Source organism: Anguilla rostrata, chromosome 14 (assembly GCF_018555375.3).
Source record: "Anguilla rostrata isolate EN2019 chromosome 14, ASM1855537v3, whole genome shotgun sequence".
NCBI lineage: Eukaryota > Metazoa > Chordata > Actinopteri > Anguilliformes > Anguillidae > Anguilla > Anguilla rostrata.
In genome coordinates this window covers 15603980-15728274 of record NC_057946.1, presented here as the reverse complement: position 1 = coordinate 15728274, position 124295 = coordinate 15603980, and the positions used below count along the sequence as shown (strand labels likewise).

General features: G+C 39.9%; 1 protein-coding gene across 3 annotated transcripts; it reads right to left on the bottom strand.

Moving 5' to 3' along the window:
• Positions 1–8246: 8246 nt before the first annotated feature.
• On the bottom strand, positions 8247–108405 carry col5a1 (procollagen, type V, alpha 1). 3 transcript variants are annotated; one of them, XM_064308874.1, is made up of 66 exons: positions 108039–108405; positions 87481–87648; positions 75575–75788; positions 74664–74826; positions 58458–58589; positions 55579–55698; positions 55102–55456; positions 54418–54881; positions 54214–54270; positions 51339–51380; positions 50641–50703; positions 49906–49980; positions 46431–46523; positions 46108–46164; positions 45931–45984; positions 45474–45527; positions 44535–44588; positions 44056–44109; positions 42902–42955; positions 42195–42239; positions 40457–40510; positions 40114–40158; positions 39031–39084; positions 38656–38700; positions 37541–37594; positions 36628–36672; positions 36448–36501; positions 35826–35870; positions 35324–35377; positions 32674–32781; positions 32135–32188; positions 31707–31760; positions 30800–30844; positions 30204–30257; positions 30055–30099; positions 29880–29933; positions 29634–29687; positions 29372–29425; positions 27210–27317; positions 26897–26986; positions 26442–26495; positions 25697–25804; positions 25280–25387; positions 24104–24157; positions 23878–23931; positions 23099–23206; positions 22931–22984; positions 22727–22834; positions 20496–20549; positions 19931–20038; positions 19775–19828; positions 19520–19573; positions 19368–19421; positions 19201–19254; positions 19010–19117; positions 18847–18900; positions 18665–18718; positions 18375–18482; positions 18213–18266; positions 17861–17896; positions 17563–17616; positions 17069–17333; positions 16727–16839; positions 15350–15418; positions 11270–11503; positions 8247–10749 (listed from the first exon to the last, which is right to left on the bottom strand). In XM_064308874.1, the coding sequence occupies exons 1-66, from the start codon at positions 108136–108138 to the stop codon at positions 10603–10605; spliced, it is 5910 nt and encodes a 1969-aa protein (XP_064164944.1). In that variant the 5' UTR covers positions 108139–108405; the 3' UTR covers positions 8247–10602. The 3 variants fall into 3 exon arrangements, with proteins under 3 accessions (XP_064164944.1, XP_064164942.1, XP_064164943.1); XM_064308872.1 differs by having other exon boundaries at positions 54418–54888; positions 55106–55456; XM_064308873.1 differs by lacking the exon at positions 15350–15418 and adding an exon at positions 15225–15293 and having other exon boundaries at positions 54418–54888; positions 55106–55456.
• Between the last annotated feature and the right edge of the window lie 15890 nt (positions 108406–124295).

The following is a 124295-nucleotide window of genomic DNA, read 5'->3' as shown; positions in this document are numbered from 1 at the left end:
AGGTAGTTGCTATGGTGTTTCACGTGATTGCTAGGGTATTCTAGGTGGTAGCTAGGGTGTTGCTAGGCGGTTGCTATGGAGTACTAGGTGGTTGCTAAAAGGATTTAGGTGGTAGCTAGGATATTCTAGGTGGTGGGTAGGGTGTTACTACGTGGTTGCTATGGAGTTGTAGATGGTTAATAGGGTGTTGCTAGGTGGTTGCTATGGAGTTCTAGGCAGTTGCTAGGGTGTTGCTAGGTGGTTGCTATGGAGTTATAGGCAGTTGCTATGGAGTTCTAGTTGGTTGCTAGGGTGTTGCTAGGTGGTTGCTATGGAGTTATAGGCAGTTGCTATGGAGTTCTAGTTGGTTGCTAGGGTGTTGCTAGGTGGTTGCTATGGAGTTCTAGGCAGTTGCAAGGGTGTTGCTAGGTAGTTGATATGATGTTTTAAGCAGTTGCAAGGGTGTTGCTAGGTAGTTGATATGATGTTTTAAGCAGTTGCAAGGGTGTTCTAGTTGGTTACTAGGGACTTGTAGGTGATTCCTATGGAGATATAGGCGGTTGCTAGGGTGTTGCTAGGTAGTTTATATGGTATTTTAGGCGGTTGCTAGGAGGTTCTAGGTGGTTGCTAGGGTGTTGCTAGGTGGTTGCTTTGGAGTTCAATGAGGTTGCTATGGTGTTCTAGGTGGTTGCTAGGGTGATGAATGTGGTTGCTAGGGTATTCAATGAGGTTAGGGTTAAAGTTACAGCTAGAGTCTGGGATAGGGTTACAGCTTGGGTTAGGGTTTGATTTATGGCTAGAGTTAGGGTTACGGCTAGGGTTAAGGCAAGGGTTAGGGTTAGGCTTACAGTGAGGTTTAAGGTTAGGGTAACAACTAGGGTTAGGTTTACAGCTACAGATAAGGTTAGGGTTAGGGTGTGGATTACAGCAAGAGTTAGGGTTAGGTTTACAGCTAGGGTTAGAGTTATGGTTACATCTAGGCTTAGGGTTAAGGTTTCAGCTAGGCCTAGGGTTAGGGTTACAGCTAGGATTAGGGTTAGGGTTACAGCTAGGGTTCAGGTTAGGGTTAGGGTTACAGCTAGGGTTAGGGTTAGGGTTACAGCTAGGGTAAGGGTTAGGGTTACATCTAGGGTTAGGGTTAGGGTTACAGCTAGGGTTAGGGTTAGGGTTTGGGTTACAGCTGGGGTTAGGGTTAGGGTTATGGCTAAAGTTAGGGTTAGGGTTAGAGTTAGGGTTAGGGTTACATCTAGGGTTAGGGTTAAGGTTACAGCTAGGGCTAGGCTTAGGGTTATAGCTAGGGTTAGGGATAGCGTAACAGCTAGGGTTAGGGTTAGGGTTACAGCTTGGGGTAGTGTTATAGCTAGTGTTAGGGGTAGGGTTCGGTTCACAGCTAGTCTTAGGGTTTGGGTTATAGCTAGGGTTAGGGTTAGGGTTAGTGTAACAGCTGGGGTTAGGGTTATGGTTACAGCTAGGTTTAAGGTTAGTGTTTCAGCTAGGGTTAGGATTAGGGTTATGGTTACAGCTAGGGTTAGGGTTAGTGTTACAGCTAGGGTTAGGGTTTCGTTATAGCTAGGGTTAGGGTTACTGCTTGGGTTAGGGTTAGGGTTAGCGTAACAGCTATGGTTAAGGTTACAGCTAGGGTTATGGTTAGGGCTATTGTTGCAGCTTCGGTTAGTGTTAGGGTTACAGCTTCGGTTAGGGTTACTGCTAGGTTTAGTGTTAGGGTTAGGGTTACAGCTAGGGTTTGGCTCATTGTTCGGGTTACTGCTTGGGTTAGGGTTAGGGTTACAGCTAGGGTATGGGTTAGGGTTACAGCTAGGGTTCAGGTTAGGGTTAGGGTTACAGCTAGGGTTAGGGTTAGGGTTACAGCTAGGGTAAGGGTTAGGCTTACATCTTCGGTTAGAGTTATAGTTTGGGTTACAGCTAGGGTTGGAGTTAGGGTTTCAGTTTGGGTTAGGGTTAGGGTTACAGCTACTGTTTTGGTTAGGGTAACAGCTGGGGTTAGGGTATGTCTTATCGTTCGGGTTACAGCTAGGGTTACAGCTAGGGTTAGGGTTTGCTAGTCTAGTTTCAGCTAGGTGACATAGTCTAACCAAATTTTTCCGTGGAGAAAAATTTGCCTTTTCCTATGGACAAGTTTGCACTCAGCACCATTACGTGATGACAAGGGGATTGTTGACCAACTGACCATGATCAAATGTAAATATTATATGATAAACTTTGTGTTTTTATTTTATTTGAGTTCATGTCTTTTTTTATAAGCTGACAGCCTTGCAAGCTATTTATTTGTAATCTTTACTCTTATTTATCAATTAGTCATTAGATTTTTTTTCATGCCTACTTTCGCTTGCTCTGGAAAAATATTCATAAAGCCCAACATAACGAGGCACATTACTGTAAAAGTTCATCTTTGTGTTCTTAGTGCTATTTGATGTCGATTTCTGGGGTAGGGCAATGTATTCAATGACTGACACGAAGGCTCTGTCAACCTCTCGCTGTGAGATGACTGAATTGCAGGTGAGAAAACTGCCCACGATAAACTGATGTAAACATTACAGTAAGAGCATACTACTTAAAATGCAGAATAAATGTCAAATCATTCCAGATGTAAACCAGGGTTTGCCCTCCTGATCTTTGAGAAGGTAATATCTAATAATGATTGCACAGTATGATTGTCTGACTCAAAGTCCAAAGACAATAAGTTATCCCATAGTTGTCCAAAGGAAATCCTGACAAGTATACAGGGACTGCTCAGTGGTGTAGTTTTATTTCTAATGACAACCCCCGCATTTATTATACATACCCATTCTGGGTGCTTGATTGTGGTGCCTATAGTAAATGCCAGTGGACAAATGCTAGTCACACAATCAAAGAATTTATGTGACTCCTGAAGTGTGCTGAATCTCATTTTCTTACCACCATGTCCGCAATAAAGATGGGTGGTAATAGATCTTGTCTGTTTGAACTGGTCTACAGAATTCTAACTATATTGAGGGGGTATTTTCATTACAGGTCTACTGCATGTGGCAGTTATGTGCCCTTAAGTATCCAACAGCATGGTTCTCTGTCTGGGGTGGATGCTGTGAAAGGAGATTTGTTGGATTTAAATAAAGGCAAGACCCAGAGGGTAGTGCTATGACTCTACTGCCAATGCATGCATGCCAACCAGCTCAGAGCAAACAGCAGACAACAGGAACAGGAAGGGAGGGGAAAAGGTCAGTTTGGACAGAAATGTGGTGCTGTTTCCGGAAAGTTCATTGCCAGCAACCAGACATTCTATCAGGCTCTGTTGGGTTGGTAGTCGCCAGGAGCTTGGTGTGTGCTCCATCTGTTCAGGCAGCCGACAGGGGATCAAGACAGGCCTCGATGCACAGGTGGTCCCCCTGGTCATCCTCAGAGCTCAGAGATTTGGCAGCCAGCAATGGAGAGGATGTTTAGTGATCTTCTTCCAAAAGCACAGCCAATGAGCTCTGTGATCTCTCAAGAACAGAGGATGAGATCTGAAACTAACAGTTAGGATTGTTATTAACTGATATTATGCCATATTTCAAATGTAAATCAACACACAACTTTGAATTAGAAATAAAATGGATATAAACGATGGAGGTAAGGTTAAAATGCTTAAGAAGCCTCATTTCATTCGTGGAATATTGCTCCCTAAGCCACTAATGTGCATGCTGATGAAGAGTATATCGCTTCACTGCACTGATTTCTGTCATTAAAAGATCAGAGGCCTTTCAGCCATTAGCTTCCTGTAGCTAGTAATTCTGCTCTACTTACTACTACTCTGTTACAACAGTATGCAAGATTCCCAGATGCATTATCAATTAGATGAGAATATCAAATATTTCTCCTTGGGCAGTTGTTTGTTATCCATGTTACACCACTAATAAAGCATTTTATTTAGTTTATATTTTATTACATATATGTGTATTTTCATTATATGTCTCCTTAGACACACGTATACTGTATATTTATGTACACATTATAGCACATACACACAGAATTCCAATGTACTTTCACAAAATGCACACATGCATATACACGTATATATTAAAACATATTAGAGATAAGTTTAGAAATGTATATATACAAATACAATAATTGTTCATTTTGAGCTATATACACTGTAAATGATATCTGTAGGTTTCACAATACAAAAATATAGCTGTAGATCTGCAAAGCCTTCTGATCAAAATTTTGTGTCGGGTGCAACATTAATAGACATATATGACTGCCAAAGTCTTCCAGCTTCAAATGACAACTTTAATACCCTTAAAATGTCTGATGTCAGAAAAATGTTTATTTCTACACTAAAGGAGAAATCACTCATTGTCAAAATCAGGCAAGTAGCCTATTCAGATATTTTTGATTCATGCAAAATAGTCTAATTTGTAACTTTAATTAAAGTAGCTCTGAATTACCAAGAGCTATTTATTTTATCACAGCTACTTGTATAATGTGTAGATAGTGATATTTATATTATGTGGAAGAGAACCTGTGTTTGTTTTTTGTTTGACTCAATGAGCATGGTGCCCTTCTGAATAACACTGGTTTGGAAATGTGAAAATTCCAAAGTTCTACCAGCAGGTGTCTATTATACTACATCACACATACAGAGTAAGAGGTTTATTATGGATGCATAATCTGGTCATAATTCAAATGGAAATAGAATTTTTAATTTTGTTGGCACTTAATCTGACAATTTGAAAATTTAAATGAAAAGTCCATTTGACTTTACATTTTGCATTTTCCATACATGACACAGCCCTATTATAATTAAAATGCCAATTGAAACCATGACATCTGTATGTTTATAATAACATTTTCTTTTAACTACAATTGATGACAAAAAGGAAACAATAATTCATCTTTTTATGTCTGAAGGCCAACCAACTTCTCATGGTACAGTATAAGGCTGACATAAGTGAAAATCCACTGTAGTTCTACCGTTTGCATGCTGTCTTGCTTCTACCATGACGAAATTGAAACAATAATGCAATCCCTCCTTTAAATTTTCATTTTCAAAGTCAAGTGACCTGTCAGTGAAAGAGCAGGGGCATTACAGAGGCAGTTCAAACCGTACCAAAAAGTCCTCTTTACAGATCAAAGATGGGTTGATTGCTTTTTTTATAATGTATGACAAAACTGGGTCAGCACCATTCTGCTGTGGATAGTACCATTGTTGTAAGCATCCGGGTATTCTAAAGACATACAGTACACGTTTGCCTGAACTGTAGGTGTGAGCGAATGGAAGCTTGATTAAAGGTGGTCATTGAAATAGGCACAATTGAACCTACAGTAAATATGGCAATGACACTCACTGCTTTACATAATATGAAAGTAAGACAATTGTACAGGGACTATGCGATAAATCAGACTTACTATATTTATGTCTCACTGCAGTTACATATAGTTGTGTTTCCCTTTATTTTTCATAGCTGTGTGAAGCCCATTTGACACAAAGGACTCTTTGACATTGAGCATTGTACAAATCAGCACAATCCACACATATCAAATCCACCCCCCCCCCTCAATGCACACACTTTCACAAAAATATATATTCTTATATTTTTCTCATAAATTCAAAGCATACCAGACATGCTGTACCATATTCATATACATATATACATACACATATACATACAATTACAAACATATGTAAATATGTTATATATTCACAATGCACAGTACATATCATATCCTTATGTCGTTGTATATCATTTTTGGTCTGTTGGGACAACCTGTCAGTTCCATCTACCAGGAATTTTTCTGAATACATTGATATCAAAAACATTGTTATTCTTTACAGCATCAAATAGTTTAGAGATCCAGGGCTTGCATCGGCTTGATTAATACGTAGGTGAAATCATGATATCAGCCTTTTAAATCTCCAAGAAATCACTGCATTCATTAGATCCAGTACCACATATCCGAGGAGGAGCCCATCAGTGCATGAGCGTCTCAGGGGGGAACTTTGCAGTTCGCTATCTTCAGTGTGAAAAAGTAGGTGCCACTTCTCACGGGTGATAATGATGACTGGTGAGTGAGCGCTCCTCCATCTGTCACTGGTAAGACAGCTCACTGATGTATGCCTGCAAGCCTGGAGTTGCAAGGTATGAAGGAGATCTGGCAACCATCCGTCTCCCTGCCACAGCTAGAAGCTCACTTTCAGCTGGAGATATACTCCCCCTTTGCAGCAAGTGGGTACCTGAGAAAGAGAGAGAGAGAGAGAGAGAGAGAGAGAGAGAGAGAGAGAGAGAGAGAGAGAGAGAGAGAGAGAGAGAGAGAGAGGCTAGAAAGTGATGAAAGAAATGGGCAATGTGACCTCGACATATGCTCATTGCACTTTTCTATTTACTCTCAGAGTTACACACAGATGCCTCTTGCGAATCATGTACATTGACATATTTTTGAGTGGCTGCAAGAGATGCAAACATTCATAAATATTTAAGCAAGCATTAATATTAAACATATCTTGTCCTGCTTTTATCTCATTTCACTTTGCACATTTATTCTTGGATGCTGTTGTGGGCATAAGGAAAAATGGGCTTTAGAAGGAATAAATCTGACAACAAAGCTCTTAAAACCAAGGATGTGTTTTTTAGATGTAGAGTATATTGGTGTTTTATCTATTTCATTTTTACCCAGGGGACGACATAAGACAAACACGCACTGTCTGTGCCATTTGCTGAGAGCTTTTCACTATTCATACAAAGTGTAATGTGCTGAAATTGTAGCACTCCAAATCAACCAATCAGAGGCAGTGCATTATTTCAGGCTGCACAAAATATAATTCTGAAACCAGAGGATTGTAAATGACTCTGTAAAAAATATGTCCTGCAAAAAAATGGCAGCAATGTTGCCAGTAAAAAAACATTTAATAAAAGAAGAAATCCAGTTATTCAACTGTATAATGTTATGTTATGGGATGGCCATTAAATAATGAGTTATTGCATTATTCAGCATGGCTTTGACAGTGAAATTCTGTAACATTTTACCATAAAAACGGTGAATAAGAACTAAATCCAAACGGCATTAGAAAGATGCTTTCAGCAGTTGAAAAAAAGACATCATACCTCACATTCACGATGTATTGCTTCCTTTAATCCTATATTAACAGTTCCCTCTAGTTATTTCAGACTACTTTGGAAAGCTGCCTCTTGGTAATGTCTAATCCTATTGTTTAATCTTATTGATGCAGGTACTGAGAGTATAATTTTAGTGACAGAAAGAATACTGGCATAGAATGAAATAGCTGTTAAATGAAAAATCTAAAAACACCTTCGGAAAAATATTTAAATCAAAACATTTTGAGCTGTTAATCATAATTTCATACTGTAACAGTGCAAGGTATTCCCTTTAGTGTATTTTACAAAAGTACCAAAGTGTCAGGATTCTGTTTTGAAAAATAACTAAATGAACTGAGAAGCATGTAGTTTAAAAAAGCATTGGCAAGCAGCCACATGATGTAAATGCCACTGATCACTTTTGGGACCAAATTGCTGAGAGGCAGTCTATTGTACACACCACACATGATACAGTACTGTTGTAATATCTGCACATTCAATAGCATGCCAAGGAGATAGGAAGCTGCTATTAATCTAAAGAGGGAACTAAAACATTCAACAAATTATTTGGCATGTATGCGTTCTTATATGCAGCTAGCATAATTACTCAATCATATGAACTACATTACGTTTCAGAAGAGTAATGACTGTAACTATATGCATAGATATCATAAAGGTCTGTAAACTTTATATTGTTGAGCCACCACTTCCAAACTAGGGGTGTCAAACTTCAGTCCAGAAGGTCCACTGTGTCTGCAGGTATTTGTGGTTGTCTTTCAATCAGCAGGCCTTAAAGCACTGAGAACAAGATATTTGGTCTCCTTAGCCAATCAATGAGTGAGATGAATCACTCATGTTGAAGCACACCTAAAACCAGCGGACACAAACTGGAGTTCGACACCCCTGCTCTAAACCTTTCTAAATCAATCATCTTAACAATGCTCAAGGTAATTTTCCCAAATATAAGAGATAAAGAGGGGGCCCTTCAGTAATACTATTCAATTTACATTTATTTTCTTAAATAATACAATAAATATACTACAAAGAAACATTTGGCTTGGTAGAGAATTACAATAGCAACGTCCTCTCCCCTTCACAAGTTCGGACATGTTTGGTCAATCAATGTTTTCAAAAATTAAAAAATGGTTTGAGGGCAAATAATTCTAAATTATAACAAGAGAAAAAAAATCTTACAGATTCATGCATACAGGTAAGTTTTAATGCTTTAAAAGACATACAAGATACACACCTCAAAGGAGTGGAAGGGCACAGTAAACTTGAATTTATTGACATAAACACCAATATATCTTCTGTCCTTTCTTACACAGGTTTGACAAGACCTTAAAACGCACAAACAAAATAAACAAAACAAAAACTTTATTGGCAGCATTTCTGCTGGTTCAATTTTTTATTTTACAAGAATGCTTTGTTGACAGCAATACTTAAAACTGGGCCCGCTGCACCAAAATCCATGCTCTGTAAGTGTATTTTAATTACAAAAATGGTTCAAGTCACAGATAAAAAATAAAAAAAACAAGTTATCAATGTAGGACAGTAAATCATTTGCATGTGGTAGATGATGAGTGGTCAATAAGTTCAGAGAAAAGAGTGCTACTTGAACTCAGAGTGCACTATAGCGAGAGTGTGTGTGTGTGCGTGGGGGGGGGGGGGGGTGTCAAAGAAAGAAATTTTAGGCAATAGAGGAATCATGTTGGCCATGTAATTACAGAATGATCAACTGGGGAATCCTAGTCTTTTCAAGTCACATAAATGCATTTTTTTTTTGAGAAAGGAAATGATAGAGAATGAAACTGATCCTCACATGAAGACAGTCTGCAGTCCTTTTTAAATACCAATGGACCACAAGCCTTCTTTGTTTTCAAGTTTGTCAACAGGGGCAAACTAAGATATTGGAAAGCTTGGTAGAGAATCTAGGATTTCTGGTACATACACTGTAAAACCGTAGGTTTTCCACAAATCACTTTGGGATTCTCATAGAGGTTTATTGCCACAAAAACAGAAAAGCTCCAAAAGGCGTTTTCTCAAATATTTGAAAAGCTAAGTGTAAGCCTTTGTGGCGGATAATTGCGGGGAGAGAGTCCATTGCACATATTCTGCTCGCTGAGATCCATTTACAAAATGCACCATTTCCAGAAGCCACCATGCAAACAAATTGCAATTTTTTACTTTTTCCCAGATGTCTGCATCCGAGGATGGAATATATAAATTAGCACCACATTTAGCAAACAATTAGAATCTGCCATTATTGCAAACCTAATATTACAGTTATTTCAGAGGTTTTGTTTCTACATGGGCCATACTAGCTGAAACAACAAAGAAATATGGTTCCTATGTATGAGTATGAAAAAAAAAATGTCATGCATAACAATAATTCCCAACAACTTCAGCAAGGATAACCTTTTTGTGAAGGAGGTGAGAGCTAAGAATGTTTTGGGAGACATGGTAATGGCTGGACATCACCAGTGTTTTTCTTTACATTAAAAAAGTGAAAAATAAAAAACAAAACATAGCACCACAGACGGAATTCAAAATAGCACCTATGTGTCTTATTTATTCCATAATAATGTGATATCCCTCCCATATATAATCTCCCATTGCATATATTTTTATAGAACAAATATGGAAGTATTGAAAAATGAGAAAGCCTTAACCACCTTAAATTATTCATCTGCAACTATACGTAAGCAAGTTTACAACAGCCATTTTAAAGAGGGCGGTAGACATAAAGACAAAAGTCCTTTTTGTGAAAAACAATTTTTTCTTTGAAAATTAATGCTCACATGATAGCGCTGTGTGCTTTTTTGTCTTTTATTATTATTTGTTTTTTTTAAATTACAAATAAGATGTGCTTAACACCTGTAGCACAACAGGACTATAACTTTTTCACATCCAATTAATTTCTGTGCATATTTCTTATTTTATTCAAATAATTATCATCTCCATCCTTACAATATAAATGTCACATGCATGTTTTGAAGCCGGAATCAATAAACAATACCAGGAAAAAATATACAAAACGTACTTACAAACATACAAAAAATATATTTATATATATATATAAGCACCATTCCAGGGAATGGGTTGACAATATGCACAAAATGAAGCTTGAAGGATGAACTCGACAAAGGAAAAAAACAACTGCCATTTAAGGTGGAGGCCATGGTAAGTCCTGCCTTTTTAACGTGTTAGAATCCCAAGTTTGTCTCAAGGCAATGGGCACAATACGACATTACTTCTAGCAAGAGTGCTGTTACTTAGAGGCAGAGAGAGAGAGACATGGGGCGGGTGGGTGCATGGTGGCTAGTGCGGAATGGTAGCAAACAACTGGCTCATCCAGTTTCAAAACCTGCATGTGATGGAGAAGGTACACTGAGGTTACAAAGTTGTTTTTTTTATTCTTTTATTGAATTATTTGTTTCCTTGTTTTTTTTTCTTTTTGGAGACACAACATTTTACAGATGTGATGTTTTATATATATATTTTTGCTGTGTGTTTTGTTCGAGTTAATTATTATATTTCTCAGTAAACAGTCTCAACCAATGAAGCAGACAGGCCCCACTTCAAATCCAAACTTCTGAGAGGCTCCGCCAAAATCGTTGAACATGATGTCAACAAAAGGCACTTGTTCCACCTTTGGTGTGTTGATCTCAAGTACAGTCTTTTCATAGCCCTTTTTCAACTGCAAAGGCAAAACAGGGAGAGAGAACAGACTGTTACCACACTGAATAAATAAATTAGCTTCCTGCCCTTGAAAACATAGTTCCTGGCAAAAGTAAAGTAAATGCTGGTCTTCTGATGTTCTGCAACATTACTCAGCTGCTCTGCAAAAACATGGCCATACAAGTACAGAAATCTACAGTCACAAGGAATGTTACTGAAACTTAAGGTGACAAATAAGACTGATTCAGAACACGGAAAGGCATTTAAGGATATGAAAGTATTAAACTATCTTAAAATGCTTATGATAAATAACAGATTCAAAGTTCTGTTTACAGTTTTGTTCCTATAAACCTGCACTTCAGTTAATTCAATTTTCATTTTCTTCACACAGAACATCCAGCTGGCCAGTATTACTCTCATGGCTCAATACACCGTGATGGTGTAACGAGAGCACAGCATTGTACTACAAGCAAAACTATGCACTCGACCTAACAACTTGCCTACAGTGATATTCTTCCCCTCAAGCTGTGGTTACTCACCGCACAGCCGTCTACCACGGCGCGGATGTAGGGATTATTGTCATAGGACATCTCCTCATCGTTAGAGCCCAGGAAGCGGATGGCCTTGTCGTAGGAGTCCCCTTCTGAGTCGTGCCAGGCCACTGACTGGTAGCAGTTGTAGGTGAGGTTCTGTCGGGCAGATGCGCTCAGCAGACGCAGGAAGGTCATCTGGACCACACCGATCGGGTTGCCCTCCGAGTCCATGTAGGAAAGCTAGTCGATGGCACACAGGGGGGAAAAAAAACAAACGGTCTAGACAGAGGAACACACCAGGGCCAGATGCAAGCCCCTGCCGGAATACAGGTGACACCTCCTCAAACAGACAACTGGAGCAGGCCAAACTATTCACGTACTGTAAATCAACCATCAGTAAATTGTACTTAACAGATATTCACCAAGCCTGCAAATCTTTGGGGTTTGGAAAATGAAAATGCATGCCAATATGTATTCCCCTGGGTACTGGGGAGATAATAATTGGCATTTTCCTGCAGCTCATTTGAGTGGAGTGATCTAGCACAGCTCATTACTCAGAATAACCTGCGTTCTAATAGAAATGAGATTTTTGTCCACTCTTTACACCAAAAAATCACGTGGGTACTTCAAGATGTTCAAATACCTTCTCTACTAGGAATTCTGATCTACAGAATAAATAGCATAATGAAAACCTTTTCTATCTGACTTTTTGTTTATGTTTAGAGTAATTATACATCTAAGTACCATCACATTAAATTGTGGCTTTATACTGTAGTAGCATTTAGCTGGATTAGTACAGAAATATGCTGACAGGTATAGTATTCCTTCCTAAAATAGGGCAACATAAACACAGCTATTTACAAGATAAATAAAAAGGCATAATGATAAAAAATGAGCAGCACGGGTTTTATGTGGAACAGGTGATCTAAAAGCTAAACAAAATCTGATTGTTTCCTAAAGCATTCAACACTAAAATGGAAAATTTTCATGGAAAAACAAGACTACACTTTTATATATATGCACCATAATGTTTGGGACAGATAGCTTCGCAGGTGTCTCTGATTAGTCAGATATGCTCAATTGCTTCCTTAGTGCAAGTATAAGAGAGCTTTCTGCATCTAGTCTTGACTCAAGGCTTTTCATTGCCTTTGGAGTCTGTTATTGCTGGTTGTCAACATGACCAGAGTTGTACCAAAGAAAGTCAAGAAAGCCATTATGAGGCTGAGAAATAAATAAAGAAAAAAAAACAGTTAGAGATATAAGCCAAACCTTAGGCTTACCAAAATCAGCTGTTTGGAACATCATTGAGAAGAGAGAGCATGAGCAGGCTCAGTAATCGCAAAGGGCCTGGTAGGCCAAGAAAAATCCCTATAGTATCCCTATGACTGAAGAATTCTCACTCACTCTAAGAAGCTGTTTTAGTGGGAGATAATACTTTTGCCTCAAACTATGGGAGGAGATATGCAGTGAGACTAAAACATTTATTTGGCTATTACATCAGGTCCTTCATGACATGACATGAAGGATCTGGACCCAGATTGAACTCCATCCATTCAATCCACAAACAGGAACTGATGGAAATGTTCATACTGACATAAATCGATATTGCAATGCAATTGAATTCTCATACTGTCGCTGGTGCTTAATACACACCATAGCAACCCCATACAACGCAGTCTGAAGCCATTCATGGATTTACCTTTACAGTCACTTTAAGGCAAGTAGCCCCCAAAACAAGAAAGAGCTGAAGATGGCTGCAGTACAGGCCTGGCAGAGCATTACCAGAGAAGATACTGAGCACCTGGCGATGTCTATGGGTCACAGACTCCAGGCAGTCACTGAATGCAAAGGATATGCCACAAAGTACTAAACATGACTACTTTCAGTTACAAAACATTTATACGTCCCAAATATTATGGTGCCCAGAAATGGGGGCCTATGTATAAAAAATGCTGTAATGTCTACATGGTGAAATAAAAATACCCTTAAATAAAAGCTGAGAATGTGCACTATAACCATATGTGAATTGTTAGATTTAAAAAAAAGCTTTGTCTTAAACATTATGAAGATCGCATTATATTACACCACTTAAAAATTTCATGCAAGAATCTCAATTATAAAAACTTTCCAGTAGTAAAATACATACACAGAAGAATTCTTGCCCAGCATTTCATAAGTTATATGCTCATTACAGATATGAAGTGCGCATAGTCAGAACGAGTGAGCCCTTAACTCAGGCCAAACATGAATATGTAAATGGCAAATTTTAAATAAAAAAGAAACAATGATAATAATGTATAATTACTATAACATTTATCTACTTAAACAAAAATGAATCAGTTAAACAATAAAGTTAATACATAACTACCCAGAAAGATAATATTTGTTCATTAAAGGTAATCGTCATAGTGAAAACACTGTTTCATTCACAAATACTTAAAATCCATAAAATTTGCTTAAAATATTTAGTTCCTAACTTAATACTATTTCACGGCTAATTATTTCATAAAGAAATAATTATTTTAGATAACTGTCATATTTTCATGAGACTCTTTTACAGCCTGTGGTCAGGTTTCACAATAGCCTACCTCTGCATAAGAAGCAAGAATTTTAGTAACACGTCTTGAGGATGGATGATTCAATTTTTAATCACAGACCTTATATGGGCTGCTGCTGGAAACTGAAGTTCTCTGGTTGTCATTATAAATATATACATTTACTCTTTTGGAATTATTTGATATTTCCTATTGGGAAATCAGTGTCCATACCAACCAGTTCTGGTCCTTCTGATCCATAAGGTTTCTTCTTTCAGACAAACAGGACTGACCAAGAAAGAAGCGCATGCATTGGCCAATAATATCGGAGCAGAGAACCTTGGACAGACACCCAAAATGGACAACAGTAGACGGAAATGGACATGATCCAGGAAAGGAGAGATATTTAGAAGCCTGAAGCATTTTATCTACATGTTTCATTTAAATACCCAATGTAAAACAATATTGTCTCATTATTTGTCTCATAATCCCAATAGACTACATGGTCAGTATACTATTAACTCAGATTAAGATGCTAGGTGATAATAAGAATGTACAGTGGAGTACAGGCTGAGTCAGGTTTGTCCTGTATGTCCATGATGAGTGTCAGTATGGTGGTTCAGAACAGGAGTAACACCCCACCAGCGACAGAGTCACATGGTGTAGGTGAAAAACTCCTCTGCTCCGGTCCAAGCTTCCCAACAGCCACCCATTCCCACCCGCTCCAAGTGTAGAACCAGCGCACCATCACAGATGACACATTACCTCTCCATCACAGCCGCAAGTCAAGTGTGGCTGAGTACCTAGAAGCCCCTGTACAGTGACTCAGTGCCTTACTGTAATAACGGGCAGAGTTCTGGCCTAGTGTAATACTGACTTTCACCAAAATATACATGAGAAATTGAATGTACTCACCTTTGTGAATACTGGAAACTAGGCATGTTGTCATAGCATGCAACAATAAGCAACTGAAGACAAAACATATGGTTGGAGTCTGACTACTTAGTTCACTAAAAATACTATTATTCAGGCACCAAGTCACTTTTAGGTGACACCTTCTCACTTCAAGGAATTATGGTCAAGAAAGCACGTACAGAGAACCACCTTCCCATCACAGGACACACATAGAAAGTACATACAGTATAAATTGTATACAAACCAATTAATTATGGCCTTAGGCTATTCCGAAACAGCATCATTCAAAGTGACCAATACCTGATATTATCTGTCAAAGTTTCCTGAAAGGGAAGTGGACTTGTTTGCTCTCTCCACAGTTTCCATCAGTTGAAAGAAGGCACACCTCAGCTGTATGACTTCTGATGAGCTGTAGTGAGGCATGCACCAGGCAGAGAATAGCAGGTGCCAGAAGCATGCAGGACTGAAGGCCCGAGACCAAACAGGGCCCCAGGCCTTGGCGTGCAACTTACCAGGGACCCTCTCTTGTACCGACTATACCAAGTGCCTGGCGTGTCTTTGGGCCAACGGGCCATTTTACTCTGTAAAATATAAAAGCTGTTAAAGGAAGAGAAAGGAACAGTGGAGTTGTGCTTACCAGTTTACCACGTTTGAATTCACTGAACCAGGACCCGGGAATCTCCTTTGCCCAGGAAGTGAGCCTAGCCTAGTGTTCAGGGCAGGACAGAGAGGAAGAAAATGTTTGTTAAAGAGGGAAATTGCATCAGAGGGGTTGTGATTTAAGGCTATGCAGTGTCAGTGAGAGCAACTGGGGGTGAGAGGGTATACAATAACTACGGACATCCAATATAAATCAAAGAGCATGTGCTGAAAGAAGCTTTTAAGCAATTCTATGTACAGATGAAATGTCACGTCAACTTATTCTAAGGTCAAAGAGAAGGGGTGGAACCGAGGAGTGGCCTTTGGCAGTGACGTCCACCAGAGATTCAATATGGCTTTGTTTTTGTTCCAAGGTCAATGTATACCTTTCTTGTAGCTCCTCTACCTTAACCCTAAACCATTCTAAATAAACAAGAATACCGAGTTGCATAATTAGGAGGTAATGATATGCTTATCTTCAGTTCACTTTTGATATAGATAAAAACAGAAAATACTGTATAAGGAGATTGGATCTTACTGCCCTACAGTGAACCCAGATCTGGACGCACCATTCTCTCATTTGAAAGGTTTGCTTTGTTTTTCAACCTGAGCCACAATACGAACTAGTCCACTCTATCTCAGAACAGTCAGAACAAGAAGATTGCAAAACACAAACAACAATCTTTTCAAAGGCAAATCAATTATTCAGAGTTGAACCAATTTAATTGTGAGTTATAGCCAGATCATAAAATGTCCAAAAGTGCTCTATTATGCATCAGACTGTCTCTGTGATAATGTTTCACACCCACATATAAGGAAGTATGGGGGTGTATTGGGACAGTAAAAATATTAGAGCACATTCATTGTGACACAGCCAGACTCATTATAAATGGCATTTACCTCCAGGACCATGCCAGGACAAATTAGATGAAAACATATGTCGGCTTTGCAATGATTCATTGTTATTCTTTGAGTCAAGATTAAAGCACGATTGAAATATTATACATCAGAAAAAGAAGTCAGCTTTTGGGGCAATGGAAGATCAATATTAACTGCAGTTTTTTCATCTCCCCTAAATCTGGACTGCAGAGGGGGAGCAATAGTTATCTGTCTGAACCAATCAGTGAAACGTGCAAGGACTATATTCACTTTTAATACAATTGAATAAAATTGAACTTGATCTAATTTTGTTTAAACAATCTCATTGGTTTGACAATTCATTTCTTTCCTCTAAAAACAATATTGGAGTATTTTCGGTTTTTAAATTTCATCCTGAGCAGTTGTCCAAGTGCATTAATAGCATGCCTTATTACTTTATAACCTAAGGATAGCTTGGTTTGTCAGCAATGCAACTGTTTGTTTTTAGTATACTTACTCCTTCTGACTTCTTGTCTGGGTAGATGCAGCTCTCTCCTCCAGCTGTGAAGTTACAGTAAACTTTGAAGGAGTCACGAGAGCAACCCTGGTTAGGATCAATCCAGTATTCACCTGTAAAACAACAAAAACAACCCACATCCCACTCATATTAGGCACATGGCACAGAAAGAAAAGGACATCGCTACAGTTGTGACTGTGGCCCCTCTATTGAGTGTGTGTTTACGGTGCCATGCAAATCTGGCAAGGTCAACAGGACTGTGGGAGTAGTTCAGCAATTTCCAGGACTGAGGGAGGTAAAGCGATGTTGGCAGGAGCGTTGTGGAAACAGCCAGTTGCATACCATCAGGGAAGTCTGGGTGACACAGCTGCAGATCCTTGCAGGTACGGGCAGGGTTGGCTTGGGTGCCTAGTGGGTGCTTCATTTGCTCGATCTCCAGTTTGAGGGAGTTGAGTGAGCCAAATATCTCTTCCATGCCATCGTCATAGTCCTTGTAGTTTTCAGGGTTGGCCTCATCGTCCATCAGCTGGCTGGCATCGATGTTCCTCCTGCTCCTCTTGGGACTGGACTGAATGGGCAGGGGGTGGATGACATCACCTGGAGGTCCCTGCAGGAAAGGAGAAGTGCAAAGACACATTGGCAAAACTTGAGAGAGGTGTTTATCATTGAACTGGCTGGGAATGCATGTAATGTACTGACACTTTTTGGTGGGCACCCTGTAATAGAACTTTATAAAACTGCTTTTGAAGTTGTTTTTAACCTGATAATCCATACAAATATATACAGGTTGTTCATTTTATTTTTTTTTAAACTTAAGAAAATGTATGATAACTTACTGGAGGTCCAGGAGGTCCAGGAACACCAGACTCACCCTTTGGACCAGTCTGACCCTGCATTGGACAACACAGTACAATGTTACATCTAGGAAACCAAGACACTGCTGAATTTACACAGCTCAGACTTCAGATGGAGCAACACGGTCTCTCCACAAGATCCAATAACTGTACTGTGAACTGTTTTAAAGTCATTTGGTAACACGCTAATCATTCTGAAACACAGACTGCATCTGAATGGAGGAGATCTGCATATAAAACAGAAAAATTAAGAATGTGTAATGTTTTATCAGAAACTTACCGACGAGCCCTTTGCACCCTTAGGACCAGGGGGACCCTGCAAGAGGCATAAAAATCATACTCTGAACGCGGGGGAAATGATATTAATTGAAATTTGATTTACTACACCATAATTCAGGAAATATTTTAAAATAGGCACATTTCACAATAACTGAGGAGGTTAAAGACCTGGCTGGTCATAACGGAGGAATTCAACTGCAAGTGATGGTGACTTCATTACAGGAATACAATAAATGCCTCAAAAGGCAATTTAGACACTGTTACGACTTTGGAGAAATACCACATCTCTATACTCAAATTAAAAGTCAGCTTGATTCATGACATTTCTGCTGATATCTGCACTGTGGTCTTACCGGCAAACCTGGGGGACCAATGGGACCAATTGGACCAGAGGGGCCAGCAATACCCTGGAGGTGTGAGACAATTTCAGATAGACAGGTGAGAGTCATGTCATAAGCATACATGTACCTTAGGATAACAGCACAAAGACAAGAACAGACGAGAATGCTGCTTACAGTGTCGCCTTTGGGACCTGATGACCCCTGCGGGCCTGGAAGACCTCTGTCACCCTTCTCTCCCTGCTCGCCCGGGGGTCCAATCAGACCAATCAGACCAGGGTGGCCCTAAGGAGATCAACCCCACAGCACTATTAATAAATAACTTAATGATTCACCACACAGAGGCACTTACAGTATCTTTACGGACAGTGTCGTTGATGAGGTAAAAAGGGTAATTCAGAACATCTATTGTGTTTGGGGTATTAGCCTACAGCATCAGAGCTTTGCTTATATTTCAGAAGTCTCACCTTTTCTCCTTTAAGACCAGTGTCACCTTTCAAACCAGGTAAACCCGGTGGACCCTGGAAGACAGCATCAGAAATAACATTTTAAATAGCAGCTATTTTACCTTCAAATCTCACAATTTACTATGTAATTACAGGAACATTTTTAAGCAATTTCCGTGAGAAATGCAGTTACTTCTCCATACCATAGGTCCAGGAGGTCCATCAGGGCCAGGTGGCCCAGGGAGGCCTTGTTCACCCTTTCAAGAGAAAAAAAAAAGATTTCTTGCATTCCTTTTGAGAGGCATATGCCATGTACACACTTATATCCAAAGCTAAGACTGAGATAATCAAAGAGATTTTACGTACAACTGGACCAGGGATTCCCCGGAGGCCTTCAGAACCTGGCTTGCCTGGAGCACCTTGTGGACCCACAGGACCTGTCTTGCCTTGTGGGCCCTCCAGACCTGGCTCACCCTGTAGAAAAATATGCAAGGCCATCAATGTACAGAAATGGGTGACTTTGTGGCAGAATGACAATAGTTCAAACATTCCCTTACCTTGCCTCCTTTTTCTCCTTGTCTTCCTTCAGGTCCAGCAGCCCCAGGGGGTCCCTATGAGAGAGAAAAGAAGAATAGAGGAAATAAGTTAGCTAACAACTCCTTCAAATATAGAGAAGAAAAGCGAGGGATAGATAATAGATATAATATTTAACAGTTCAACTTACTCTCTTTCCAGGTGGGCCAGAAGGTCCGGACTCACCAGTAGGTCCAGGAGAACCCTGGGGGAATGAGAGTGGGAGGGGAAATACGAAATTATTGGGGATATCAAATATCACAACTGGTCAAATACCTTGGATGCAATAATAGGTACACTTACAGGTTGACCAGCCTCTCCATCATCTCCCTTGTCACCAGCAGGACCATCTTGACCCTGTAGAGTGAATTAAAGGACAGGCTTTCATCAGCAAGAGGCAATCCCTGAGAATGTGATGTCAAATTACACAAGACGTCAGCCATCATAGGACTGATCATTTTGTACTTGTTACTTTACCATATATGACCATAGTTATCATTCCCAAGATTATAGATTTTAGTGGAATTAACATATGTGACTGATTCAATGTGAACTTACAGGCTGTCCAGGCTCTCCAGGAGGACCAGGGTCACCAGGGAAACCGCTTGGACCCTAGAAGAAGAGATACGATTATCACTAACCAGTGTCTTACTTTCTTACAATATAAATCAATGTACAATCTAATCAATTCTGAAAAATGGAAATTATACATACAGGGCTGCCCTTAGGACCATCATCTCCAGGAGGACCTTTTGGACCAGGAGGGCCAGCAGAACCAGCGGGACCGGCTTCACCCTTCTCTCCCCGTTCACCTCTGGCACCCTGTCAAATGGAAAAAGCCTTATTTAAAAAACTGCTTCTGTACAATCATTCTCTTTTATTCTTCTGAATGCCTTAACCTAACAAACTGAAAACTGTACTGTGTTCCATTGCTGCTATTTGTATTGTTATGCTACAATGTACAGGTACTTATTATAGCAACAACTATACTAACTTGGATGGTTTTTCTTATTATTTCAAGTATTTATAATTTTTCTGATTGTATAAAAAAATATTATTAACAACACATTTTTTCACAATCTATGCTTTTAATTATGTTTTTTTTTGGTATGGTGGACACATGTAACAATAAAGAATATACAACAATGATGTGTAGTTTAGTACTATCTGAACAAAAACTGTGTATAGTTACAGGAAACATAATCCTTATATCTCCAGTAAGAAACAGCGAGGTAGATTATTGTTTTTAAAAAATGTGTAGTATCATAGATCGTCATACTGGTGGGCCGACATCTCCTTGAAGACCAGGCTCTCCGGTTTCACCAGATTCACCCTAATTGAGAGAGAGAAAGATAGAGAGAGAGATGGGAGAGTGGATATGAGTAGCTGTACCAAGCTCTAACACAGAAAATGTGAAAAAAAATGAGATAAACAGGATGCATTTATAGCATTTTCAATGCCTGAAGGTCCTTGGTCAACAACGGGTCAAAAGAAAATTCAAAAACAGCAACAACAAGTGAAAGGATTTCAATCCATCAATCCATCCAACTGGTGTCAGATTTGGTTCTGAATAAAGAACACAATGGCACCTCAGGGGACTTCTCTCTTCTCATAAATTGTTCCCTCCTTTTTTATTCATGTTATCTCCCCCAGTGGCCTGAGTTCTTGGCATTGCCATTTCTCACTGTCAAATAAAGTGTGCCCATCTTGAGTACAGCAGAGCAATGTCTAAAACACATTTCCATCATGCATATGACATTCTGCTGGGCGGTCACTGAATACAAGCCCACTTTCTCAGACGTTTGTGTCACCACATCACTCTGGTCCAATGATAATGGCCCAGCCTCTTTTTAGTAATTTCAGATCACAGTGTGTTCCAGTCAGTTCTTGTTGCCCTCAGCATTTATGTCTTAGTAAAATAGGCAACAATTTGATTGATTCATCTGGGCTGGGAGGGGCAGCTATGGGTTCTTTATTTCTTTCTGAAATTGGAAATAGTGCAGGAGTACTGCTGGTAATAGCTCTGCTGCCAGCTCGTAATAGTCTGGACCAGCTTTGTAAATCCTCCAAGACTTGGCCATCAACAGTAAATGCTGGCTCTCTTTCTCATGTTAGCTGCTGTGGGAAGGGCCTCCAGATCAATTTATAGTGGGTAAATGGGGGAGATTTATGCAGTGAAAGCCTTTGTTTGTGGAAGGGCACTCTGCTGGGAGGCTTCAGGCAAGAAGTAATTCTCTCAACGGAAAGGAAACAAATCAAACAATCATTTGTGGAAATGCTGAGAGCTACACACAGCAGAACCTCTCAAAACAAATAGTTTTTTTTTGCTCTTAAGCACAAGATGTGTGTATGTGTGTGTGTGTCTCCATAATAAATGTTATAACACTGTAGCGACCCTCGCCACAATACTATAAAATAACCACATAACCATGTCATGCCAACCAAGCAGTTCATAAAGCACATGCATTTGTCATGGTATGATGCATATACTGTAATCATAACTGTTTGTCAACAGTAGCAATAATATAATTGCCTTAACCAACACCAGCAACAAAGGTTAATTTAATTTATTTCAGCTTGTTTGAATATGGGGTTCACTATCCAGAATCCTTATGACTATTACCATTTACGACTTTTTCTTTTGGCATGCTATGCAAATATTATGAAGCATTATGACATACTTATGACATGGTATATTTCCTTTCATCAACCTGACCTACAGTATTCAAGACACTGGCAAATAAATGTGTGTCAATTTAACTTTGTTCCACAATTCCCAGTGTATCTCATGCTATTATATAGAAGTACTATCTAGGTTGTCCTCCAAAACAGTATGTTAGTAACATTAGTGCCTGAGTAGTCCTCCATATATAATGTTACTAACATACTGTTTTGGAGGACAACCTAGATAGTACATCTATATAATAGCATGAGATACACAGGGAATTAGAAAGTAATTACAAGCATTATACAATATACAGTCTGCGATCGACCTCAAATTAAGGAAATAAGGAACTTGAGTTGTTTTCTATGCATTGGGGATAATCTTCAAAGTGACGGTGACATGTAAAACATATAAATTGTTTTTGAGGAATCAGAGAAGTATCTTAATTTTATGGACATGAATAGGGAGCCTGGCATTGTGGGCCCCCACACAGAGACATCAGCTGTAAGCCCGTGTCTCTCCCTTGTATTCTGAAATGGCAAAAACTATTGAGTAGAAATAAAAATTATAAGAATTTTTGAGGACAAACACTCTTGATTTCTGCTCAATTGGGAAGGATTTATTAGACTTACTGTAATACCTCCTTCAACAGCATGACCTTTCCAATGCATTTTTAAATGTCTGTATTTCCTCAGATGGGAAATAAATTTAAAAGTGGATTAAAAAATATATACTTTTGCTCCAGGATGGGAGAATATATTTCTGGCTGTACCTCTGACCTCATACAGGATGTGATATTTCCAGAGTCCCATTTCAGTCTCTGGAGGACCATGACTAGGCCTTACCTTCTCTCCCACAGCTCCAGGGTTGCCGATGCCACCTGGGGGGCCTTGAGGGCCATCTGCTCCAGGGGCACCAGAGGGACCTCTTGGGCCAGGGGGACCAGGGGGGCCCTGAGTGGAGAAAGTGGCGAGCATGAAAAACTCAACTTCAGAATGAATTCATAAAAAGTCAATGAATACATGAATACATTTCTCAGTGAACATTACCATTTGGCCAACGTCTCCGGTTTCTCCTTTCTCACCTGAAGGCCCAGGCAAACCCTGCAATGACAAAATATATATATTTTTTTACTGGGAATAGGGAAACATTCTTAACAAACCAAAACCAAAACAAAGCAAGTTTAGTGGTTTAGTGCACTACACTGCCACTCTCACCTGCAGCCCAACTGGGCCAGGAGGTCCAGGGAACCCTCTGGGTCCTTCATCACCTTTCTGCCCAAAGAGCCCCTGCTGTCCTCGAGGTCCAGGCTCCCCATCAGCACCCTATCAGAGAGAAGACATGCAGGCTTTAGCACGATTGGATGATACATATTCAGCCCACTGTCTGTCGCACACGTCACATATGTACTCCCACCAAACCCGCAAAACACCATATTCTAAAGAAAAATATGATCAAAGTCACTGTGACATCATCCACTGACTGTCTATGGGCTTGGTGAAAAGTGTTCTGAAGCCCGGGGAGTGCAGTTTGTGGACGCTGCCATGTTGGACAAATTGGAGCCAGAGACTGTGCAATAGGGACATGAAGTCCAGTCATCCACTAAGCGTGTGGGATACAGTGGCAGTGATGAAAACTGTCCCTGATTTGTCCACAAAATATTACATTCTTGTCCAAATAACACAAAATCGGTGCATGGGGAGAAATTAGTTGAAGAAAAAACACCTATTGCAACTGCATTTTGCTGTGGGAAAAAAATGATTGACTTTGTACTTTCATCGTATGTTACCATTTAATTACATTGAATATGGTGGTCGAAACACTGGTACTGGAGCCAACCGCACTGGCGGTAGTGAGCAAGATCTCTCAACAAGACAAGGAAGTGATCTTCAAAAACCCAGCTCGGTTTTGGCTGCTTGAAACACACATTAACACATAAACTCTAGACGTGAAAGTGAAGAGATGAATGCAGTACAGAATGATCAAAAATACTTACAGCAGGACCAGGCTGTCCAATTGGGCCTTGAGGACCAGTCGGACCAGGTGGACCCTACAAGATTGAAAAACAAAATCAGAGGGCCGCAGAGAAAATGGTGTAACACAATAACCTCAAGGTTTATTCTGACTGTAAAACTATCTATACTCACATCAAGAACATAGGAGACATCAGTTATCATTAAGCTCAAAATAGTGAGTACAAGAAAAATGAATAGATTTCTTACATGTTCTCCCTTGTCCCCTTTGCTTCCCTTTTGCCCTGGTTCACCGATCTCTCCCTGGTGTGAAAAGAAAGAGAGTGGTCAATAAATCGCATGCATTATAGATCACAGCACTGTTCTTTACTTCACCCACCACATATTCTCAGCAGGCTTTACTGTTCCAGTCACTGAGTCACAGAGTGACACAAGCCAGTACGATTTTCTAATCCACCTCCTTTCCACAGTAAATGTAGATGGCTGTTCTGTGGATGTCTGTAGCGTGGGCGTGCGACTTACATCAATGAGTGTCTCATTCTCGACAAGTGTGATGGAAATGAGGGATCTTGTATTTGTCAAAGGATGATTGAGCATCTGAGAACACCAGCTGGGTTGTTTCCACCAGAAAAATTAATTCAAAGACATCAAAGCCAATTCAAATTCAAATTCAGATGTATGTGGAATGTACTGACATGTCTCTCATATTTGGTGACACTCACTAAAACTTCTGAACATCACACCGTGTCACAGACAAAAAATTTTCAACACGGTTAGCATAAGCTGATAGAAAAAAATCTAATACAATAAGAACATCACTTTTTTTCTATTCTGTTTCCCAATAAACAACCTTTTACACATCTCTCAGAAAAATAGCCTTTCCTTCTAGAAGAACATTAAATGAGATTCTGTAAATGTTCTCTGATTCTTGTGTCCCAGTCTGAAATGTAAATGCTTCAATATTCTGAGCCCTTATCACCAGCAGAAGAGTCATTAGTCAGTTAAAGGCAATCTATTTCTCAGAGAAAAGAGAGATGAGATAAAGATTGATATCCCCAAAATGTGTTCTTCTGAGTGCATAAATGCATACTAATGTAAAATCTCTCCACATCATCCTCAATACAAAATAAAGCTGTCAAATGATTGATTCCCAAACCTTCACCTTTTTGACGCCAGTAACAACTTATCCTTTCAATCTCTGCTGACAGAAGGCTTTCATATCCAGAAAGGTTGATTTATGATTTGTGTGGGTGATTTGTTAGACAGATGTTTCCATCAGTGCTATAGGCCTTTGTGTGACACTGATCTTTGTGTCCATCTCAAATCCCCTGCAAGGTGTAAGTCCGAGGAACCTTCTTGCGATTAGAGCACTGTGAAACAAGAAGTACACATGGCTGAGATAAGGCTCACCCATTTCAGTCTTACCTTATCTCCGTCCTCTCCTGGGGGTCCGAGAGGGCCGGCTGGGCCTGGAAGACCGACAGGACCCTGGACACCATCTCTTCCTGCAGGACCTTGTGGACCTTTCTCACCCTATAGTGCAAGGCAGCAAACTCACTCATTCTGCTCAAGGGGGTAATTGGAGAATAAACAGAATGCAGGTGGGGCTGCCCCACTGCAAGAAATTCAAGAATAATAGGCTTATGCTATGAGGCGTACTGCTAAGAATAAATACAGCCAATTATTCTTCAGGGAAAAGAAGAACGAATGCCTGAAAACCCCAGAATGCGTTGAAGAAAGTACTTATAAATTATACACATAAAGTTAAATCAAGAGGGACTGATGAGATATTCTATATTCTAACACATTATATGCACTAGAGAGAGAAGAATTCATTCTCACCGGTCCACCCTTCTCTCCGGCGGGGCCTGGGGGGCCCTGGGGTCCAGGGCGTCCTGGAAGTCCGGTGGGTCCAGCTGGGCCGGCAGGACCTCGTTCACCAGGAGAACCCTGTGGTGGTACATAAAGTTTGAATTATTGCTGAAACCAATATTCAGTGCATTCTTTTGTTCTTCAATAACATAAATAATGGCAACTTTTCTATAATACAGTATATAATAATGTGTAACATCACATTTTATCAGTGTCCTTGAAATTTGGAGATAATATACACAATACCCAGCTCAGGAAAAAAAAATGAAGAGACCAGTGTATGGGCACGTGTCTGCGTAAAATCTCATTCTTATTTTCTTTCATGAACTATTGACCACATTTGATGTTAATTCAAAACAAAATATTGTCATTCAGAGCATTTATTTGCAGAAAATGACAACTGGTCAAAATCCAAAAAAATCCAAATAATACCAAATAAGTTTATATTAAAAAATAAATAATAACAATTCCAATGTCTTCACTTAGTAAAGGGTTCAATTATGAATATGTCTAACCCCCGATTTGTAATCAAGTAACCACTTTTTCCAAAAATATGGGGTGGTCTCTTGAATTTTTCCAGAGCTGTAGCTGTGACACATCAAGCCAGAAGCAAACAGCACCATTTCATTTAAAACTATACATTTGATATTCCTGCCATGGAAATATCTGATTTGTGTGAGTTCATCTGAAAGTGAAAGTATCTGTCTGTGCTCACCGCAGGTCCAGGAGGGCCGTTGGGACCTTCATTTCCTTTCAAACCAGGTGCCCCCTATGGACAGAAAAAAAAATCTTTAAAACAAGCATTTAGTCCAAAGAAGTCATTCTATATAACATTCTCCTAGAAGATGCTCCACTGGACAGAGACTGAGTAAGATAGATGCTTATGAATCATGATTCGTAAGCCACTATAACTAGTAACACCAGCTTCTAAACTCCCTATGTTGAAGAAAAAATAAATACATAAAATAATTTGCACCATTTACATCTTCAACTTTAATTTAATTCTACATTGGATCATGAACTATCTATGAGTAATTATTCAAATTTTAGTTTCATAGCTCAAGGGATTAAAATAAGAGGCTTTCAAATTCATTATAATGCGACATAGGAGGATAGTGCAGAATCCTCTTCATGAAACTGAGGACGAGAATGAAAAATAGTGGTACTCACTACTGGACCAGGCAGGCCTCGTTCTCCAGGGAATCCTCTCAAACCAGGTGGGCCATCTTTACCAGCAGGGCCAGCGGGACCCGGGTCACCCTGTGGTGACAGCGACAACTCTCATAACTGACGGCACCTCCCCAAATGCTCTGCAAACACTATTAGGTCAAATGTCCTGTAAAATCACTTAAAAAACATTCAGCTTAGTGCAGCCAGGAGCATTTGAAAGTTTGAATATAATCAACCAGGCTTACAGAATTGAAACCCCTGACTGTCCAACTTTTTGACGTGCACGACAAACTGCTGAGGCTGGAGCTCTTACCTTGGCCCCCTCTTTTCCTGTAGCTCCCGGAAGGCCCTGCTCACCAGGGGGCCCAAGAGGTCCTGGGTGGCCCCGGTCACCCATTGGTCCAGTTTCACCTGTTGGGCCCTGCAAAAGAATGATTTGAAACATGTTATTGATTGTAGGTGTATGTATTACAACAGGGCTTGCAGGTGAGCTACAACATTTAAGGTCTAATAAACTAAGTGAGTGGTAATAGAAAGGTGGACAAGGGAGAATTGCATATATGATGATATCATTTCATTTTCATTTTTTGTTCTGTTATTTCTTCTAATATCTTTTACATGAGATTGAAACTGCACTCTATTTCCATAACTGATTAATCATACTGCTACTGACTGGTGCAGCCAGTTTTCCACCCTTTGGATTGCTGTATTGAAAAAGTGTTACTAGTGCTTTGACCTTGTGCATTTGTTCATTGACAAAGCCCTCTGGCTAAAGGACCCATGAGAAGTCTATTTTCAGCAGCACATTAATGTCATGGTAGAATCCATTTTCAGGTTATTAAAATATTTAAGATTTTTTCAGTGTTATTTAGCTGTGAATCAGCAAACTCTTCCAGGCCGCTGTCTCTCCTCAATAAAGAAGACAGTATACTTCATTGGCATGTGTGGTTGCTTATTCACTGTAAGACCTGTCTAGTGTATGAAGGGAGAATGAAGGTTATTGTCACTCTTTCAACTCACAGTGATTGATGTATTACACCCTTCTGACTGACTACTTTGGCATTGTAGCATGTGAACATTTCAGCATTTATTTCTATACTATGCACCTTGTCTTCTCTCATATTTGTCAGAACCATCTATAGCCCACCTCAGAGCAGTTTTCCTTGCTGCAGTGATTTTACCCCAGGAAAGCCTCATTTTCCATTTTCTAATTTTTCATGTTGTTTTCTCGACCAACAAACTGGTCTCATGTTTATCCCAAGGAAACCAGCAAAAGTTTTCCAGCCATTGATTGTGCCAAGAGTGGGAGAGGTCAGAACGGTACGTCGATATATGCAATGCTGGCAATTAGCTTTTTGAAAAAGCACAGGCGTGGAAATGGGCTGTTGACTTGGCATGTATAATGAATGAATGGGGAAGGGCTTTTGTCTGAAAGGAAAGACATGATACTCCTTGGCAGTAAGGGCATATGAAAAATGTGCTGTTTGGAGGCCTTCTGCCTGAGGAACGAACATGGCCGAAACACCCCGTCTAATGGCTGTTGCCTTCGCTTTCCTGTCCATTAAAATTGATTTAAACCATAGTAAATATTTCAGTAACACTGCTAAAAGGGCATATATAAACAAATGTTTATGTTACTCTCTTTAAATGTTAGCAATTCTCTTGTGCCATAGCATTAATATAATTAATATAAATAGGGAAATAAAAGCAATTAGGGATGTGCTGCTTTTTTGGATGTATGGTTTGTGCTAAGCTTTTACAGTACATAACTGAAAGCACTATTATTTTGTCAAGTGAGTCAAGTCAAGTGAGGTCAAAAAAAAAAAAAAGTGCAACCGATGGTCATATTTTTTGAATGAGAGCTTCGAATCTTCAAGGTCAGAATCATATAATAGATCAATAGAGGCCTGCAAGTTGTATCTCCACCCAATCCCTCCCCTGACACTATTTCTAATAGCATGCAAGAGAGACAAACCATTTGTTTCTCAAGACACCTCTGATTCTATTTTCAACATGGTTGATATAGGGCGTCTTGGTTATATTTTCAGTATCTTGCACTTGTACTGTTTTGTGTTTGTTTCACTCCAAAGCTATCTGCCCTGCTCCCACAACAGCCATGTTTGTTATGAAAGTCAATAGGGACCTGTGCAGTGTTTTCTGCTAAGCTAAGTCCTGCCCAGATGCTCTGAACCATGGCTTCTGAGCTCTATCCAAAAATGTTCCCAAAAGTTAGGATTATTAAACCAGCGTCTAATGCAGGGGACAATATGTATTGAATCTTTTCTCAGCAATTATTACAGGTAGCAGTGAAAATGAATAAGGTAGGCTTGAACAGCCCCTACAAGTATGTGTGTGTGTGTGTGTGTATGTGTGTGGGGGTGTGCACGTGTGTGAGTGGTGTGCAGAAATGATGATTGATGGGCATGGTTGAACTGTCTGCTACATCTGAGTGAACGGTGAGAATGAGAGACTCACCTGAGGTCCAACAACACCTGGTGGTCCAGGAGGTCCAGTCTTGCCTTGGAAGCCCTGTGGAAAGAGGATAAGTTAGACTCTGAAGAAGACAGCAAGTGACACCTGTGAAGACAGTTCTCTGATCATCTGTTTGATAGTCTCCCTCTCTGGCAGAGTGGTAGTGTGTATACTGTTCCCTCTCATCACTATTATTCTGTTGCTTGCATTCTTTGTCCCAGAGTAACTGAGCAATGCAGCTTAGGGTGTGAAATATGGTACTCACAGTTTCACCTCTCTGCCCAGGGTGTCCAGGAAGTCCATCTTTTCCAGCTGGGCCCTGGAATAAAAAGAAAAAAGATGAATCACGTCCTACATAGACATGGCATTAATGAACAGCAGCCTTGGCAAGAGTTCCACATCTGTGGCAGAAAAGGATCATGAAGCAGAAGGACACCATTTATGATCTGATCAGAAATTCTGAAAGATTCACAAAACACACATTTTTATTTTGGAAAGCCTTACTACTTACAGGTGGGCCCTTTGGTCCAGGGAATCCAGTTGGACCCTGAGGCCCTGGAACACCCTAGAAAAGGAGGGAGAAATTAGAACTGCCCAGCATCAATGCTCACTTCCCCCCAAATGCTCAGCTGAATGGATTAACTCATATAAATGCTTTGAACAATAATTAGAATAATGTATCATACCCTTTCGCCTGGTGGTCCAGGAGGACCATCGCTTCCTGAGTTACCCTGTGGAGGTAGGAGAGGGATTATTACATTCAGTCTATGGTTAATAAGGACTGATACTCTAATAGGGGTATACGGTTAGAGTGACACAACTCAGGAGTTATCACCTTAGGCCCCGCCTTTCCTGTTGGACCTCTTGGACCCCTCTCTCCACGTGGACCCTAAAGAATAGCAAGAAAACATGAAAAAACATGACATGTCTTTCAGCCGAGCAATGAGTTCTTCCATCCACATGTCAGAAGTCATGATTCATGATACAAGGTGCTCATCTTTCTGGTCTGGCATCTGATCATTAATTGTTTCTGAGCCATGTTCCTTATTATACACAATACCTAAAACCATCCAGTGACATAGAAGCCAGACAGCTTATTTAGACCTAATTAACTGAAGCAGTTAAAAAAATAATAATAATTATAATAATTGTTATTATTTTTTAAATGGCCTATACAGTGTACCCACAGGACTAGTGTAAGTAAGTGCAGGTTTGCATATATTCCAAAAGATACAGATCAAGGAGGTTTTCAACACTTTCTTTCTTCATCTTCTATTCTACAGCTAACATATACAGCTTAAAAGGTACATAAAGGTACAACACAGGATCAAAACCCACATGCCGGTACAGAGCGGACTGGACCATTGCTCATTGTGGGGTATATGTACCATTACAACACAAAACTATTTGCCAATGTGAGAGGAAACTTACAGTTGGTCCCCTCTGTCCTCTTGGCCCAGGCTTTCCAGCTGTACCCTGAGGCAGTGGAAAAGAAGAATTAAAAAGTGCCCTCTGTCCACACTTCTGATCTCAGCCCTGAAGAGATGAAAGCCATTCTCCTGGACAGCCTGACAAATGTGATCCTCTGCGTAGGTAGGCTTCACGAACGGAATTAAACCAACAGCAGACAAGTGTGGGTCAGGGAACACATCCATTACGTCCTCCTGGTACTAAGGATAGTTAAATAAACGTCCTACCTTCCCTGTGTATACAAGAACCTCCATACAAGTTTTGTCTCATCTGTAAGTATTAATTAAGGAATACTTGTCATCGAAAAATAAGGTAATCAGGATGATTTGAAACCAAGGGTGTTTTTTCTTGTGAAACATACAACATAATGCGAACATCTGTTTAAACTTTTATGTCTTTCACACTATGCATTTCATACTTCTTTAAAGCAAGCCCTACAAATGACATCAAAATAGAAGACAATGAGCTGAGAAAATCCTTTGTTGTAATTGGCAAGCAGCTTATTTTTTAAGCTTTGCAGGAGGAAAAGCTGTGTATGGTATTTTTGCACAGTACGGAATGCCATTGCTCTTTGACTGTGTTAACGAACCAGCTCTAATTAAACATGTAAGGCTTCTGAACATTATACTGTGCCACTCACTGGGTGTTTTCATACATTTAAAAACAGTGGTGCTAATGGGCTGAGACATGCACCCCGTGGTCCCTGGTAATCTCTTTCCCATTTATGAAAGAACACAAACATTCAGTCTGCTTATGTCAAGCTCCAGTGAGGTTTGCTTCTCATAATGTCTCTCCCGTATTGGTCTTGGTAAATGTTTCCCTGCCGGTCTAGATGGCTGAGAGTTTAAAATGGACGGCTCTTACTTACTCGTGTTCCTTTTTCTCCATTCGCTCCTGGAAAACCTTGAAATCCCTGAGATCCCTAAAATACAGAAGGGGGGGGGGAAGGACAAGATTTAACCACATGCCCTTCAAAGACAAAGGGGAAGGGGAAATTGCCTGTTCAGCTGAATATTGTACTGTGGAGCACTGATGAAACCAAACGACATGCTAAATCTTTTAATGCTTTGATCAGTAGAGTTCAAACATGTCTGGTACAAGCTCCAAATCCAGGGCTGTCAAAGGAGGGCCTTGGGATTGGAAAAGGTGCACCGTCTGTTATGTTTAATGAAGGGCCCAAAGAAACATATGGCCCAAGTTTGGCACCATAGGAGATTGCTGATACTATGCAAAAACACAACTGTGAAATTTCCTCAGGTGAAGTAACTAAAGAGAAGACATTGGATAACAACTTACCTTTGGACCTTGTCTACCTGGGTAACCTGGCAGCCCTGGAACACCAAGCTTGCCCTGAAAACATAAAACAAGGTGCGTTGAGAAGCAGTTTCCTCTAGATTCATTACATAATACTGAATGCGTCATTCAAATCTCATTGACAGCAGAGCTGAACAGTACAGTGGGTGCGAACTTGCTTACTCATTTGCATGATTGCAAACGTCTTGACGTCTTCATATCATATGACAAATGAGATATAAACTGCAGTCTTGCTTTCAAATGTTTTGGTTTGTAACTCCATTTGGGCCACTATGAAAACAAATTTCTTTGCATTCTCATTAAAGTCTTATTCAGGTTAATATGAGTGGGAATTCCAATAAGAAATTAGCTGCTTTACTAATGCTTTAATTTAGTAAAACCTTAGGGAAACTTTGCAATTCCTCTCATATAAAAAGATTAGAGAAACCACAAATAATCGTACATTTATTTCAAAAGCTTTTTTTCATAGGACAAACCATGTAGCGAACCATATGCATCACAGGCATATCTCAAACACCCACCTTTTCGCCATTAGGCCCAAGAGGACCAGAATCCCCAGGAAGCCCAGACCGACCTTTGGGACCCTCAGGGCCATCCTCGCCTCTGGGTCCAGCAGGTCCCAGTTCTCCCTGTGTGAACACATACCAAAAAGGTTATAGCACAGATATAGTAGAAAACGTCTTCAGTTTCCATAGTTGATTACTTCTAATACTGCTTTCAAAGTTTTAATGTAAGGCCTGCAGTATTAGATGGCTTTCTGTGTCTGTGTGAATTATTACTTATGCGCATTGACACTTGCCTTTGACTGTTCTACTGTATTTACAACAGTGCACTTAGTCCCTCAAAGGAAACGGACAAAGCAATTTCCAGAGCTGTCAGACACTGCAGCATGAGTTACAGCCTGCTTTATTCTCTCTGTCTTAAAACGTATTCATGTATCTCAAGTTTCATAAAACAGTGACAGATTCACTTCTGCAGCTTGGCATAAGCTGGTACTGACAATACGTTGTTACCGTGCTGACTCCATAGAACACTGTAACCATGACAGTTCTATTCTCTTTGACCCCTAGCCTGTAAGGGTTCTCTGTGGTAACATCTTCTCTTGGATGTGCAGCCCATACTTGCTGAAATGTTCTTTAATCAGGTATTATGACATGTCCAGAGGAATTTGACTTCAACCCATTTCTCTCTCTTTCTTTGTTTCTCTCTCCCTCGCTCTGTACTTTGAACAGATTTAACTGATTTCTGGATGCTTTTGCTAGTTAAGGATTGTGGTTGTCTTGTTTGAAGTGATGGATAGAAAGAGTATTACTGCATACCTTCAATGATGCTTTCAATGTATCCCCTGACTTTACTATTAACTGAATTCCTAATAAGGTCCAAGGAAGGGCAGGAAAGGCAGAGGCGATGGGAAAGGGGAATTTTTGAGTCTATTACAGACCCTGGGATACTCTTCCATGGGGACTTGGCACTGAGTGGACGGCTTGTCAGCAGTAATTGGAAATGATGGGCAGTGCGGGTGTCATCTAATTTACAGGAACATTCAGCCCTCAGCTGCAGAGGGACAGTCTGTGTTTGCTCATTATGTACAATTACACAGTGACTCAGGGGTCAAAACGCTTTATGACAACAGGGAAAACATAGAGGCTCAATATATCGACCAGTTACTGTCAAGGTTACCTCGCCACTTTCAGACTTCATTTCAGTTATATTGAGGGGATAGTCCTATGCTGTGAACTAAAACAGCCCCTAATATATTTATCAGTGTTTCTCTTATTCATTTGTTAACACTAGAAAGGTCAGAGGCCACGTCATCCGGTATTTAAAATTACTCAGACACTGTAGATGCAGTGCCCTCCTCCTTCCATGAATTTTACTATAAATTTGGAATAACTGTGTTAAAAATTCAAAAAAATCAACTCAGTAAAAAAAAAAAATACAGTCAGTTTGTGCTGTTTACTTCACAAAATCCTCTGTCTGACAATGGGAGGCAGGTGCTGGTACTCAGGTGTGAACGTGTCGCTCTCTTCTCCGGCATGCTATTCAGCTACTGACTGACTGATGCTTTGATATACGAATTGCTCAATGAAGTGTTATCAAAAATAATTTAGCACATACAATCACACAAAATTCATTAATTGCAATCGTGTGATGAAGTTGATAAGGACTTTATGGTCAGGATGAATAATTGTGGGCATAGAAATGACATGATTAGAACTCTGAGATAATGCCTTCAACAAATTTTTGGTTTATCATTGAAACAGACTTTGAATAAACTGAATAGATTAGCTGCACGACAACCTCGTTAAATTTAACTGAATTGTGTGCATGCGGTCCCTGCAAACCACCAAAGCCATGCATTTTCTGATGAGTAAGAGGAGAGTGACAGTGCATATGTAAAAGCGCACTCCTAACAGCAAGAGCAGGGAAAGGGAAAAGCTATTTAGGGAAGAAGTTATTTGAGTAAAGAATAACTGTTTTTAAAAATACTGCACTTTGTATTTCTTTAACTACTTTTTCCATTTGGTGTTTTTTCTTGCTTTGCATAATATGCCTTGATACATTTTTGCTTTGGCCTATATAAGAAAACCACTAAAATTTTGAAATACAAATTTTGAAATTGATTTCAAGAAAATAGTTTTGAAAAATACGGTTTCGTAATACTTATGAAATTAGGACACCGGGTGGGTGGAGAAATCGATGCTATAATAATGGACAAGGCTGACGCTGCTGGACATAATAGGAAGTTTTAAAAAAGACAGCCTTTCTAGTGTAAAAACCTTACTGTAATTATTCAGCAGCACTGTCCAATTAGATGGGGATCTGTCGCTGGTCAAATTAATGGAGACTGTACCCATATTTTTGGGCAGAGTATACATTCCTTACTCTGGAAATTACATGAAGGAAGTATTAGCTTATTAAACCTTACTGGTATGCCTACCACCTACCCTGAGCCTATATTATTGCACGGGTGCACTGAAATACATTATTAAACATGCTTCCTTGATTCCAGCTGGCTCCTGTCTTCAAGTGGAAGCTGTTAAATCTCAGCCACTGAATCAATGTATGTGTGTGTGCGTGTGCGTGTGTGTGTGGCTGCGTTGTGTGTTTGTGTGTGTGTGAGTGTGTGTGAGATATAATACAATGCATTGAAAAATGAAAATCACATACCCTGTCACCCTTAATTCCCATATCCCCCTTGAATCCAGGGAAGCCATCTTCTCCCTGTGAGAGAAAAAAAATAGGAAGAACACGTGAGGTCATACAGAAATGAGAACGTCTGTTCCCCCTTGCTCATTTCAGTGATTAAGGATACGCTCCAGGACCACAGATTTATTTAAGCAATTGTGGCAGTGAGTGCAATGAAAGGGCTAATTAATCTTAACATAGGACGCATGGCACACAGAGGGGAGAAGAAAAAACCTTATTTCAGTCTGTTGCCATAGAAACTCTCGCTCTAGCTGCAAAGAATAGCTGTGGTATATTGGAGCTGTAAAAATACTGATCCTCAGCAGTGCCTTGTGTTAAATGTGCTTTTTGCTCTGTGTTTTGTGATTTGAGACACTAACAGTCGCAGGAATTAAAAATAATCATAATAATACTAAATTGAAAAAAATGCATATACATTGATATTGAGACAAAGCATTGATAACTCAAAACAACAACATCATACCTTTTCACCCTTGGTTCCTTTCAGACCACGGACTCCATCAGCACCCTAAAAGAAGAATTTACTAGGTATGAATTTCTGTGAAGCTATAATGTAAAGAGCCAAGTGAAGTTAAAAAGCACATTCAAAAACATTAACAATGCTATACCCCCTAGTGGTAGCACTATTGGATTACACCCACTCAAGTATGTTTCTATGCTGAGATAAATGTGTTGCCCAATCCAGAGGTGGAAAGTAGGAGTCCTGCCATGTGTTTCTTCCACCCGTTAACTCAACCAGCTGATTACACTAATTACTTCTACCTCCTAGCTGAAGAATTGTGCTAATTAGCAAATACAGGTGATTGGAACAAAATACTGGGGAGGACTCCTGCTGTCTGAAACCAGAATTTTCCATGTTCGGATCTATGACCCCACGTCCTCATGCAATGTACATGTTTAGCTTTTCTATTTATTGGAAAAGAACCTACTGTAACACAAACTCTCACTTTTTATGAACCGCAATAATAATGTGGTCCAACATTTTGATAGAATTTTAAACAGATATAAAATGGCACATGAAATCAAAGAGACCATTACTAGGGTATTCATATGTATATATCTACTGCATAATATTTTTTTTTTACCTTTACGCCTCTGGGTCCAGGATAACCAATTGGGCCTTGAGGACCAGCGGGTCCCTATGAACAAAAATTAAAAAAAGACATAATTTTAATTACACAGGTCACAGCAACTAATACAGTGGTATTTATTTCAGAAGGACTTGCCTTACAAGGCATGTGCTGCATGGTGCATTATATACTCACAAAATTTCCCTTTTCACCAGATGGTCCCTCTTTTCCTGGGTGACCCTGTGAGTTATTAGAGAACCTCATAATTACCCAATTACAATTTGAAACTATTATAATAATAAAATAATGAGTATATCATAATTTGCAAAAAAAATAAACAAATCAGTTTGACATGGCTCCTGAAATGCAAGATAAGTAATGATCAGTCATTGATGGCTGTGGCAGAAGACCCAAAGACAGCAATGCCTTGTGCTCTCATAATTCCAGATAATTCCTCCCTACAATGGACCACAAGCTGCTTATTAGCATTCTCACTGGGAGAAGGCTGGGGATGAAGGGATTGGACTCTGTTCCTCTGAGAGTCAAGACTCAATATCTTCCACTCACAATGCATAATGGTTCTAATTGGGAGAACCAGTATATGACCATCATTATCACCCTCATTCAATCCCTTGAGCTCGAGGCCCTACAAGTCGGGAGGACAGCTGCTCTTCTGTCCAAAAGTGAGTAAAGCAGTTAAGCCCTGAGAATGGGACTCAGGAACTATGAAGGCACATCTGTTTCCACATAAAAACACATTACAAACTCTTAGCTTGAGTGATATCATTATTTGAAAATGACATGTTTGTTTTATTGCGTTTTGCGTAATATTTCTTGAAGATGGTGAAATCAAATTTATGAGTGCACAGAGCATCTTTGTAGATGGTGAACAGGGTACTGAATTCCCCCCTCCAGGATCAACATGAAAGGCAATTAAAGGCGTGTGGACACTATGGGGAATGTGGTCTCTCTGCACATCAAAGAACACCAGGTGCTCTGCTCGTCTCATCTTGCCTCGTGGCAGCATCTGTGTTTGTGTCATCTGCTTTTCCCCAGATACCTGTCGGTCAGCCAGACCGTCTGGGAAAAGCGGGAATCACACACTCACCGGCGGTCCATCAGCTCCTGGCATTCCCGGCAGGCCTGGCTTCCCGGTCGGACCCTGGAGGCGAACGACAGGTGCAGTCAGTGAAAGTGAGATTCAGAGAAGTGTGCTGTCTGTAAGGACACCAGCATTTTTGATCCTGTACTTTTAAACTCTCAGCACGGAGACGTCAAATCCAGTCAGTTAAATGAACAGGTTCTCAAAGCTATTCGGTGATGCATAATAAATCCAGGTTTGTCTGGACGCACTAATATATTATCAATAAGAATTTTACAAACTGTTTATTTTGTGTGAATTTATCCACTGAAATGTCCTTTCATTTATAAATACTCTCACCACTGAATCCTATTTTCAGTTCCAATTAGAACTTTATCAAAGATAAATTAGTTTTTTCTGGGAACTTACATGCCCTTTACTGCAGATGCAAGTATGATAAAAACAATTTCTGACCCTCGGCTCAGCAATTACTTCAGGCATTGAGCTTCATTAAGCTGCTACTTTAGGAAACCTAGAATGCACCAACTGCTGTTATATCGGCAATGGGTTCAGCCATTTTCACCCAAATACGAGTGGAAATGCCACATTCATTAAACATTATAAAGTCAAAATATTACACTTTGATCCTTTACTGTCTTTTTGAAAACAAAACCATTGTGTACTGAGTTCATGGCTGAGCATAGTACCTCTATGCTACCACTAGGTGGAGCCAATAGTTGGGTACTTTGCAGGTGCCTTGGTGTATTTTGGAAGCCAACCAATCATAGCTCTAAGCCACACTACGTAATTAATAGGTTCCATGTTGCCAGGGTAGGCAATAAAGACCAAAGCTTCATGCTAGACAGAAGCAATCAACACATGATGATAGCTGGATTATCTGTTCTCTCACCAAGAGACCAAAGTCTCTGGTGAAAGACAAGGGCAGTTTCTGTCATACTGTATGTGCTCAAAAGAAGCAAGAGACTGAATGAAAATAGATTTGTCCTCGCATTTGATTAATATTTGTCCTCAACGTTTGTAACATTTAAATAAAAGCATAACATTTTTAACGTGGACAGGTATTGACTGAATCCAGGTTTTGATCTCTGGGTGATCTTCAAAAGGTTGAGAAGGAGACTTACCTTCTCTCCTGGAGGACCAATGGCTCCTTGAGGCCCTGGCAGACCCTATGGCGATAAGACACGCTGTAAGATTACACACCTGTAGAAGTTTCTGACACCCTGTTAGAAAATCGCTTATTCACAGAAACAGGCTGATTATTCAGTGCAGTGCTTGAGAATTTGGACAGCTGGGCACTGAGTGGAGAGATAAAGAGGCACTCTGAGGTTAACCAGCTACATTCCTTAATTAAATACCTTCCTTTAAAAGCAGTCACCTGCTTGATTCCGTTCAGTGACTTAGAGAAGATTAGGGCTCTGGGAGAAGCACAGTGATCAGAGAAACAGGTGTACGGACAATGCCTTGCGGCTCAGTTCTCTTCAGCAGCTGATACTGACCTGAGCTCCTGGGTTCCCCTGCTGTCCAGGAGGTCCAGGCTCTCCTTGAGGACCCTAAAAAGAAGCAGCTGTGAGCATATGCTGCAGTTCCCCAACCTCTAAACCCCACTTGCCTCCCGCTGTGCCACAGAGGGGGTATCATTTCCCTCCTATCCAAGAACAGCTTCCACAAGGTCTGAAAGGATACTCTAACATGAGGCACGTGAAATCAATATGCGAACATATCACTCTTATGAGATGAGACTCAGACACAATGTCTTCACACTATTCCCATATGTGTGGTTTCACCCTTTTGGGCTTTCTGTTACACAGCCCAGAAGAACATAGGATAACAAATGCTTCCTCTTTATGGTGAAAGAGGTAGGTCCTGTACTCTCCTTCATCCAACTACAGGACTCAAATGTTCATTAAACATATAATAATGTAGGAAAAGTAGTTCTCCTTCTTAAGATATTATTTTATTTCTTACATAATTCCTAGCGCTTCAGCTAACACAAGGAAGACAGGCCCACATTATTTTTGGTACGTTGTATCGATCGCCAAAGAGCTTCCCATCTCCAGTTTGGAGTGAGATTTACCATCAGCAAAAGACAGAGCCATTACAAATTCTCACAGTATCAGTCTAAATGATCAGCATTCAGGTCTCAACAAGGCAATTACTCCAGCGCAAGATTACTGTGCTTCAGTGGCCTGCGCGCACGTACACAGTGACAGCAACTGCCAGGACTCAAGCACTTCGTTCAAGATAATTGAGAATCAATTAAGAGCCTGAGACTGGGCTGGTGGGGAGATGCACATCTCCCATCTATTCTTAATGGACAAAATACCCACGGGGAAGCAGCCCTGCATACAAGAGGCTCACATTAGGACCACTGCATCCGCTAAGTCGATTTGGAATTACAGAAAGAGCCTTGGTGTTCTTTTTGCCCCAGGCCTCAATTTACTCACACACACTCAGTCTCAACCGCGATTCCTCCAGTGTTTTTTTTTCAGCTCTTCGGCTTGATGTCATCATGTACGGATAAAGATATGTGCATGTGTGCGTTTTGTGTGTTGTATGTGTTTGTGTTTCGTTAAACTCACAATATTTCCTTTGGGTCCAGGGTGGCCGTCCATTCCAGTTACACCCTGTCATGCAAAAAAGAATCTGATATGAAAGCCGGCTGATGGCTAAGCCGCCTGTGGCCATGTATAAATGTACAAAGTAGAATTATGCATCAAGATTTCATGACAAGAGTTTTTTGAAGACATGGGATTCCATATAAGCAGGCTGATGATATTTATTCCATATAAGCAGAGTAATACATATTTATTCTGTGCTTGAAATGAGGTAAGCAATCACTTGCTAAGGACACAATTGATATATTCAATAAGGACTGTGGGCCACAAAATAATGATTTTTGTGTGGCTGTATTCCCACACTCACAGGAGATCCAGGAGGCCCTTGGGGTCCCTTTGGTCCTAGCAAACCACGAGGCCCCTGTGAGGACAGAGAAATAGGGTGACAGCGAGAGAGAATGGGAGAAAGAAAGAAAGAAAGAAAAAAAACAGTCAGGCCTGTCTAAAGGAAAAACAGAAACGTGACTCTAAAATGGTAAGTAAGGGCTTTAAAAAGGCATCATCGTGCAGATATGCACTTCGCACCTCAGTAGCAAAACTAGGCAAATTTAAATTTAAAACAACACCTTGCCTGGCTGAAGAAACCCTTTGATGATAATGTGAGAAAGCAGAATGCGTGAAAGAGCTATGAGTGGGTTACAGGGCAAAAAAAGGTGAGACCTGTAAAACTAAAGACTCCGGGTGTGATTTCACCCTCCTGCTGAGATGCTGGTAAGGATGAGGTCATGCCTGAGCAATGCTTTCCTAGGGGGAGCTGTTTGGTGTTTTCCCTCTGCTGGTCTGTCCAGAAAACTGCAGCTACAGGAAGGCTGGCAGCCAGTCTGCCTCTAGAACAGTGTCTATGCTGCGCTAACACTGCAGTCGGAGTCTAATTTTATTCTACCAGCAGTCCATACTAATTTTATGTGTGTAAAACTATGTGTAGACTGTGGCTGCATTCTGACATGATGGGCATGCACAAATGATCTGAGATTGCATACAGTATATCTATGACATTAATCAATAGTCAGACTGTGGACAACAACAAACTAACCTCAGACATTTAAATTAGGCTTTTTTATTTTTATCTGGCCCTGAAGCCATGATCTCAAGTAGGCGTGTGCTGTCATACCAATGAAGACATTCTTTGTATCCAATTGTGGTGCAGAAACATACCCATGTAAACTGACAATGAGGCTGATAATGTTATTTCAGAATAACTATGCTGGTTCTTTCTTGTCTCCCAGCTACTGATTATGACATTTGCCAGTGCCATGATATTCTTGGCAAAGTAAAATAACATTGGCAACGCCAAAACTATTATACGCATGCCAATGTAAGTCGTAAAACGTAGGAGCAGTTATTGACAAAATATCACATACGAATGTGGTATAAAATAGAATTGACCAAATTCAACTGCATTTTTTGCCATTTATAAATTGACCAATAAACCAAATTGTACATTAAAATTAGATTTAGGTCATTATAAATGCTATAGGCCTTATTGTTGGAATAGAGAAATGCATATAATCTGCCTCCTGTGGTCAGCTTGTGCAACTGCGGCTGTGAATTATCAGGACACTGTGCCCCGACTGCATTCACCACCAGCAGAGCATCGGGGCCGTCCAGGTCACAGTCCCTCCCGACCATTGGAAGAAAAGACCATTCTTTTCAAGCTAATTTTATTAGGGTCTTAGTCTCAAAGGCACAGTGCAGGATGGAGGAATAAAAAGCAGGAGAAGATGCTATAAAGGTCGCTCTGCCACCTTTGACATTACAGGTACAGGATTTCATCAGCTGCCTTTCCGGACTTTCACCTTCAGCAGACAGGAATAGCAATGGAAAATTTTTATTTTGCTTAAAAGGAATGTGAGGTATGGATTCCAAACCTCTGAAACTCGATCTGTCTGGGCCAGTGAAAATGGAGGTCTGTTAGTCTGGGAAGAACATCCAACCACAACAAGACTGGAAAGGCTGACCACATAACTGCATAAGGCACAGCTAAAGCTACTCAGATATAAAGCAGACGGAAGATAAGAATAAAAACTTTAAAGAAGAGCACTCACAGGCTCGCCTGGCAGACCCCTTGGTCCGACCTCACCATCATCGCCCTGTGAGAAGGAAACACAATTGTTAAGCCAAAGGTGAAGTTTCACAACCAAATCAACATGCCATATTGGGAAATTTGTCCAGACTGCTTGTTGAGTTAAGCCATGTGGTACTAGGCAGTCCAGTGACCTAACCAGACAGGCAAACTGCAGTGACACAAAAACCATACAGAACTGAGGCAGGATCAAAGCACAGGGATAATGGGAAAGGGGAGGAGGAGATGGTGTAAGGGTGACATCAGCCCAGCTCAGAATGGTCCTGAATGGCCTCAGTCTGTTGATCTTATGAGTAATTTCTCCATTCCATTTATGAATTTCATCACACAGCAGTAGCAATGAACTGTCACTTGGAAAGAAAGAATGGGAAAATCAGGGGGTGGGGTTAAAGTGAGAGACCTGAGGGAGAAGAAGTGAACAGGGAAGGGGGGGAAGTGTGCTGCTGTTTAAGTAGAGCAATAAGAGGAAGAAGATGAGAGGAATGGTAAGGGTTGAATTAGTGGGGAAAGCATGTTTGTGGGAGATAAGAAGGATATAGAAGGATGACAGAACTGAGAGGGGGAAGTAGAAGGTGGATAACAGAGGTTAAGAGAGATTAACTAAAAAGCTGAGAGACAAGGAAGGCTGATGAGTGGTGGGGGAGGAGGGAGGACTGTCAAAGCTCTTACTCTTTCACCATCCTCTCCTGTTGGTCCAGGAGGTCCCTGTGGCCCTGCCTCGCCCTAGAAACACACAAAAACACACATACCAAACATGCACCAATGAGAGAAGCACATGGTCATAGACCACAGTCACATTTCATCAAGCAATACAGGCAGAGTTCATGTTGCTGGTACAAACATGCATTCTGTACACAGCAGAAGATCTGAGTAAACATGGGAATGGTTAACCGCTGCTCAACTTCCTTCAGTTCTCACCATAGAAGGCTTTGCCTTGGGTAGTACACAGCCAAACACAACACTAATGCAACTCTTCACCAGTACCAGAGAGTGAACTGTGTCTCTACATTAACACAGCGAAGATATGAACACCTACAGAAACAACATGGATTGGAGTGTTCTATGCAACAGGCTCTGATACAAGGAGATTTTTTTTGTGTTTATATCATAGCATTGATTCTTTTCAGCAGAATCGAGAAATCAACCATTTAATGTCTGTGTTGACAATATTTGGCTTGCCACTCAGTGCTGAAGTTCTGAATGCTCTTTCGCTTTTCGGCTAAGTGTACGGCAGATATCCCCAGCCAGCACAACAAACAGGCGCAAGTTATCACAGGTCATGGTGGTGAACAGCCAACATAGGACACTGTACACATCACTAGATGAGAAAATAATGGGTGGCTCATATTGTTTGGCATGGACAGACACTCTGTCCCTGTCTCCCTGAGCTCATGTCATTGTAACTGAGCTCTTGCCATTCTGTACATGGTCAGCTTGAAGAAGTGGGTCTAGTCAGGCTTGGTGGATTTCCTTGTAACCAGCAATATTCACAAGTCTTTCTTTGACAAGAATAAGGTCAATCTCTTTGGTTCTTTGACATTGTTCTCTACCCCTGATAGAAACACCCTGTGAGCAGAACTTCTGGGTCAGCGTGGTACATATAATACATCACAGCTGACTGTAACAATAAACCCACCACTACACTAACAGCTGAAACAACAGAGGTTTACACAACAATAGCATTTATAAACATCTGGGCTGCAATTTGCCTCATTGGTCATCTGTTCAGGGGAAGTTTGCTTTAACTAAATATTATATGGGATGCCATATTTAAAACCATGGAAAACAAAGCATAGCAACAAAACAAAAAAAACAGCACTTACTCTGTGTCCCTTTTCACCAGGTAATCCGGCAAGGCCATCGAACCCTCTATCACCCTATTGTATGAAGGAAACAGATTTTTAGGTGTCCTTAAAACAGTAGATATGCTAAATGGCCACACTTCATAATAGCCATGCCTCAATATAGGCAATTGACAAATGCTAAAAATTAATTTAGAAGATGTTCTTATCGAGAGTCACATACAACAGAAGTGCATCACCTGATTTATATAGTACTGTCGGGCCTCGCAGACAACATTTCCAGTACAGTGAGTATTCTTGTAATATTACTTGCACTAATACAAATGAACTATATTTTAGTTCTGGCTTCGCTTCATGAGGGTGAGAGACTAGGACAGATCCATGGGGTGGTCTGAGTGAGTAATGATGATCGATTCACAACTTCCAGCATAATGGATGAGAAACTTTGGTTTGCTAGCCGTCTTGTTATATGTCGATAACGTGTGACCTAGGCACTTTACCTTTGTTCCTGTCAGTCCTGGCATTCCTCTGGCTCCATCTGCCCCAGCCCGACCCTGAACACACAATAACAGTTTAAATACATTTTATATTATACATTTACTATTATTACTATGATTATAATAATCCTTCTTCTCATTATTATTATTATTATTATTATTATTATTATTATTATTATTATACATTGAATACATTTTGGATGTACAGTACAGCAGCAGATATGCTTAAGCTGATGAAAGCATCTCCTCTTCTTCCCATAGTGTGTTGAAATATGTTGCAATTTTACCAAAATCCAGCATACATTCTTGTGCTACACCAGTGGAAGAAGAAAGCCATACGCATATTTCTCAGGTACCATGTCCTGCATCCTGAAGGCAGCCGTCCATATGTTTTATTTATCAGATAAACAAGCTGATTTTGCAGAGTGTTTGTGGCATGAATGTGATTCATAGTGAAGTCCCATTTCAATCTGTGGTAATTTATTTCAGGAAAACATTCTGCCCTTTTCTCATTACAATCCAAAAAACAAAGGATGTACCTTAAAGGTAGTGTTTTTCAATATAGCGTCTCCATTAGTCCCATTTTGGTACACTTGTGTTTATTCGTTTCAGACATCCACAACAGCAGGACAAAGAACCGTCAAAGGACCTGGAATGCTTTTCATCTTGTTCCTATTACACTTCCCTCAATTTCAGTCCATCAAAGCCTCGGAGTGGGAAGTGGATGAAAAAACACAGGGGCTATGAGTCCAGAAGGGGCTCATAAAAAATTCTGGGACTGAGGTAAAAGAAAGCGGGTGTGGGATTGGCTGAAAATCATGGTCTCAGGCTTGCCGAAACTCAATTCTGAAGCTAGAATACCAGCCTTGCCACGGAGGTGATGCTGCACATGTCATTTTAAAGGTGACCCCATTGGCAACACAAACTGCAGAACTGACTCACCCGTCTTCCTGGTTTCCCTGTAGGCCCAGGGGACCCCATAGGGCCACGAGGTCCCTGCAAGACAGACGAAACAAAAAATATGACAAAACTAGAATGACAAAATTCTGCAAATTGAGGGTAAATTATTTAATAACATAAACAAAGATTCTACAAAGGTGCATATTTTCTACATTTTACACACTGTTTTTAGAATATTTATAGCCTATCCATAATTGCAAGGTAACTAAACCAACACTGCAAGCAAGATCAAAGCCTGAGGATCAAAGTTATTTTCTCAGTGTCTATGGGTCTTAGTTTTATCTTGCTGCATTGGCAGTTTCACAGATATGCAAAAATGCCATGCTCGTAAGCTTCACTGGATCGCTGGAAGTGCAAGTGAAAGGAAAGGCACGGAGTCCTGAATTTAAAGCCCAGAGGAGCAGGGATTAAGGCTCTGTGAGAGGCTCCATTCCCCTACCTGTGGACCACTCTCCCCAGACTCTCCCTTCAGTCCAGAAATACCTGGAGAACCCTGGGATAGTAAGACACCAACAAGTATTAGGGAAAATATTGTATGGATGAAATCAAACAATACAAATCAAAGCAAGTAAAAGGAAAGAAATACAGGATATAAGATTCAGGAACCAGCACATACCAAAGGCCCGGGCCTCCCAGTCAAACCCATTGGTCCTGTAGGACCCCTAAGAGCCAGCTGCAGAAACAAAATGATAATGTTACACACAAAAGCATGTTCACAAGGGGAAGCAGTCAGGGAATGTACTACAGTTACATGTGTGACTCATGTGCGTGTGTGTGCGCATGTGTGCATGTGTGTGTGTGTGTGTGTGTGTGTGTGTAGGTGTGCTTGTGTGTGTGTGTATGTGTGTGTGTGTGTGTGCGTGTGCATGTGTGTGTGCATGTGAGTGTGTGTGTGCGTGTGTGTATGGTGTGCATGTGTGTGTGCGTGTGTGTCCTTACCCTGGCCTGCTGCATGAGGGCTTGCATCTGGGCCTGCTGAGCTGACACAGCAGGCCCCTTCTGTCCTGAGTCCCCTCCTGCACTGAAGCGGAACTGAGGGACGAGAGAAGAAAGAAAGCGAGAGAGAGCTAAGGCACATGATTGCAGAACAAACTGCAGTCAACAATTTGAGAAGTGGAGCTAACAAAGTACTCCTACAGAGAACAAAAAAGGAAGGGGGGAGATAGTGTAGCCCCTCTGCTGTATGAATACCATGAACCGTCAGAAATACTCTTCCCCTAATCATCCATTACCAAGTAACTTATTTATTTAAAAAGTATCAACTTCATGAAAATCTATTGATTGTACATACATGAAGAAAATTTAACTCATAAAATATTTTAAATGGCTATTATATAGAGTGTATCGCTCAGAAATATAATAATTGCTATGTTTTCATAAGGCAATAGTGAAACCTTTTTTGTCTGATCAATCTTTTCAATTTCCAGAATTGATCTCTGATTAGAGCAGACAGACAAATCCTCAACAGTATAAGGAAGGCACTTAGTGCTTCCTCTTCTTGAGAGAAATTTCCAGCAACAAGATTCTGAGATCCCAAGAGCCTGCAACATCCGCCCATTTTCTATCTGTTCTATTTTCACTGTTCAGCTGCAGTCTGAGTGCTATTCTGCCCTTAATCCTGTGCTGCCATCTGCTGGATAACTTTAGCCCCAACAACACAGGCCATTTATATTTAGTTGTGGACAAACCAGAGCCCTGGAAAATACGCCACTGCAACTTTTTTATCCTTTATTGACATCAATGAAATCATGTTGGCCTTTGACAAGTGTCCAATTTCAGTGTTGGAACCTAAGCCAATCAAAATGATGTATTTGTTAGCGGTTAAAGGAATTCAAGAATGCAACTACATCAGTAGCCAGGATTATTCAATTTCTTGGTCCAGGGCATGCTCTATGTAAAATTTTACTGGAACAGGTCCACATTAAGATGGTCTGAGAAATATGTAAGCTCCAAGCCAACATCATTTCATTTTGATAGTCATTTATTGGCTATTTACACATGAAAAATGAAGGCCATGGTGCTCTTATGATCTATGAATAACCTGTGAGGCCTGAATTCTTTCTGTTCACAGCCAGGCTGAGCCACCTGACAGGCCTGCAAGCAGAGAACATGGTGAACAGGGTGTGCTGCAGACACTCTCACTGAGCTGTGTGTGTTCCACACTGTCAAACAAATCACCAAACAGCCAAATGAATGATGAACAGATGAATGATTCATGGGGTAAATTACTGGGACATACTGGGATGGGCTCCTGTGACCATGGGAGTACAATGACATTTTTATGCATTGCATTCTGAAAACAGTGCTGTGAAAATCTCTGACTTAAACTGAGATCAGTAAAAATTTTCACTTCGAAGATTTTATGAAGGATAATAGCAAGTTGTACATCAAACTGAAAAGTGAGCCTCTAAACTGCAGCAAAGGGAAGGAGACATGACAACACAAGCAAACAACACCTAAGTACAACATCAAAATGGGTTCCTGTTATGTACGCATTTCAAAGGACTCTAACAGCCCTTTTCACTTGCCATTTCAAACAGTGGACATTTAGAAAAACTGACTGTTTTCAGTTCTATGATCACAGAACTTGAATTAAAAATATAAAATACATTTTTTTTAAAGGTTGCTGAAATGATTTATAACACAGCAGATATCCTCTGAAGGGGAATTAAGTTAGTACTGGTTTCTATGGAGAAAGAGGGAAACAAAAAAAATAGATATGGAGACTTGACGTGCAGTTCTGCTTCAGCCAGCACTGTCTCAGTGGAGTAGTTGAGTGAAATGTACTTCTTGGCACTGCTCCAGGGTTTATATAGGCCCTATGCTCTTTAGGCTGCCAGCAGCAATTTCAGTGTCCAAGAGAAAGGGGAAGAGAAGACATGCAGCTCTCTGGAGAGATTCCCCTGCCATCACAATTCACACGTCTCAACACAGCGAGCGGAAAGAACACGCTGCTCCAGCTAACATCAAGGCGGGTGTTTGTCTCACCTGTGGAGAGCTGTCTGAGATCCGGCCCACTCCCCTTTCAGATCCTCAATCTGATCCCCTATCTAATGACCTCACTGATCTGGGAACAGCGATTCCCAGCACTCCTTGGTGGAGAGCTGGTACTGCTGTTTATTTAATCAGACACAGTGGAAGTGGAGCGGAATCCAAATTCCCCGGCGCTACCTGAAATCCCTCAACTCCCACATGGGATTTACAGGGGAAGGCTGCAGAAGCCGTTATGGGGAGGGGTGTGGGCAGGGTTTTCAGTCTGCAGATGCTGAAGACTTTTTTCTATTTTCACTTTTTGGAAAAATATCTAGTGTCGTAATAACACCATGGGAGTGGCAGTTGTGTGTGTTTAGATTGGCTTGCTCTGCAGATTCTGTGTAGTGAGCCAAGGTCAAACCATGTCCACTGAGAGATACTCAGGACTTGCTTAAAAATCTGACCATCACATCTTTATATATTACTACTTTACTGCCTACACTAAATGGAGCTATTTTCTTTGCTTACTCAACTCAGTATAAATATGGGCTTGAGGAAATTAATTGATCTTTATAACAGTAAACACATCCATTCAGGGACTGGGGAACTAAACAATAGTTCCTGAGTGGCTCAGCTGGTAAAGGCAGTTGCCATGAGCACAGCATGGGTCCTACAGCTGTGACATTGCAAGTTTAAGCCTGGATAAGTCACTAGGCAACAATGATGGAGTCCACAGTAGTTGAAGACAGATGTTCAGGGGCAGGATTTTAAGTTAGCCAGGGTTCCTTTAAATACCACTGCATGAGTAACTCCCAAAAATGTGCGAGGAACCCACAGATGAACAGCTATCATCTATGTGAGCTGCACCTTAACTCCAACTGGATCTAGCTCCCCTGTAATACTGCCTGTGGTGTGGAGAATAGTCACCACTGGCTAGTGCATGGTAGTTTATTGGAGGCTGCAGTGCCCTTGGGTATCGGTGGCACAGCAATAACTTGAGAGACACAATTAGAGATTCCAAATAGGGGATAAAAGAAACAATGGGAGTGCCAGAGGGTGGAGCTACTGTGCTGAGACAGACTTTTACACAATCTCCTCTAAGCACTCCCAGGCTTAGTCCAGAAGCATAGGGTGATGATACTCCTGCATTCCAATAACAGAAGAAACTCTGACTCTCGAAAACCATAGTGCGATAGATGATAAAAAGCAGTAGTGAGATAATATGGGAAGAAGAACCCCCACAAACTGGGAGTTTATGCTGTTGTCTGCAATGCTAGCTCAGAGAACATCTGTGTGGGGTAACAGGTATGTCAAAACTCACCATGAGGACAAACACATCAGCATTGTTAAGTCTATCATACCGATACCATTCAGAGGGAATTTGTGTAATTACAGCAGGGCCATAGCGAAGGCGTATGCACACTTGTGAGCATTTACTTACAGGCATCATTAAGACAGTCCCTGGGGGGCCTGGCAGGCCATCAGCACCGGGCAGGCCTGCGCGACCAGGAGGGCCCTGTAAGAAAGATTCGCACATCATGTTACATTTCCATCTACATTGATTAAAGCAATATTTTAAGGATGTATCCACAATCTATAAATACACATAAAATAAATAGGAAGTGCGTGTATGCTTTGTTGTGAGCAGAGTGGTCTATCCAACATTCAATTCAGAGCCCATACCCTTCCAAGTTACGTTTCTCACAGGTACAGTATACAGTAGTGTGTTTGTAAAAATCAGACTGGCACTGAGTGCCTCTGTTTGAGGAATACATAGGCTCTGGGACCAACTGGCTCTATGTAATTATTACAGAGAGTCTCGGGCTAAGCATGTGTTTGCCGATTATTTTGACTCTGGAACTGAGTGGCTTTATGTAATTATCACTGAGACTCAGAGATGGAGAGCCTCTGCAAGGATCAGTGACAAGTGAAAGTCAGAGGCTGTTTGTGAGGGACAGAGCATACTGCTAGGAAAGCTGCAATAATCTCATATTATATGTAGGACAGATGTTACACTCTTTCCAAACTATGCTCTGCTCCAGGGCTTTTGAGGCATTATTGGACCGTACTCATGGAGTGGTTCTGTGGAGAAAGAGCTGTTTTAAAGGCTGCAAAGTTACTTCTTTGGCATAAAAGCCCAAGTCGTTTGAGTGCTCTGAGGATACACAGTACTCACCCTATCTCCAGGATCTCCAGCAATGCCTGGGGATCCAGACGTACCTGGGGGCCCAGGGAGACCCTGAGGATGACATCAAAGCTCACTTCATATCAATAATAAAACACACATGCACACACATGCACACACACACGCACACACAGACACATAGATACACATTTAGCTTTCTCATTTATCAAACACACCAGGAGATAGGTGTCTAACAGGAGGCTAGGGGATCTGTCAAAGCGTAAATCAGTTCCCTATCCTCCTTCAATACATTCTTCATGTTATTCTTGGCAACCACTGCTGGTTTCTGTGTTCCCAAGCACCTTGAGGTCAAATAGCACACAAGAAGGAGCGTGTCATAAATAAATGTGTACATCCCACTCCCTTACAGAGAATCTTGGCGAATCACAGCCTTCCAGAACTCTACTACGACTCCCACTATTCCATTTCATAATTGACAGCGATACATGCCAAAATTATTCAGAATATGTTTTGTTAAAGTCTCTTCCAAAAAACCAATAGAAAACAGCATCTGCAGGGGACGTGATGATAGCCAGGATGAGGCTGAGAAAAGAACAGCGTGTGAGAAAGAGAGAGAAGGAGGGAAAGAAGGAGAGAGAGGGCAGGACGCAAGAACAGCTGTATTCAAATGAGTCTGATTGGCTGTAGCAACTCCCGAAAGAAACAGAGGGAAAGACGGAGGTACTTACGGTAGGGCCTTCAGGACCCGGCGGACCCTCCACCAGCATTCCCTGCAATGCAGAAAACACAGGCACTTCAGACATGTGTGTCAGGGAATGAAGAGCCCATACAGGTGACAGCCTGCCCGCCGTATGACATCATGCATTATGCATCAATCCCATTTAAGGAGTGGAGCACCTCCCCTTCTCTCCACCTGTGGAATTATTCCACTAGTAAGTATTTGATTTATGGCTGGTGTGTCCTTCAGCTTTCCTCTTTGTGTTTGTGTGTGTGTGTGCGCACGTGTGTTTGCTCGTGTGTGCGTGTGCACGTGTATATGCATGGATTTGTATTCGTCTGGAAAAAGCATATTCAAATTTTAATACAATGTACCATTCTATATAGGAAAACAGCGAGGAATCAATCCAGTAATATGTCATTAAATTAATCTGATTTAGAAATCTGATTGTAAAACCAGGAGTTTTCTTTTTACCATCTGGTGGTGTGTGTTCATGTGTGGATTATAGAGAACAGCTTGCTTCAGCTACACAGGAAGCAAGTCTGTCCAAGAAGATTTGTGTTGTCCAAATCAAGCCAAGATTAAGCACAATGCCCTTCCAGCTCTCTGTGTGAAACAGAGAATGCAGAGCAAAAAACAGACACTACGGGCCTCAGCCCTCTCTCTCCCGATGGCTGGCATGACATGCAGAAAATCTTCATCGACATTAATTGGTGTTTACTGAACATGGTAAGAATTTCCTTCCGTGTGGTAGAACTAGCATATTGGAAGACCCCATCTGGGCTCCTTTGTAGCTGCAAATATAGAAACCTACAGCTACTGTACCATGTTTTCATAGTCAACATACTTATCCAGGCAACATTTATTTTCCAAATAAAAATAGATTCACAGCCTCCTACAAGTCAGTTTAGAAAATACTGAAGGCTAGATTTCCTAGCGGAGCATTATTGGATTGGTTTTAAATAAAACAACTCAAAGAACAATATGATAGGAAAAAGGAAACTATGTGGGTAGCACTTAAGTCACTAGACAAGCCTGAAGATATGATTTCCCAGAGTATACAGATAGGACAGGCGTTCAACGTTCTGTTTTGGACAGATGAGAGGGCTCTTCACAGCATACTCATTTTAGAGAGACAGCATGAAGGCCAGCATCAGCCTTGAGGAGATCTATCTTTCAAGCACTTTACAAATTTTTGTTCTCTTGTGTCATGTGTACCAAAAACCAATAACAAAACCTCACCAGCTGCACCAGCTGCACACTTCTCGGCTACAAAGTATTTACTTATTTATTTAATTATTTACTCAATGAAACTATATACACAGCATGTGGAAAATCTCTTGAGCAGGGATCTCCTTGGATTTGTGGTCTCAGAGTAGAATAAACACAAGACAACTGCATTCTGTGCTTTATAATGCTAATAATGCAATGAATTTGGGTATAAGCATCTACGATTTCAATGATCCATATTTATTTTATATGTGTGTTTGTGGATGTGTGTATGCTACCACACATTAGGCATCAATCCCATTAAAGGAGTGGAGCTCCTCCCTTTCTCTCCACCTGTGGAATTATTCCACTAGCAAGTATTTGATTTAGGGCTGGTGTGCCCTTCAGCTTTCCTCCGTGTGTGTGTGTGTATGTGTGTGCATGCATGTGTGTGTGTATGTGGTTCACATGTAAGCGAGTTCCCATGGTGCAATTCAAGCAGTTGTGGCTAAGAGAATCCATTTGAAAGCTGAAAAAATGTATGCATTTAACCAAACCAAACCCATGTAAATTCACAGATTGTTCTATTTGGTTTGTATTAAATACATGACATGGTTTTCCTTTAACCCACAAACAAGGCTTTCCAAGGCGAGGGAGACAGTCTCATTAGAAAAAGAAACATCAAAGCCATGAGTTACTCCAGCAAAAAGGAGTCTATTCCAGGACAGCCTGTCAAATGACGAGGTTCCGCTGAGTGTGAACTGCATATGGCTTCAGCAGACAGGAAGGATTAACTCTTTTTGCACCGCTGTATGAATGTATGTCATGCCCAGCAGACCTCTGGAAATTCACAGCCTGGAATGAGTTTTCCTGGTTTACAGCTCTGTGATTTTTGTGTGAGTGAGAGGGGCAGGTTCTGGCCTGGCCCAATGTATTGTGTAGTTAAAAGGCCATTCAGAAGAGGCCAGGTCATTCTGGGTGGTAAAAGATCTTAAAACAGCCTTGTAGCTTGGCTGCTGAAAAGACATTTACATAAAAGATATTTTAAGATATTTTACTTGAGATATTCTATTCTCATTAATACTGTGCATTACATGCCATCATGTATTATATCAGTGATGTACACTACAACATTGGGTCTGTGAAGTGTAGCATTGTGTGACATACAACCATCAGAGCGCAGAATCCCCAGCTATTTCTCTGGTCAGCTCATTTGCAGCTGGTCTCTCTGTGTTTATGCTGGCCTCCTGTATGTTTAGACTTGAAAGATAATACAACATACTTCACTGAAGCCATTCTGCAAATGTTTATGCTTCAGAACTGCCAGAGATTTAACCTACAATACATTTCAGCAGAATTAATATGTACATGAGGGTGCCCCCTCCTGTGTGTGTGCGTGTCTGTGTGTGTGTATGTGTGTTTGTGTGCGTGTGTGTGTGTGTGTATAAAAAATACAGTCATGAGTGAATTATTTTAAAACATTTGACATCAAGAGTAGCAGCAAAGGCTGAAAAAATTAGAAATCTGCAAAGTAGTACATCTGAAGACACTGACACAATATTCAGTGTATTACACTGTGGGTGCATGATTGTGTGCATTGCAGTGTAGTGCTATGTTTTTATAAGTGAGTGTGCTGAGTCACACACACACACAAATCTATGAGCAGTTATACTTACAGGTTCAATGACAGCAGGCTCTCCTTTCTGCCCCTTCTCTCCCCTGGCTCCGCCAACCTGCCAAAGATACATCATCTTTGTGTTTCATTTTAACATTTTTTTGAACAAATCCAGCTGGTTTATATAATATCTATAACTCAAGACTAACTTCACTTAGCAGTCTCACAATCTGTGGCCTTTACAAACAAAAAAATGAGATCCTACCTGTTCGTACTCATTCTGCACTGCTGGTAACTCTACATCTGTGTAGTCCACATCTGTGTAGTCATAGATGTCCTTTATCGTCATATCGTCATCATCAAAGGATTCCTCCTTGAACCCATCGAGATCTGTATAATCTGCTTCACCCTCCACGCCACCCGCTGTGCCTCCAGCACCAGCACCAGCACCAGCACCAGCACCAGCACCGACACCGACACCGGCACCAGCACCAGCCCCAGCACTCGCGGATCCTCCCCCAGTGCCTGCAGAGCCGACACTCACAGAACCACCCCCAACGCTCACAGAGCCACCACCGACGCTCACAGAGCCACCTCCAACGCTCACAGAGCCACCACCGACTCTCACAGAACCACCAGAACTCGAGGAACTGCTGCCACCACCGGCTCCATGCTCAATTCGGTAGTCCTCTCCGTACGCGTAGCCCTCGCCATAGTGGTCTTCATTACCTCCAACCTGCAGAGACAGAGAGACATATGACACTGCCAGTTGATGTTATTGCACCACAGACAAGAGAAACACAAGCTTTTCCCATTTCCTCACTTTCAGTCTTCATCTGTTGTTCAGGACACCATTGTGGTCCCAGATTGGGTGTGATTGACAGGCGACTTTGCACAAGCACAGTTTCAGTAAAACACTCTGCTCTGCAGAATAGGGCAGGAGCTGTACTCACGCGGGTAACGTTCCCTGTCATGGTGATAGTCGAGCTGCCTGTGGTGATCTTCTTGTCCAGGTCCACTCCGGTGCCCAGATTAATCCTTCCCCCAAGTCCCAGGTCCACCTCGGCACCAGTCACGGTACCATGGTCCACGCTGCCAGTGATGGTCACCCGTCGAGAGGAGTCAGGCTTTGCCGTGGATTCATCGTAGTAGGTTTCGTAGTTCCCATAGTTGTCGTAGCTTTCATAAGGGATGGTCTCCTCAGTGTAGGAGTCCTCCGAGGGGCCTTCCCCAGTGGCAGTCTCTGTCACCGAGGTCACAACCTTCTCCACTGTTGTCACCTTGCCATTGCCCAATACGTCAACCTGACCATGACAATACCATGTTCACAACCAAGTACAGTCCAGCAGGAGAGGAAGGATAAAGTCTTCTACAGGAAGAAGAAATAAATGGGACAGGAAGAGGAACAGGAATGAAAAGACCATACCTTGTCACCCTCAGTGATGGGTCCTGCAACCTCATCTGGAGCTGGGGATGACTCATGGGGCTTGGAATCCATGTCCTCATAGTAAGGGTATTCATAGTAATAGCTATCTTCCTCTGTGTTCTGAAAAAAACCAGGAGAGATTATATCCTGAGTCATCCACCATCAAAACACCTGTGAAATGCCATGTATGGGACCTAATCACCATATACCAAATAGATCTGATGCTGCCATTTCTTAGATGCTAATACATCTGATGGTCCATTCTGAAAACTTGGTACAGCCCCCGCATCATTGAATAGAGCACCATAAGCTCAAGGATACATTTTATTAAAGAAGAAGTGACTGGAATTATTTCAGAATAGTATATATTTAAAAGCCTTTGATATTGTTTCTGATGTTATACAAAGGCTCCTTCTGTTCATTTTCTTTGGTAATGCATAAAATGTATTGATGGCAACTCAAAATTGACCTTTTTTGAGTTCGCATTTTATTTACCAACAACAAAACTATCCTTTGCTAAATAATTGCCCCATTCTGCTTCTTCTAATAAAACTGTCAGGAATCTATTATCTTAGTCCCTGTCAAATAAAGTATTTTTCACAGCACTTTTTTTCCTTTAATCTGAAATTAATGCTTTGTCAATTTACAGTATCAGGCAGAAATAATTTGGTCGCTCACAGTATTCAAGAGATCACAAATGCATTCTTAAAGCTATCTTGATTTGCAAAATGAGGCAATGCCCACCCACATTGCCTCTAACTCCTGTCTGTGCAACACTTCAGGAGCAGATGTCACAAGGTAGAACATGGTCATTCACCTCAACATAGTGTTAATAGTGTTTAATATCCTAACTACCATATGTCATTTAAATGATTTATTCTTTGTTCATGGAAATGCTGTTTTTGCATTTTCCATTCCTGCTGACAACAGAGCAAGTGGTATAATGTTACTGGAGAAAACCATCTCTGCAAAGTCCCATTAATGATATATACCAGAACCTTCACTATCCCTCAAACCATCAGCTTCCAACAAAATTCCTGCTTTGCGTTTTTTTCTGGACAGCACATTCTTTTTTATTATTTTTTTTTTTACAGAAACTGGGTGTCACACGACTGATGGATTTAGTATACTGGAGGGAATCTGTGCCCCACATTTCGCCTTGCTCCTTTAGGCAGCAATGCTTAACTTAGAGGAAGAGTTCAGCTGAAGTCCAAGTTTAAATCTTTCGGTATGGGAAGATAATCACTGGGAAAACGGCAGTGTCTGTGCTAGATCTGTTGCTAATTGATAATAAGAAAACTAAAATGTGCAGGTTTGATTGTGGTCAATCCACAGAGGTTATTCTTTTAGATTGAAGTGAGTTTCACCACTTCAAATTCACAAGAAGGGAGAGCTAATAGTCAGTATATGTTTGGCATAGTACATTTTTTTTTTGTACATTATCTTTTATGAAAGTGAAATATATAAGGGACACTTTCATAAGGGAAAAAAGCCATATTTAGGTGTCTTGTACACTCTTTAAATTACATCTTACAGTATAACTGAAATTACACTTATCAAGACCGTTTTTATGGCTCTATGACTCATCTATTACAGAAATTAAATTATAGGACAGAAATGCTTTGTAACACTGGCATTTCCAGAAGTTTCTTGTTATGAATGGCAATAATTTGAGAGGCAGATTAGAGTTTATAGCATCTTCCTTTATTTTATTTATTTCTTTTTACTATTCTCTTTTGAAAAAATATAGGACTTGAAATGACAAACTCATGCTTTAACACATTTCCACAGAAAACAGCACAGAAATGCCTAGCAGTTACAATTAAAAGGTGATATGTTATTACTAATGTTTACATTTGTCTGAATGCTCATCCTATTGCTTAGACGCAAGAGCTCTGATGTTTAGTCTCATGTCTTCCAGCTGCCCTCTGTCTAAACTTTACCATCACCATTACTCCAAAACTGCAGGGTGGATATTGACCTCTAAGTGGTTACACATGGACAGATAGCACAGAGAGTCCTCCACGGACAGATGGAACAATCATATGAGCATAGAAAAGACCAGGACATTTTGAAAACCTGGTCTCCTTCAGACAGGTCTAGACCTGTAATACATGGAGCTCTTGCTAAAAAAAAAGAAACGATCTAGTGAGAGGTGAGGTCATCATCAAGCCAGGAATGGAAAAATGGAGCTGGAGCCCTGGCGGCTCTCTGGCCATGTCTATCAGAGCCTCAGTTTCATTCTGAACTCTGAGTAGAGGAGGGAACTTAACTGGGTTACATCAGCATACAGTGGAGGAGTCACAAATGTTGCCTGACGTGGTGCACAGAGAAACAAGCTTAAACAAGCTTTCAACACCATTTCTGCATATTTATCATTTCTCGTTGTATTCATCACTCAGATCTGATATCGGGTTTTTTTCCCCCACCGACAGCACATTAACACAAAATCTGTCAAAAGACAATCCTTCATCAGATTGGCCAACTTAGTACAAGTACAGACTGGTAAAACAGTACCTGATTTAAATCTCAATCCTGAACATGTGTTGGGACTGGATGGACAATAATTGCCAGGATAAAAATACAAATACATACATTAGAAGCTGTCTTTTGACAAGAATAGCTTGAACTGAAGATTTAAGGTCGCCTAATGAGACCATTTGTTTTAGCTCTGTCGTGCCAATATCAGCAGATGAGTTCAAATCCAGAAGTGGAACTTGTGAGTGAATCTTAGCTGGGTGCATATTGAGAATTATATGAAAATAAATGCACAGCAACTATTAACTGAATTAGTTCTTAATGACCTGAATGACTGAAGTAGATTCACTCTGAAGTACAATGAATGGGCTGAGGGAAGTTTACAAGGTGTCCACACTTACGTATTCATCGGCATTTGGGTCTTGGTTCTGAGGGGCATCTGGGATGGGTACCTCACAGTCAGGGCTGTAGTGTTCACAGTAGTCATAGGCTGCCCGGTGGTCTGCTACGATCATCAGCTGCTGAATGTCTCCCTGGAAAAGAAAAGGTATTGAAACATGATAATCCCGAAACAGGAAATGGGAACTGATGAAATCGCAAACCGACAACGCGATTTTGCAAACAACTGTTTCATTCCACCAAGCTGAATCTCACTTACAATGGGGCTTGCAACATGTGTATTTATGAACAGTGAATAAAAACTGCAGAAAGTGGGTCAGTTGCTGGGATACAGTATGTGACTAAGCGACAAAGAATTCTGTTTAAAATGCAGGAGGTTCCAATCATGTGAGAATAAGGATGCAGCACAGAGGAGTAGAAACTGGGCCAGCATGTGTGTGTGCATCCGTGTGTGCAAGTATACATGCACTCATGTGTGTGTCAGGGTTTGGTTGGGGTGGAGGGTGGGGGGTAATTCAGACCTAATGTGGATAGGGAATGTTTAGTCATAAATTCTACAAGGCAGTCCCTGTCTTAGAAAACTCATTCCACGGATCCACAGCACAACAAGAAGCCACAGTTAATTATTCTCTACTTTGCAAAAACAAACCAAAAAATTCAACCAGAATGCAAAGAATCTCAACCTTCAGAAAAACATAAGAATGTGAAGAGGAACACAGCCTTCAAAATGTTTTATTTTAAAAATAAATATTAAACTAGCTACTGTGGATAGTGGAATTTGAAAATATGAATGGATCTGCACTGAAAAACATAAAAAAGGTGATTTACAGTAGTCTTTGTAGGAAAGAGAAGAATGAGTTTGCGAGCTTGCCTGTCAGCTATGCAGAAGGCCCAGCAGGCTGAGCTGGGAGTTGGGTGTACATGCTGTACTCCCTCCTAACGGAGACTGCGTGGAACCCCACACTCACATTCCCCAGCGATGTGTAACAATAAGAAAAACCAGCGGCAGCCAGACAATGGCTGGTGTACCAGGAACATTGCTCCCTGTACACTGAGCTGTGTTCTCATGCAACAACAGATCAATACTGGGAGGCAGTCTGTGACAGAATATATACTGATACAGCTGCACACATGCACGCACGCACACACACACACACACACCCCATGCACACACACAAATATAAACAAACATATCAGACATATTTCTCACATATCAGCCCATAAGCACCCCGTCACAATTTTTGGTACATACACATTTGTACACCAAACCAGCCACTTACACACAAAGACTTATGTATACAAAAATGCTTTCTGGGTAAATGACTTGCTTATTAGAAGCTTTGTTCTCCCCCCTATTCCCACAACCTCTTTCTGGAAACAGAAGGGCAATATTGAATGTCCAACTCCACTTATTTCCCCTAAAATTAGAAGAGAAATTGCCTTTGTCTCCTAGAGGAATTTCAGATTTGAGTTTATTAAAGTTGCCTGCCAGAGGAATATTTTCCAAACATGATATCACTCAGCAAAGGACTATTACTCTTACTCTACTCCACTCTTACTAAAAAAAGACATTCAGAAGATCTAATGGAGGCCTATGCAATGAAAACATAGGCCAGACTTTCATTTATCCTAGTTAACAACCTAAAAGCCCCTCTGAATTATCACCGAACACAAAATTAAATTATCACTGGACACATAACTCAAACTTTATATAAGAACAAAAGATTCTACATAAAAATCACAGATGATAGTTTCATAATGAGTTGCGGCCAATTGCAAAGGCAAAGTGACTAGAGTTAGATCATTCTAAAATGAGCAGAAACTGGACTATCCGGCAGGAGAAAGGTCATGAAGATGTCTTTTGGCTCTCCATCAGCCATGGTATGTCTCTTAATTACAGAGAGATAATTTAGTGAGTTTACAGAGACACAGAGCAATTAGATACATATCTGCCCTATGATACTATCACTGTTCTTTGCTGCATCTAAGCAGGGAAACAGCAGGTCTCAACAGTACTGCTACAGGACTAGTCTTCCTCTAGGAAAACAGATATTACATAGCTCACCTGTGTACATACCAATATATTATCAGGGAGATGCAGGGTTGGTTGAAAAAGCATCATGCTTACTGGTGCCAAAGAGGAGTGTTGCACTAGGGCCACTAGGTTGAATGCCAGGGCCAATGAAAAACACCTGGGCTGGAGTAAGGGCTATGACATACCCGTCTTTAAAATGAGGCTGTTTCTGCACAGCTATAATCATTGCCACAGTAATGAGGTCATCAGTGCAGTGCGAACTTAATAGCATTTTCCGACTCCATGTTATCAGGGAAGGTGTTGCTGTTTTATGACATATATTTAGGCAGGAAAAACTGAGGCCTGTGTTTGATTGTGATACGTCACTTATGGCAATAGCACACGTTTACCGCACAGTGACGCCAGGAGCTAGAGAGGGTGCGAGACATCCTTGTGGGGGAAAGAGGGGGAAAAATGCAGGGTCATAAAGGTACCTTGGCTATGTTAATAGCACAGCACGCCTTTCAGTATGGATTGCACATTCACCTTTGTGAAGCGACAAGCCATGAAAATGCTTTTCTCTGTGACACAGGGCTGCCTGAAAAAAGCATGTGCATTTTGCTATGATTGGTGTGTTTGGCAACAAAGCAAACAATCAAAAGCGCTCCTTCCAAACCTCATTATTCACTTGCTGACACTTTTACTCAAGAAGCCATGTTTTCTACGTAGCCATAAACAAAGGTATAAACCAGTGTTCAAACAGGGTCAAGCAGGCCCTCGAGTCATCATCTCCACCTGTCCCATGGAATTTATGGGTGATTTCTATTTGGGGTCAGGTAAAGAGAGAAGAGAGAAATTGGGGGCAATAAGTTGTAACATTTTTGTACAGGAATCCACTAGCAGACTGGGTCTGCTTTTCAAACAGATTTCTGTGATCAAAGCAAAACTTCTGGAAAGTATAAGACAGCTATACAGAGCACATACTCTTTTGGTTTGTTTGTCATTAAAAAGAGAAATTAAGAAATATATTTCTGTGAACTGCATGACAGTCTGTGGGAATAATAAGGAGATGAAAAACATTTAGCTACAATTATGCTCAGGCTGAGTCGTGCAGCCTAGGCATCAGTATTTTGAGTCTGGGCTCTGTCATATTATTTGGACTATGACTGGGGCTGGCACATAGCTGGCACATACCCTCCTGTAACGGTCTGATGGGTTTAAGTTTGACAGCATTCCTTGGGTTACAGCTGCATAAATGCCCCTATGTACTAACAATTTCCTGGTGACTTAATTGAGAAATGTACAACTCCATCAAAGCTCTCTGTAGTACATGCTTGCAGCATGGAGAATAATCGAGAACTTGGTAAGGGAGCGTACTAGTGCACAAGGTTCAGCTACAGTGCAGCCTAAACAGGTGCAGAAGGATAATTAGAGGGACGAGGAAACTGTTGACTCCCTGCCCCCTCCAAAAAAATAGCTATCAGAACTGCATGCATTTGATTGCAAGAAAAATGTATGCATTTGATTTGCAAGGGACTCTATGTCAGGGGTTGCCTTTTAAAACAAGGCACTGATCAACACAGACTGTATTTTGCACTGTAGTGACATCTCTTTGAAGAAGTACAGATTAACCAAACAACTGCTTAACACCAATAGCTAAACACAATGCGGCATCAACACATTTAACTTTTATAAGAAGATTGTATATCGACAGTCTGATCCAGCTAACCTGAAATATAGTTTACAAAACCAAACTGAAAAGATAAGGTCTTTAATTATAACGTGCAAAAGAGGCACCCTGTAGTTTCCTGTTTTCATCTGGCCATTCACAAACACAAACAATAGCTGTGTTCAGAAATTATGGTCGACTGCTCAGATTACTGGCTTACAATTTAGAGGCCTATTTTAGCAAGCACACAACCAGAACTCTCGGTGTTAGTATCAGACAGCTACGTTTATCATTTTAAATATCACGTATCACATCAGAGCACCACTTACAACCCAGATGTCAACAATAACAGCCTGCCTGCCATAAACATATCGAAAGGACCTGGTGAAATATGGTTGCCTTGGTAGCCAGCAATTCCCACACCCTCACATGAAACCTGTCTGTGATTAGATGAGCTGTGATGTACCTGAGATGCTAGCGTATTCTGAAAATCTATAGATTGGACTAGACGTCATATCACGCGTCCACATATTATTCATAAATTATCTTTTTAGGCTGATAAAATATTGTTAAATCTTATTACATTTTCTTCTCTAAAGTTTAGCATCATTAGAGTGTGTTGATATTATGACATATTTTGTATATTATTATTATTATTATTATATTTTGAAATAATAATGACCATTATTTTAGGTTTGCCTCAAATGTTTTAATTGCCAGCAAAGGTATGCCCCACATTCTATTACTACAAGGGGTAGACTTGAACCAGCAGTGTTGAATTAATCAAAATGTAAGATTTCCTACAGATATATGAAGGCAAAGGGAAGAGTGTGTTCCTGCTTCACAGAAAATTTAAAGGAGTCCTGTAGTAAAGTTTCTCTCAACACAGCTGCTTTAAATCACCTCCCTTCCAGTGAAAATCTTTGACCAGGATACATCGTTATCACTTGAACAATGGGAAACATAAACATGCCTGCTATTCTATGAGGCTTTCCCTGAAACAGAAAAACAGACACCATGAACACTCCCAGTCAAGAGCCTGCTATGCAGCACAATGTCTATGATTCTTCGGGATTAATGTCACAAAGGCCTGCATGTCAAAGTTCAGAGGCAAGTTGCCATAATTTTGTCATTCCCCCTAGAATATCGGCCCAGGAACCAGACATGCCTGCACCCTCCATTACCATGGCAATGGGACCTTGGTATGCTGTCCTGACATGACTGCCATTGAGCCGGGCAAGAGCAGCAGCATTTGCCTGCATGCTCATAGCAGGGGACCAAATAAAGGCAGAACATTCACCCTGTGACCCTTCGTGTCTGCCATCTCCTTAAAACAAAAAAGGAGGCCATTCAGAGACCATGGGGAGAGAAAGAATGAACAGGCCCATTGTCTCCACATAGCTCCTCCTAATTTCACCAGGACTACACAGCAGCTGTACCAGTGGTAACTCAGAATAATCTCTCAGGATAGAGAGGAATGCTAGAACACCTCATAAAAACATGCTTGCATCATACAAATGAGACACAGGAACCAGCCTCTCATTGCAGAGTTAACTTTTTATATAGTGATAGGAGGCACAGTTAAAAGACTTGTTCTAGTGCAGTCAGGCTAAAGACATGCATATGAACACAACTGGTCTTCCTCAAGCTACATTTGAAAAAAAAAAAAAAAAACCCAGCAAATTACATCACAAATCCCTGCCAGTGAGAGGCTCAGAAATTTTCCTTGAGGAAAAGCATGTCACACCAGGGATTCTGAAACTTGGTCCGGAAGGCTCCCATGTATGCTGGTTTTTGTTAGAGCCAGTTCTTTATCAAGTAAGGTTGCTGAAAACATGTGCTCAAATGATTTCCTAATGCTATTAATGCTGGTTCAACCTATTTGCTATGTGTCATGTCCATACATTCGGCAAGTAGAATCCCACTGAATTCACCAGTCAACTTACAATTAAATGAAGTAGAAATGTACCTCCTTACTAGAAACAATCACTTGACATATAGGACATAAGCAAAACAAAAGCAGATAGTCAGCCTCAGAAATTTAAAATCCTGTAATGTGAAAATCGGACAATAGTTCTTTATGGTGCACACAGGTATTTCAGTTGAAATAATAGGTCACCCCTGAACAAAATGATCAGTTTCTATTTAAAAGTAATGAATAACTTGGTACAATCCACTGGTTGCTATCTTAGGTAAAACAAAAACCAAAAGGCACAAGGTTCCCCTAGGGCCTAGTTTTAGAAGCCCTGCATTACACAAAGTTCATGGCTTTCAGCAGCAGTGAAACTACGTGACCATCCTGGAGTGGAGGAAGTGTGTCACTTCTGCCACTGGGTCAGGGTTCCCAGTCCTTCCCAATTCTTAAACAGTAGCCTAACTTTTCTGGGGCCACAAATTAAATTTAATGTACATGTTATTCATGCAATTGTAGTCTATGTTGTGGTTGGTTCATTGCTTTAAGCATTGCATTACATTGCAGTGTGTAATTCATAAACTAAACCATTAATGAAATACTTGTACATTGTTTTAGATTGTGTGTATGTGTCTGTGTGTTATACAAGGGAAAATATGCACACAAATTTGTTAAATGCATAGGTAGTAATCAATAATACAGAACTGAAAAGTTTTTATTTTCTCTTTTGCTCCAATTGTCTCATCCCTCCTCAGAATTGTAGTACATTTTATATCCAGATGGGGGCAGGAGGGATTTTAGCCATAGAAAACCCAAAAAGGAATCTCAACAGAAAATGAAAATAAATAAATAAATAGAATCAGGCCAAATTGTAATCAACCGACTTGGACTCACGTGTCGGCTGCTTGTCTAAATGAATGAGAAAACCTAATAGGAAGCTGTGTCTATTTCCAGAGTCCAGACTTATAAAACTGTAGACTAATGAACGGAGCACAAGAAAAGGCAGAGCTTGCTTCATTTCTTAACAACCAGACTAAGAACTTCTTGAGAAGAACTGGGCAGACTAAGCACCTGTAAACCAAATGCTCTCAGCTGCTTGGGCACGCCCAGTTTCTAAGCAGGAACACATGTGGGAGCTCTCTCATTCCTGGCCCCTAGCAGCCAGAGAGAGGATTCACTGCAGGCTCTCCTGTGCTGTACAGGCATGGCGTGAGTTTGGATGTGGCGTGGTATTGCAGAGCGGGTCTGCTCCGGGGGAAAGGGGGCTCTGGAGGGGGGGCTCCTCATCATTCCTCTCATCCTGCCATTTCTCTTGACCTCTTTCCAGATTCAGCACAGAGGAACAGTTTGCCAACATGCATCGCTTCATACAGGAATTCTCTGTGTGTCTATAGAATTTTTTTTACAAACAGATTAGTTTGTATGTATGTTAAAAAGCTGCAAATTTCTGGAACAAAGTCTTATAGACAGATGTGGCAAACATTGACTTGTACCAAAGTAAGAAGAAAGAAATGAACAGCTTGTGACACAAAGCATACCACCTCACCTGTAAAACATGGTGGAAGTAGTGTTTTACCCAGGCAGGCAGGCAGACATCAAATGCAAGGGATTTTTTAACGAAGTACTAAATAATGACATTAGGCTATTTTATGTAAAAACAAATGTTAATTTGTCCAATTACCTTTGGTTCCATAAAATGTGGGGAATACATAGTATATGCAATTCCTCAATGAATCACCCATTTTGGATGTAAATGTCCTCAAATTAAAGCTGGCAGTCCACACTATAAATTTATGTGCATTGTTTCAATTCAAATCCAATGTGATGGAGTAAAGAGCCAAAAGAAAAGTGTTAGTATCCAAATACTAACGGATTGCACTGTATATAATACAAACCATAACATCTGAGTAATACCAGTGGGAATATTAAGGTTGAGCTTTTACAATTCTACATTTTTTGCAATTTTGATTGTTGATTACATTTTTATTGACTTTGTTTAATTGCTTGCATTCATTTGACTTGTAAGTTTGCCACAAGAGATATTAAGCCACTCCATTCACATGTACAAGGGGCATGTACACTATGAGCTCTGCCAGCAATATACAGCACTTGTGGGGAGGTTAATGGCCCTTAGAGTTTACCTTGGGCCAACTCATTATCCCAGCTGTGCCATAAATGATCATACTTGGACAGAATGTCATGGATTATATATTAGACACACATGCACAGACAGACACATAAGCACACGTGTCAAAGCAACCAGCCCTGGCTAACAAAGGACACATCTCACAAAGTGTGTCATCAAAAGGAGCCTTGGTAGATAATTATACACAGAATCCCATTGTCTAAGCTGGTTGTTGCTCATTGCACTAGCTGTGAGCAGATGGGTAAATTAAAACAGCTGGTTAGTTATAATGGACAGAGACCCCCCAGAGTCAGTATTAGGAGTTCAAACACTACAGGACACTGCAGCAGCATTTCCCCATGAAGTCATGATATATTAAACGCAGGCTCAGTAAAGCAAATGCCCATTATGAGTAATGTAATAATGCTGGGCCCTCATTTGTCAATGAGAAAAAAAGGGCTCTGGGAGCTTTTCTCTAGGAGGTCTATTTCTAACCGCTTAAAGCATTTATTTTTACAGTGCCCCAAAGCCAGGCCTAAACCAATAGTCGAGCCCAACAAGTGGGCATTTTTGACCCAACCACATTACCAAATAACACACTGCAAAGGTCAAGTACCAGCGTGGTGACCATAAATCAATATACTTTCCTCTCAGACTTCAGCGGGACTCTGAGACCTCAGTGGAGTTTTGCCAAGAGCAACAACGTGTCCCCCACCTCAACTCCCCTCCCTCCCTTCCCCCTGGCCCTCCTGCCCAGGACTTGTACTGCAGGCTGGGTTATGGGATGGCTATGACTGTGTCCGGCCCCCATTTCCTACTCTTTGGGCTGATGGAAAGGAGCGGGGCCTAGAGCAGCGTCGGACGCTTGGGAATGTTTTTCTTGGCGTTTCCCTCGAACCCGCAAAAAAAGTGCTTAGAGCACAACTTTTATGCCTGCTCCGATACTCAGGATCTGGACCGCAGACATCTGCAATGCGTTAAGGAAATGTCCCCCCGTTTATTCCAGGGTAACCTCATCTGTGGCCTGAGGTACCAGATGAACTGGCTTTCCTGCCATCTAACTGTATGACATCATGTGTGTGACCTTCATCAGGTGGTGTTTCTTATCTGCTTTTTTAATATGTGCATTTGCAATCAAATTTCTAGCTTGCAAAATAATATAGTCCTAAATATAATCAATTTAAGATACAGCAGCAGATTCAAACATGCAGCAAAATCCAATATATGTGGAAAGAGGACCTATGGCATGGTGCACAGTGGATTTAATACAACCACTGTGAACATTGATGTTCATTGCACAAACAAGCAGTGCATCCAATTTAAAGTATAAAGCTTGCCTACACATACAGACAGGAATTGAAAGATATGAAAGATATGTTAGCATCAGCACTGATTTATCTCACAGCATGTAGCTTTCAACAGTGAAGCCAATACAAAAAATTAAATCATAATAAAATGAATGTTGATTGCATAGCTATCATAAATTTAGACAAATCTGGACAGATAACATTATGTTTTTTGTTCAAGTTGCCTTTCTCACATGTTTAGACACATAATATGACCTGCTGGCAGCTATGCTGTATAACGCTGAACAAAGTAACACAGATTATGGATAAAAAATAACTTAATAATGTCACATGTGTAGCAGATCGTAGAAGTGTCTGTCATGGTGAGATTGCGCCAGGTGAAAGCATTTAAACACTTTGCCCAAGTCTCCCACTCGCCCCCAGTCAATAAACCATCCAGAATTCCTTCTGGAATTGAAGGTACACCTGGAAAAATAATAGATAGAATTCTCAGAGGGGGCTGGGGCAAATGGGGAGGGGAGGGGGTAGGTGGGGGTGTAACACAGTCTAGGTGTTTCCCCTACAGCTGTTTGGCTCAGGACCAAACAGGCAGTCCCTCGACAAGCTGTCATGAGTTCTTCACATCTCTCTCTCTCTTTCTCTCTCTCTCTCTCCCTCCCTCCCTCCCTCCATCTCTCCCTCCCTCACTAGGAAGATTGGTGTTGGCTGCAATTCCAGCAGCAATGTGGAGAAAAGGTACAAACAGAGCAGGGAAAAGGCAAGGGCAGGAGAAAAAATAAACAGGAACCATAATAAACTTATTTTATAATATTAACTTTTGGTGTCGGGACTTTAACTGCCGACAGGCCACTGTTTTTTTACAGCTTTTTCCTGGCTCCAGCCAGAGCCGAAGCAACAGCCATGTTCACCCTTGCGATGGCTTATCCCCAGCCGTCTGTGCCATGCGCTGGACCTCCCCCTTTCCCCCGCTCCGGGTTGTCCCATCAGGCGCACTCTGGTAACCTCCGGATGATATCATTATATGCAGTCACTGTTCCAAGCCTTACATCAGTGTCTGGAAGAGAAATTCTCACTCTTTCCAAGGCCCCGACCAAGCTCACCTCCACCTCTCTCGCTACCACAGACTGCCGTGCCAAAACCGTCAAGACTGATGCACAGCAGCTGCTAGGGTTAGTCACCCTGTTCCACCAATCCCATAAATGCACAACAGCTTACAACCTAGTGTCTTTCATGTGGGGGCTTCTGTTTCCCATTGTCTATGCTCCAATAGCTGGGTACCCTTACTGTACTATGCATTTGCTGAACATACTTTAGCATATTAGAATTTGCCTAGAATTCAACAGCACAACAGATACGCCAAGTATCCTTGCCTCAGCTCTCTAACAGCTGCAGAAACCTGGTTTCAATCTCTTCTCACATTCCACATTTTCCAGCACCGTGGCCATTTTGATCCCCCAACTCCCCTCCCCTCATCTTGGCTATAGAGAGAACAGAAGGATCTGCGGTACAGTGCTCACATTGTGGACAGAACAGAGAAAAAAACATCTGGAAGGAGTGCACTGCTTCTTACAGCCTGCTGGTATATTATTACAGGAAAATGAAAATAAGGAGAAAGCATGCCACAATCATATGCCTCAGAAATGACAGTTTGCATTCCAAATAGAACTGAGATTTCTGGTCCAGACGACCACCATTTTAGTCTCCCTCTCCCTGAATGTCCACTCACGCATATAAGAGGCAGTGTAACCACTTATAAAATGATTCAAACAGTCATACATTCTGCATTCATTACATGCATTTTTATTTATAATACATTCAATACAAAACAATGTGGAACTTTAATTTATTGGCCAAAAATAGTGAAGTAAGGAGAAACGTTTTATAATTTTACAGAGATTATGAAGGGTGGAACTGATGGAGATATGCATGATTAGTCTTGATAGAGAAATTGATTCATAGTATGGGTAGGGATTTCAGTGTAGACTGCAAATTAATGTATTCATGGGTATTAGTGACAGGGATAGTAATGATGAATGCATTGCTGGATAGCACTAAAATTATTCAATGACTTATACTGATGGAGCTACTGATAGACATTTCTGTAGAGACAGTAGTTCCTACTAAAGGAGATATTTATTGGTAGCAATGTGCCGTTATGCTTTATTTGTTGGAGAGTCAATGGGAAAATGCCCCCCCGCCCCTTATTAAAATACCTGAATAATTATGAGGAACGTTTCACACAAGCAGGCATTGTGTGATGTTAAAAAGGTGGGGGTTTTGGGACATAACATGCTTCCTGTTTCCACTGAGATGGCTTGCATTTTGGGTATTTACCAACTTCAGTACAATGAGTCATCCAAACACAAATTATTTATGAGTAAACTAAGATCAACCCCCAAAGCTAGCTATAATCCCTAAGAGCCAGACAAGACACATCTTGAATTTTCATGTCCGGAACAACAGCTAGCGGTGCTAAAAAACACAAGGCTTAACCACAACTGATTCCAGCCAAGACGATACAGCAACCATGAGCCAGTATAATCAGAGATTTTAAATAAATATATAGCCTAAATCATATGAGCTGAAAACAATGGGGTAAATCCTCTGAGAAAAAAATATTGAGTGTAATTCATGCCGTTTATTGCAAAATAGCAGTAAACAATGTCAGTGCCACATTCTTTAATAACATATTGATGAAAATGAAATAACCGCACAACAACAGACAAAACGTTAGTGAGGGCAGTTCACAAGTACGATATTCCATGTTTTAGATGTGAAACAAAAATGTTTCAGACATCAGATCAATCTTCAAAGGACATTTTTGAGCAAGGGAAGCATCAACGTTCACCTTCTCAGCTGCATTTGCTTACATTTCAGACTGCGCTCTGTCTCAGTTGTCTGAGCAGAATTATTATCTATTTATTCTTAGGAGTTTTTTTTTTCCTTTTTATAACTCAAAAACGCCTTTGCAAGTTTTCTCCAAATGCACGAATAAAGTGAAAGGCTGTTTTTGCTCAAACTAATGTTTGAAGTTTAGTAAGTGGTGTAGCTGAATTGTAAGTGATTTTATTTTTATTTTTTTCTGGTATTTGTGACAGATTAATTTGTGGATCCTCCCCCAGTATGGCAGACTTCCTTGTTTCACAGCCTATAAATCTATTTTAGTCTGACACGGCCTTAAGATGAGCTCATACTTGAAACTGAACCTATTTTCCTTGATATTTGTTAGTGTTGTCCTGTATGTATGCCCATTTATCATGCAGGTATCTGCTATGTGGTTAGTAACTAGGCCTATATTAAATCGCAAGTGGAAGAGCGGAATGCTATTTTTGAATTATTTCCTTTGTAAACACTGTCAACTAATATCAATACAGATTTTCAAAAGGAAACAAAACTTAATGTGAGTGCGGGAGGACGAGAAAGCTGAGAAGATAATAAAACTATGCACATATACTGTACACACTATACTTTACATTTTCAAAAATGCTCTCTGCCTCCCTTCAACAAATGCTAAGCAGGAGGACAGCAGCTGGGGGATGTGGCCACCCTAACGACCAGAGTGGTCACCAATGTGCGATAAGCCATGGACATCCCACGAACTAAAATCTCTACGCCAAAATAATGTTGTGGCCAATTATGCGCTGCCCAGTGGCACGAGAGTCAGCAGTGGCAGGGTTCAGGATACTGCCACACACTATTACAGTGACGTAAGATGAATAGTCATCCTAAATTGATGAAAATTACATTTTCACATCCATATCACATCAGAGGTGAGTGGATTCACCATTCATGCAGATGGTGAGTTGAAAAAATATATATTTACATGTGGCTAAGCTATGACTTAAATAAGTTGAGCCTCCCATTGAATAGGAATTCTATTGTCATATTTATTACCACTGCATAGAAACAATACGTGTATATTTTTCTATCCTAAAAGCAAGGCAAATCTACCTGGAGGAGAAGATCACCTATATAAATAAATGGTGACAAACAACTAAGAAAAGGGGTGACTGTGGATACAAAATAAAACTCAGCCACATTCTCAAATAAATCTTTTTTTCTTTTTTTACATGAATGGCGACCCTTATTGGCTGGCTGAGCAGATTGGTGACCCAATAAACAGTTTGAGGGTGATGAACAGGCAAAGGAATTTAGTGACGGGGGTCAGGATCGCTTGGTGGGGGGTTGAAACGACAGGAGAAGCAGACACTTCATTTGGGAAGGTATTTTGGGCCGAGAAGCTTAATTGTTTTATGACCCGATTCATTTAAAAAGAGCCTTATTTTAAAAAGAGCAGTAGCTACTGCTGGCTGCCTTGCTGCTGGCGGAGTGCAGTTTGACTGAGAATGTCTGCAGAGCAGTGGGATTAGGGGCACAGCACAGGCTTCTTTTACTGCCCTCTATGTTCTGCCGAAGCTACTAGAGTAACAAATGAGAGTCACATCCCCTAGCTGATCAGTATTTATTTTGTGTAGTGCTATTTACAAAGATGTCACGTAGTAATTCAAAGTAAGATTTTGAAGGAAAAACTCATTTTGAATAATTGTAAGAGAAAAAAACATGATATTCACTGACCATGAAAAAAACAATTATGCTGACCTCTTAGATCACACAGAACACATTTACATTTGCTGTTTGGTGCTTGTATAGCAAATAGTTTCTATTTAATGACTGCTGTATTCATTTACCTAACAAAAAAATGCTCTTTACAGTTTTCACTTAAAGGAATCCTTAGGAAAACAAAGCCATATTATCTACCCACAGTGCTCTGAAATGATGAGATGTCACCTGACTTAACGTGTGCCTTCCTTCTCAGAGCAGCTGTAGGTTAAAAGGTGCACTGGCTTTACATCAAACCTATCAGTCAAGCTCTAATATTAATTGCAATTGAGAATTTCATCCTTAATCCCCAGATATTAACAAAGGGATTAGCACAAGCATCTGGAGGATTGGATTCTGACAAGATGATAATGTGAAAGAAAAAAAACATTCAATATTCCAGGAATGTTATTACGTTAGGAAAATCTCGTCACAAAAGGATAATTTATAATTTTGTTGTTTTATTTTGCGGGCTTAACTAGGCTGTTACTTAGTTTGCCAAAAAAAGAATCTTTCCGTCACATCATATTACCTGTGAATATGCAAGTACATCAATTATATTTGGAAAAATACATTTTTGCGGCAATCTTCTTTCTAAAAATTCTCAGAAATATATATGAATCAACTAGATATCTGCTACATCATTGTTCTACTATTGTAATGTGATGGTACAGAGTGGTAACCTTTACCCTATGTTACATCATCTTGCAGAGATGATACTTTCCAGACTACAATATCCACATCAACATGGCTGATATCCACATAGTGTTTTATTGTAATCTAAACCCAAATGAGATATTCAAGTTCCATATTGTCATAAGTATATTTTTATGGGTTACTGGATGGCTAATTCTGTTAAAGCACTGTTCTAGTGCTTGCATCAAATCAGAGCCATGCCAATTCTGATACTGTGGAAGCTTGCTGCGCAGGTCAGTGCATAATTGGCAGTATGATCGAGCAGCGTTAGGAAGGGGTGAGTCAGCTGGCCTCATTGCTTTCTTGTGACCATCGCTGGCTGATCAGACGCCCATTGTCTGCTTGCTAAAGCTGTGCATGAAGTGCCCTCCGCAGTATATGATTGGGCATTCCGAATTGCCTCCATTTTATTTTTGCACAGACCAACACACAAACAGACATGTATGCATGCATGAACACACACACGCACACACACACACACACACACACACACGCACACAGCAAACCACAATCATACATCAATCAGCTATCTGTGTTTGATAATAGCCTGGGTGACAAGCTGCTAGAAATACTCTGTCTCATATCATTAAAAATATAATCACTCTTTGCAGTATTCTTCCAGAAGAAAATCTAAAAAGGGAGGGAGAATGATAGAAAAAATGCAGATAATGTTTTCAAGCTAGAAAAAACTAAAATGAAAAGAGCAATATCTCCAGACTGATATCAAATATACTTTAGCTGGTGACCCAGAAGAATTGAGCAAGCTTATGAATTACATATATCTCTGTATTGCAGGTTAGGCCTTTTGGCAACTTGTGCGCTCCATTTCTAAAAGTAAAATAACTTCCTCAGTTGACAAAAATATTTACAATTACATATATCAAGGCCATCAACATTAAAATTACTCCAATGGAAAACAGTAATTCACCTTGGAATAATGGAGTAACACCAACATTCTACAGAATGCTCTCAATAGATCCGGCTCCTTTGTAATTTGAGGCTACTTTCCTTCATTAATAACCTTACAGTAATCTGTGACTATAAGATAATTTCTACATTATTAGCAAAACACACAGTGCATCTTCTTTATACAATCATTCACACAGCTCAGTCAGGTTTTATGAAGGCATAACATATTACAACCATTATCTAGTAACAGACATCCTTGACAACTCATATTACAACTTGCTTGTCTTCCACACATTAGCTTTCTTCTTAACTCAATTTCTGTAAAGTCTTTTGGAAGCAGACATTATTGTCTACTGGCCTTATTCAAGCCATACTACATCTCACAAGACAATGCAGGGAAACACTTCTCTTACAGTGCAGTTTTCTTTAAACACATCCGTAAACATAAGTGTGGAAGCATCTCAAGCTTCTGCATGAAAGGCTGAGGACCTGGCTGAAGCTGAAGCTTAAGCTATGCAAACAGCACAGATCTCAATGCCTGCCTCCACCTGTTGCTTTGCAGTAGTGGGGCATGTTTCTAATTGTAAGAATCCCTCTGTTGAACAAGGCTAAACAACACCCTTAAACAATGTTTTCGTCTGGTAAACAAGCATAAACATCACCCATTGTTCTGTGTGACAAAACTGATCATATAAATGCATCCATCTGGCTCTCATTTCCTCCAAGCCATTATTTCTGCTAATTTATGCAAGGAGCTGGAGCTATTCAAACAGTGATGACTGATTTAAAGATCTGATTTACATTTTACAAAGAAGAAATTATTTGAGTAAGAAAAGCTTATTTAACCCAAACATAGTGGAATACAGGCAGATACCAAATCTGTGCAACATTACAATGCAAGCTATCAAGAAAAAATATGAATTTCCCCTTTACCAATTATCCTTTTACAATTGAAGGTAAACATATTCTTGACCTACCTCAAAGACTTCTTCATCAAGTATCCTAGTTCCAAAAACCACAATGCCTTTGGTATCAATGATGGGATGTGGACTTCTAGCCAGGGTCTTCTTGGTCTGCTTTTTACAGTCCAAAATCATTGTGATGGTTTGCTTATGCACACTAATAGCCACTCGATGCCACCTGAGGGACAGTAGACAAGGTTTAATACAGGCTCCATCTAACCTCCTTGCAAAAAAGAAGCAGGGCGTTTACACAGATTTGGAAATGCACTAGTCAGAACATTTGGCCATGCAGTTTTACACATTACTATATGAGAACAAAAGGCACGTGCACTAACTATATTTCCTTCATAGCCAACTGCCATTGCAATCATTACCCAGAATGCAATTATTCTGACATTAGTTTTGCATAACAGGGTAGGAAATGAAGATCCAACAAATTCTGGCTCGATAATGTTTTTTTTTTTGTTTTGTTTTTTTGCAAAAGACAGAAGACCCAGAGAAGGGGAGGGGTCCTGCTCTTTATGTTCAGAGTGAAAAGTCAAGCAGGTTCATTTGAAGTATTTTGTGTGAAAGGCCTCCATGACAGACAGGGGATGTGTTGATTGAAATGTAAAAGACCTGGTAAAATACCATGTAACAAAAATAGGTGACAAGCCCCAGGGTAGTCTATTTCGCATGTCAAAATTATTAAGTCCTTTTCCACCTGCCCATAATCAAAGGATATACAAACATTCAGACTAAGTGATACATGTAATCCAGGATTAAACTTCTCATGTCTCCTGTGCTCATGACAGAAACGTGTGTAAATTGCAGTTGGTTTGAAATAGGAGTTTCAGGCGAGATGTGTTAGCAGCATACAGGAAGAATTGAGACACAATCCTGATGGACAGAATCAAGGATAGGGCTCACAGCAGGCTGGGACTCACTTTCCATCAGCCAGGTTGACCCCTCTGAAGAGCGGGTAGTCCTCGGGGCCAGGTTTGCCCATGTGGTCCTCATACATGAAGATTGGCGAGCGGCCCACCTCCATGCCGAGTTGCTGGATTCCCTGCTCATTGTAGATGGACATCAAAAAGGACTGGCTGCCTTTCTTTGGCCTCACTGTGGTCAGAATGGAGAAGTCCTCCGGAAAGGCCGTAGCTGGTGGGCAGGAAGGTTTATGCTATCATATGCCAGATTCACCCAATGTTGTTTAACAATGAAAAAGATACAAACTTGCAATAATTTTGTCCATGCACTTTTGAATATAAATGAAAAGTGTATGCTGTGTGGTTGCCACATTTTCTGCTTTGAGTCAAAGAAGGAAAGAAACCAATAACAATAGTTCCTTATGATGAAAGAAAATAGACCCCAAGGGCATAGCTTCCAGACGGAGTGTGCTCTCTGAATATTAATGTGTTGCAAATGTCACTTCGGGTCAGAGGCATTTTTTTTTTTTTTAAAGATCACAAAAATGAGAGGAGTAACTGAAATTAGACATGGCTTCTTCTAGTCAAGCACACAACCAAATATGCACAGTCAGCAAAACATGTCAAACAGATCATCATACAGCATCATCTTGTCTTAAAGATAACATAAACAATGGCAGTTAATATATTCTGATATCCTGGTCAAAATGAGCAACAGGATTTATGTACAGTGCAGGAAGTGATGCAGGCAGCCTTGGAATACATATGGAACCCAAAGGTTTTCCACTCCCCTGCTGGTGCTGAGGAGCAAAATGTGGAGCGTTTCCAGTGGAGCAGCACCATTGTCCTTGAAGAACAGGGTAATGAGAAGAGCATGCTCTCTCTGGACTCCACTTTAAATCGCTTTCTCAAAACTTTCCCAGAGTTAATGCGTCTGCCAGATCCGGAGCGAGGAGCCTCGGTTCTTTCCCTTGAAATAACATCTGCACGCATGTTTCTGCAGTCTAAATGTTTCCCTTTATTTCACGGCCCACATCTGGGAGACAGACGACAGCTGGAGTAAGAGGCCATTTTGAATAGCTGCTGTTAACATGTTTGCAATCAGAAATACTTTAGACGGTGGGGGTTCTCATCTTTGGCAACAAAAAAATATTGAAATGCAGTATGTGTTGAAATACCATAATTGAACACCGTGATAAAGTATCACCACTATAATAATCTAAATAAGCCTTCAACAAAGTTGAAAGGAAATTCCTTTTCTTAGAATTTGAATCCAAGCGCTGGTATCTATGTGCATATGTGGAGCAGTACAGATTTTTTTCTCCTTCTTTTGTATAGCATTAAATAATATTCTGTTTCTTTTTTAAACCATCAGCTTTACAATATATATCAGAAAGCAGTTTTTTCTCACAAATAACACTATTTTCTCCCAGGCTGGCCTCAGACTAAGTTTCTTTGTGTTTCCTGACCCCAGGCAACCACCCAAAACCCTTATTTGGTGATTTACATAAGTCGGCAACCAATCACGCTGCCTGGATGCCCCGATACTGTGATGGAACAGAGGAGTCTGTCGCACATCTGGTCCTGAGCAGTCCCAGAGTCCAGCAGAGACTAGAAAGAGCCAAGGAGTCCCAGTTCTACATGGAGAGCCTGTAAATCAACTGTCTTTAATACCTCCTTTTTTATTCTCCTCTGAAAACAGCATGCCATTCCTTTTTGGCTGTTAGAAGTAAAATCAGAGCTTGGTGGAAGAACACGCCTGTTAAAATGGAATTTCAGTTTTGGCACAGAAAGCACAGTCTGACTTTGTGAAGTGATGTGTATTTCAAACAGCTCAACAGTGCCACAAACGCATTTCTTAAGTCACAGAAAAGGACCATTGTTAACCTGGACATGCTGTATGCACAGGAAAATAAAATGTAACCAGGTAGAAATACATTATTAAAATTAGTAAAGAAAAGGTTGACTGCTTATTTCTGTTGACTGGTTTAACTCACAGTGACACATAGTAATGTCATTACGTCAACACATGATCACATTTCGCATTACTGTATAATGTTGTCCATCAATTTCAAGCAACAAACTGACTGGTCTCCAGCAAAAACCTGGCAAAAAAGTTGGCTACACTGATAACAAATTAAAATATACACATGCATACATTAAAGACTAATTGCAAGGTAAACCTGGCTATTTCCTGATGTGGGTACACATTAAGTATCCTAATACATGACGACTGAGTAAAAATGCATTTCAAGTCATGACATGTTGGGGGAAGGCAGAGGGCAATGGAGCTGACCTTAGGTCGTTACTTGATTAAAGTCCCAGCAGGATGCTCACATAAATACACACCCCCACAGACAAAAAGCTTCTAAGAAGAGTTCTGTTCCTTTGTCTGACCTTCTCACTGGCAGAGACTGAACCTTTGGCCTCAGAATTAGTAATATATATACCCACGGTTTCTATAATGACCATTATTCTACCACATTTTGAATGCTACAATGAGCAGGGGAATTAAAAAGATTCCCACACAAAGGTAATGGGTGATGGGCTGCCTCTTTTTGATACAGAGGCAAACTTTGCTTAGGCTAGTTTGTGCACTGAAAAAATAGAGGAAAGAAGAAGAAATTAACGAGGGCTTCAAGCACGTGGTATGTGGCTTAGTTAAAAAGCCATCCTCTACTTTTTCTTTCAGCTTTGTACCTTTGATATCTGAAGAGACTGTGACGACATGCTTGGCCCAAGGGGAGACAAGGTGGTAGAATTATGCATGGAAGGAGACTAGATTTATACAGCTGACTGTGACATATCAGTATTATCAGAGGGTCATGGGAAATAGGGACTTTGACCACCGAATGTCATGACAACCGATCTCCTATTTGCTAGCAGCCTATATAAATCATCCATGGGCATCACTTGCTTATTTTATTTTGAGAGTTATATTTATGAGAATTAAATTGTCAACAGTATTATAAACACAACAGCATAGTGCAATTCTCCATTACATTTGCAATGGGATGCAGATGTATTTTATTTTATTTTTATTTGTAAATCAGATACATATGAACCGAAACACAGTACAATACACTTCACAGTACAATACTTACTGCTTCACTTGCATTGCCTGCAATGCATTGTTCTGCATGTCTGCAAAACATCTTTATACCATTTATACCATTTCACTTTCATTGCAACCATAAATGTCTGCAAAACATCTTTATACCATTTTAGTTTCAATCATACTAAATTGTTACGTCATTAGTCAAAACATGACCATGTTAACAAAGGCCTACATGAGGTCAATATTATTTTCAGAATAATTTAGGTACTAATGAGATGTTTACAGGCACAATACTGTAGTCTAGAAGCATGGTATACAATATGCTGTTCAGCAATGTTAAAATCACAAAAGCTGTACCACAGACTTGTCTGCTGTATCCCTCAGGCAGCTCAGGTAAAAATGCAGAGGAACTCATAAAAATAACTGTATACATACTTTGAAGCGTATGCATACAACCTCGAGCATGTGCCCTGAAGGTGTGGCATCAACTGGGTTGTACATGAAAGAATCATTTTCCATTTTCCAAGAACAATGTCTAGTAATTTATTGCAGTGTTGTTCCGACATGTCCTTCACAGAAAAAAAATACAATAAAAATCTTGGGACTGTGAGCAATTTATGGAAAGGGGCAGTGCAGAAGGCTGGCCTTACGGCTGACCTACCAATAAATACAGCAAAAACTTGATAATGTGTTTTCCAGTTTTGTCTGAGGAGAGAATTTGAAGACATAAAAAAGTATAGAGCCAATTCCAAGGACCCTCCACAAGTGCTGTTTAGAAGACCACTCTGACCTTAGGGATATGCCAGCCTTGGCAAACATACACACATTCCAAACTCTAACAACTCTGACCAGGTGGATAGGTAACAAATCTAAGGGATTATAATATGTACCACATTAAAAGTAGTCTGCTTAATTTCCTATATGGGTGCAATTGCAGTGGTGAATATACTGGTAAATTCCTTATTTGTGAACATTGCACTTACCTTTATTTTGAAGGTTATTAATCTTACAAATATATACTATAGGTGTCTAATCAATCTTTTGATGAAAACTTATTACTGTGTTCCAAAGTATATTTTCTGACCATCTAAAGACAGCAAGCAGTCATATATCCAATAAATAACCTCCATATCCAGTGATCTCCAAAATGTTTGGACAAAGTCATATTTTTTTCTTGATTTGGCTCTCTACTCCATAATTTTAGATTTGTAATTTGATCATTCATATGTGTAAAGTGCATATTCCCAGCTTTTATGTAAGGATTGTTTTATACACTTTGGGTTCACCATGTATACATTATAGCACTTCTTATAAAAACTGAGAATCTGCACCTTGACCACATGTCTTTGTCCCAAACATTATGGAGCTCACTGTACTGCATCATCTGTGTTCCCCCTGGCCTTATCAGTGCACGTTATTAAGTCATTTTCATTCATATGATATGTCTACCTATTACAAGACATTAATGTGACTTGTGATGTGATTTGCAATGATGGTTTCTATTGTACAGCTGTTATTGGTGATTTCAAAAAGTGTATTTGTGTAGTCATGAAGATCCAGTTTCGGCTAAAGTACTATCATGGCTGTGCTGAAATAAATGTATTAGCCCTGTAGTATAAACAGCGAGCTTGCTTCACTTTCAATTTTTAATCAACCAGTACATGCAACTACAAACATATGCCAGAGTCAAATGACCTCTTACTAAATTCTATTTTCTAAATACCAGAGTTTGGCTCAAACTCATACAGTGATTATTCACTGTCTTATCTTTGCCTTCACACCAGTATCCCAGATTTATGTAGGTAATGAACTGGACCTGTTAACTGTGTGAGTTCACAATGGAAATAAAACGAATAACCCTTTCTGGAACATGGGGGTGAAGGCTGGGGGTGAAAGGAATAGCTCTTGTTCTTCTGAATGTAAGGCAGGAAAAAGGAAGGAATTCTTAACAGCAGACACCATTCTCTCTCCTCCCATTATTGCACAGGTTATCAGGGGGGTCTGTAGTTTCTGAGGAATGTGACACTGATCTGACCTCCACAGCGTACCATTTCTGCAATGGGCTATTGAACCACTTTCATTCTGGCTAGGTAATTGCCTATTTGGAGATAGCCAGGGGTGAGTTTGTGCTGTTCATGTCATCTGAGGCTCCCATTCAGGAGAAGAGTGACTGAGAATTCACTCCAACTGAGAGACCGGCCATTCTACCACTCTCAAGGATAGAGTGCACTTTACTTATAATAATCAAAGTGTACAAATAATGGAGAATCAATCTTAGTTGTGTCAAAACAGAATTTTATTTTGTTCAAGCCATGTATGACCAGCAACACAATGTTTTAACCTTCATTCACCGAGTTAGTAGTTGATCCAATAAAGGCCATAAAAAAGGTAGAGTGTCTTTACTCTATGCTCAGAGAAGACTGTTGTATTAACTTGAATCGTACCTGAGAGAGCTGGTTCTCTTCCTGGGTGATTTATTCTGAGGAATTGGGTGCAATGGATTAAGAAAGCAGTCGAGGAGGGTGCTGCAAGCCAAGTGCCAGTAAGATGGCCACAGTTTGTGCTGGCAGCCTTGCATTTCAGATCAGATAACATTCAGACAAAAACAAGAGGAAATTCCATGGCCTCTGCAGACCAAGTGTACTCCCAGACGCCCTGAAAGCCAATCATGAACCCACAGAGAACTACTCGTCCAACTATGAGCCAATCAGAAGCTAAATCTGGCTTCCAGACACTGCGACAGCAAACATCAAATGGATGAATCAGTACAAGCGTCAGAGGGAACAGACTGTGGGAGACCACTGTGCCTTAAGACAGCGCACTTGCTGAAGAGAAGCAGGCCACACAGAGCAAAGAGATCTTTCAGAATGGAAAACTAAAGAAAAAAAAAAAACTGCGGAAATTGCTGCTAATCCCAACACATCATGGCATGCGAAGAGACACAATGTTCCCAAAGTCAACACACAATATTTTCCATGGTTAACTTCACTAACCTATCAATATTCCCACTATCTGAAATTAAAACAACCAGTTCCAGACCATTTGACAGTTTCAGTTTTCAGTTTTCAGTTTCACAATATATATATATTCCTTGCTCATAACATTTTATAATCCAATATTAGACTCTGTGTTCTTTTTGGTAATGATGCACAAATCCATTTAGTAATAAATCATAACAGATGCCATAATACTACCTGCCTTCATATGAAGTAAGAACCTTCATTTAGTGTTACTGTCACATCAAAACCCCACAGTTTTTAGGTACAATTTTTAAATGGTTAAAAAAATGTATATCACTAGTATATCTGTACATTCTCATTAAGGGTAGCATTTCAAAATAATGTCCCTGTTGTCAGTACACATTGCGTACATCAAGTCAGCTAGGACATTGGAAACATGCCAGTGTTTCTCCTTTTTCTGCGGTCTATTTAATTACACGTTGGCAGATTTTGTCAGACGTTTTTACGAATTTGCTTTAGTTAAATTATTAAGTGTTCCAACACCACTGGCAGTCTTAAAAAAAAATACTTTTAACAATATTAATGGATGGATTCATCAAAATACAGTATTTGGTCTTGATCCAATTACTATGCATCTTTTTTTTTTGCTATTATCCCATAAAAAATGAATGTCTAACACTTACTGGCAGTACCAGGAAATGTCTGCAAGAGCCAAGTTTTCTAGAAGACTCCAGCTATCCCTGGCTGCTGTTTCACACACCTCCTGGTGGTGTTTTGCAGACTGGGCGCATTAACTGCAGTTTGTCTTGCTAATCTCTGTCAGTGAACTTGCAGAGATTTTGACTTTATTTATATGCTTGTGTCTATTTGCTTTTTGCTATGAAATCAAAGGACAAAGGTACTCTGTTAGAGGATCCAAATGCAATTCCATTTGGAGAAACCCGCTATTATAAATCTATATGCAGAGTAACCATGTATAGGAACTACTTTTTCACTTTGAAAATAAGCAGCTTTTGATAGAGGTATGCAGCACTCCTCAGATATTATTGGATTTAGAGGTTTTTTTTTAATTTTTTTAATTTTTTAATCTAGGAAGTCTCCAGTTTCGCTATCCTGGCATTCCTCACTAATCTCTAACATAGCACATGCGTTCAGCCCTCATCGTTATGAGTACTTTTCTACCCAGACAGCACACTCTTTAATATAAAAAAGGGAAGGTAAAACAGTACTGGCTAGTAGTGGCTCTGGTCTGCATTGTTAACCTTCCTATCAACCAGGTAGGTAGAATTTACAAGCGCCCTGAGATAATGACCAGCCTGTCATCCCAGATTTAAACATCTTACAATGGAACAAGGAGCATTCCTGAGGAACTGCCAGAGGCTTTGACAAAACAGACCAAGCTGTAGAAATAGAGAATCCTACCTAAATGAAAGGTAACAACATGATGAATAGCTTGTCAGTTCAGAGGAAGGTACTAATTGAATAATAATTATTATTATTATTATTATTATTATTATTATTATTTATTAAGCGTCATCTTAATGAATCTTTAACCTATCTGGTACAAACCATTTTGGGAAGGAGGGTAAGAAAAATATTCAGTTTCATATTTCAAAATTGTATTTAGTATTTTTTTCCATTTTTATATATTATGTTGCACACCTTCCCCATTATAATTGTTCCTAATTGTACAATTCTATAAGAAGGGACCACCCAGCCACTGTAGCCCTAATTATAGCAGGGAGCCCAGTGCCAAGTTGATGAAAAAAGCCACTCTGTAAGTTGACTGCAGTGCATCACTTTTTCCTCACCCATATGTTTTTACAGCCCTGGCATTGCCGACACTTGGCAATGAGCCCTTGTGGCCTACACGCGCCGCCTTCAGGAGCAGGCCAGACCACTAGGGCTTGCAGTATGGCCACATATGAGGATACCACAGCCTGTCAGCTCCAGAGAACAGGGGAGGGGGGTCAGGGAACATGGGGCACTGGAGCAGACCAATATCATTCCCGCTCTCTTTAAAGAAGAAAAGACAGGCTCAGCAGATTACTGCTGGCTTGCGGTTTTGACTGAGAATTGAAAAGCAAGGCAGTTTGGAAATAACCCTTTCTGTCTCCAGGTTGTACATTTGTGTCTTTTTTTATTGTAGTGAGAGAGGAGACATATTGAGATCATGTGAGATGGTTGCATGCAGAGCAGGTGAAATAGTGACTTTTTATTTTACCATGCAAACTGATCAGATTTGTAATTTGTTCTGAATGACATCCACATATTTGCTCATCCCAAACAGAAATGTACTGCTTACAAGCTACTGCAGTCCATTCACCTATTGAACTCTCCAGAGGGAAAGCTTGAAGTCATTTCCAATGTGGGAAAAAGCTGGCCTGTTTTGGCAAGACCAGCTTGAGAAAAGTCAAGTGTAACAATCGAATAAAGCACTTCTTCTACCAGGACTTCAGCAGGGAAGCTGTGGACCTCTTTTCCCACATTCCTGTATGGTCTCAGCGCTTGGAATGATTCATTTCTTCCAAATGTTTTCTTAATGACTGCATGTCCGAGCAGAGTGGTTGACTCCAAGAAAGTATATCATGTAAGGAGGGAGCATTCCAATTTTTTTATTTTTTTTTTACCTTTATTCACTTTTTGTATCTGACATAAGGTCCCTGAGCTATAAAGACACATGCATCATAACTCCCCGCGGATGGATGGTGAGAACTAAACATGCTCTTGAACTTTATGATAAGAGATCGGCATGAATCACTGTTCCATACCCCTTAGGGACAGTGTCCCACTCAGAAAAAAATTAATCATTCAACATTACTGCGGACAAGGGATAGGAGGCCACAAAATGGCTATCCTGTCTCACTGCAGTAATTAGAAACAGAGACCTGGACTGAACCAGCACAGAGTAGCAAAAAGAGAGAAGAAACTGTTAAAATATAATACATGACCTCACTCACTGCCTTCTGGAAAACATTAACTATAAGGGTTTATTCTTTCTTTTTTATTCTTGAAGCTGTGCGTCCAGCCATATGTATGAGGGGCCACAAGATGCCTGAATATTATTAAATGGCAAAGGTTTGAATCCTTGGCAGATGGGGGAGCGACACACAGAAATAACAAGTGACTGGCAGCATTATCTGTTGGGGAGGTTACCCTATAAATTGACTTCTTTACAAGTCACAGTGTTGACATTGCATGCATTTATATGACAATTGATCTTGGTTAATCTCAAAGCAATGGAGTCTCTCCAAATTGTGTTTTTTTCTCAATGGATCTCTTCAATATTATTATGAGAATAATAATAATAATAATAATAATAATCTTATGCATTTATTCATTTTACATAATGAGAAACTGTGAATCAAGTGTCCACGAAGAGAGCCCATCAAGAACAAGAGCCCAATCATTTTCTCTGGGATGAGTCAACCATCATAACAGTTTATCCAGTTGCCTAGACACAAAGTAATCAAGCTCAGCAATGGCTATTGACCTGCATATCTTGAGGGCACCAAAATGCTGTTAGTGTTAAACAGAATGGAGGTCACACAGAGGGAATAATAAACAACATCTCTCCTGGTAAATAGTAGTGAGAGAAAATAATAATCTGCATATAATATATAAAGGTATGTAAATGAATAAAAAAATGAATGCACTTAGACAGCTACACCCCTTAACTACATTGTAAAATAATGACCAACTCATTAATCATGTGCTACATAAAAAAATGCCTGTAGAGGCCTGCACAACTTCATATTCTTCAGCAAAATATTTTGTTATCAAGAACATATTTCTCATGAATTTGGCAGCTGCCCAAATTAGATTTTTACAATCAGCACAACTTGGATGTGTGTATTGCGCTTTCTCTATTTAAATTCCTTGGTTTTAAAAGGACACATTTCAAGCGAAAGAAAATGCTTGAATGTCCATATTTTTTTCAGTGGGATAGAAATGAATATATCTCACATATTTGCAACAAGTAACTAGGGGCAAACTTAATGCAATTGTTACAGATGTAGAAAATTAAGACTGAGACAGAAAGAGACAAAAGAACTAGGAAGGAGGGAGAGCAAACAGAGAGCAAAAGAGAGATGGAGTATGGTGGCAATTTAGAGGAAAAAAACTGAGTGGGAGGAAGGGAGCCTTTGAGAGAAGACAGAGGAAATGTTGAGTGCAAACTGAGAGAAAAGGCAGAAAAAGAAAGGGACAATTCAGAGAGGACAGGGTGGGAGGGAGGAAGAGAGTGAGTGAGACAAAGACAGCAAGAGATAGGGAAAGAAAAAGAGACGAGGGAGGCAATGTAGAGAGGACGAACTAAGAAAAAGAAGGGGGGAGAAGACACAGCAGCTGTGGAGCATGCTCAGTAGGGAGATCTACAGCCCTGTCAGCCTTAAGGCCCAGACACCCCCTTACTCTCCCTCCTCATGGACTTCCAATCTTAATGTGTAACTTCTTTTTCTGCTTTAGATCCAGAAAGGGAAAAAAAAAAAGTTTGCCTCTACGTGTCCTTTTCCTTCTTTTTTTTTCCTTTTTTTGGGAGGAAAGTGGGGGTGGAGTTGAATCAGAAACAAAATGAACACAGATTTTATTCAATGCAGATGTGGCCAGAAAAGGCCGACATAGAAATTGGACATAAACTACAATATTCCCACCACTGTTCAGCATTGTAACCCTGGCCCCAAAAGCCAGTGGTCACAAACTGACAGTCAGGGGCATATTTAAATCTTTATTACAGATAAGAGTGTTATGTATCATCTATATCAATGGATAAAAGTCCTTATTCCTGTTGCATATGCTTTTTGTTCAGTTTCTCAGTTTCAAAGTGAGAAAGGTTTGGGTTTTCAGATACCAAGGACAAGACTTTTTAGAGGAGTTAAAACAAAACAACAAATACAACAAGACCTTGTTCAAGCATTACTGATCTGATTACACTGTGATCAACTGCCATTTTGCCTCTAATAAAATGTGCTAAAAAAAGAAAGTGCTTCAGTGGTTTATGGAACTTAAATGAGTAGTTGAGTTAAAAATGTAAAATTATTAGGTAGTTAGGGGTGGTGGGGGAGATGGATGGTGGAGTTTTGAAACCGGAGGGCAGGTTATGTCATCAAAAATTAGCACACCAGTTGACAGTAAAATATAATTGTTAGTTTAATAAAGTACCCTGTGGAGAGATCATAAAAGAAGTGCTAGCCATTTTACACTTCACTGAGACTATTTGGCCAAATAAAGGTAAAACAGTCAAATTCAAATACAAGTCAGGACAATGGTCAATGGGTCAGTACCTGAGATATATCACGATTCGCAAGGTCATCAAATTTAACTGTTCAAGAAATTAGCGATTATAATAATTTATCTTGATTATAATGATTCTGAGATGAAAGATTCCAGGTTTGTTGTAAGATGACGTTTCAGTTTAGCGTTATACAGCACAATCGTGTGGCTTCATCTCAGCTGTAAAGCTATCCCTGATCCATTTCCAGTTTAGTTCTGATACATACCTTATAGAATTTCCAACAACATAATAATAATACTAATACTAATACTAATAATAATACTACTACTACTACTACTACTACTACTACTACTAATAATAATAATAATAATAATAATAATAATAATAATGAATTAAGGAACACTTATAATAATTAATTTTGTACCAGAAATGTGGTTCAGCCTGGTGCTGTTCAACTTTTGGCCACTGGAGGCCCTCCTAAAGGGATCTACATGTAGCATACAATTGGATTGGATTTTAAAATGTTCATTGCGACAGGGAATTTAACCAGTAAGAACAGTTGCTTGTCTGTGTGCTGTAAAACATTTTTTGGAGACAGTGGCTCATGTCAGAGGGCACAGTAAGATTGTATATTCCTAAAGAGTATCATATTGAATGGATTGTGGGTACTCACAAGGGTACAGCTGTTTAGTAGGTGCGCTGAGCTGGGCGTCTTTGGATACTTTATATGCCACATCTGGTCCTTTTGTGGACTTCCGGTGCGTACAAAAACCTGTCGTCTTCGTTACGCCTTCAGGTAAACTTTGAAAATCTAATATCTTCAAGAGATCTGCGGGTTCCACTGTAAGGAGAGAAAAAGAAAGAAAGAAATGTTAGAAATCTGTCACAGCCATCACAAGCAACTGACAAGTCCAGGACAATGGTCTGGTACAATTACGGGCCTAACAGATACTCTATACAGCTCACACTGCTCAGCGGACACATGACACTAGGCTGCAGATTAGATCTCTGATCAGCTGGCGCTCATTCCCATTCCCTTTAAAGTGCGCATCTCTGCGTCTGCTCATGAACTCTCTCCCATATCAGTGTGTCTTCCTCTAATCTCACCAGCTTTTCAACACTAACTCTACAGAGCGACTACGGACCATCCTAAATTAAGAATACATCTGTCACATGGAAGTGCTCCGGCACACCCCTCTTCCTCTCTCTCTAAGTTGGTGGGCAGTTAGTGCAGCAAAGGTACGGTTAGCATTGTTTTGGACTGGGCCTCAAGCTTCCCTGCAAGACCGGTCCATAACATTGTGTGACATGCAGGTGTTTCCCTGACCCGTACTTTGCCAGTTAAATGAGAAAATGAGCAATGAGCAACAATGACAGTGGCAGGATGGGCAGGAAACCTTTCCCCCTTGGGGATGATGGCCAGTTGCTCGGGTGTACAGAGTGAAATATCTTTTTGAAAACTGTGCTGAGGTATTTTAGAAAATATGATGAAAACACATACACATTTTTTGTTGTCTTTTTTAAATTGTTGCCCCAGCTACAGGCTTGCCAGCGCAGAGCATTCCTGCAATTCTCTCGTATGCAGCAGCGAGCCTAAGAAAGCCGCCCTCAAACACATATCACTCCTTTTCCTCAAGGGGTGGGTGTAAAACTCACAGACACAGGTAGACGGGATTGGGTGTCAGGGAGCTGAGACCACACACAGAAAATGAGTCTGGTTCAAAAACAGCTTTCATTGAGGACACCCTCCCCCCCTCCCCCCCTTGAAACACAGGAGGTTGGGGCCAGGGGTGGGATCTGTGTGTTCTCAGGGTCTGGGACACAGGGACGCTTTCACTGACGTCCAATCCCCTCCATCTGGATCTCATTAAAGGTATACTCATGTTGATGTGAAAGCAATTAAAACGACATCAAGTTGGCTTGTCATCATCTAATAATGAAGAACAATAGTCAATAGCTATGATCTAAAAAAAAATAAAACAGAACTGTCATCATATTATAGTAGTGCAGGTTGGGTAATAATTATTGTACATTCAATGACAATGGCGTCAGCTGAAAACTGCACTTCCCTGAAGGAATGTACAAAAATGACAGCAAGTATAATATGAATGTGAAAACAGACACATAGAAACATACATGCAGACGCACGCGCGCGCACACACACACACACACACACACATACACAAACACACACATTAAACTTCATTTAATAGAACAAGGACAAATAACGTAGGCTGACGGCAGCAGACAGTCTAGTGTATAGGGTGCTGGGTAGAGTTCTTCTAAATTTCACCTGTTGAATACTTCTGAAGGATAGTGTGATCACCCAGTCTTTATCAGAGTATGGGATTCAGAGGGAATGTGTGGGATTTTGGACTAAGGAAAGAATGTCTGCAACTCCCCCCCCCCCCCCCCAACTAGTCTGTAGTCTCCATTTTCCTACATTCTCATTCTAGGAATACACACATTATCCAACATAATGACCTTTAAAAATCTTTATACTGCCCATTGGCTCAAAAATACCTATGAGGACAAAGTCAAGAATCATTTCAATAGCATGTAAAATGTATTGCTGTTATTTAACATGGAAAACATGGATACAAATAAACATAAAAGCTGCTTCTGACACACTTCAGCCAAAATATTTTTTAAACAGCAAAGACACCCATGTGTGAATACAAAAGGGCTCTTTATCTTGGAATCTCCAATAGTGACAAATCTAATAAATAAAAAGATCTGGAGCAAACACAGCTTTTAACAACCTATGAACAAAAGCTACCTAATTCACTTTCATCTTTGGATTACTTAAACCCTGCCAACCATAACTGGGAAGGTGGCTTATCTCCCATCCCAGTGATTTATACTGTAAATGAAATTGAGTGAACAACAAAGTTGTGTTTTGAGAAATAAAGTTCAGGACAGGACCCATTTTAAATTTATTTCAACTCCATATCTACTCTACATCTACATATCTGTCCTGTTTCCCTGCCAGGGCTGTGGTTTCCGTGCCAACCAGCATGCCTATGAAATTCATTTCTTCACACTCCTGCGCAACCACAGCGTTTACCCAAATCTGCCAAGCTTGCAGTTCCCGCCCCTCGGACAACCCACAGACATAACGCTGATGGTAAATGCACACCGCAGCGCAGTAAGGAACACCACCAAATTTAGAAGAGGCTTGGCACATTTCATCCAGAGCTGCGCCACATTCACCACAGGGCAGAGAACTGAATCATAGGACAAGTTCTGTCCACTGAACACTAAGACATATTATGAACTTCAATGACCCCTTATTAAGCACTGTAAATACTTGGGAAATGACTTCCCTTCCTGTAAATTCTCCCCCCCCCCATTAGATGAAAAACGATATGAAAAAAATAAAATAAATTTAAACAAATAGATAAATAAATAAATAAATGCAAGTCTCCACAGCTGGACACAACAAGCCACAGATCAGAATCACTTCTATGAAAATTCCAAAGAAATACACTGGAAGTCTAGCAAAGATCCTAATATTGCAGTTGCATGGAAATGTAGACTCAAGACTTGATATGTACGAAAGTTCATACAGAAAATACTTGACGAGGGACTTGGTCCCACTAAAACACAGTGTTCAAGGGTAGCTGAGGACCCATAATCTCTCATCAAATTCTGACCTCCTCATTGCCATCAACCCTGCAGGGTAGTTCAAAATTCCCCATAGCTTTGCATAGCAAACGGGGTTATCCCTGTGTCATTGAACAGGAGAGACTGTAGTCTATCTGTGCTCTACAAATTGACAATTAAATGAGCAAGCAACAAGCAACCAGAACTAGTCTACATGGTGCAAAATCAATTAGAGCAGAGTCTTTAAAGAAGCTCAGTTAAACACAGTTCAGTATAATTGGCCTTAATTATTAGATTTGTGAATTTATTGGATCTGTGAAAACACATACACACAGTTGCCAAGCAACATTTCTACTTTGAAACGGCATCTGGCCTAATAGATCTTAATCTAAAGGCCATCACTAAATGCATATTAAGGGGTGCTCTTTCTCTTTATTACAGAGGATTTGTTGGAGATATGCACCAGGTATTTAAAAAAAGAAGAGACGCCTGAGCTGGGACTGCTCTGTCTACAAGGTACAGTACAGTCAACACATCTTCTATAGTCATAAATCACAGAGCATCCCCAAAGCAGGAGTAATTTGTTTCAGTGTCTGACATTAAATGCAGCTTTTAAAGGTTGAAAATACTACAGGCATGACAGTATATCATAATTACCCCAAGATCATACACCACGCATCATGCTTTCTCCAACAGATGTGAACTTCAATTATGGTACAAAAGGAGCCGTAGTACTCGCAGTGGTACTGCAGAGTGAACATACAGTATAACTATGCATTCAGAAGGTTACTGCACAAAGTAGCTCCATCACTCCTTCAACCTCCCCACCACCCTTTCTGTCATATTGCTACAGTGGTCTGTGGGTTCTCCATCTCCATAAAACAAAGGTGGCCCAGGGAAGGTGGAGGTTGGTTGAAATGAAACTATGAAGTCTGGGGATTCAGGCTTGGTAATTACTCAAAGCTGCTGCAGAGCTGACGTCTCACCGCCCCCAACCTCATAAGGCCGTCTCTTTGGCGCTAATTACAGAGCCCCGCCAACAAAGTGGCTGATTGATGGGTTGTGTCAGTGAGCGGCTGCTGAGCCGATTCCCCTGGATGGAATCCTTGTGCCAGAGGCCCCTGTTCACAAGCCAAGGCGCAGGAATCACATCCAACAGAGGAACCAGCAGCCTTGACATCTGACCCCATGAGCCAGTGAACTCATCTTTAAGCTCCGAGCTTGGGTGGGGAAGGTAAGGGGAAGAGAGGCTGGGCTGGGTGGGGGGATGGGGGGTGGTTAAACAATTCCTGAGTTACTCATTATGTATGAGGTAACTATACATGTTGCCACATAAAACACTGTTGCAGCACTTAATAGATCTGAACAATCTAATGTTGAAACCAAATGCTCCAACTTCCCTCAGTCCCTGGTCTCAGGAGCAATGTCTTTTGTGGTACCTGATTCTGATTTGCATATAATTCAAAAGAGCTGAAGACTGAAGACCTATATCATCTGTTTCCAAATATTAATATTCAGAATTCAAGTCATGCAGGTTATAATGTAACTTTTTGATTGAAATAAAAAATATTAGGGTGCATTTAGATGTAGCAGTGGATGATCAGCTCAGACATGAAACTGTGTACATGACCTTGGGTCAGGGCAGTTTGTTTTACTAATCTTCCTCAAAACAATGTAATCCAATCAAGATCAGCAGCTTCAGAGAAAAAATGTGAGCCACCTGACTTGCCCTCTTTCGTCCTCTCTTTTTTCTGTGCCTTTTTTCCTCTATTCCATCATCCCTCTCTTATATCATTTCATTCCCTTTCTCCCCTTCCTATTTTTTTTCCATTTCCTTCTTTACCTTTACCCACCCCTTTCACCTTTCGACCCTCGCCTTCCTCAGCTAAGTCACTGGAAACATCTTGTGTTGACATTGTCCACTGGAGCGAGGGATGTCAGGCCGCTTTGATCAGCTCTCCGCCCGAGAGCCACGGCTCTCTCCCGGCTCTCCCAGCACCAATCATTATCACAGCCGCCCTTCTCCCTGGCAGGGGGGCATGCGAACCACAGAAGCGTGAGGACCTCGACATCCCCTTCGAGGCCCGAGGTGCTCCAGCCACCTGCTGGGCTGAGGGGATATCTGTTCATCCTCCTCCGGGTCAGCGCTGGCCAATGAGGAGGAAGAAGGGCAATTAGAACTTCCAGAAGGGGGAAGCGGGGCTAGATCCCTTGGAGTGCAGAAATGGGGGGGGTGCGCGGACTTTGTTAGATTGCTGTATCCTTTACGCCATTCTTGATTTTAGCTGATGGCCAAAACATGCTTTTTGAGCCTGCTTACAGATTAAATATAATGCCACAGCTGTATATTTATACACTGACAGTTTACCTTATCAAATGCTTGACTAAAAAGTTAGGTTACATTACTAACTGAACTAACTGCAATCGCACCACACTCATGCTGGATTCACTCACCAGCATAAACATCACAGGTTGGCTGATCTGATAAAATCAGGCTCTAGCAGAATATAAATATAATCTTCTGTAAAAATAAATAGCACTCGTGCTTTTTCTTGCAAAGACAGATTTAGATCAGGCAGGTACTGCTACCACCTGTAGTGAACTGAGCCTCAGACATCAAACTCCAAAGTGTGTATGATACAACTCTGTTTCTGAGATAAAGATTAAATAAACCTCAAAAACACAAATGTTTACCATGACAGCAATGCAACGTACGGCATACAGATCAAAATGCAGGCAAATAATACAATGTTGGAAATCAAAAATACTGCGCAAACTAAGCACACACATCTCAGTGCAAATCACAGCTTCTGCATCAGCCTCATGGCTCAACGTAGCTACGGGAAAGGCATATTCAATGCACAACTCAGAAAGCCATACCCCTAAGAACAGATAATTAGTTGTATTATCTCTATTGAGTAAAAATATGCTTCCAAACTGCCAATACCACTTTGCTTCTCAATATACCATGAAGCCACACTGCCAGGGACTGTACTTATAAGTGGTACAAGTCATATGCCTGTTTGGACCTTAACTGACTACAAGTTTTTCTAAATTCTTCTCAGCGTTGGCAATGGGGACAGAAACATAGCCAGCAGTGATTATTCACATCCCTCTCGTAAAAGAGATGTCAGTCTCATGGGGATTTCCCTGTCAAATAAAGCATAAGTAAAAAAATAAAGGTGATGACCTGCAGATTTGGGTATCTCTCATGCCACTCCCCCTGAGCTTACTTTCATTTTGGAGGATTTAGAAAAAACAAGACATTCTGACGGGCTGGAGTAACTATTTTTTCTCATCTGAGGAACCTCCCTGAGAGTGTGCAATTCGGTTCTGGCATTCTGGGCCAAGAAAACATCATCTGATCTAGGCAGCCGGCCCATTTGGAGAATAGAACAGACCACTAAGCATCACCAGGAGGGATAGGATGAGAACCAGGCTACTGAGGACAGCAGGACATTTAACATTGAAAATCGTGTTCAAGACAGTCACCCAAGTGCTCCCCCATAACATCATGCCCCCCCCCCCCCCCCACACACACACACACTTATGACATCACTGAAGCCTGGGAACCAGTTGCTCAGGAATCTCTGTCACTTGAGGAACAGCTCTATTTTCCCTCCCTCTGATGGACACTCCATCACTGACACTGCTTTTCTAACATTTTCTTGACCCTGCGCTCTTGGGCCTTCTTGTCAATGCTGTCCTCAGACTGTTTTTACTGTATCCAACTCTGAAGCTCGATCAGTAAGGGCTAACTTCCCCACATGGGAGAGCCATGGGAACAACCCCTTAGCCACAGCACTGCCTAAACATGCAACCTTCAATTCCACCTTGTTAAGATTAAATGTTTGCCTACTTAAGGTGGCTCTCTTGAGAAAGCAAGAGAAAAAAAAGTTTTCCTCACATAAAAAACAGCTAACATTTTTCTTTAAAACACACGGGGACTACCACAGCTAATGCTGCATGTCGGAAGAAGGACTGACATGACGGCAAATCACTAAAGAGAGCTTTCAGAAGAGTAAAAGTGAATGCTGAAGAAGGAAACATTTTATGTACTCTGACAATTTAGTCAAAAATATAACCAGCTTCTTTGATCTAGTTTTACAGATATCATAATTGAAGAACAGTTGCAAACCAATGACCCTGTTGCAAAAGAGCAAACACATGCCCCCTCACCCGCAAACACACATTAACAGACACACCAAGAGTGACGCTCATCTTCTGTCTGCTCTCTCTCTGCATTGTTGGCTCCACATGGTACAGACCGCAGCAGGGCCATAACACAGAAGACTCTCTCACTTGCTGCCAGATCTTAATTATATGTCCCATTCCACAGTTACAACAGACTCTTAAGCCCTGAGTCACATCAAAACAGCCACAGGGCCGTGGGCACATGTAGCATTTTACTGTGGCAGCTTCAGAAAATCTCATTCCAGCTCTGATGTTTCCTACATAACCCATGGTACTCTTATCCATGTCAGTGTCGTCCACTCTTTAGTCCCAAGCAGCCTCAATAAATCCTCAATGTTCTTCTCAGACAGGCTCAATCAGACCCTAATATCCCTCCCAGACAACCTCAATCAAGCACCGATGTCTGTTTTTTTTTTTTTTTTTTTTTTCAACTTAATTGTCAGGGTGGAAGCAACTTTTCTCTTTATAACAGCCATATTAGTTAACCATAATTTGGCCACAATCTGAGGCACATGATATCTCCAGCCAGACAAATTGAGGTTCCTCTGAACATATTCTACAGATACGGCTTTCTCCAGACATAATGCATATATTCCCTGTTCTGTGGTTTTGGTTCGGAGAGTATTATAGTATTTATAGTACAGCCCCACTGGGTGGAACTATCAACCGTAAATCTAAAATTAGATTAAATCAGTTTAACTAAAAGTGAGTTTGAAAACAGGAATATGATATCATATGTAGCTGAGTCACATTCACTCGCAAACCCTCAGGACAGTGCATATTTATTTTTTGCCCAAAAAATATACTAACACATACAGTATTTGCTTTATGGAGCAAATGCATGCCGAGCATGCAAATGCATGATCAAACCTCTACACATTTCAATCATGATGGTTCATATATTTCTCTATGTCTTTCTCTCTCTCACTCTCTCTTTGAACAGCAGGGCTGATGCCAGACTTTTAATCTTGTTTAGGCTGGATGCCAGGGTTGCCCCAAACCTCTTCACCCCAGTCAAACGACTCAATTCACCATCACCGGGCTAGACAATTATGAGCCGTGGGGGGCAAATCCATTGAATCAAAAGTTTTTTTTATGGGACAGGATTAACATTCTTCATTCCTTCAGCTCTTTCTTCCTCATGTTTTGCTTTCTTTTTTTAGACTACTTTGTTTCTTCAGTACATACTTGACCCTGCACTGAGGACAAAGAGCAATCAGCAGACAAACTGTCAGTTATGGGTCGTCTGGAAATGGAAACACCGGCACCAAAAATAGGAAGCACATCTATCACCAGCATGTTCCCTGAGAAGAGTTTTTTTTTTTTTTTTAATCAGCATTGATTCACTTTTGTGGTCATTTCTTCTGTCACATGAAACTCCCTGTACAGCACAATGCTATATCCCCCTCCCCCCACACCCCTTTACAGAAGTATACTTCACGCCTGTTTTATATAACCACCTTTGAACATTTACACACAAATACAACATAAACAAACAATTTCCATTTTCTGTTATATTATCTGATTATATTTTATTCTGACATGAACTATGCTGTTTTCTGCAACATTCTGAAAATTTGCAACTCGGGCAAACACATATCACAAACTACAAAAGCCACTCTTACTTAAGGGCAAGACCTCACAAACCTTTATTAAACAACAAGGTACACTAAAAACACATTTCTCAGGATTATGATTATGTACCTCTTGCCAAAATGAGAGGTACAGGGTCTTTTATTGCTGAAACATTTTCACTTCAGACATTATTTATCTATGTATTTTTTATGTATTGTAATTATTTATTATTTAAATTCAACCATTTTGTGAATATGATCAGTACTCCAAGCAAATTTTGATTCATTTGTATTTCAATATGGCCACATGCTTGAATTATTAATCTCTCTCTCTCTCTCTCTCTCTCTCTCTCTCTCTCACACACACACACACACACACACACACATACCGACAAACACACACCACACCCACACATCACACACACTCATAAATTGGTGTTTAGTAGAGAAAAATATCTTTTGCACTTCAGTCCCAGTTCATATCTGATGTAATCTGTGCTTATTATTTTAGCAGGAGGGAAAGCAGATGGTCTGCTTCATTGTCTGTGCTGTGAGCTTGAGCAGGCAAGTGTGGCAAGCAGAGATAAATCATTGTCTGCCGGCACAGACTAAAATGGAAAAACTGACTCAGGCATCGGGGGTGCTGTTTTTAATGCTTAGTTTACAGCTCGACTCCAGAGAAACTGCACTCATGAGACAGAAAGGCATTCTCTCTCTCTCTCTCTCTCTCTCTCTCTCTCTTTCTCTCCCGCTCTTGCTCACACACACAAATGCTCTCTCTCTTTTTTTCTCTCTCTCTCCTTCCTCCAAACTTTTTATTTTCTGCTTTTCTGCTCTTTTCTGCTCATCCCTTTACCAATATGCTCCTTGGCATTAGTATTCCATTCTTCATTTTTTCTCAACACAGTTCAGCATCACTGCACACACTGTCAATAAACAGCACTGAGAGTGCATCTCAAGCTCTCTGTCCCAGCAAGACAGCACTCTACTTGGACAGGATGGGAAAGTGGAGGATGCAGTTTATCTTTAGCAGTATTAGATTTATTGTGGCTAAAAATCCATACCCCTGGTATAAGGCAAGAACACGTACAACAAAATTCAAGTTCTTCATAAAATTAGCAATCATAATGTAATAAATTTGCAATTATAATAACATACATTTAGCTCCTGCGAGCTAGTCCCCTTTATGATTGTGGTTGTGTCACTATCTCCAGCATTCAGAGAGCATGGCTTGGAATGCACCCAGAATCTAAGAGTAACCCAAGACCTGACCTCCCTTGCGCTCTCACTACCAGCAACTCCAATATCAGCTCACACACAGTGTTAGTCAGTGGCCCATCTTAAAGGCACACACACTTCACACGGCCGTTGACAGAGGGCTGCACACTTGGGGTCTAAGGAAAATGCATTGTGGCAGGCCGCCAAAATTTAGTGTGTTTAATGTGTACACACTTTTCAGAAAAGATTCATGTGTGTCAGTTGAACATGCATTTTCAGACAAAGGAAGCATTCCAATGTGCCTGACTGCATTTTAGGGACCCAAGGCGCTCCTGCCACTACATCCTGCAGCAGTGTAGCAGTAGACTACCCAAGCACATGGGGCAAAAACTCACCGGAAGCCATGTTTTCCCAAAAGCATGGATATCATTGCCGGGAGTTCACAACATAATGATGTTAAATGCAGTGTATACAAATAATTAACTGCGCTATGTAACCCCCTCCCCCTTCCAAAAGAAACAGAGGTCACCATGTCCTGCAGTGAGACTAATACAGTCTGGCTGCAGTAAGTCCTGAAAGCCCATAAACTACATGTCCAATTCATGGTGATTGATTCAGAGATTGCATTTCTGCAGGAAATCCATGTGTTTTTCTTCCTTGGGTTCATTTCAAAAAGGCGCCATGATTAAACACTGTTTTCTTTTGCATGCGCTATGGTATCACTGTTTTAAGGAAACAATAAGAGTTGAGCTGAAAAGTGGCTTTCAAAGTAGAGAAGGAAAAATTGCAGCCTGCTTATGCTCCTGAACAAGTGACAAATGCCGAACTGTTCTGCATTATTTTCCACTGATGAAGTGTGTGCCACCCAGTAAAAGTGGCTTTAAGAAAATAGCGTGTGCCTGCATGCGTGCATACCTCTGTTAAAATGCTGCTTTCACAGAGAGAAAATCAATCTATATTTCCTTTTTAAGCATCTGCAATCAAAAGATAACTAGTCAGACTGACCACCAAATGTCATGAATCACACACAATTGCTTCTACATTTTATTAATGCTAGAAAAAAAGCATTGCCCAACCATATTGACAACCCCAACCACTGTTGTTGTTCCTCCCAGACATTCCCAGGTATATAACATCTCCACAATTCTCAGCCCAATGTAAATAAGAGAGGAAAGACTCCAGACTGCAACACAGTTCACAGCAACACAGAGAAAGCAGAAGGTTTTGGTGCTAATAATCCCACTCTTGATTCAAAGACTCATATCACCCCCTTCACTAGCCTGACATAGAGGGGAAATGGCTGCTGCCCCCTGCTTCTGTTACCAGGTCTAGATAGAGAGGTGATGGCTGTTGGCGATAATACACTTCAGAGCATTCCCACTTCAACAGGCTGCAACTTTCTTAGCTGATCTGCCTAAATGTCATGGGATTATGAACCAGCTGGCTGCCTGCAAAAAGTGGAATTCCCAGAACACACTTCACTCTGAACATAGCACTCAATGTCCTCTACAATGCACAATTTACCACAGATATGCTCACACATTTTTTTTTCTCTAAATGTAATCCTGTATCCAGTATTATTTCAAGATGAAGAGGCCAAACACTGGTCAGCCTACAGCTATAAACCTCTCTCCAGGTGGTCCCCTTGGAGCTCCTTGGAGGCCTTGGAACTCTCACCCTCATCTCCTTAGAAACCAATTCCTGTCCTAGTTTCTGGGATCATTGGGTGTTCTTCTCAGGGGAACTGATCCTCTCCACTGTAAAGAGAATGAGATGACTCTGCCCCAAATGAGGTTGGAAACACATAATGACCACCTGACATACAAAGAAGGTCCCGGGCCTTAAATTACTCACCACTTTCATGGCTTTGTCATGACCTTGGCCTAGGAAATGACAGGACTTTTCATCAAGCACAAAACTAGCATCGATCACTTCATCAACAACAGAGGTGGTGAAGAGCCAACTGAAGAAAATCTGCTTAAGTATCACCAAATGAAAGCCACTCACAAATTAAAGTTGGCAGCCAATGTAGAAAATGTATACTGTATATGATGTACTGCTAACAAACATACAGTGCGCATAGCCAGTAGTTCATGTTCTTAACTGTGCATTCGGTGTGGAAATGAAAACATGTGTTGTCTTACAATAAGCAAGGCAGTGTTGCAGATCCACTGTGGAGAATTATTCCATTATTAGCAATCATTTCAAATTGTTTTACCAAGCTCAAATGTAATTATTCACCTAATAAAATACAAATAGAAAAGAGCCTGCAGAAAAGTTGTTTCTGGCAGCACCAGGGGCCACATCACGTGCTTTTAAATGTCCCCCAAACTGGTTAGGCTCTTCTCTTCTGCAGGTTGGAGGATGGAAATAGTGAGTTGTTCCATCATAATATACACATAATACAGTAGTAGTATAATGCCTTTCCCCTGGTCAAACACTACATATCCCTGCTTTCCATCAGCCAATACAGCATACTGTGGCTTTCCTGGTCAAATGTAGAGTAAAGCTTTCCATGGAGCCAATGCAGTGGAACATCTTTTTTCTATGTTACTCTGAATTTTTTTCTGTAATACTATTGACCTTAAACTAAGATACTTTACGAACATTGACTTTATCAGCAATTATATTTTATCACACAAATACATACATAGACCCAGACACACACACACACACGCACACATAGACACAGGGTTAAAGCATGTGTGGCTTAATCTGGGGACTCAAAGTATAATGTAACACAAATGACAGTCATGAGGTAGCCAGTGACTGTCTCATATTTCTAACACATCCACATTCCTGCACATTCCAGACTTCCTAGTGATGAGTGCATGTTCTTACTTTCACTCCTTTTTCAGAAACAGGCTTCCTTGTGATATCACATCTTAAATGGAGCTATTGAGTAAATCTGTCATGTTCTTATGTTGATTGCATAATGAATAGTGTAATGGTTTCCATGTTGTAGAAAAACCAACAACTCCTGGACAGAATAGCCATGAGTGTGCTCTTAAATCAGAAGCAGTCTTCACTATTAGTCAAACCTGTTAGTATTCTGTCTGTTTCATGTAGCTTCAGAGAATTACTGAGTGGAAATTAAGTTTTATTGTTAATTATCCAATTCACTCAACATCGTAAGTTCAAGTGAATGTTAAAAAAAACATGCTAAGGACAGAGGAAATTGTGCTAAGCATGTTTTCTAACATGCTAAGCTGTATTTCAGCTGTATTTCAGTCATTATCTTCAATGAGTCACAGCTTAAAAAGTTCCCAGGTCACATATTTAGGGAAAACTCAGGGACTAAACCATCATGTCAAAAAATTATGCTTTAAAGGCAATGTACAATAACCAGGTATTGCAACTAAAGAAGAATTTTTTTTAAACCATTATTTAAAACCAAGGGCCTATGAGCTTCTTTGTCGACCTGAAGTCTCTGCAGCCAGCATGATGAATATGAATGAATGAATAATTAAATAAAAAACTCCTCCACATTACAATTATGATGTGGTCTTGGTTTGCATCTGAAACTTATCAAACCTAACAGCAAGCAAATTTGATCATCAGGGATGTAGGTGGTACAAATGCATCAGCTTCATCAGAGTCCCTTTTTTATCCAAAAGTGATTGGGACTAATTTGTCTGCAATTACTGAGCAAAATATAATATATATAATATTTACAATGTGCATTGGGACAAGCTAATTTAGCACAGGATTTTGTGTTGCGCGTGTTGTTTTTGAAATGGTAGTCCCATAGGCATTGCTTCATGAGAACTCAAAAGAGGTGGTGATTTATAAATATGTAATGGCCTTGTAATATCTTAGAAATTTAATTCAGAGAAGATAAATCTTCAAATCTTTTACTCATCAATCCTTGCCAAAACTTTCCAAAACACAATAAGTATGTGTATGAGGCAGTGTAACAATGCAAAGTCTTGCTTCCCAGCTTTAGTCACTAAGACTCAGCTTTTTTTTTTGCTGAGTCTTAACCTCAGCAAAAAAAAAAGAAAAAAAAAGAAACTGCCTGTGACCCCTGTAAACCCAAACTGTAACCATAGCATTGGCGAAAGAGAGCAAGATTACAGGACAAGAGGTCAGGAGTTCTAAAGTATTTGGGGAATCCTTGTACTAGAGGTACCACATGCTATTTTAGTGAGATATTATTAGTATCTCTGACATAACAATGGGTTCTGTGACAGAGGAAGGAGGGATTTAACAGGATCAGAATTCTTTGGGACATACATATTTTTCTTATTTTGTCCTCAGCTTGCATTTTTTAAAAATTATAACATGATTGGGGTCCAATGGAATATTATGCATTTTAAATCCCATCTGGCCACATTAGATTTGATAAAGCCTCTATTCAAGAACTTAAACAGTGCATGCAAGTGTGGGGTCACTGCCTCTCTCCGCTGTTCGACTCGCTCAAATTCCATCTCCTACACGGTGGAGATACCAACACAAAACGCCTTTTCATTGCCCTTTATCAGATTGAATGAGAATTCAGTTTCCTCGCTGAATTCTGTCCACCCAGAGATATGCAATGAGAAACTTGAGTGACAAAAACAATTACTTCTGAAGAGCAGACATTTGAACAGAAACCTCTCCAACAGATGACAAAGACCAAAGAACACTAATCTGAGCCTCAATCTCGACACTAAATCCATCCCATAATCATAACAGTGGGTTTTCAATGAACTTTTCTGCTACTAGCATTTGCATCTCTGCCAAATATGATGTCATGTTCGCCTTGATCTTTGGTTTCCCAGCCTTTCCAAATGATGTTTTGTATGTTTATACAGGGAAATTTAACTGATTATATATTATCTGACATATTTTCTCATATAAATATTGTGCATACTTTTGCAGGGCAGCGAACACTTTGAGAAAGTAAAAAGGGAAAAATGGATTTTCATCAACAAAGACAACATTTCTGCTTCCTTAAATCCTTAGTTCCTGAAACCATCCAACAATGTAGGCAACAATGCAACAATGTTGCAAATGTCTACGGAGTTGTTGCACTTTACCTTTGACCAGATCGTAATGAATGCCCACAATGTGCAAATAAAGAAATCAGCATTGCAGTTATATGAAATGTGCACCCTGTCTTTAATCCTGAGTAAATTAATCTAATGGGATACGGTATTTTTCCAGCCACGCTACGCAAAACATAAGGAAGAATAGTGTATTTTCTTTTTAAATGAAACAGTATTTTATTTCACAGTCCCTCTTCCACCAAGAGTGGAATAAAAACATCTGGAACGCATTTCTCTGGGATAAACAGACGGCACAATGGTTCATATCAGATCCAGATGTGTACAAGGACATAGAGAAATAGCGCCATGGAGATCAACCAACATCTGATTTTTTTTCCCTCTTTAAGGGGAAAAACTGCTTTTTGTAAACAATTTCAACTCTTTGCTTCTTTCCACTCCACCCTTTACGGTCCTACACAGGTGTGACTGTGGAGTCCACCCGCCCTCCATTTTCATTTACAAAATATTCAAGGAATGTTATTCCAGTCTAATTGATGAATAAAATAGTTTTACTTTGACAGTTCTAGCCATGTAGTGGCTTGATTTTTTTTTTGCCCATGTTTGCAAAGGAAGGGGGCAGGGATCTCCATCCATTTCAAAACCTTTCCTTAATTAACAATAATAGACCAAAAACCAAACATTTAAATATACCTTGCGTTTCAGCTTTGTGAAAAGATTCCATTGATTTTGGGCAGCTGAGGGAAATGCAGGGCTGCCAGGAGGCTTATGGCTTTGAGACACTGTGAATCAATGTAAAAACTAAAGGACACTGGCCTGCTCAAAAATGTCAATATCATGGATATCAAACAAAAGTTACAATGAAGAACATTTTCTGGAGAAACACCTCATTAATTAAAACGTTGTAACAACATGCATGCTCCAGGTCAGTCATTACAACACAACTGTATTTTCATTCAAATGCAATTAGAATGACGGAGAACTTGTATGAACTTAGAAGCTCACAGCAGCTTGAAAACTCATTTGACCACTCAACTAAAATTAGGCCATCCTAACATTTTTAGTTCTTTTAACTATTTGGAATTAGACAGTTCTCCTGACATGCCAGTGACATCTTGTGCAGCCATATTTAAACAACAGACGCTCACAGACAAAAAGTGACAGTAAATTTGTTTTTGGCTACATTATTTCTAGGAAACATGTCATTTTAGTGTCTGTTATTCAGTAAAGGAAACAGTCATACCACTGTGCTAACATAATTAAAACAAATGCCATCCTCACTTTTACACTGGTCAGAAAGTTGGGTGACAGATGGCACAGCCATGCCTATGTTTAGTCAATATGAAATAAAAGGGGGCCCCAACACCCCAAAACCTAGACTACAATGCCATGCAATTAATATGACATTCCAGCAATTTTGGCTTTACTACCCAAAAAGACAGGCCTGTACCTAACCCCAAGGGGGCTCTAATCATTGTTACACACTTAAAATTAGGGTTGAAAGCAAAAGTACACTTAATACACATAATAAGAGGTTAGCCTGTGGTGACGCCTATTCATTGATGTTGGTTGGACCTCAGGGTTTGGAAAGACTGAGGTCAGAATTACAATATATGACCCCCGAATGCACTGTCCTTTCTAGACTACATTCTAGATTACATTCAGGTGTAAGTTCTATTTTTTCAGTATATTTTACATGATAGGTATTTAGCTGAAAGGCATCATGCACAGCACATGGGGGAAACTTGCATCAGATGTAACATTTGCACAAGTAAACATGAAATGTGATCTTCAAATCAAATAAAAAATAAAAGCTTGTCTCTGTATAAATATAACAAGATGCATGAAGATGGCAAGTGTATCACTCCATTGCCAAAAAAATAACACTATATGACCAAAAGTATCTGGACACTCCTTGGTCTGGGGCTGTTTTTCATGGTTTTGGCAAGGCCCCTTAGTTCCAGTGAAGAAAAGTCTTAAGGCTACAGCATACAGTCACATTCAAGACAATTCTTTGCTTCCCCAAAAGTTTGGGGGTCCTTTCCTGTTTCAGCATGACAATGCCCCTGGGCACATGGCGAGGGCCACATACAAATGGTTTTGTTGAGAACAGACATGAAGAACTTCACAAGTATGGAAGAACTTGAATGGCCTGCACAGAGCCCTGACCTCAAATCCATCCAACACCTTTGGGATCAATTTAAAAGCCAACTGTGAGCCAGGCCTAATCGCCCAATCAGTGCCTGACCTCACTAATGCTTCTGGCTGAATGGAAGCAAATCCCTGCAGCAATGCTCAAACATCCAGTATAAAGCCTTCCCGGAGGAGTGGAGGTTGTTATAGCAGCCAAGGGGGTACCAACTCCATATTAATGCCCATCATTTTAGATAAGATTTTGGATGTCAGGTGTCCACTTACTTTTGGCTATGTAGTGTACTTGCAGAAAAAGGATCTGATGTTGAAACTAAACTTATTAATAAATTAGTAAATGTATTCATTTAATAATGGACTACATTTTACTGCACACAGCATAAAACATTAGCATACATGACACTCTTACTCTTAATAATTTTGATTCACACATTGAAGATATTTGGGCCATTATCCATAGGTCAGAGATGAGAACTCAAATTCTGGAGGTCAAAGTTTTCCTGTTGATCCAAAGCCTGAAGGCAAGCTCATCTAGTTTTGCTTAATGATCAGAATTATTCAGAAAATATTGCAATGGTCATTTATTCCTTACACTTTAGTATGAATTATTCCAGCTAAAATCAGACTTTCAAGCCTATGCATAAAGATTGCATACTGTACATATATGCTCAGTCCCAAGTTTTGGCCTAGAATGCCACCCTCAACCATAAAGAGGTGGAGTACGCTCAGTCACCCTGCTATATAACACCTTAAAACACCATGAGGAATTTTTTTTATACCCGAGCACAGCATTATCACAAAGACAAAGCCTTTCTGATTCTCCATACTCATGAGGGGGAGGCTTGGAGAATAATATGTCTGTCTGCATGAGGGCTCAACCCCAACTGGGCCTTCCACAGGAACAAACAGACCACCAATAATGCCAGGCATGCAGTTAATTGTCCATGCAGCACAGCAGGTGAAAGTGAAGTCTCTTGGATGTTCTGTCTTTTCTGGATGGTTTATAGAATCCACATACAACGCAGTTTCAACATGCAAGTGTGCACAATAATCTCTTTTTATTATTGAAATGAGTGATCAAACACTCTAGGGTTAAATCTCAATTAATTCTGGTGACGATCTGTGCTCAGAAATGTTACACCAAATGTTCCACTTGGTATGCAAGACCATAAATCAAGACTCATTCCCCTTCTTCCAAGAGCATTTGGCACTAAGGAATTTATAAAGCTTAGAGAGTGGAGACCCATATAACCAAGCTTTAAATATAAGAGGACAGCACATATCCTTCTATATTTACCTCTGTATTAAGGCCTATATTTGTAAGTATTTAGCCCCTGCAATCCAGTGGATATCTCGTGTCTGAGGCCTTGTCCAATAATAATCTATGCTTTCTTCTCTGCTTTATCAACTTCCTTCCACTTAGCCTTGGGGACAGAACTTATAAAAAGCAGATAGTGAGCAAATGTCAGGAGCAAGATCCATGCTCTCAGGACACATCCTCTGGTGGAAGACAGCTTCTCTGGAACAGGTTTTAGGTCACTCTGATATATAAACACAAGTCTTGAAAAGATAGATGGACCTTTTTTTGGTTTTGAAAAAAGTAAATTCCAAAACACCAACAGTCTGAGGCCTGCACTGGGGCAGCCCCTTAAGATGACATCACTGCACAAAGAAAGCCCACCCTGACAGTCTACAGATGAAATAGGAGATCCTATCAGTCCTCTCTCTGTCTGATGCCTCTTACTCTAGGTCCAGCAGGCGCAGAAGTCAGAACATGCCAAAAAGACTTTAACAGGTTATGCGATCCCTTTCCAAATCCTGCTTAAACTTCGATTTAGATGCAACACAGGGTGGGCTTATTGAAGGCAAAACACTGAGGAAGTGCTGCAACAATTTCAGATTCACACAGTATTTATTTTTATTTTATTTATTTATTGTTTTACTTGAAGCTGAAATATTTTTTGTTTCCATAGAGGAACAATGCAGAACCAGAAAAAATGTAGCACAATGTCTTGAATGCATTATGGAACGCTACAAGCCAAACTTTTGTTCTTTGGCAGAACCGACATTGTTACCAAAAATGGCATTTAAACCTAATTAGAACTGAACGATTAAAGTGAGATTTCATTAAGCATACATTACTTCAGAATATTCTGAAAATGTAATGAAAACAAAAAGGAAAACATTTTAAGTAAAACATCAAATATGAGACTTGCCCATATGATAGCCCATGAACATCACAGCATCTTTCAATAACTAGCAGCCACGCGGCATCTCCACCCTGCAGCTGGAGAAGAGGGGTCACCCCACCCTCTCAGAAGTGTTCAGCAACTAAGGATGCTAATGAAAACCTAATGTAAACTTTTAATGTAACCTTTTAACTCAAGATATAAAAAAAATATTGTTGAATGTTTCACGACACCAGTGGGTAGGCATCAATCAATTTGTGATTAATTCAGCCAATCTTGTTCTTAATTTATCAAAAATCCAAAGTTTTTGCAAAGGCTTTTGGGTTTGGAACAAAGCTGGAGAGGGAATTCTATTTTATTTTATTAATATTTCTTTTATTTTTTTTTAATCAACTGAAAAAAATAATAATAATAATACATTTTAAACCTCCTCGTTTCATCTCCATGCCTTAAAATACGCAGCTGAGTGAAGAGCAGGAGAGAAAACCTCGGGTATGGACCAGTAGTCCGCATCAACTGACTGAGACGACATACCTTACCATGATTCTATAAAGCAACTTACATTTCACAAGTTAGCAACTCTATATTCTGTTTAAATTTCTTCGTTTGGATGGCAGTAATTTCCAGGGCGTTAAAAAGTAAGCGAGAACGTGTGATGATATACTGCACGCAACAGTGTACACTGTTGTTTATCTCACAGTCAAGATACATGTGTTAAAACGTGGGGGGGAAAAAAACAAAGCTTCATGCGTCTTAACACGCCGAAGTGCACTGAATATGATGAAAGTGTCCTTGTGCACCAGAAATAATCGGTACAATAGATGGCGCAGGACATAAGCATTCTTTGGGGAAGTAGGCTACTGCTGGAGGCAACACATTTCACTTGGACGAAACTTAATGCTTAGGTTTATCGGATAAATAACTTTGTTTCGCCTGACAGCATTAGGAATACTAAGTCTTCGCTCTGGTTGTGAAGCATCTCACAAGTCTGAGTCCTATTGAATGGAAATATATTTGTTATGGTAACGAAAAGGGCTGGAATTAAACAAAACCCTGGTGCAATTCTTCAAAAGCCCGAAAGGGCCCCCGGTCATATCTGCTTGGGAAACCGAAAGACCATGGAATGCACTCCAGAAAATGAATTGTTTAAAGGGGGCAGCCTGCAATACAGTTGCATTGAGAAAATAATGTAAACGGGATTCCCCATGTGAACAGTAAAGAGCCCTATTTGCTCTGCGGTGTGAAGTTCCAACCTTTTTTACAGAGAAAGGCTATAAAAGCGGATGCATAACAGATTGTAGTGCGACTTACCTGAACTTGCTTGCGAAGTTACAAAGAGAAGAATTATTGCTAAAGTAAGGTGCAAGTCCCTTATCCGCCGTTTTATTTTCCATCTTATATGGGTATCCATGACCACCAATGATGTCCACAGAAAATGTGGCTTAATTTAAGAAATTAAAAATAAGTGTGACAACTTCTGATCAGGAGAGAACTGGTAGCCAAGATCCCAGAGAAAGGAGAAAATAACGTTATTTTTCATACAGCCATAAGTTTGCAGTCAACTCCTCCAGGGGCTAGTTCATGGATGGGGCACCCTCTCTCCCTCTCTCTCTCTCTCGCTCTCTCCCCTCTCTCCGTTCCACTGACCTACCCTGTACTGAGCCTGATCAGAAGTGATGCCCCCTCTCTGAATCGACACTGAAAGATCTTGGAAATAAAGAAGAAAACGCTCCCCAGTCTGTCATTCAGAACGCCTGTAAGAAAGGCCAGCAAATCAGCGTTGTCGACATGGTAAGCTGGCTTTTTCATTGGATGTAACTGGAGGGGAGAAAGTTTGGTGAAAGTTTTTTCCGCCCTAAGACAGAAGTTTTCGTTTCCCTTTAGTAGACAACCATTGTACGGTATTGCTTCTCTCTTCTCCAACCATATGCATTATTCTAAAAGAGGCGTAGAAGCGGGAAAATTAAGTGTCAAAGCAACTTTCATGTGTTCCGTCAGACTAGCAGAAGTTAACCGGTTCTTAAATACATTGAAATCTCTTTGGCGGCATTTTAAATATCCCAGTAAACACAGTACATGAAATATAGAACATTTAAGAACAATAAATATTACGCCTTAACTTCACAAAACTACAACAAAATTCCAAATTCAGCAATGCTTTCTTCACAAGAACGTCTCTCAATCTGTTTTTATCAATTCATCAACTAGCATGTTTAAACATAAGACAAAGTAAAAATTTGGAGCATTCTATTAAAAGACAAACCGGTGTAAGTCAAGACCTCTGACACAGGCGACAACTGGAGCGCGTTGGCCGGAGCAGGTGGTGATCTTTTGACATGGGGAAGGATGTCCTCTTATTTAGAAAGCAGTTATCTACAGCTAAATTTGGGCAAAGTTTTTTTTTTTTTTTTTTTTTTTTTTTACAATGGCACAAATTATATGCATAACTTGCAATCTCTCACCCATCCAAATGTGCAGTCCTCGTAATATTTTTATAATACGCAATTCTGTAATATATATATATATATATATATATATATATATATATATATATATATATATATATATATATATATGGTTTCTTTTTCTTGATCACCTATTTAAAAAATGGCATACAATTAACTCATACCAGATTACATAATTGCGTTTTTCCTTAATGAGTAAATGATAAATAAGTTAACACTGCAAAAGCACTTTTTCCATTTTTTTATATGCGTGAGTGATAATAGAGCATGCACATTAATTAAATAAGATTCAGCAGAAATGACATGTAGCAATCGAGGGAGTCTTAGAAAAGGAGTAGTTGGAATGTAGATAGGGAGGTTGAAGTGCAGTTAAACTACTGGATTTGTTGAGGGGGTCAGATAGCAGCCAGCATGTTGCTGTAATTGACCAAACAGGAGGCCACAAGGGACTGGACCAACAGATGGTTGCAGTGTGTGGTGACCGAAATAATATTGTGCTGAAGGTAGATACCAAAATGTTGATGGACAATCTGTTGTACTGTTAATCACAGCTTAATCATAGTGAATCATGCATTGCTTTCTAGCAGATTCTACTGGTGATGTGGCACTTAGGTGAATTGTGTCTGCAACAGGCAAAAAATGGCTCTCTTCAAGTCTGATACATTGCCTAGGTACAAGAACACAACTAGGTTGGGAAAATGTGGTGGTTGGCTTTGCTATAGCATCAGATGAGGTTAGTGCCAGTTTTCAGCCACCAGGATTGCAGTCATGGGTGAGACAGAGTCATACTAGGATTGGGAATTGACAAGGACTAAAATTATTGAGAAAAGGGTAAGTAAAAAACAAACAAACACCCAAATTAGCACCCCAATCTTAATAGAATGTGTCAGACTATGGTCAGATTGCTAGGTCCACAAGAACCTCAGCAAGAGATAACAGGGCTGTACATAACTGCTGCACAAATCTTGCCAATTTCACTAAGAGCAATCAAAAATTGTAAATCAATAGTCAATTAAACTAAAACTTGAATTGAATACAGTACCTTTACAGCTAAGATTAATTTTGAGGTTATTAAACTGGCTGATGGCTAGAGGGATGTCTATTTTAAAAAGTTAAACTTAACCCTGGTAATTCTATACTGGTGACCAGAATATAGAAGCTGGAACTCAAAATGAGGGGTGTGTACATTGTCTATAAAAATACATTCTGCTTTATGTACAATGTGTTTGATTTAACCTATTGTCGATTGAAAGATTATCAAAATAGCTTCAGTAAATGTTATAACAAAGACTCCACATTTTATTTTTACTTAAAAAAAATCCTAAAACATAAAAGGCATTCTTGCCCCATGCGGACAGAATAAGTGTTCTTTTCAAAGGTAAGTTCTGAATCTGTGAGAATGAGCTTGAACCAATGGGTGGTCATTTAGGTCATGATTACAGTTAAGCATGCAAAGACTCATGAGTCATAAAGTATAAATTAAGGCCATGTGCATGCATGTCATGCACAACTGACTGCAGAGTCAGGGTAAGGATGGAAAGGTGGGAAGTTAAGTGGAAGTAAGACAAATAAGAAAAGGCCAGATTCAGTAGAGGCACTCAGCTACATTTAAGCACATTCACACCTGAAAACACATAAAGACCAGTTGTTCTCATGCTTTGTGTGTCAGACAGGATGGTGTGAGAAAGCCAAATGAGTGGAAGAAGGGTACAAACCATTTCAAGTAAGTGTGATAATAAGGTAATCACTGAGTTTCCCAGACAGAATGCTAAGATACAACGCAAGTCTGAGCTGATGTAATGAATGAATTGAACACGAAATGAACAAAGACAAACAATTGTACAGTTGAAAGAAGCTACAACTGTGTTCACCTGGGATCCACAATGCTTCTGTATTCCAACCTTTAACTATGCACTGCAATAAACATATTCAGTGGAAAGGGAAAACTAATACTGGGGGGGGACCCCACTCACCCCCCAGCAGCCAAAATGGAAACTATTTATTCAGCTTTATGGAAAAACAAAAACACGGCAAAAGCCAGACTCTGCAGTTCAGAGCATCATTCTTTGTAAATGGTGTTAAAAAACCAGTGTTAAAAAACCAGTGGGGGCATACGTCCATAAAACCGCACAAACAACGCTCAGAAATTCTCTTCTCTCACCAGGCACAGTATTTTGCACATGGTCTAATACCCCTCAGGGGGGTGTTTCCATTGGAGAGTATGTTTGATTGTGGAAACAGAAACCATGTGAAAGACAATTAAACTTGTATTGGGACAGCCCAGTTGCTATTAAGCATAAATGGAAATGCAATAATAGTATATTTAGAATGTGTGGACTATATGTAGATCTAACTTGAGTTTGGATCTGTCCTGAGAGATTAAGGCCTGGATTCAATCCATATATGTATTTATGTTTGCTTTTAAATAAATGTGTTTTTGGTGAAAATAAATTGTTTAAACAATTTGTGGTGAATGCTTACCAAAAACAGTAAATTAATTGTGACAACATGTAGGATTTATGTTCGCAGTGTAATAATGGTTTTATTATATTAATGCCTATGTTTATCTTTAAAAATGGTATGAGGTTAATTAACTGTGCTGGCAATCTCTAAGTGGTACTGGTCAGGAAACCGTCCCTTTCTGAGAGTATCATGGCAGTATGTCAAGCATACCGCCATGATAAGTCTGACTCTAACTCCATAACATCCAGAGGATCCAGTGCTGACTCATCACCCACTTAACCCAGGTCATTTCCTGTCTGGGCTACTGCACCTCCTTCCTGCTAGTCTCCCTGCTTCTACCATCAAACCTCAGCAGCTCATCCAGAATGTTGCTGCTTGCCTAATGTATAACCTCCACAGGCTCAGCCATGTCACTACCTTTGATGCTATCCTATCAGACAGCTAAATGATCTTATCTGTTACATCAAAAGATCACCAGACTCAACACTCCAGCTCACCAGACAAACCTCACTATTCTGCAACTTCTTGGCACCTCCCCCTGCATGCCTGCACATCCACTGTAATCTGTCTGGTCTCCTCTAGCCCCCCCAGTGGTGTAATGAGATTCTCCCTGTGGTCAGAACAGCGGAAACCCTACCCATCTTCTGACACAGACCAAAGACCCACCTCTTCAGATTGCAGCAAGGCTCCCCTGACTCATTTTAGCAAACCTATTTCTTTCTATATGGTTTTAAATTTTGGGATAATACTGTTATAGGTGTTGTTGTGTAAAAATAGGTCAGCTGTGTAGTCATATTTATTTTAATTTAAAATTCAAATAGTTTTTTGTTGTTGATGTTGCTAGATTTACACTTATTATAAATATACCTTATGTGCCTTCTTTTGTGATATTGCACTTCTGTATTCCTGAGACGTTCACTGGTGTTCTCCACATTTGTCGATCAGGAAAAGAGGGTCTGCTAAGCGATTGGGAGTGAATCAGTACCATAACTCAAGGATAGACTCAAAAAACATGTGGGGCCTAAATGCTGCATATCAAGCCAGCATATTTTCCCTTTGATTAAAATGTATTAAAATGGGGCTGCTGGGTGGCTCATTTGGTTAAGGCATCATGCAGTGGTGCATAGATGAGCCCCACAGTCTCAGACTGATTCCAGAGTGTGCCAGTGTGGCTGGTCGCACAAAGTTAATTTTCTTACATTTGTAAAGGTATTTGCACCACAAAAATCAGATCCAACTCAGTCTTCAGCAGCAATGGAAACTTCTAAAGTTGATTTCCAGAGTAGCAGAGGCTAGTGCTGTGATTTATGTTTTATACAGTTATTTCAGAAATGCACCATACACCAGGTTCTATGATATTGGTGCCTTGGCTTGGTCATAGTAAGCTGAGATGAACTGTTGTTTAGGGAAAAAAAAGTCTTTGTGCTCTCCATGTCTACTCTCTATTGGTCTGGGGAATCTTGATTACGCACCATATAATCACCTTACCTTCGTATTCACTTCTCCAAAATAAATTAAAATTAATTATACTTTTGCTTTATTTAATAGCCTTTAATTAAATGTAAGTCTAACCATGCAGAACACACTTTGTTTTGAAACTTGTGTTTATTTTCTTGATTGTGGACTATTAATAATTTTAGTCTTAGTAGTGAAAATCGTCTTACCCAGTTATAAGGTAAATAATCACACAAAATACCGATGGCATGTGTTCCACATTGTGAATGCTCTCTGTATTCCTGGGGAGTTGATTAAACAGTGCTGTCTCATGCTGCTTAAAGATTTCAAAGCATAGTAAGATTTTATAACCAAATGCAATTATAAATGAGCTGATCTGTATCACCAAACAAACCACAGAATGACAAGATAAGTGTGGTACGCTTCAAGTTTTCACCTGGTAATACCTTCCAGCAATGTCAGGACAAAGTATTTCTGATTAATCCACTTGGTAGGTGTCATTATTAATACAGTATATGGGATGTGGCAAAATGTGCTTTCACGTATTAACAGATGGACAAAAACTATTTATATACAATGCATTTTATATGTAACAAAATCCTATTTGTTGCTATTTAGTTCTACTTTGAGTTCTTATTACCGCTGACAGTGTACATAATTTGTAGCATGGCATGTAAAAACTGAATATGTGAATACCATAACATAATAGAGAATAGAGAAGTGACATAAGTGCGAAACAGCACTGGTTTCATTTGAAGGGTAAACACAGGCTGGCTAATAGGAAAATCATTTTCCTGTTTGACCACTTCCCTTTGTCAGTAGGAAGTCAGATCTGTGATACCTTGGCTGCAGCGCATATTGTTGGAGCAAAATGTCTGCATTGTGGCTTTAGCTCAAATGTAGCTGTTCTCCACAGGCCAGGGTTGTTTGTCTGCATGTGTTTCAGCATGCGAATGACTGGATAGCCTTATGACAGGCAAGCCTGTAGACAAGGTCATTGTGTGCAGAATGCTTATTTTATTAAACCTGTATTAGTTACAACATGACCTGAGTGTCATTATAATGCAATGGCAAACTAATCATACAGGCATTTTGATGTGACCAGATTTGCCTCCTCAATGTGATTTGTAATTATATTCAGAATGCCCCCTTGGCTTACTTGAATTATTCTTGTAAAAATAAAATAATCATGAATGCAACAATCTGCATTATATACTCATTTTGCACCAGCACCTCTGTTTTGCATTTTGTTAGGTGCTTTATTTTTTCATGTAGTACAAATTACGTCCTTGTTGCACTTCAATCAGCTGTAGGTGCTACCCTTGAAAGGAAATGATATGTAAATGAAAGAAAAGGTTGCAACACTACTTAATATAATTTTATTTGCTGAAGCACTTGCATAATAATTACAGCAATGTTTTGGTTAACTGGCCTTGTGAATTGTGCTTCAGTAAGTAAAACATGCTTTACTTTTCAATTATGCACTTTATGTTACAAGTACCATATTTTTTTAAGTATATATAAACACTGATATGTATTATTATTATTATTATACGCAGATTATAAAAGTCCTTTATGATGATATATTTGGTTTTTCAGCCAAATAGTTTTCATGTTTTCAAATAACATCTACAGGTGCACTACAATTCCTGTCATATATTCCTCAAACAAAATGTGTGTTTATCTTCTGGCTTTTCAGGTGCTTGTGATTAGCTGCTTCATCCTCATAGCTCAGATGGTTTATTGCAGAGTGAACAGACCCCATGACTGCCCACATTTTGCACAACGTGTGTTTGGATGTGCTTTCCCAGATTATCACAGCATGGGGCAGGTCTACAGTTTCAAATAGGAATTATAAAATTGGGGATGACATAAATGTATTAATTAATAATGAATAGAATTGTTGAAAATAATGTCAGTGAAAATGGGGCCATGAAGACTGCTGGGAATTCTTCTGTATTCCTGAAAAGTTCTAAGTCACTCTCGGGGACTGAAAGTCTGTGATTTAGTAGCAGTGGGTTTCCCTATCCCATGCTTTTAGCCTTTCACTGGTGTCAGGCCTTTATACCGGAAAGCTATTCTCAGTCCATCACTTTAATTGCTCTTTAGCATCAAACCAATTGTCTGTTGAGACTCAGTAAGGCCCAAAGTCCCCCAATCCACATATTTGATAATATTACTTTTCATTGTAGTTACACCCCAGTCAATATAAATAAACTAATTCAGGAATCTCATAAATCACTATAGAAGATGACTCAGTGGCTGTATCCTTGCTATGGGAGAATGCACAAAGTACTGAAAATAGGAGTGCCAATAATTTAATCTTTGTTTGAAAATAAATAATGACTTTGTTCTGCTTTTTCTCTGAGCATTTCTTTCAGTATAAAAGAATATTGTTCTTACAATTTATATTGTTTTTACTGTGTTATTTATTATATATAGCCATGTGATTATTGTATTTATTACAATTCGTTATTGCAATACATTTCAAATGAATACTGCAGTCATTATTTAATCCATCCATTTAGTGAGCATGCATAGCCTGACTATGATGGTGAAATGTAAGGGTTTTTTAGTGAAAAGTGAAATTTTCAGTTCTAAATGAAAATGTAGTAGATTGCATAATTCTGGAAGTCGATAAAATCAAACATTACATTTCCTTCTATTCCTGTTTCAGTTCAGTTCCTGTGGGATTTTGGTGTAGTTTCTGATGACCACCTAGTGGAAGACACAACCACGTGCAAAGACATAAATTACAATTATATTGTGGGATAGCAGTGTAGTACAATGGTTGAGGAACTGAAGCTAACTTAAAGGTTCCATTCCTAGCTGGGGCACTGCTGTTGTGCCCATGCACAAGGTACTTATCCTGAAATGCTTCAGTAAACTATATTCTTAATGAATGAATTGCATGTTAAAAAAATCTTTGTAATTCACTCTGGATAATGAATGCCAATTAATATTTGTATCGCAGGGAAAGAGTGTTTCTTATATTGCACATTAACAGATGCCACTAGCAGATCAGGCAGATCAACTTACAGAAATGTTCAATATTCTAAAGTTTAGAAATGCAGGAAGCTGGCTAGGAAGTTGTGAAAATGGAATTAAGTCGCAAATCTGAAGGAATTTAGATTTGTTTTTAAAGAAGACTGCATTACAGGCCTGACAGAGTTGCACTAGGGAAGATATCCAGGTCTGCTCATGTCTATGGGTCGCAGACATCAGGCAGTCATTGAATGCAAACAATTTGCAATCAAGTGCTTAAGATAATGACTCACATTAACTGTTTTATTTTAAATACAATGTGCTGGAGTACAGAGCCAAATCAACAAAAAATGTGTCACTGTCCTAATACTTTTACATTTAACTGTATGTATATATTGTATAAGAGGGAAAATAAATGTTAAAATCTATTTCAGTCTCACCTTTCCTTTGTATTCAATGACTGCCTGGAGTCCCCATAGACATCACTAGAACCTGGCTATCTTTCCCAGTGAGGCCCTGCCAGGCCTGTACTACAGCCATCTTCAGTTCCTGTTTCTAGGACGTCTTGTCTTCAGGAAGTGAAATGCATGTTCAATTGGATTCAGCATGGGTGATTTACTTAGCCAGCCAAGAACATTCCACTTTTTGGCCCTGAAAAACTCCTTGGTTGCTTTAGCAATATGCTTGGGGCCATTGTCTTGCTGCAAGGTGAAGTGACTTCCAATGAGCTTTGAGATATTTTATTGGATGTGAGCAGTTAAGATGTTCCTGTACATTTCACAATACATGTCCAAGTTATAACACAACTTCCACCACGTTTCACAGATGATGGAGGTACTTTAGATCATAAACAGTTCCATTCTTTCTCCGCACTTTCCTCTTTCCATCACTTCGGTACTTTTTTTTTTAGAAACTCTAACCTTGTCATTCTGCACTTGAGGCTTACCAGTGGTTTGCATTGTGTGGTCTACTGCAATGTTTGTATTGCTGAGCTCACATGTATGTACTGTATGTCCTTGCTTCTTAATGAAAAATAAAACATTTGATTTTGATACACGCAATATTTTGACTATGTCTCTGATCGATTCATTCTGATTTTTCAGCCTCATGGTGGCCTGCTTTACTGGCATTGACACTTACTGACACTTAACCAGCAACAGACTCCAAATGCAGATCTCACACTGAGAATCAACTCTAGATCTTTCATTAGCTTCCTTGTGCATGAACTAATGATGCAATGACGCCCAGCTGGGCAAGAAACAGCCAAGCAGTCAATTGTGCAATTAATTTTGCTCCCCTAAAATGGAGGGAATATGTAGAAAATGGGCTGCAGTTCCTACACGGATCACCTGTTATGTATGTAATAACCTTACATTAAAGCTCATTGTCTGCATTGTAGCCTCAGGTTCATTGCTTCGTTTCAATTCCAATGTGATGGAGCACAGAGCCAAAACAACAAAAAGTATGCCCCTCTCCCAGTACTTCTACATTTAACTGTATTTTCCATTTATATGCCAGTACTAAAAACTATAATAAACAGTTCCCATGAACAATTCCACAGGGAGAATATTCCCAGACTGGCCAGGAGCAGGAGGCAGTTGGCAGAGACCCTCCAGTCGGGCTCAACATCATGCTACTGCCGCTACTGTTTCAATTTGGCAGGCATCGCTCTTGCGAACAGGATGATGGGAAAAAAGACGACATGTTTAGTTTGAATGTACTATAGCTTTTTTCTCTCTTTACTGTATTGTTTCTTTTGATTAATACTAGCATTTAAAATAAAGAAAACAATAAACACTAACAATTTTTGATATGCACTCGATAGATGAATGTATACTCATTAGGGAAACAGCTCTGCAGCCAACCAGTTCCTGCTCTTTTGTGTACTCTGTGAATCTCTAATCTCCATTGCAATTATCACGCAATTATCATGTCCTGTAATGTGTCCTCTGTGAGGTCTATGGTACATCCAAAGCGTATGGCTATGTAGTGTCAAATACAGCATGCTACAATGAGTATTGTGTGAGAGGAAACTAGAAATTTCACTTTTGCCCAGTTGTGTTTGCGCTTGTGTTGTCATCAAAATAGGGCTCTTTAAGTTTAACCAATAAAATAATCGAATAAACACCATATTTTTCATTTGTTTATTTATTTCATTTTTTATAAATCAAATCCCATTATAAATAACAAAGACATTGTTAAAGTTAAGATGTTCATAGCATAAATACATGCTATCACGTGTTATCAAGAAGGCAGAAATTGCTTAAAAGAAGAAAATGAACTATACACTACTGAGATGGACTTTTCAACAGTGCTAGGTCCTTATGGATTATTTTATTTTTCAAACTGGAAACTTTGGCTACTGTACCTCCATAAATGTTTTGCACTTTTGGTGCCTTTGCTACTTTTTACCAATTACTTGGCTTAGCAAGTCTGAGCTGAATGAAACAAATTTTCCTGGCAATGATCAGTTCTAACCCGCCTGAGTTAAAAAATAAAAGGAAGAAAATGCATCATAGCATTCAAAAGTCCGAGACAGACATTAATTTGCAACAGCTGAAGACTAATGACTGGAGGCTGGTATAATAGTTATAGTATGTCTAGTTTGTATTCAATACCTTTCACTGCTCCTGGCTACCAGGTAAGTAGCATGCTCAGACAGGCTGAGAGAATACGGACAACGCATATTTAAAACTATGAACACTATGCTGACTCAGGAGTGACCAAAAGGTTCTTCCACTATTTTCTTTTTCTATCTATAGATACTGAGTTGCTAGCATTAAATCGACTCTAGCAATGTTTATTTGTACCCAAATGGGACAATATAAAGCATTCGATCAGAGATGATTTTCCACTGACTAATATTACATTTCACACTGAACAACATTACATATTATCTGATGCAAAAAGTGCTAGTGCTTTTAATAAAAAATAAATAAATAAAACGTTAAAACTCTGTACTGAATCAGCTATCAAAAGTTATAATATGCATAATTCCCCGATTGTTCTGTATTACAGATACAGTTGATGGAATATCACACACCATGTTTACAAGCATTGGTAGGCTGAATGGTGTTTTAAAAGCCTAGAAACCTTTCACTTAGCACATGGGATCCCGTAGAGAAACATTTCTTTATCCACTGTTGAAATCAACTACAGATTGCAGAAAAAAAGCCAATCTGAAAGAAGACCTCTACACAAAGTTACCCAGCTGGGATGGTTATTTAAAGCAAGAGGCATGTCTACGAATTCCATAAACACCATTGCAGAAACATCCTTTCAATTATTGGAACAAGGAATAACTTCTCTGCTCAAGCGCTTTCATTTTTCCCTGTGAAGATATAATATTCTGGAGTTTCTTGTAAACATCTCTAGTCATGTTTTTTTTTAAAAATGAATTATTCATTACACTAATAAATACATTGTTTTTCATAGATAATTAAAAATTTGCATAAAACATCTACTTCATCTACTTTACTGCACATATACCTGCAAACCATAAGACACAGGCCAAGTAAAACCAATGACTATACACTACTGAGTATACACTATGCAGAAACAAATATTAAGGGCACTTCATATAGGCCCCTGCCTGCCTGACAAATTTTGAGAGTTTTGAGAAACAGGCATAAAATATGGTGCATGAAAAAAAGAGATGAAGAAGCAAAGAAAATATAACTGAGAAAATATAGCCTTCATACCTGAGGTTCAAAGAAAGAAAATCAACACCAGCTGCCCTTTGAGAAGGAATGAACATTTGTTATTTGTTTCAATTTGTGCTCAATTTGAAAAAGACATAGGATTAATAGTTGATCAGAGCCTTTCAGGTTCACTGTGCTGAAGCAGTAAAAAAGGCCAACAGGATGTTGGCATAATATAGCCAAAAGTACTCAGTATAAGACCAAGGAAGTTATAGGTACCGTATAGAATACCTTTGCTTACCACGCATAGAGTATTGTGTGCAGTGCTGCGGACTGTACTACAAGAAAGATATAGAGGCTCTGGAATAGGTTAAAAGAAAGGCAACTAAATTGGTTCCTGGTATGAAAGGAAAAAGTTATGAGGAAAGACATAAGATGCTTAGGGCCATATTACTAAGCTTGCCACAAATAACAAGGTATTTACTAAAACTGGTTATGTAAATGAGCACCCTGTGAATGGCAGGAAAGCAACATTGTTGTACTGCTCCATCTCTGGTGATGGCATTTTTTGGACAGGTGTCGGGATCCATGGATGCAAAGAATAGGCACCGTCACCTTTAAATATTAACATGCCTGATTAGTAAAAACGTCAGAACACAGTTTTAATATTTCAAGTTGTTTAATTCCATACCCAATAGCCAACTATCCCCAGAGTCACCATTTCTCAACTTCTTTAACAGGCAACTGTCCCTAAAGCGTTAAAAGATTCTCTACTTTCACAAACATAGGGGAGAGTCACCATAAATTTAATGCTTGATAAATATAACAATTACTTAAAGGGGAACTGCACCCAAAGATATGTTTTCCCCAATATTCTATAGCAGCATTTCCCAACCAGTGTGCCATTGCACCCTGGTGTGCCGTCAGGCGAGGTCAGGTGTGCCGTGTGAAAAGTCCTTTTAAAAAAAGTAAAGGTCAAGTGAATTTTAAAAACTAAAGTGAACAAATTTCAGTCAGCTAAGCCAAAATAAATGCCATGTATAATTCATACTGCTTAATTAAAACCCCAAAAGAACATTTAGGCCTACTGTTGACACATCATGGTCAAAACGTCGCTCACTTTTGAGAATAGTGCGCCATGAGGTTCTGTAAATTTGGAAGGTGTGCCGGGGAAGGAGAAAGGTTGGGAAATGCTGTTCTATAGGCCCATCATGAATATGTTCCCTGCCACAACTCAACACACAACAATGTTTCAGCATTTTATAATCTATTAGAAGTTAGTGCAATCCAAATTTCTACCAACAATAACACAGAAAGGTGACAATTTGCTTATTTTAAAAATAGTGCCTATTTTACTTGAAGTACAGGCATTAGACTACCCGTAATAAAATAATAATTTAAAAAACTTAATATTTCACTCAATTTAATTACCCTTTCATCTCTCTCCCACCCTTCCACCCCCCACTTTACAAAATGATTGGATAAATTACCAATACAAATTTGTTTTCTTGTAATTAAAGCTGATGGAGGCTATTTTGAGGAAAGTGGTGTCTAAGATTATTTTGAAGTTGAACTTATGTTTGTATGCTATTGTACATAGAAATGCAAAAAAAAAAATATATATATATATATATATGTGTGTATATATATTTCCAAAATGGGGAGCAAACTTAGGTAACCAACACCTCCTCTGACATGTTCCTTGTTCATTGAGTTTGTGAGTATTATGGCAGTGAATGTTCATAATCCAAGTGGTGGCCAGCATTCATCTGTTTTAGGAATTTAGCAGACCTAATGCGAACCAGTCCCCCATATCAGCATCTGGGAGTGTCATACAGAATTATTGTTATTGCATGAAATGAAATCAAACAGCTGCTCCATTGGTTCACCCCCCTTTTTTTTGTTCTCCCAGTTTGCAATTGGCAGCATTTACTACTGCACCACCCATACTCATGCATGGAGCACTAGAAGTGAATGTGCTCTTTCAATGCATACAGGGGAGCTAATTCCTGAAAAAACCGCTGGTAGAATTAGGTGTGTAGAGCATTGCTTGCAGAAGCTAATGCTGAAGAACTTTAACTAACTTAAATCCAGCATTCAAACATTTGATAAAAATGAGGATAATCTTCCACCATTTTACCACATTTGATTGTGGCATTGCTTCTGTTGTTAAGTTTTATTTTTAATTAAATGAGGACACCATTTGCTGAAGCCTGATGTTATACATTTATGGGGTTCCAGTTCCAAGAAACATATTTATATGGGCAGATGAGGACAAGATAGTTTTCAATTGTTATAATAATCATAACAGTAATTAATGGTTTTCACATTACACCATTGGAGGGTGGATTTCCACTGTCTCTCAGACTAGAGCTGCCGAAAGAAATATTCTTTTCAATAGGCTTAAAACATCCAGTTCCACATCACTGAATTATAATATTAAGTTGCTGATACACAAGTAAAAAAAAGCTTTGTTTATTCTGTGGTTTCCAGCAACCAGCTTTCAGTAACTCTTCAAAGGCAATCAAGCATCTCTGTTTCTGAAACACATTAATATTTTACTTATTCTGAAATATTATCCATCATGTTCAGTATTGGCTTAGAATTGTAACTTTGTAACAACACTATAAAAGTAATATCTTACTTTTGCTGATAGCTCATTAATGTCACAAGCGAACCTTAAATGCATCAGGGTTTCACTGAAAGTTTAATCTGGTATTAAAACTGAGCAAATTAAGTGCTTCTTTCTCTGGACCAGTGGACAGGTGTAAATAAGACTGATGTATGGAATGTTGTTCATTACTATGTTGCTTTGAAAACAAAAAAAATCTATCTCAACTTTTCAAGTTACAACTATGTCCAACATGTGAAAACTGCTGCCTGTAGTCTACAATATTAACAAACCATATCTGCAAAGTCACTCCTGTAATACACACAAGAGTGTAATTATCTTTACTTTTCATACCCTAGAATTTTACAAGATAGATCAGGCATGCTTTATACTTACAGCTGAAAGAGAACAGACTCCTTATTTATCTTCTAGACAGTTCCATTCACACAAGCATACTAATTTCAAAAGGAGATACAACGTGCACTACTAAAAACCCAAATATTTATTTAAATGTGTTCATGGCAACCACAACAAAAGCACCAAGAATCTGCAATACCTAATCCCCTCTAACAGAATAATAAACCGTGCCATAGGTACGGTAGGTTTTGTACAATATTTACATTTTGAAAACATACCTTTTGTATTATGTTTGAAGGACCTGCTAATCCAGAGAAATACTTTCTATATAAATCGGACAGTTCTGAGCGCTTCACCAAATGCAGTAATTGATTATTTAAAAGACAACAGATAACAGAGAATAATATGCAATGTCATGATGGTTGAGAAAAAATTGCATACCCTAAACATATCTAAAAGTATCTAAATATTAATTAAAGATTATTACTGTAACATTTCACTGAGACTCTGAGAATGTTTATGCACCCTGGCCTTGCATATGTGAGCTTCAAGGCAAAATATAGCAAATAGAAATATGTCAATGAATGAAGCAGTATTTGCTATACCATATTGACAATTAACAGTATGAAAATAGAGCAAGCTTATAATCCAATTACCACATATTACCACAATTGCTAATACTATGATCAAAGCACTGCAACTGAGTAGTGGGACAGAGGATCTGGCTTTTCTATAATGTTAAAGCTCTTCTTAAGGCACATTAACAAGATTTTTGTTACCTGGACTTGCTATTTGTCTGCTCATCTTCACTATGCTACATCCAACAATCAGTTACTACAGGTCTGTGAGAATCCTAAGTAGTATGTTCACAGGGTCTTGTCTCCCGTCAACTTTTAGATATCCGTAAGCAAGTTATCAGGGCCCTTTTTCACATATGTGGTTAACAGCCCTAGCTGTTAGTACGGGATGGAAACAGCATGGAAAATACTCATTCAAATTTAATGTGTGCTAATATGTACAAGATGAATGTAAAATTTCCCTTGGAGTGATCATAATAGTAACATGTTGTCCCATCTCCATGCAATTAAATATTATATACTGTAGAGTACAGAAAAAACATACAAGTGTACAAGTGATTACACATTTAGGTATGTTTACCACAGTGCATTCAAATCACTGTGGCTATGCCCATTTACTTAACCAGTCTTAGTAAATATCCTGCTAAATTGAAAACATGCAGCGATAGAGAATTTTGTGGCACTGACAGTAATTTGCAGCATGCTTAGTAAATATGACCCATAGGCTTCAAAATGAAGACTTGTTCATGAAGTCTCCTTTGGAGTCTTTTCAATGATTACAATAAAACATACAGATCAAAGACAACAGGCAACTGATTGTGGGCTGTGTAACCTACTCTGATTCCAAATGGAGGAACTGATGGAAGGAAAAGCCCCAAAGCACTCAAAAGGCATGATAATCATATGCTGCCATTTGGTTGAGGGAAATTTGAATCATCATGCATTACCTCATCCAAAAAACTGAGGATGTTTCATTCAAACCTCAAATTCTGTATAAATAGAAAAAAATTAAA

Bases quoted from the DNA above. Each gene is read 5' to 3' on its own strand.
- col5a1 (XM_064308872.1), bottom strand. From the start codon at position 108,138: ATGGATACCCATATAAGATGGAAAATAAAACGGCGGATAAGGGACTTG. The intron at 75,789-87,480 runs GTGAGTACCCAC...CCTGCCCACCAG, and splicing joins TACTAAACAGCTGTACCCTT to CTACGGCCTTTCCGGAGGAC. The intron at 27,318-29,371 runs GTGAGTCTCTCA...ATTCTTTTGCAG, and splicing joins CAGGTGTTGTTGGACCTCAG to GGCCCAACAGGTGAAACTGG.